The 144,179-nt window shown below is 39.0% G+C and overlaps 2 protein-coding genes across 7 annotated transcripts; both read right to left on the bottom strand.

Annotated features, from left to right (window-relative positions):
* Window positions 1-17,915: 17,915 nt before the first annotated feature.
* LOC137502804 (uncharacterized) lies at window positions 17,916-21,998 on the bottom strand. The gene is made up of 2 exons (XM_068229808.1): window positions 21,701-21,998; window positions 17,916-19,001 (listed from the first exon to the last, which is right to left on the bottom strand). The coding sequence occupies exons 1-2, from the start codon at window positions 21,814-21,816 to the stop codon at window positions 18,086-18,088; spliced, it is 1,032 nt and encodes a 343-aa protein (XP_068085909.1). The 5' UTR covers window positions 21,817-21,998; the 3' UTR covers window positions 17,916-18,085.
* Window positions 21,999-40,173: 18,175 nt separating this feature from the next.
* On the bottom strand, window positions 40,174-139,636 carry LOC136858765 (zinc finger protein 543). 6 transcript variants are annotated; one of them, XM_067138546.2, is made up of 3 exons: window positions 139,210-139,636; window positions 137,228-137,737; window positions 40,174-42,949 (listed from the first exon to the last, which is right to left on the bottom strand). In XM_067138546.2, exons 1-3 carry the CDS (start codon window positions 139,240-139,242, stop codon window positions 40,922-40,924), a joined length of 2,571 nt encoding a protein of 856 aa, XP_066994647.2. In that variant the 5' UTR covers window positions 139,243-139,636; the 3' UTR covers window positions 40,174-40,921. The 6 variants fall into 6 exon arrangements, with proteins under 6 accessions (XP_066994647.2, XP_066994650.2, XP_066994649.2 ...); XM_067138549.2 differs by having other exon boundaries at window positions 139,387-139,636; XM_067138548.2 differs by lacking the exon at window positions 139,210-139,636 and adding an exon at window positions 138,897-138,980.
* Window positions 139,637-144,179: the final 4,543 nt, after the last annotated feature.

Below are 144,179 nucleotides of genomic sequence, written 5' to 3'. Positions count from 1 at the left end.
GTGGTACAACACACAGGCAACGCTGACCCGCGGTGTCGCTCATACAGTGGTACAACACACAGGCAACGCTGTCCCGCGGTGTCGCTCATATAGTGGAACAACACACAGGCAACGCTGACCCGCGGTGTTGCTCATATAGTGGTACAACACACAGGCAACGCTGACCCGCGGTGTTGCTCACATGGGCACGACGCACGGGTACTGGAAAATCCCCGACCAGGCCATTGGTGCTACTAATCACAAACCTATTTTGTACTAACATAGTGGTACTATAGGCAACCCATGGTGTTCCCCGCGTGATGGTACGAATCAAAAGTAGTTACATGGTTCTAATTCAACCATCCCTTGGTCGCCCCTTCTAGTCGCCTCTCACGACAGGCAGGGTATACCGTGGGTATATTATTTGTCTGGGTCCCCCACCCACAGGGGGTAGAGAGAGAGAAAAAAGGAGAAAAAAGAAGGGATCCGTTACTTCGAAAAATGAAGTAACGGACGAAGAACGGCACGGGCCACGAAGGGCGAGAAAATGAAAAGATCCCTAGGCCTCGAATGCTCTGATACCGTCGGGGTCGGAAAAGAACAAGAGTTGACCAAGGGAGGTCGGACAGGATAGACGAAAGTGAGCAGCCCGGCACAAGTAAGTGGAAGCAATGCTAGGACTCAGCTAAGGGCCCCGTGGTCGCCAATCCACACTCCCAAGTTGAGAGCCCCTTGGGCCCCCGTTAGTCGCCTCTTACGACAGGCATTCTACATGTGCGTCCCCCACCCGCAGGGGGTAGTGTGTTTGGTCCGCGAGAAGTCCGTCGGCAAGCGGGTTAGGACCCCCCTATCCGCCACCACGTGGCGTGTCGAAACAAATCCAGTTGAAGCTCATAAGCAGGTCCTGCAGAGGTCAATAACAAGCCAAAGGATGAAAACTGAAGGACAAATCGCTATGAAATTGAACTTGTGATATGCAGTTGTTGCTAGGCAGGTCTTGTAGGCATTAGTTTCTCCGGCCGAAGAGTAAAAGGTGACGTAATTGAAGTCTAGTGTAGGACTTAACATCAACAATTCAAAGTGGATATATAAGTGTTTAAAATAATCTGAATTGTTAAGAAAATAAAACCAAATAAAAATATTTTTAAAATAGGAAGATTTTAAAAGAATTGCATTGTAAGGCTCAACGTCCTCACACGCAACATTCCACACTACCGCAATTCCAATTACATGCAGGTTCATACAATATGGTGTCATGACACCCCAAACAAATAGCAATTGTTGCATCGCCCGCTTGTTGTCCATAATGGATGAGGCTGGCTTCCCAGATCAACCAGCGACCTACACGAACACAGGCTGCCCCATACATCCGCTGGTGTTTGTCCTTCGGCAGCCAAGAAGAGATGCCATGTCGCCATAGTTGATGTTGATTTCCATAGGGAACTTGAAATATTTGTCCCGAATAATAAGGGACCAACTATATTGGTACAGTTGACGTGGCCGCACCTCGGTACCGCTCCCCCGCCGTGACCATCGGCTCAATCTACATGGCCTCCGACATGGGAAGTGGGAAGTGATACAAGGAGTATCAGCCTGTTTCCATGTCAGACACGCTACCAGGCAAGGTTGTATTGGTTGGATAGTGTTAAGGTAGGGTATTGAAGGGTCACGGAAAAACCGCATAGGCAGAAAGAAGAAAGAGCCTACATGTAAAACCTGACATCTTTTGGATAGCACATGCAAGGATGTGGGCTGGAAAAAAGACCAGAGGTTGTGTTAGTTAGGAACAGGTAACATGCACAAGTCATAAACCTATTCCTTGCCGTTCCATCTGGGCACTGCTGTGACTAGCGCGGGCTTTGCCGGCTGCGGAGCCATGCGTCAAGTGCCACTTGGGCCCGCCGCACTGCACCACCTCGTTGGGGTCCCTCGTACCCAGTCTCCGATCTCGGAGAATGAGGCCAAGCCCGCCGAGGCAGGGGCCTCCTGGAAGGGGGTGGGTCATGGCGCCGGACCTCTTCCTCTCTGCCCGCGCCATGGCCCGGTAGACGGGGCAACTGCGATGGGAGGCCGGGTGGCTCCCGAGCAGTTGGCGCACTCCGGCGCCTCTTTAAGTGTTGCGCAGGCCGTGTAGCGGTGATAACCACCACAGCGGTTGCACTTCACTTGGAGGCCACAGCTGACCTGACGGTGGCCCCACCTCAGACAGCGGAAACACTGCAAAAGCTGCTGAGGGGGACGTTTCAATCTCACCTGACTGCCGCTACCTGGTTGGCTCCTCAGTAGACTGCTGTCCTGGGAGCAGTCCTGGGTTGCGGCTGGGCAGCCCTCTCCTGATGGGCCAGCGTCGCCTTCTGCTTCCTGGTCCGGCATCATCTTCTTCTTCTTCTTCTTCCCGGGGGTTGCTTCTCGGCTGGGGAAGAGGCCTCCTCCCGGCCTGCTCACCCCGGGGTAGCTGGTGGCTCCGTTGCGTCGCCATCTTCTTCTTTCTCCTGGCTGGCGGCGGCGGCGTCGGTCGGTGCTAGCACCCGGTCCTCGGGGGCGCACATCAAGGTCTGCAGCTCAAAAGACCTGCTGGCAGGCAAGGGGCGTCCTTCCCCACTGCCGTGCTGCCATCCACCATCACGGGCGATTTCCTGGTTTGCGCCCGGGTAACAGGCCCTTCCTGGTAGGCCTGCGTCTGCGACCATTTCGCCTTGGTAGGTGGTCGACGATCCTGGTTGGCGGCCTTGTTTGTCTGCGTGTACTTCGTAAAGTACAACTTTCCAACTGGGGTCGCGCTTGGGAGCGCCGCCAACGTCCTCGGCCTTGGTCCCCGGCTGCCTCCTGGTAGCCTGAGACGTCCAGGTGTTCCCTGAGTCCTGGTAGCCGGGCAACCTGGAACTGCTGGGACGCCTGCTCCTCATAGATCCGGAAGCAGGCTGCGTCCTTGGGGCGGAGGATGACGGCCCAGCCAGGTATTACATCGCTGATGGTCTCGTAGTACTTCTCTCCGATGGACAAAGCGATGCGCTCGATGGTAAGGGCCACGTAAGCCGTCTCCTGGTAGGCGGGCTCCCCTCTCCCCCACTGGTTGAACACCACCAGCGCCGGAAGTCTGACGTCGGGGGCAGTCACTGTTCTGAGTGCCGCTTGTGCTGTCTCTACAGTTACCTTGTAGTCGTAATTGTCCAGTATCTCTACGCCGACTAGTTTCTCCATCCTGGTCCTCCTGAAATAAATCCTGAAACAGATGAAAAGAAAGAGCGAGGACTGAGAACTGCTACAGCTCAGACAATGCTCCTTTGAAGATGTACTAATAAGTACAAGTGCCTGGCTGATACTTGACAAGTACAGAGCGCCTGACAAGGAGCGAGAGTAACGTACGTTCTTCCGCTACCACAGTCAGCTCGTCCTTTAATCCCTTTGCCTACGTGTCCCCGCTTATATACCCGCATCGGAGTCGCACTACGTTGCATGTCCGCTGCAGCAACGGCCTCAAGTGGAAACTTTTTGAAACCTCAACTATTTATTTACAGAGTGGTAGAACACTTGCTACTCGCTTACTTATCACATGACAGCTAGGTCACTGGCCCCTACGAGATGCAACAAAATGAATCCAATGATGATGAAACATGGCGATACATCAAAATAATCAGTGGACCCAATTTACAAACCTTATTTTCTTAGATGATGCTTGCTGTCCAAAATATGGGTCACCAATGTCTCATAATGGTACTAATCAGAACAATGTCGTTCCTCATATGGTGGTACTACTCACAGGTGACGCAGCCCCATCCTGAATACAGGGGAACCAACAAAATTTAGCACAGTGCACAGCACCTTGTCACGCATTGCCACTAGCCTGTGTAGTCGAATGCGCCCTCCCCCCTGCCTGCGTGGGATGCACACAATACTACTAATCACATGCAACGCCCAGACCCATGGTGTTCCTCACATGATCAAGTAACTTCGACCCATGATGTTCCTCACATGATCAAATAATATCGACCCATGGTGTATCTCACATGATCAAGTAACTTCGACCCATGGTGTTCCTCACATGATCAAGTAAATTCGACCCATGGTGCTCCTCGCATGATCAAGTAACGTCGACCCATGGTGTATCTCACATGATCAAGTAACTTCGACCCATGGTGTTCCTCACATGATCAAGTAACTTCGACCCATGATGTTCCTCACATGATCAAGTAACACAAACCCATGGTGCTCCTCACATGATCAAGTAACTTCGACCCATGATGTGCCTCACATGATCAAGTAACACCAACCCATGGTGCTCCTCACATGATCAAGTAACTTCGACCCATGGTGTTCCTCACATGATCAAGTAACTTCGACCCATGGTGTTCCTCACATGATCAAGTAAATTCGACCCATGGTGCTCCTCGCATGATCAAGTAACGTCGACCCATGGTGCTCCTCACATGATCAAGTAACTTCGACCCATGGTGCTCCTCACATGATCAAGTAATGTCGACCCATGGTGCTCCTCACATAATGGTAGTAACCTCAAGTAACTTCGACCCATGGTGCTCCTCACATGATCAAGTAATGTCGACCCATGATGTTCCTCACAAGATCAAGGAACTTAGACCCATGGTGCTCCTCACATAATGGTAGTAACCTCAAGTAACTTCGACCCATGGTGCTCCTCACATGATCAAGTAACGTCGACCCATGGTGTATCTCACATGATCAAGTAACTTCGACCCATGGTGTTCCTCACATGATCAAGTAACTTCGACCCATGGTGTTCCTCACATGATCAAGTAACTTCGACCCATGGTGCTCCTCACATGATCAAGTAATGTCGACCCATGGTGTTCCTCACATGATCAAGTAACTTCGACCCATGGTGTATCTCACATGATCAAGTAACTTCGACCCATGATGCTCCTCACATGATCAAGTAATGTCGACCCATGGTGCTCCTCACATGATCAAGTAACTTCGACCCATGGTGTTCCTCACATGATCAAGTAACTTCGACCCATGGTGTTCCTCACATGATCAAGTAACTTCGACCCATGGTGCTCCTCACATGATCAAGTAATGTCGACCCATGGTGTTCCTCACATGATCAAGTAACTTCGACCCATGGTGTATCTCACATGATCAAGTAACTTCGACCCATGATGCTCCTCACATGATCAAGTAATGTCGACCCATGGTGCTCCTCACATGATCAAGTAACTTCGACCCATGGTGTATCTCACATGATCAAGTAACTTCGACCCATGATGCTCCTCACATGATCAAGTAACTTCGACCCATGGTGTTCCTCACATGATCAAGTAACTTCGACCCATGGTGCTCCTCACATGATCAAGTAATGTCGACCCATGGTGTTCCTCACATGATCAAGTAACTTCGACCCATGGTGTATCTCACATGATCAAGTAACTTCGACCCATGATGCTCCTCACATAATGGTAGTAACCTCAAGTAACTTCGACCCATGGTGCTCCTCACATGATCAAGTAACTTCGACCCATGGTGTTCCTCACATGATCAAGGAACTTCGACCCATGGTGCTCCTCACATGATCAAGTAACCTCGACCCATGGTGCTCCTCACATGATCAAGTAACGTCGACCCATGGTGTATCTCACATGATCAAGTAACTTTGACCCATGGTGCTCCTCACATGATCAAGTAACTTCGACCCATGGTGCTCCTCACATTATGAAGTAATGTCGACCCATGATGTTCCTCACAAGATCAAGGAACTTCCACCCATGGTGCTCCTCACATAATGGTAGTAAACTCAAGTAACTTCGACCCATGGTGCTCCTCACATTATCAAGTAATGTCGACCCATGATGTTCCTCACAAGATCAAGGAACTTCCTCCCATGGTGCTCCTCACATAATGGTAGTAAACTCAAGTAACTTCGACCCATGGTGCTCCTCACATGATCAAGTAATGTCGACCCATGATGTTCCTCACAAGATCAAGGAACTTCCACCCATGGTGCTCCTAACATGATCAAGTAACTTCGACCCATGGTGTTCCTCACATGATCAAGTAACTTCGACCCATGGTGCTCCTCACATAATGGTAGTAACCTCAAGTAACTTCGACCCATGGTGCTCCTCACATGATCAAGTAATGTCGACCCATGGTGTATCTCACATGATCAAGTAACTTCGACCCATGGTGTTCCTCACATGATCAAGTAACTTCGACCCATGGTGCTCCTCACATGATCAAGTAATGTCGACCCATGATGTTCCTCACAAGATCAAGGAACTTCGACCCATGGTGCTCCTCACATGATCAAGTAATGTCGACCCATGATGTTCCTCACAAGATCAAGGAACTTCGACCCATGGTGCTCCTCACATGATCAAGTAACTTCGACCCATGGTGCTCCTCACAAGATCAAGGAACTTCGACCCATGGTGCTCCTCACATGATCAAGTAACTTCGACCCATGGTGTTCCTCACATGATCAAGTAACTTCAACCCATGGTGCTCCTCACATAATGGTAGTAACCTCAAGTAACTTCGACCCATGATGTTCCTCACATGTCCCATTATTTTAACATGTAACTTCCATTTTCATTTTTAACAAAACACAAAGTGGATTGAAAAGGTGGACTTCTATGAGACATTTCTTTCACGAGCTTATACGTTGTTTAATATGGAACCCAAATGAAATTTATAACTTGCAATTTTAGAATTCTGTTGATAAAACATTAGTGTTAATAAAGCACTAAGCATCTTGATAGAGAAATGCTTTCACACCGAATATAACGCTGAAGTTAAAAAGGAGCAAGAAATCCAACAGGATTTGATTTCATTCCTGCATTCCATAAAATTAAGTTGTTGCCTAATGTGAAAAGTTTGAGACTGCAGTTTGGTATCTGTACTAGTGTGTGTATTTGGGTTAGGACTGGGAACAAAGCTACCAGCAGAATATTCACTTGGAAAATACCACAAGAGAGGGGTCTGAATCACTTCCATGTAAAATTAGGCCTATGTTATCTGATACTGTGAGCAGTATTAAACCAGGTTTACTATCATCAATCTGAAGACATTGAGTTGGAATCAATCCATCCATCCGTCCGTCCATCCATCCATTTCTTAAATGATTTCAAAGAAAATGGAATTTCTTGAACATCTTGCTTGGTAATTCCAACCCTCACTCGCCTCCTTATAAATTAATATTTGCCCCAATTTGTCCTTCTGAATTCCAACTTTATCTTTTTATTGTGATCTTTCATACTTTTAAAGACACCACTCAAACTTATATTTAAAAAATCAAAAAAATCATAAATCTCTTTATTTGCAAATGAGATATCTAGCTCGGTGGCAAATGGTACACTAAAATACATTTTTGTCAAGCACTAAATATTAAATTAACAAGAGAAGAAAATTTTCCTATAATACAATATTATACAATTATGCTAAAAAAATTTTTTCTATTAAACACACAGCTCATCCTTAATAAATTATATTGTTTACAAAAGTCTACATATAATATCTCCTATACTTACAGTACTTTTGCATCCATCTCTTGGGACAGGCTAGAGTAAAGTGTAGCTTCCACCGAAGTCCCAGTTTCATCCATGGCTGTGACAATATGGAAGCTGCTGTGGTATGGGTGGTGCTGAGTAATGACATTCAGAGCACGACTAGTGCATCTGAGTGTTATGAAAGGTGTTGCTCATAGGGTCAGTCATGCTGCAATCGCACTCTGACCCAGTGAGGAAAGCAATGGCAAACTACCCCACTCCTCGTCTTGCCTAGTACACCTCATTTTGGTGCTGCCATTGGTTTTTGCGGTTTCCTTATAACCGCATAACCTTTGGTGGTGCTATTTGAGGATACAACCAGCCTCTGGGCTGATGACCTAACAGACACATACTTACAAACATAGTCAACTCATATACAGTTTGTGGAATTACTTCACATGATACAATACAACTGGATTAAAATTAAAATTTACATTGCATTTATTTACTTTCTTTTTTTTAACCTAAGTAGCATAATGACCTGCTGCCTCTTAACCAGAACCCCTTTTGCCACCACTTTTCAGAGTTCCTGAAGGGCCTTCACAGCTACCGTAGCAGTCCCAGGGCCCTCGAAGTCCCCACTGTACTTCACCCCTACAGGCAGTCCCCTACTTTGGCTGTCCAAACTCCTTAGACCAGGAGATGGAATTAATTTAATCACACACATTGTTTTATTTACAATAACCTGCACTGGTCGAATGCCCTCTAACACTTCATTTCTTTTCTCTGTTGCTGTTTGTTCTCTTCTTGAATATCTGTACAAATTTTGGAAAAGGATCAAACACTACCCCTGGTAAACTGTTCCACTCCTTCACTCCCTTCCCAATGAATGAAAATTTACTCCAATCGCTTCTGCTAAAAATCCTTCTAATTTTATATTTGTGGTCAGTCCTGCCGATATAATTGTTTTCCAACTGAAGCCTCTCACGGATTTCTCTCCATGCTTCTTCTCTTGTATAGGCTCTATACAATCCTATAAGTCTAGTTTTCTCCCTTCTCTTACTTAAAGCTTCCGACCCAAGTTCCTTTAACATTTCTGATACACTACTGTTTCTCCTGAAATCCCCTGTTACAAATCTTGCTGCTTTCCTCTGCACACTATCTGTTTGTTTTATTAGGTATTCTTGTTGAGGATCCCAAACACTTCCAGTGCATTACCTTCAAATTTCACACCTAAGTATTTGCACTTGCCATCTTTTGGGATAACTACCTCATCCAAAGTATATTCAAATTCAGTTTTAAAGCTCCTGTTTGTAAAAGTTGTAACAGTTGATTTGCCTCCATTAACCTTCATATTATTTTCTTCAACCCATTGTTGGATACTTTCAAGGTCTCTTTGTAATTCTGAACAATCCTCAATGTTATTTATTTCCCTATGAACAATTATGTCATCTGCATACAATCTTATTTTTGATGTTATATTGTTCCCTAAATCATTTGCGTATATTAAGAAAAGTAACAGACCGATTATACTACCCTGTGCAATTCCTTTCCAAACTTTCTCTTCCTGCAATATATTACTTCCCACTTTGACTTTCTGAACCCTTGAATTTAGAAATGTTTTTATCCAACGTGTAACCCTTACGTCCAATCCTATTCCCTCCAATTTCTTTAATAATATTCCATGTTCCACTCTATCAAAGGCTTTGGAAAGATCTATGGCTATGCAATCTAACTGACCTCCTGAATCCAATTGATCTGATATGTCCTGCTGAAATCCCACCAGTTGTGCCTCACAAGAAAATTTCTTTCTAAATCCATACTGGCTCCTCATGAACCAATTTTTATCATCACATATCCCTCTGATGTACTTTGATATTAAACTCTCCAGTATTTTACAAACTATACTGCTCAGGCTGATTGGTCTGTAGTTCTCTGGTTTCCTTTTATCACCCTTTCCTTTATAAATTGGTATTATTATAGATTCCTTCCATTCCTTTGGTATTACACTATTATTTATGACCTAGTCAAAGAGAAATTTTAAATAAGGCACTATGTACCACCCCATTGTCTTTAACACCTCCCCAGTAATTTGATCACTTCCTGCTGCTTTTCCTTGCTGAAGCAGTTGGATTTCTCTGAAAATATCTTCATTTGTGAATGAGAAAATTCTTGTTTCCCTCTGTGTCTCCCCCTCTCTATCTTCTGTTTCGGTTTCCAACTCCTGACAATCATCTACTGAATCTCTGAATTCCCTACTAAATAGGTTTGCTTTCTCAGTATCTGTTAAGTGGAGTTCACCCTCTTCTCCCACCATTGTAGGAATTTGGATTCCTTTTCCTTTTTGATTCCTGATATATGATTACAGCTTTTTCCATTTCCCTTTGTGGTCATTGCCCTCTTGAAGTATGCCATTCATATAATTCTCTTTTGCTTCCTTTTTCACTCTATTCAGTTCCCTCATTAGCTGTTTTCTAGTTTCTCTACTCTCCCTACCCTCTTTGATTTTCCTGTTTACTATTCTACATTTTCTTTTTAATTTTCTTATTTCCCTTGTATAATAAACAGGGTCTGAGGTCATTTTACCCTTCTTAACAGGTACAAATCTCTTCTCTCCTTCCAAAATGATTCCTTTAAATTTAGCCCAAAGTCCACATTAGGGTTGGGCACTATGTCCCTGTTTCGGCACAATGTGCCGGTGCACAGTTATGTTCCGCTGTTCCAGAACACCGAATGTCAATTGTTCCGAAACATTCCCAAGCGAGCCGGAGACATTGACTCGCTGTCCCATCAGAAGCGCCACTATGCACTGCCCTTCGCCTACTAGCTGAACTGTGCAGAGGGCGCACGGGACGCGGGACTGTAACTGCGCAGTGTAGAGAGAACTTCGAGAGGCAACATTACATGCTCCGCGCCAGTGGGAACTGGGAATGTGCCTGTACGGAACGTGCTGTGTGGTGTGTGGTGTGTGCCTGGGTGTAGTTATGGCCATGGTCCAGCATAAAGCTGCAGGGAACGTGAACGAACAGTCGGAACACTGAAATTCGCGCCTAATAATCGCGTTTAAAGGCTGCTTTTAGGTTAAGATATTTCAGGTCAATATAAAATAAACATAACACGGTTACAATGGCAGTGCAGGTGTTTAAAAAGTAACCAATTCAAGAATAGTTTCACCAGTTGAATGTATTGGCCTGTATTGTGAGTAATTAATATCTCGAAAATTTCCCTCAACACTTTCTCGGGGATTGACGGTAAACATTAATTTGGACTTTAAGGAAACTTTTAAGCCCAAGAAAAATAAGGGTCGTCGCTTTGGAATTAAAAATATAACTGGATGAATACATTGTTGTACTTTCGTGCTGTTAGGCCGGGCGCACATTGAGAAGCAGTTGGCCGCAGAGCAGAACAGCGCGAAGCTTACAAAACTGCGAAGTGGACGTGAGCGCACATTGCCTCGCTGGGTCTCGTCGGTTTTCAGAAATAACATATGTTTTCTTTAGACTCTGTGACACTGGGGCATCCAGTATAAAGAGGCTCTTTTTTTTTCTTTCTTCAAGCATTCGCGATTTTTCCATTTTGTTAGACTTCTTCACGATTTCCCTTGTGCTGATGGCAACGCGGTTATTCAGCTTAAGACAATCGCAATAAAAACAACCACCTTCGCCAGTTTACAAGACTGAACAATATTTCTATGTTACCGATGTTCGGTGTTCATATGAACTAAGCAAAGAATTTAATTCATGATTTTTTTATATTTTTTACATCGCACCGACACAGATAGGTCTTATGGCAACGATGGAATAGGAAAGGGCTCGGAATGGGAAGGAAGCGACCGTGGCCTTAATTAAGGTACAGCCCCCCAGCATTAGCCTGGTGTGAAAATGGGAAACCACGGAAAACTATCCTCACGGTTGCCGACAGTGGGGTTCAAATTCCCTATCTCCCGAATGCAAGCTCATAGCAAGGCGATCCTAACCGCACGACCAACTTGCATGGTAAATTCATTAATAGTATCACAGAGGGGGAGAGGGAAAACATTTACAAATGTACTGCTAGATTTTCATCTAGTTGTCACAAGACACAAGATACTAAAATCAATCAACACTGACAATCTGTTGTGAACGCGTTTGCATTTATATTTGACAAGACATGATAAATGATTTTCCGTATTTATCTCTTCACATAAATGTGATGATGGATGACGGCGACGGAGTCGGCGATGATGCTCTCCATAATCAGCATTAGATCTTTGTCTTAAATTCTATATGTTGCGAGAACTTGGGTCACGGATTGTTTCATAGATATATGAGGATTGCATTCTTTTGTTTGCTGTTTGTTTAATGTCGCACTAACATATCGAAGGTTTTCGGCGACGGAAGAAGGGTGGAAGATAGTGTGAAAATGAGAAACCACGGAAAACCATCTTCAGGGCTGCCGACAGTGGGGTTCGAACCCACTATCTCCCGAATGCAAGCTCACAGATGCGCGACCCTAACCGTACGGCCACTTGCTCGGTGGATTACATCTTACGCCTTTCTCTAAACTATCTTGTTACGCAGCGTGAATAAAGTTATTTATATCCTAGACTTATTCCCCGAATTTACATACCGATTTTCATTAAATTCTGTTCAGCCATTTTCTCACGAACATACATACGTACATATATACGTACTGTAACCGCTAGACGGATCAACATTCTTTACCCGATACCTCCATTTTTTACTCGTCGTTGGGCAGCCTAGTTTGACGTAATGGAGTCGCTCAGCGGATACCTCAGGGTTTTCTTGTGGCAAGTAAGACATGTAATCTTACTGTAGAATTCGCTTTACGTGAGTTCAAGAGAATCCCAACTCACGGGTGACACCTATCGATACTCACGACATAATAATAACCATCGCCGACAACCTTATCAGAATATTAACTTCGAGAGAACTTACCATGGTTAAATGAACACTTAATCACACGGTACCTTTCTTAGCCATTAATTAACTTACAAACTAGACAGTAATTAAAGAATTCATGACACCAGAAATTATAGAAAAATAACAAGATATTTATTAATAAAATATTAAGTTATTAAATTGACTGAAAATAAGTGTGAGAATGAGTCAGCGCTGGCTCGTATGATAAAACGAAAAATGATATTCAGTATTTTAAATTATTAAAATGATCAGTTCCTTTGTGAAGTAGAAGTTCAAGATTTACACATTTACAATAGATCACTGGACACATTTGAGGTCCACCTCGCAATTAGAATGTAAGTATAACATCGACACAATTAACTAGTTCTGTTAATTCACTTTCTTTGGTCTGATTAAACCAGTCTCACTTGGTCAGAATATCCAGCCGAAAAGCATCTCAAATACACTAACAAGTTAAGTCTGAATAAATTGGAACACATTTAAGTAGATCTGAATAAATTAAAAGAAATCGAAAATAGATCTAAGTAAATTAAGCTATTTTTGAGTAAAATCCGAAGTCATGATTTTGTTGCATCGATCTCGTTGTGCATGGAAACTACTTACGAACTAAGGCATTCTTTCCTAGTGCCTGGTAAATGCGGCTCCTACTCTAGCCTGTCCCTAGCTGAAGTTCGTGAAAGAAATGTACGTTCAGACGGAGAATATTAATCGATCTAGCTATCTATCTAATTCCAACATAATCTTTGGCTGTCTTACACATGTCCTTTTAGGTTCAATGTCCCTTTCTATAGTTATATTCCAATAACATTAAACTACAATGCAAGCTACTTTACTCTCTTGCAGTTACTATGAAGCGCTATGCCGCGAGGTTTAGAAAAACATAATCTCATATATATCGGTGTCGTAATGCATCTGGTTAACGACAGCTATTCAAAGTATCGTAGTATTCTAATGTTCAATATAATCATCTACACAGACATACGATAACGTCACGAGCCTACATCTATAATAGAAAATCCAGTTCGTACCTTGGCTTGTGTAGCTCCAGCGGTGTGGGCACTCATACGCAAATAAATCATAAAATAAACTTGTAGTGTGGCATGACTTAACTTGCAGTTACACGATGGTCCTGCATCGCGTAAAACCATCTCATATCACTATATATATATAACTCGAAACTTTCATCCAATTACCATATTCATATTCTCATTACAACAACAATCTAATATTAACACCGTAGCCTCCTTAATAATATATCGCGTTCCCAACTTCACGACTACGTTAAATACCACACAGTTTCTTAATAATATTTACAAGTCACAGCTTCTCATAACCTACGGACGAGTTCAATGCCCTTTATATGAACCAAACAATGCGTAATTCCATTTGTTTCTTTCTACACCGCGCACAACCATTCGTGACGTCAATTTTAAGCATTACTTCAATGAAATCTCTATAATCTCCCAGTATGTCATTTCAATCAGCTGTTTCACATTTCTCTTCAAACCTCACGCTTCCTGCAAGTATTTTGGTCGATATAGCATAAACTATTGCTATATTACTAAATCGTAACTACGAACTTAATTATCTCACACATCGTTGGTAATCCTCACTTGCATTGCCATATTTATCGGTCTACAATTAGCCCATCGGCACATACCTAAGGTACATGTGTAGGCAAACCAAAAATTATGCAACAAAATATTATGAATGACTTAGCTCGCTCATGGTTGTCCCTGGTCCAGCTGTTCCGTTCCCATTGGATGTAGTTGGGTCTTCGGTTCGGTCACGGGTCAGATATCTGGCACGTCATCCACTCCTTCGTTCTGGAAGTACTATCAGGATTCCCGTTGCCTTCCTTTGTCATGGCTCGGTTGGATGGTTACCCGTCGCCTTCCTCGTCATTGCCTGGTCGTATGGTAAGATGAATTGTTCCCAGGTCGGTCCATCATGTGAATTTAGCACATCATCTTGATCATCTTCTTGTCAGTCTCAAAGTTGAAGATTATATTGCAGTATACAGCCATTTATGCTATTCTTCTCTGACGTCTTTAATCCTTAATTTTATTTATTTTTATTTTTCTTCGTAGCTTTTCGACGTATCCGCAGTTTCGTATGTAACGAATTCAGTACGTCTATTTTCGTCTGAACTGCCTTTGAATCTAGACGAAAACTTATTCTTTATTCATATTCAGTCGTTGAAAATATTTATTTTCTTATGCGCGATCCTTTGCTTCTCCTAAAGAATTATTCCGCTGACGGTGATTGCGTCCGCTCTCTTTGTCGTGAAAATTCAAGAAGAAGATTTTTTAATAATAATGTTTTTTCTATTTTTTTGAAAACAATACTGTAGACCGTCCACTGTCCGTTTTACTCGAATACTTGACCATTCCATGACGTATATGGCCCTCTGAGTCATCATAACAGGTGACTATTCCTTGCTTGCTATAGATTACATGGCCCATACCTTCGGTCGGCGCCATTTTGTAATCTGTCGTGGACGTGTGAACGGGCACAGTACATACTGCATTGCAGTCCACATGATTCACATAGTACCTACAAAACATGGTGAGACTGAATGGCTGTGGTAATTTTCTCCTCCATCTCTTAACTAACTGCGTGACACGTGCGCAGGAAACTGTGTTTCGAAGACTGCGCGTGGTAGGCGGAAGTAGGTGCAGAACCGGCCTGCTCTGCTCTGGCCTGCCCTGTCTGTCAACTTGCGATAGTGCAATGATTTGTGTGGATTACAAAAATCTGCTCTGCGCTGCACTGCTTTAGCTGCTTCGCCTGCGTCCCAATGTGCGCCCCGCCTTATGCTCTCTCACTTCGAATTCCTTCCCTCTCAACTTCCATTTACTTTCTTCAATATCTCGAAAATTTCCCTCAACACTTTCTCGGGGATTGACGTTAAAAATTAATTTGGACTTTAAGGACACTTTTAAGCCCAAGAAAAATATGGGTCGTCACTTTGGAATTAAAAATCTAACTGGATGAATACATTGTTGTACTTTCGTGCTGTTATGCTCTCTGCACTTCGAATTCTTTCCCTCTCAACTTCCATTTACTTTCTTCAATATCTCGAAAATTTCCCTCAACACTTTCTCGGGGATTGATGTTAAAAATTAATTTGGACTTTAAGGAAACTTGTAAGCCCAAGAAAAATATAGGTCATCGCTTTGGAATTAAAGATATAACTGGATGAAAAAATGTTGACACTCCAACACAGGGCGGCACACAGCCTGTATCGATAGGCAGACACAGCCAAGGCCAACTAATCTATCTAGTGCGGCCTTGGCACAGCACGTTCAGTTCAGGCACATTCCAGCTGAAACGGAGCATGTCCTGTTGCCTCTCGAAGTTCTCTCTAGGACGCAGTTACAGTCCTGTGTCCTGTGTCCCATGTCTCGGCACTCTGTACCGAAACACTCCGCCTCAAGTTCCTAATGTTGCAGAACAAGTGAATGTTCCGGTCTGCCCAACCCTAGTCCACATTACTCCCTTCACTTATCCAACAACTGAATTGTGATTTAAGGTAAGTCCCAAATTCATCAACTTTAGTTTTTCTGTTCAATTTCTTGTCTTGTGTGACCCTCTTATTAAGCCTTTTTGATACCAGTCCTACATCCATTATTACAGCCTTATGGTCACCTATTCCTTCAATTACCTCAGTTTTATCAACAATTTCCCATGGTTTAACCAAGAATACATCTAGCAAGTTATTGAGATGTGTATAATGTTATTCCATGTCATCTATCCACTGACAGTTCAGAACATACCACTTAGTTGAGCAGCTCGTCTTCTTTCTCCCAAGTCTTCCCAGCCCAAACTTTGCAACATTTTTGTAACGCTACTCTTTTATCGGAAATCACCCAGAATAAATCGAGCTGCTTTTCTTTGGATTTTTTCCACTTCTTGAATCAAGAAATCCTGGTGAGGGTCACTTACACTGGAACCATACTCTAGTTGGGGTCTTACCAGACACTTATATGCCCTCTCCTTTACATTCTTACTACAACCCCTAAACACCCTCATAACTATGTGCACAGATCTGTACCCTTTATTTACAATCCAATTTGTGTGATTACGCCAATGAAGATCTTTCCTTATATTAACACCTAGATACTTACAATGATCCCCAAAAGGAACTTTCACCCCATCAACGCAGTAATTAAAACTGAGAGGACTTTTCCTATTTGTGAAACTCACAACCTGACTTTTAACCACGTTTATCATCATACTATTGCCTACTGTCCATTTTACAACATTATTCAGTGTTATGAAGATACTTTTAACTTTTGTAAATGTATTTCATTAATTGAAGTTGACACTTTTTAAGCCTATTTCCAATTGGTCGAATGATTTTGTATGTTGAAAATGGTTACGCATGAAAGAGTCATGTCCGTCATCAAGTTGTGATATCGCATCATTAAGACATATCAAATCATTTATAGGAAGGGGAGTTAGGAATTGGAATAACTTACCAAGGAAGATGTTCAATAAATTTCCAATTTCTTTGAAATCATTTCGGAAAAGGCTAGGAAAGCAACAGATAGGGAATCTGCCACCTGGGCGATTGCCCTAAATGCAGATCAGTATTGATTGATTGTATAGAAGGCACCAAGTTCCTTTACTTCAAAATCAATAAAAAACAAACATTGGCGCCCAACAGCACGACTCTCAATAACCTGAGATGTTCAATACAATCAAGATCATAAAATGTGAAATGCAGAAGTGAAAACAATGCGTCGCAATTGAGGTTAAGCACCGGAGTAAAAATACAACACATCTCGAATTCGTGGAATCATTCGCGGATATTGCATTATCGCTCATAACGAAAATCAGACCGCTGAGGCCAACAACTTCAACGGAGTGCAGCATAAATCAGTAATCAGGCAAGTACGATTCGATGTTATGAATATACTAAGAAGTAAAGACAAGATTTCAAGATTTACATTCTTCTCGCCGCTCAATGCAAGAATCTCTGTGAGACCGTCTCTTTGACATATACACCATCCTTGCTATATATACGGTACTCTTAAGGCCCGCTCCCACCTAGTGGAATGGAATGGAATCGAACCGAACAGAATTTTTTTTAAACATGTGTTTAAATGGGAGATAGAGATGGCGATCGCCACGAGTCGAATCGAATCGAACCGAACGGAACAGGATTCTCTGCCAAGAATATTTTTCGACTAGCGGAGCGGAATCGAACAGAATTATCAACATTCGTGTAACTTCGTAAACGATCGGCATCTTTCGGTCAGGGATTTGGCGGCAAATGTGTATCAGGTGGAAGTCAGCTGTTTCCTACAGACTGATGAGACGTTTTAATTTGCGATAGTTAATTTGCTTTATTTATAATAATGGACACAGAAAAGCTGATCAGTTTAGTTCAGAAATACAGTTTTCTTTATGACAAGTCCCACAAGCACTACTGTAACAACAACGTAAGAGACAATGCCTGGGAGGAAATAAGCAAGGAAATAAAAAATCAAACAGGTTAGAAAGATTATATACAAGTTATTTCATAATTGTTGTTGGCCTTACTATAAAATTGTATCATGTTGAAGTACACATATAGTATACTAGTACGATAATTGACATCACTTAGGCCTATATTTATTATATTTACAGTATTTACAATAAAAAATATATATTTACATTGAACAATTTCATAAGTGCTACACTTTGCTGCGGACAACAAACACTTCACAGATTTTAATTTGTGTTCAGTCTACCTCTATTAATGATGTCGTTTTGCCATGGTACGCAACCTACTGCATTAAAATAAGTTTTAAATTCATCACGTACTCCCATTGCAACAGAAGTAGCATTTCCTCCTGTAAAATGCAACCGCTGCAGAGCTGCTGAAGTTGAATTTAACGATTCCTCTTCAACGAACGAAATTACATCGTCTCTCAAGAAATTGTGCAGTACACAAGTTGTGAAAACTATGTTCTTTACATGTTGAGGAGTTTGCTGCAAACGTCTTTGATACAGTCTAAACTTTTGAGCCATTATTCCGAATGTGTTCTCTACTACATTTCGCGCTCTACTAAGTCTGTAATTAAATATTTTCTTTTCTTTGTTGCCATTTAATTGAGCTTTGGAGTAAGGTCGCATCAAATAAGTCTTTAAGGGGAATGCTTCATCCCCTACAATAACATGGGGTAAATGGATATCCGTACCAGGTAGATTTTTCTTTTCCGGAATATTCAAGTTTTTTGTTTCCAGCGCTTTTCCTAAATTTGAATTTTGAAAAATTCCTCCATCACTATTAGAACCAAATGCTCCAATATCCACGGCTATGAATTTATAGTTCGAGTCCACCAATGCCAAAAGAACAATAGAAAATGTGCCCTTGTAATTATAAAACAAAGAACCACTTTTATTTGGTGCTTGTATGATGACATGTTTCCCATCAATGGAACCTATACAGTTTGGGAAGTGCCATCGTTCTTGAAATCCCTTCTCAACACTTTTCCATTTTTCTTCAGTCGGTTTTGGCATGTATATAGGATGAAGAATGTTCGATAAAATTTCACATGTTTCATTAACAATTTTGACGACTGTGGAATGTCCTAACCTGTAGCTGAACGAAATTGTTCGCAAGCTATCCCCTGTAGCAAGGAACCTGAAACAAAATAGAGAACAGTTCACTATATTTTGCCTTATATAGTATTTATGTTACAAATTTAAATTATGGTACTTATGGGCCTGTTTTCTTTTCCAGCAACTGAATGTAAAGAATCCTGGAAGCGTTTGAGAGAATGCTACAGGAAATCTCTGATCAAGAAAGAAAAAAGTGGAAGTCAGGGAGGGGTAAAAAAAGACTGGAGATTTCAGAATGAGCTGTCATTCTTGAAGCCATACCTTGCACCAATTTCCCCACAGTTATCCAATATTTCCACAGAAAACACATCCCAGAATTTAATAATAGAACCAACTCAATATTTTCTTTTGAATGACAATGACACCATTATATCAACCGAACCTGTAACACCTGAGTCTGTAGTGTATATTGAGCCAGAAACCACTGAAGGAACTTGTGCTGCAGATCCTAACCAGTTCACACAAGAAAAACCATCTACTTCACAGGCAACAATCTCACCATCAACAAAAACAGTGCATTCTGGTTTTAAAAGGAAACGATCCCAGACACCTCCATCCACATCTGTAGCTACAGTTTTGTCTAATTATCTGGAAAAGGTGAACCCTCTTGAAACAAACAAAACTGATGCGATAACACACTTCTTTTTAAGTATGGCAGAGACTGTAAAATCTTTGCCTCTGGACCTTCAAATTGCTACAAAGAGAAGGGTACTAGAAGCTGTGACAGATGCTGAGATGGAAGCAGTCAACCGACAGGGTTATCAATGAAGAGTACAAAAAGTACATTATTTTGTTGTTGTTCTGTTCACTGCTATAAGTTGTAATAAAATAGATTATTTTAAGATTCAATTACTGTTTTTATTAAATTTAAAATTATTGCAGCTTACCTCAAGTAATTATTCTCAGAAACTTCAAAACTGGGTAAACTTTTTCTTAAAATATACATTAGTCCCTCATATTATGGTGTATTCCAAGAAACCTTCCTGTATATCACATGTGTTATCAATGAATGCTACTTTTAATCTCTCTATAGTGGTATCTACCTTCGACCTGTTACGAGTTATTCAAAATTAATATCAACTGCTTCCTATAACTCATATGATCTGGTCCCAATGAATCAAGAAATTAGAAAATATCTTACTGACAGGTTGTAAAACGTTTGCTAAGAGACCTGCCTGTATATTTATTACAAGGTCTCCCATTAATAATGTTTTAACATAGGTACTGGAGACAAATCTACTTTCATCAACCATGTTAATACTACTGGTACAAATATCATTCAAATTAGGTTAACAATTAGTAGGCCAACTTATTGGGAACAACCTCAAACAAGAACTAAAAACAAAATAAAATTTGTTTTAGTTCCAATAAGAACTTGGGGCACCTTCATTATCAGGTACAACCAGAGTGCAATTAAAAATTAGTAGCCCTAGTTATTCAGTGAAAATTTAAATTTAAGTAATTCAAGCTTTGAGTTTTAGGCCTAAATTCTAATTAGGCCTACAGCCTATATTATAATAAAATCTTGATCATGACCTTTTAAAGCATTATAAAACCTTTCATTTGTTATTCTGGCTACTGACACCCTACAGCTATAATGTTTGACTTTTGATTTTCCACAGGACAGCAAATTTAAATTTAATAATGTTTAATAAAGCTGCTGTCAAGCCTAATGCTATAAACTTAGAGGATTTAAATTATTATTCTAATGAGGGTTCTATGCAGGACTATTCCTATCTGTCTACCAATAGGCCTAGTATGAAATTAACAATTTTCTCTCATTCAACTTTTTCTGATATTCTGGGGGTAATTCAGTTGTTGGTGTTGAAAGTATTTTACGTTCCTTATTCTTTTTTTAAGTTTGAACATATTTCCTTTGATATTTTTATGTGAGTTCAAGTTCCACTCTTACAATCTATAGTCCTAATTTTACAGAACATAATAGCCCACTAATACTTGGAAAGCACCACACTAATTTAAATTTGCTGTCTTGTAGGAATTCAAAAAAGTAGAACAGAATAGCTATAGGTTGTCAGTAGCCAGAATAACAAATGCAAAGTTTTATAATGCTCTAAAAGGTCATGATCAAGATTTTATTTCGATATAGGCTGTTATTAGAATTTAGGCCTAAAACTCAAAGTTTGAATGCAGCAGAAAAACCTATTTATAGTCATTAATAACGAATATATGAATAAGGATAAGTCATTTATCTTATAAGTTCACACCGAGTAGCTTTCGAACTTCACAAAACTCTTATTCGACAGGGAATAGAACAAATAAGTAAAATTAGAAGATCACGGCGGGATTACGCCAACTTGCTCTTTCCAGTAAATTTCTACAAGGTAGGTACCGGTAGAGATGCATGCGATGATTATTTCACGGTGAAGTGATGGAGCTAGTTTGCATTTCTACTGCAGTAATTATATAACAATTATTGCTTTTATTTACTTCTATTGCTATCAAATTTCCCAGTCAGCTGACGACTGGTTAGGCTTCACGTTCGAGTTGACGTTAAAATAATATCGGTACTGCTATGGAGAAATTAACATTCTCCGTAACAGCTCGCTAGAATTTCGTCAATAATTTGTAATAAAACTTGCCCACAACAAGCTCACTTGCCGGAAACACTCAACAGGATTGATAACGAAGTGTCTAAACATAGGCCTACCCACATAATTGTCATTATGATATATATATATTCGGTTTTGGCTTACAACTTACCTCAAGCAGACGATCATTCTCAGAAGAGGAGGTACTGGTGCACGAAATCTTGTAAACTGTTTCGTTAAATGTGGTTCTGCCATCTGAAATAGTTGTTGAAATTTCAACACACTCATTCTGAAGTACTGCCGAAACTTAGCTTCATCGCGCAATAAATATTCAAATAAAGTTGCATACTCTCCTTTCGGCTCTCTTGTTAAATTAATTTCATGTACCCAGAATCTTCTCCGATCTCTTTTCCTCTCATTATCTTCATTTTCCGCCTCTTCACACAAAAGTGCTAGCGCTATTAAACTGTCCATTGCGTGCCTTATATTTCCCGCGTAGAATCCCGTTCGATTCTATTCCGCTGCTGGCTGCTAGATGTGAGCGGCCGAGCGGAAATTTCGACTGTTCGGTTCGATTCGATTCCACTAGGTGGGAGCGGACCTTTAGATTCTAGCCTCTTTCCCTTAACCATCGCGTGGTCGAATAAAGGGTACGTTAACAAGAATTATAAAGTCGATTACAGCCGACATGTCAAAGTCAGAGGCGAAGGTTAGAATTTAAAAAATTTGAAGAGCTATGGAATTCTTTTGAAGAAGTACAAATGAAAATAGAGGAAACAGAGATCACTGATGAAATAGCTGCATTACAGTTTGAAGAGGAATGTGAGGGAGAGCGAGAGCTATTTGAATCTATTTATTTCCGCGCAGTTACGCAACTGCAAACGATAATAGATGAAGCAGTGGATGTTCAAAATAATTTGCCAGCTCAAATGAACACGGCAGTAAACAACGCCATTCATCAACAGGAAGTTCCACAGCATCATAACAGAAGAATAGAGAAATTACCAGGAATTAAATTACCAGAATTCAACGGCGAAGTCACAAAATGGTCGCTTTTTAAGAACAGTTTTGAGTTAACCATTCATAATGATAGTCAACGAATAAATATTAAAAAATATCAGTATTTCATCCGTCTTCTGCAGGGCGAGGCACTCAGTCATTCAAGGTTTCACCATTTCAGAAGAAAACTACACAAGTGCTTGGAACTTGCTTGTAGATACATATGATAATCAAATGATGATAATCGAGACACATCTAGATGAACTTTTCAAGTTTGCTACAGTTTTTAAAGAGAACAAATCTGAATCACTCAGGCAATTACAATTTCATATTCAAACTCACATGGCTTCATTAAAAGCAATGAAGAAACCAGTACAATATTGGGACACATTGGTTATTCATCTAGCAAAGAAGCAGCTGGATTTCAATGAGCAAAGAGACTGGCAGGAAAGGATGAAAGGCAACACTCCAGAAAAAATGCCAACGTTGGATGATTTCTTGAAATTTTTAACTGAACTTTCCCAATCATATATCCTGTTAAATCATAACAAAACCAAGGCATTGAACATAAAGGCAAATCCGAAGGACAAACAACATAGCAAGAAAATTGTTTATGACGATGACTAAGGCAAGTTGTAATCTGTGTGGTGGAAATCACCCCATTTTTACATGTGAAGAATTAATTAAACCATCAGTTGAAGACAGAAGAAAACTGCTCCGAGAAAAAGGACATGTCATAACTGTTTGAAACCAGGACATATTGCAAAGAACTGCAGAGGATCAAAATGCAAGAAATGTGGACTTCTTCACAACACACTTTTATATGCTAAGGAAGATGACAAACGGAAACAGAATGTTAAAGAAAATCAAGTGCCCATAAACATGTATGTCGAATCTCGGCATTCACCTGCTTCACTCAATGTGAGCTTGGTGAAAGGAATAACATCACTGTGACGGTAGGTACGGGCTAGGAAAAGCGGCGGCCCGAAGGGGCTGGATAAAGGTCGTATTAAGCGAAAGATACCAACATCAATTAACAACGATATCTCGCCAAGCTTCTTTAATTACAAGTTCGGAAACTTTAACTGCTTTAAAAACATCAAATAACAACAATTTACAATTAAGAAGATAATACCCGTATATACATTCAGAATTATTACAAAATACTAATGAGGGAGCCAGCCCTCTCTACCAGGTACAAGTTCACATGCATACGTGAAGGGTTTCGCTTTGCAACTTCCCGAACATAATATGAAAGACCTTCAAATATTACAATAAGGTTGAGAATAAATTAAGCATGGCCTTTCGAATTCTTAACCAACGCAACGCCCGAAGGCACATAGAAAATCCGTAGTGGATTACAATAACGTAGAAAAGCAACACCTACTTAACCCCACTATGGAATGTTTCGGCCATGAAAGAACTTTCTCTAAATTGAATCAAACACATCAACTTAAAAATGGGGATTAAATCCAAAGCACAAAGTTCCTACCATTACACAGTAACAAATCTCTTATTTACCTCAGGCACCTTCCCAAATTTCGACATCTTAAGGGGACAGTACAATAGCAAGATCCCTCTCTCTTTCTTACCTCCGCGCTAGCGTGCCGGGTTCGACGGGCTAGAAGGCAAGCCCGGGAGATAACAGACTGCACTCAGTGCGAACAGCAGAATGACCCGGCCGGCCGAGGACAACAACCGCGAGCCGAGCAGCGGTCACGAGGACCGAAACTCCCCTCTAGAAGAGAGGGGCGCGAAGCAAGAGAGGGAGGATTCTTCAGGGCGAGAAAACTTCTACATTTCCCTGAAGAGATGCGGAACGGGCAGAAATACATTTATTCCATAAGAGGAGCAAGGATAGGAAATAAAATACATGTAAATACATCAAATTACACAATACATAGTACAGCTTGCAAGCACATACAATGTAAAAACACTGAAGAAAGATAGTCTGGGGGGGGGGGGGTCACAGTTTACACGGTTCAATCACAAATACTTTTGTCAATAGCTGTAATTGATGTGAAAGATGTTCACGGAAGAAGAATGACATGCCGAGCCTAATTGGATCTGGGATCTCAGTTGAATCTAATAAAGGAAGGTCTGTATAAGAAGCTTGGTTTACCAAATGTCAAGACAAACACACAGATCATTGGAGTAGATTGTTCCAAAGTGGAAACAAAAAGGATTACGAGAGTACACCTCGCTTCAAGGAATGACGGATTTGAGGTGGAAGCAGAATTTCTAGTTTTGCCAACTATAACAGGACGAGTGCCACAGTTGGAGATCAAGAAGGACAAAATTATTATTCCAAAGGACATTTGCTTGGCAGACCCCACATTCAACAAACCTGGAGACATAGACATATTAATTGGTGCAGGACTTTATTGGAAAATAGTCATAGGTCCACCCAAGAATGAAGATGAAGGTCAACCAGCTCTGCAAAACACCTGATTAGGCTGGATTATGGGCGGTGAAGTTTTTGAGAACAAAAAAGGATCAACAACATGCATGAAAATTAGCAATCAACAATTATCAAATAAGATGGAAAAATTCTGGAAACAAGAAGCAATTCCGGAGATTCAACATTACACATCAGAAGAAAGAATATGTGAAAGACAGTTCACGGACACCGTTTCAAGAGATACAACAGGTAGATTCATCGCAAGGCTCCCTATTAAGCCAGATGTCATCCTCGGAGAATCAAGAATACACGCACTAAACAGACTAGAAGAGATTAAGCAGACACCCCGAACTCAAGACGGCTTATGCAGATTTCATGGATGAATATGAAAAATTAGGGCATATGAGCTTGATTAAAACAAACCAAAATTAAGATATACCAAATTCATACTTCATACCCCATCAACCAGTGACACCACAAAGGTCTGAGTGGTATTTGATGCCTCGGCAAAAACAACACTCGGGACATCACTCAATGACAAGCTCATGACAGGACTTAATTTACAGCAAGATCTTTTTCACATTGTACTTAGATTTCGCAGCCATAAACACGTCATGACGCCAGATGTGGAAAAGATGTTTCAGCAAATCCTCATCCATCCTGAAGATCGAGCATTACAGCAGATTTTGTGGTAAGAGGAATCTTCAGCCCCTGTGAGGATTTATCAGTTGAATACAGTAACATACGGAACAGCATCGACACCTTACCATGCCATGAGATGCCTAAATGAATTGGCTACTCTTCATGAAAATGAATTTCCAGCAGCAGCAAAGGCTATTCGTGATGATTTTTATATGGATGACTGCTTAAGTGGAGGAGACATTCTAGAAGACGTGATCGGGTTACAGCGGCAAATACAAAATATACTCAAGAGTGGTGGAATGCATTTGAGGAAATGGAGGTCCAACAGCAAAGTGATCTTGCAGGATTTGGAGAGCAAAAGCGACGAAAGGACTTTACTGGTTTTAGACAAAGTTGAAGGTAGTAAGACTCTTGGACTCCTCTGGGACTCAGCACAAGATTGCCTTAAGTTTCGAGTTGAGCTGGCAAAGCAGTCACCATGATCCAAACAAGAAGTCGCCTCCAAAATCGCACAGATTTTTGATCCACTAGGACTTGTGGGTCCAGTACTGATCAAACGGAAGTTGTTGATGCAACACTTATGGGTAGATGGATTTGAATGGGATCAGCCATTGTCTCAAGAGCACCTTCAGATTTGGAATGAGTACTATACGTCATTAGAAAGACTGAACATCATCAGAATTATGAGAAACATAAATCCTGGAAATTGCTCTGGCTCTTTTGATTTGTTTGGATTTAGTGATGCTTCAGAGAAGGCTTTTGGAGCCTGCATTTATGCAGTTTGTCAAACGCAAAGTGGTCTCTATATTTCCAATTTACTTTGTGCGAAGACGAAAGTAGCTCCTTTAAAAACCATTTTTTTGCCAAGACTCGAATTGGAGGCAGCCCTTCTTCTTGCACAACTTGTCAAAACAACAGTGAGTGCTTTGAAAGAAAAAAATTGGTCAGATCAAATTATGGAGTGACAGTACAATTGTTTTGGGATGGATCAACACTGAGCCAAGGCTGCTGAAGACATTTGTGGCAAACAGGGTTGCAAAGATTCAAGAAGCCACTGATGCAACCACCTGGAAGCATGTTCCTTCAACTGAAAATCCAGCTGATCTTACTTCAGCAGAACTTGAAGATAAAAAGCTTTGGTGGAGTGGACCTTCTTGGCTTTACACACGTCAACAACCAGAGCATTCAGAAGAATTTGAAGCAGAACTACCAGAGGTGAAGGTCACAGCAATTACGTTGACAGCAACATCAACCAGCATTCTACTGAATAAATTCTCGTCATTTCCAAAATTATGCCATATAGTAGCATATTGTCAAAAATTCATTTATAATTGCAAACTCAAACCGCCAGAAAGGAAAAAGGGTTTACTAGAAATACAAGAAACCTGTAAAGCAGAGAAACATGTAATCAAATGGACACAATTAGAAGCATTCCATCAAGTACTACATTGCTTAATTAATAATCAAAACCTCCCAAAGAAGAATTCTCTAAAGTCACTCAGTCCGTTTCTGGATAGTGACAGATTGATTAAGGTTGGAGGAAGGCTTCGTTTTTTGGAACTAACATCAGAACAGAGACATCCTGTGCTTCTACCAGCAAATCATCACATCACCAGAATGATCGTGGAAAATGAACATCGTCGTCTGAAGCATTGTCCCCCGGAGCAACTGCTACGTGCAACTCGACAACGATATTGGCCTAACAGCGGCAGAAGAGAAGCGAAAAAGATTGTCAAAAGGTGTCTGAGGTGCTTTTGTTACCATTCTACAGTTCCAGAGGTACAGATTCACCTAAAGAAAGGGTTAGGTTAGTTGTTCGACCCTTTTTTACCACAGGAGTGGACTATGCAGGCCCAATATCTGTAAGAGAGAGCCACAGAAGAGGGTGCATTCATACTTACAAGAGTTACGTAGCTGTATTTACAAGCTTCAGTACCAAGGCAGTGCATTTGGAGTTGGTGTCGGAGCTAACGATCGAAGCTTTCTTAGCTGCACTGCAACGCTTTACGGCGAGAAGAGGTTTGTGCAAGCAGCTTTTCTCCGATAATGGGAAGAATTTCATTGGAGCAGCCAATGCACTACAAGATATCCAGTCCTTTTTGGAAAAGGGGTCAATGAGCATTGCCTCCTCACTCGCTCAGCAGCAGATACAGTGGAGTTTTATTCCTCCCCGCTCACCCCACTTTGGGGGATTGTCGGAAGCAGCTGTAAAGATGATGAAAAGACATTTGCTGACTGAAACACAGGGACGCGTGCTAACTTTCGAAGAAACCTACACTATTCTTTGCGATATAGAGGCTGTATTAAATTCACGTCCACTTACTCCATTGCCAAATGATCCAAATGATTCAGAAGTCCTAACACCAGCACATTTTCTTCTAAGTGACTCGATCGTGCAACCTGTGCAAAGGGATTTGTTGAGAGAACCCGATAACCGCTTGTCATGTTGGCAGCATTTGCAAAAAATTCGGCAGCAGTTGTGGCAGAGATGGCAGCGAGAATACGTGCAGGAATTACAAAAACGCGTCAAGTGGCATGATACCAATTGACGTATTGAGGTTGATTCTTTGGTGCTGTTAATTGAGGACAACATCCCTCCTCTAGAGTGGTCCAGGGGTAGGATAGTTCAAGTTCACCCTGGACAAGATGGTGAGGTGAGGATTGTCACCGTTTGGACGGGTAGTGGAATTTTCACCCGAAGCATCAAGAAGATATGCCCTCTTCCCATTGAAAGGGATGACAAGGAGAACTGAATTAAAGATTTCCTGTGATATCTCTAACTTTGTATTATTTTCATCAAACATATAATTTCAATATTATTTTCTTTTAATCATAAAAAAATGTATGTATAGAGTTTTGTATTAATGCATATGTTAAGAATAAGTATTTTTTACAATAGGTATCAGATTACAATAGTTAGTTGAAAGAACTCCTTTCAAGGGAGGCAAAATGTTATGAAGATACTTTTAATTTTTGTAAATGTATTTCATTAATTGAAATTGGCACTTTTCAAGCCTATTTCCAATAGGTCAAATGATTTTGTATTGTTGAAAATGGTTACACATGCAACAGTCATGTCCGTCATCAAGTTGTGATATCGCATCATTAAGACATATCAAATGCAATAAAGTATAGAAGGCACTAAGTTCCTTTACTTCAAAATCAATCAAAAACAAACATCCAGGTCATTTTGCAGTTGCTCACAATCTTGTAACTTATTTGTTACTCTGTACAGAATAACATCATCCGCAAAAAAGCCTTATCTTTAAGTCCACTTGTTTACTCATATCATTTATATATAAGAAAACATAAAGGTCCAATAATACTGCCTTGAGGAATTCCTCTCTTAATTATTACACGGTCAGATAAAGCTTCGCCTACTCTAATTATCTGAGATCTATTTTCTAGAAACATTGCAACCCATTCAGTCACTCTTTTGTCTAGTCCAATTGCACTCATTTTTGCCAGAAGTCTTCCATGATCTACCCCATCATATGCCTTAGACAGGTCAATCGGGATGCAGTCCACTTCACCTCCTGAATCCAAGATATCCGCTATATCTTGCTGGAATCCTACAAGTTGAGCTGCAGTGGAATAATCTTTCCTAAAACCGAACTGCCTTCTATCAAACCAGTTATCAATTTTGCAAACATGTCTAATATAATCAATAAAATATACAAGGATGAAAAACATGTATAAAAACAGTGATAGATAAAAAACTTAAATGAGATGAAATACAAAGGGGTGTCAGAAAATAACTGGAATGATTTATTTGTGTTTCAATAATCCCGCAATAGAGTTTGCAGGTGGTAGTACTGGACTGATACGGCTGAGGAAGGAGGCCGTGTTTGCTGTACCCAACATGGAACTCAAGATGCAGCAGTGCGCTTCAATTAGATTGTGTTCTCCTGGATAAAACTCCGATGGAAATGTTGCAGCAAGCTTACAGAGAGGAAACAAGTTTTTGAGTAGCACAAATGCTTGAAGGATGGTAAACCTGATCTTGAGGATGCTCCACGCCCCAGAAGAGACATCATGTCGTGTTGCAGGAAGACCACAATTTAACCATTGAACAGATTGCTGGAATGATAAGCATCTCCTATGGATCAGCCGAAGATATTACACACAATGTTCTAGGGCTTGTGGGTGCCACGTGTGATGAATGATGAACACCGTGTGATCGCATGTCAAGAATGGAAAGGGAGACTTCGGCGGGAACAAGATCTTTTGGACGGGTGGCGAGTCCCAGTTCCATCATTATGACCCAGAGACAAAACAACAAAGTGCCCAATGGAAACATCCTTCCACTCCAAGACCCAAAAAGGCCAAAGTTCAGGCGAGTGCAAGGAATTTTTTTTCGATAAGCAGGGCATTGTGTGCGATGATGTAGTGAAAAAGCAACGTACTGTTACAGCTGATTACTATTATGAAGTGGATGGTCACATGCCAAATCAAACTAACCTCCAAAATTGGATTTTTCTGTAAACTGGTATAACATGAATATAGATAGGTGCCAAAATGGTCTAAAGTTACCATGAACCAGGAGGAAAGTTGTTGTAGCATCAGGTTTGTTATACTGATTTAATTCTGCCAGAGTGAACCAATGGAAATGGTCCACGAGCGAGGCATTTAATAACAACAGGTATCCAGAGTGACTTCAGTTCTGGCTCCTCAGACCTGTTTGACCCTGAGGAATGGGAAGAATGTACAAGTGGATGCAAGTTTTGCAATATTTTTACAGTAAATATGTTTAGTTTATTTTAAGGTTAGTAAGAACAGCTATTCGTTTGCCAAAACGGGCCATGCTTTTCACGCGTTTATACTCTAGAGTCATAGCTACTCTTTTGTTCTGAGAGCCAGTGTTACCATACTCGATTCATTGTATCGAAAGAAAGTTTAGTTTCATTAGTTGCACGAGTTCACAAATAGAGGTCGTAGTGGTACTGTCTTTGGTTCACTTTGGCATATGCTTCCAATAGTCACTGTGATGATGTATTTGGCAAATATTTCCAATGTAAAATTGTATTGCTCACAGATATTTTTCTATAACTTTTTCAGAGCCAAATATGGATGGAGAAAAATGTAGCACAAAGAAGAAAAGGAAATTAACCAGCAAAAAAAGGCAAAATCTAAGAGAAACTGGACAAAAGGAAGAAGAGAATGGAGCACCAACATTCAGTCCCATTAGAAAGACTTCAGTGAAAAAGTGAAAAAAAGTGAAAAAAAAAAAAAAAAAACCTGTTAGAAAGGTCAACAGAACTAGAGAAACGGCATACACTACTGTGAAAGGAAGACTAGTTCCTGAAAAACACTTCATAGATTATGAGTGTAAATGTTTAAAGAAGTGTCATACTAAAGTGTCGAAAGACGATAGGAGAGAATTTTTTGATCAGTTTTACAACTGTGATTCTTGGGCTACACAAACAGCACTGAATATTGGCTCTATAAAGTGCCACGGTGTCAGCCACAGGCAAGTGAAAAATGTAGGCATTTCTTCAAGAAATCTCAGCCAAAAATACTTCATATGTTCATCTACAGATGGGGATACTGAGGTATGCAAAGACATGTTTCTGCTGAAGGCTAAGACAGGTACAATACAAGACCACCATAATCTCCAGTCCTGTAGACCTTATTAGAGAACACATTGAAAGCTTCGCTGCAGTTTGTAGCCACTACGCCAGGAAAGATTAAATAAAAAGTACTTGAATACCAATCTAAATTTGAGTTTAATGTACAGGCTATTTGTTGAGAAAGTTGAACAAGAAGGCTGTGTTCAGAAGATGGCTTGTCAGTCACTGTATGAGAGTCTTCAGGTGTGACTTCAATGTAAGCTTCCGTCCCCCTGAAAAGGACACATGACACACATGTGATTGTGTGAAAATTCAAATTCAGTCAGCTGAAGCCAGTAATCTTCCTAATGATGTGACACAGTTGAAGGCCAAGCTAGAACTTGCAAGAGATGCTATGAAGAACGATGAATTGAAGAGCAAATCTGAAGATGGACCCAGTGTGATATCATTTGACATGCAGAAGGTAACGTCTTTACCTTGCTTAACCACGAATGAAGTCTACTACAAAACACAGGTAACGTCTTTACCTTGCTTAACCACGAATGAAGTCTACTACAAAACACAGGTTTCTTGTTTCAATATAGGAATCCATGATTTCTGCTCTAATAAAGACGAGTGTGGCATCCAGAGATGCACACGAGATAGGATCTTGCATCTTAAAATATCTGAAGAGTCATGGAACTAAAGAAACGCTAATAGCATGGTCAGAACAGAAATTTCAAGATGGCTAGTTTCTGGATATTTGTGGTCCAGTCTTCAGAGATAAGCATTAAAGAAGTTATCCACAAGTTCGCTGAACCAGGACATTCTTACCTACCTAATGACACTGCATTTGGAGATATAGAGAGAAAGCTTAAGTATCACCCAGAGGTCTATGCTCCGTCATAGTGGCGTGGCATAATTTCATGTGCAAGAGTAAGGAAAAATGCTCTTGAAATAAGTGTAATGGAAAAAGAAGATTTAAAATGCACTGAAATTCTGCAGCAACATCTTGTTAACTGTAAAAAGAATGATTCAGCTGACAAAGCTGAATGGCTTAAGATCAAAGAAATGAGATTTACGAAAGGAAAGCGTGGCATAATGGATTATGAATACACTCACAACGAGGACTGTGAATACTTTTCACCGAACTTCACTAAAAGACAGACCAACAAACCTTGGTGAACTTGATCTTCCAATAGACCTGAGAGTGAAGACAAGTCTACTGAAATATGTCCCTCCAGTAAATCATGAAAGGATCACAAATGCTAGTGTACAAAACATCACTACTTTTGAACATGACTGCTCTGACAATACCTCTGTGGAAATCGGTACTGAATCTGCATGAAGTATGATTTTCAAGGGTATTCATATGCAAGTTAATTTGAAAGGGTACTGGTACATGGATTTTATTTTACCAGGGGTATCAGTTGTTGTATTTTGTTAACTTTTATTTGTTCATTCATCTTTGTTTGTGATGTCTAAATGTGAATTAAGAATAAATCAAAATACTTTGTATGCCAAAATGGACCCTATCCCAATCATCTGGAAAAAGTAACGTAATTCAGAATGGAAATGTGCTGCATGGTTCCCGAAAGTAAAAAAAAAGGAAAGCATAACTGTGTAAATTGTTGGTACAAAATATTAGAAACAGCAGATTTTTCAATTTAACTGTAACTTTGAGCCTTAATTTTTCAGAATGTTTCTTTTGGCACTTAGTTCGATTTGACATATGACCATCCAAGTGTTAAAGGGGCCACTGAAAAGAAAAATTCCAGAAAAAATACCAAAATTTGGTCAAACAGGATGGATCCTGCACCAGGACAACTCACCTGCGCATCGGGCAATCAAGACACAATAACCGAATTGGGCATCGAGGTGATGCCACCAACCGACTTCTACCTATTTTCAGCAGTGAAAAAGGAACTTCGCGGTCGTCATTTTCAAAGTGATCAAAAAGTAAACAATTCATGCTCAACATACAGGGAGTGTTTTGAACAGTGGACCGAACCGTTGTATTGTGCCTGAACGTGAGTTTGAATAAAGGTTTTGCGGCAATAATATAATTCCGGTTGATTTTTTACTTCCCCTCGTACAAATAAGATAGAGTTTGAGGGATGTTCCACCATACAACACATTGTAAAATACATTAAATTATAAGAAGACTGGTTTCGACTCCCTTGGAGTCATCATCAGTTCATGTTGAAAATTAATTCAGGGGGAATCTGATAACAATCATCATAATAAGAAAATTCAAAGGTGATAGCCTGGAAAAACATCAGTGGGTTGCAAGACATTACTTTGAAATGCAACGCATACATGGCAAGGAGCACTGGAACTTAATATGTTCCTAGTTCTGGCCTAAACTGTCCTGTGTTCATGGAACACGTATCAACACAGAAATGAAGATCATAATCTATGATCTATAAAAATCCATATTTAGAATGTACAGATCTCACTCCAATCCAGTCCTTGTATTCCTCCAGTCAATCAATAGTTGTGGTAAACTCACTTGGATTGAAGCAATGATCATTTTTATTGCAATTGCTGACTGTCTCACTGCTTTTATACATGTTTTTCATCCTTCTATATTTTACCTGAAGATGACCTCTAGGTTTGGTGGAAACATGTCCTACTATGTAGCATTTTAAACCGACCATTTATTAAATGGCAATAATTTGTGGACTTAATACTTAATTCTTTTTAGAATTTTATCTTAAATATTTAAATTCAATACAAAACCGAAATGAAGTTCATTACTTGTAAGAATTGACCACCAGGCGAGTTGGCCGTGCGCGTAGAGGCGTGCAGCTGTGAGCTTGCATCCGGGAGATAGTAGGTTCGAATTCCACTATTGGCAGCCCCGAAGATGGTTTTCCGGGGTTTCCCATTTTCACACCAGGCAAATGTACCTTAATTACGGCCACGGCCGCTTCCTTCCGACTCCTAGGCCTTTCCTATCCCATCGTCGCCATAAGACCTATGTGTGTCGGTGCGGCGTAAAGCCCCTAGCAAAAAAAAAAAAAAGAATTGAGCATCCTTCACTTCTTTTAATAAGCAATGAAGTGAGATTTGAAAGTAATTTGCACTGGAAGGGTCATGTTGATGACATTGTTGATTGTTGGGAAAGCATACAGATCGTTACATGTCATAATGAGGCTACTTAAAGGATACAACAAAGAATTAAAAGAAAGAAGTTACTTGAGTATGGTTCGTCCATTATTGGAATATGCAAACAGTGTTTGGGATCCTCACCAAGAATACCTAATAAAACAAACAGACAGTGTGCAGAGGAAAGCAGCAAGATTTGTAACAGGGGATTTCAGGAGAAAAAGTAGTGTATCAGGAATGTTAGAGGAACTTGGGTGGGAAACTTTAAGTAAGAGAAGGGAGAAAACTAGACTTATAGGATTATATAGAGCCTATACAGGAGAAGCAGCATGGGGAGATATCCGTGAGAGGCTTCAGTTGGAAAATAATTATATCGGCAGAACTGACCACAAGTATAAAATTAGAAGGAATTTTAGCAGAAGCGATTGGGGTAAATTTTCATTCATTGGGAAGGGTGTGAAGGAGTGGAACAGTTTACCAGGGGTAGTGTTTGATCCTTTACCAAAATTTGTACAGATATTCAAGAAGAGACCCGGTCACTCCATGTGAGATTTGTGCTGGACAAAGCGGAGGCGGGGCAGGTTTTTCTCCGGGTACTCCAGTTTTCCCTGTCATCTTTCATTCCAGCAACACTCTCCATTACCATTTCATAGCATTTATCACTCATTAATAAATCACCTTGGGAGTGGCGACCCCATTGTATTAACAGCCTATATATGTTTCATTCATTACATCCCTGACCCGGCCAATGACTGGAAAACAGGTTGTAGGTTTTCATTTTTCATTCAAGAAGAGAATAAACAGCAACAGAGAAAATAAATGAAATGTTAGAGGGCATTCGACCAGTGCAGGTTATTGTAAATAAAACATGTATGTGAATAAATTAATTCCATCCCCTGGTCTATGGAGTTTGGACAGCCGAAGTAGGGGACTGCCTGTAGGGGTGAAGTACAGTGGGGACTTCAAGGGCTCTGGGACTGCTACGGTAGCTGTGAAGGCCCTTCAGGAACTCTGAAAAGTGGTGGCAAAAGGGGCTCTGATTAAGACGCAGCAGGTCGTTATGCTACTTACGTTCCAGAATGGGTAAAAAAAAAAAAAGTAAATAAATGCAATGTAAAGTTTAATCTTATACCAGTTGTATAGTATCATTTGAAGTAATTCCACATACTGTATATCAGTTGATTATGTTTTAAGTACAGGATATATTATAAGTAGAGTTTTTTAAACAATATAAATTTATTAAGGATGAGTTGTGTGTTTAATAGAAAAAATTGTATAATATTATATTCTAGGAAAATTTTCTTCTTCTCTTGTTAATTTCAAATTTAGTGCTTGATGATGATGTATTTTAGTGTACCATTTGCCACCGAGGTAGACACCTCATTTGTAAATAAAGAAATTTTGATTTGATTTGATTGGTATTGGGAAACTGAAAATCTGCATAAAATTCACAAAGTGCCATTGTAGGTACACTGATTTTGTTTACAATACAGTGTACCACACCAGAATACCTGGTTTTGTTTTACAGAACAGCGTTGAGGCCAGCCTGGTTCACCTAAATTGTGAAGTACATTCTGTTTTTAAAAAAGTAATGATACAGCACAGGATTAGTGCGAGACAGAGAATTAGTAGTTTCTTTCTATTTTACAACAGAGTGAATTTGGAGTGCTATGCTGAAATGCTCATGGAAGAAGAAAAGCAATACACATACTTCCAGCGCAACAACATTGGTTCATTCAATGGAAGTTGTTAGTGATATATTTTATGAACGTTCTCTGCCTCCCACCAATCCTAGCATTGTCCCGCTGGTGCAGGGTCCACTTTCTTGGTCATTGAACGCAATGTTTTCTGATCTTGTGTGTCGGCAGATTGTAGGCCGACAATTTTAAGTCACCATTTATTGTGTCTTGCCAACGTTCTCTGAGGCATAGACCTTCAACATCAAAATAAAGGACAGAGTTCGCAACAGTACCGGGCCATACCATCGGAGCCGTTTTTCTCATTTTATCCACAATTGGAACGACACCCAATTGCTCTCTGACATGGTCGATAGTCCAACGGAGCATTCTCATTTCCATGGCATGTAGTTGGCATTCTGAAATTTGGTCAGATGGACTACAATAGGCTCCATACAGTGCAACTGGCTGTACTACTGTACAATATATCTCGGATTTGACACTGACGTTTTTATATTGCGAAGTACACCGGTGACCTCCTTCCACAACCTGGCTCTTATTTCAGCACTGAAATTTCCCCTGACCGCACGGCCAACTCGCCCGGTAATAATAAATATAATAATAATAATAATAATAATAATAATAATAATAATAATAAATTATCAGCTAAACATATTACTCCAGCACATCACGTTACAGCTCCCTTCAGTGATACTGTGCGTGCTGTCAGTCACTTAGGACCTGCTTCTGCTTGTGAATTCCCCAATGCTTTAGGTTTGCCTCTCCCTGCACTATGCTTACCCCTAGAGAACAATAGAACTTGGCTAATTCAAATGTCTTTAAGTGAAACTTTTCTCACACTCATTTGACATTCGTATGAAACACATTGTTAAAAATTTGTGTTTAATTCAAATATTATATTGTTTAATTTGAAGTACGAATACTATATTAGACAACTCATTTATTTAAAAAAATCATGTTTAAAGACAATGGTGGAAGAGAAAAGTAGTATAGAATCATAGTGGGGCCAGAAACAAAACTGTAGTTGTTGTAAAGCTAAGGATATATTTTTTAAGTAGTCTTCTAGGCAGCAAACTTTAGAGTTTTGGTAAGTGGGAAGATGTGCTCATTTGGCCTAAACCCAGAACACCACATTGACCCGACTGGCGTTGGCAGATGAAGTGCGATATTCCACTGGTTACTGAAGGTTTGGAAGGTGAAATATCCCTCACTAATTGCAGATGAATTAAGCGACAATGGCTGGGCTTTACTACTGACCCAAAACTAATACAGGAATATAATAATAATAATAATGTTGACATGATACGGGCTTTTGGGCTTATGCTGTGTCATGAAAAGGTAGAAACTCTATGTTTTGCAGAGAAGGTATAAGATACTAGTTCATTGGGACTTGAATTAAAGAAGAAATACAGTCGAACCTCCCTTCTGCGGACACGTCAGTTCCGAGGTGGTGGTGGTGGTGGTGATTATTGTTTTAAGAGGAAGTACAACTAGGCAACCAACCTCTATATAACACTAATCAGAGAGAAAAAATGCAAGGGGTCCAACACTTCGAAAAATGAAGGTATCGGCCAAAGGAAGACAAGGGCCACGAAGGGCGTGAAAATGAAAGACTCCCTAGCCCTCGCAAACCTAATAGCGTCAGGATCGGAAAAGAACAAGAGTTGACCAAGAGAGGTCGGATAGGATAGATGAAAGCGAGGAGCCTGGCACAAGTAAGTGGAAGCAATACCAGGACTCAGCTAAGGGCCCCGTGGTCGCCAACCCACGCTCCAAAGTTCAGAGCCCTGGGGCCCCTTTTAGTCGCCTCTTACGATAGGCAGGGGATACCGTGGGTGTTATTCTACACCCCCACCCACAGGGGGCTTCCGAGGAAAAATGTCCATTACGAGAGGTGTCCGCTAAAATAAGTTTGTAAAAATAATCGAACATTTTAATGGCAAAGAACATCCACCTTAAATATAAGCATACATATCTTTATTTTTATTATTCTAAGTCATTTCTGTGTTAGTATTTCATAGAGAGTGATTTTACATCATTTACAAACATTACAGCTTCGTGAAGTAATCGTGAAGCTTCGTCTGTGTAAATTTAGCACGTTTTCTTAATTGCGATATTCTCGAAAACGGAATAAAGTCTGTTAAATGGTTCCATAGTGTTCTCGCCGTACTCGCGGTACAGCGTGATACACAAATTCTTTATCTGTTTAAGCATATTTTGTCCCTGCTTCATTGTCAGAACTTCTTCTTCTTCTTCCGCCTCACCATCATCGTCACTTTTCGTTCCTGATTCGGGCTCCGTAAAACGATAAAAAGTTTTATTCAAAATGGTCCTTTTGTACGACTAATGAAGACAACTGAACTGCTATGGTATTTCTGTCTCACTAATTAACGCCTGTACTGTCTTTTCCTTCTCAAGTTGACTACCTGAGCTCGACCTTATCAGTGACAATCTGAGTTATGAATAGAATGTTGCAAGAAGGGACGAAAATCCCCAGGTAACTTGTGAGTCAACAATCTCTGGCAGCATTTCTGGGCAATTAGAATTCTCGGAATAGGCCTATACACCACTAGGTAGAACTGCATTCCGATGTACACTCTCTCCCCTCGCACTCGAAATAGTACAAACATTCAAAAGGGATTTCCTTATGACTGAAGAATGGTTTTAAAAGAAAGAATGACATGTGGTCTGGCGTAATAAATTGTCCTGCAATGTGTAAAGTGTCCGCTTAAGTCAAGTGGACGCGACAAATGGCACTGTCCGGAGTTCAAGGTGTCCGCTTAAATGAGGCCAATTTAACACTTGTCTTATGTAAAATAAAATCGGTTCCGAGGAAAATTGTCCGTAAAGGGAGGTGTCCGCTGAATAAGGGTGTCCGTTATGGCAGGTTCGACTGTATCCATCTCAACCAGGCAACCAAGTTAGCAATAGCTGAGGACACCCTATCGTCGGGTCATGATGTCGTGTTCCAAGATGTTCGAGCTCTAAACACTGCAAGCTATGAAGGCACTTCAGGAACTCTGAAAAGTGGTGGCAAAAGGGGCTCTGGTTAAGACACAGCAGGTCGTTATGCTACTTAGGTTCCAAAATGGGTAAAAAAATAAAAAAATAAAAAAAATAAATGCAATGTAAATTTTAATCTTATACCAGTTGTATAGTATTATTTGAAGTAATTCCACATACTGTATACGAGTTGACTATGTTTGTAAGTACAGGAGATATTATAAGTAGAATTTTGTAAACAATATAAATTTATTAACGATGAGCTGTGTGTTTAATAGAAAACATTGCTAGTGTAAATTGTATAATATTGTATTCTAGGAAAATTTTCTTCTTCTCTTGGTAATTTAAAATTTAGTGCTTGACAATAATGTATTTTAGTGTACCATTTGCCACCGAGGTAGACACCTGATTTGCAAATAAAGCGATTTTGATTTTTTGAAATCTACGATTATACGAGAAGCTGTGGAGATACGTAAAACTCCTAACAATTTCAACAGGGACACTGGTTGTCAGTTAGGGAATATGGGGTTGCCAGCCATTCAGGATTTACAAATGTAGTTCTCTTTCCTGTCCTCTCGTTTCGGTCTTTTCCAAATCGTACGTTCTTCACCACCAAATGGTTCATTCCAAGCTACGTGTTAAGTGACATGTGTGTCCCACACATTATTCATCCTCTGGTTTTCTCCACATACTTTCTTTCCATTCTTCAGTTCTGTTCCATTCTATCCTGGCGTCTTTCGTTGCAATTTAATTTTATTAGTTTCTGTACCACATTTGTCTATGTCACTGTGTTGTAGTCAGCTCCCGCTTGGAGCAGGTGTACCATTACAAACGCTGTAGAAGACGTGGAGCAAACCTCGTTTCCTTGACACGGCATAAGCCCATATCAAGTACGACTAACTACTTCTACGGTTTTTGGAGATGCCAAGGTGCTAACATACATGAGCACCTTTAAATACCACCGGACTGAGGCTGCCAAGTTGGGCTCAACCATATGAGCTTCTTAGCCAGGAATGCTTGCACTACAGTGTACCACTTCAGCCTTGAGGCCAGCTTCGTTCCACTTAAATTGTCAAGTGCATTGTGCAATGAAAAAGTAGGGACAATTTTAAATTCAACATAGGGTAAGTACAGTCAATGAAACAAGTTCCATTGTAAAATTAAAATAGATTTCATGTATGTTAGAAGAATGCTCTGTGAAAATATAAATAAAAGCAAAATGAGAACCATTAGGATTTGAAATAATTGTTTAATCACACATTCTCACCATCTGTACAACTCCTTACATTACAGTCATTCAAAAGGGCTTATTTCAAAAAAGGCCTTGCATTAAACAATTAATTCTTACAAGCTGAATTAAAGAACAGCACAGGTCAGCCTTGATATTTTATTAAAAATCTTATTTATAGGTGAATTATCACATAATGTTCAAGGTTACAGGTATTTGGCATTTACATAGATACAAAATGTTCTCATACAAAACATATGAGTTGCTTATACATTTGTGAATTTAAAAGAAAAAAACTATTCATAACAACTTGATTTTTAACATTCTTCTTCTAAAAGCAGAAATAACAATCATTGGTGATTCCAAGACGTACTTCCAATATTAACAAAAATATCTCATGAATATGCAGGAATGGGAGCTTAGAGAATAACCATGACAAATAATTGTCAACTTCATTTGCACAGCACACAGAACACAATAAGAAGAAAAATAGGACATACAGGACATAAATTAAAAATAGACACGAAAACTTATGTCACTCTTGCATCACAAAATACATATCTTCAAATATATACACATATGGTTATCAATGATCATACAGAAAAATCAGATCCCTCAACAATAATCTACAACTGGAAATCTTAAACTTAATTAATACATCAAATACTTCAATAAGATACAGAATAAAAAATATTACACTGTCCTTAATCTTCTCAATTCTGAAAATTGTTTCTAACGAACTCCAGCATGGAAAATCAAAACATCACTGAGCATTTTCCACAAGATTAACCCACGCACGACTACTATTGCCTGGTTCAGAAGGTATTCTTATTTGGATTAACTGTACAGGACCAGCGTGAGTAGTACCTCCTTGGAGTCCATGGGTAGTAGTTAAAGTTGTTATGGCAGAGGAATCTTCTACTACTGCTTGATGAGGATCGTCAAAATTCTGACCTGATGCAGTCATGATGCGTGGAGTAGCAGGCACTACAAGTGTGTGACGTCCTTCTCCTACTCGGTGGGGAACAAAACTCGAAGTGTTAGAGGTAGTTATTTCAGCTACGGATCCAATGTCGCCATGAATACTGGCAAGTTCGTTTGGATCTGTGAAGTGTACTGATCCATCTATGATGAGATGTTCAACAGTTTCTTGTACCATGTGTTGATCAACTTCGTCTTTAGTATCAGCATCACCTAACACAACAGTCTTCTCTGCATAACATCTATTATCTCCGTCTTGTTGAATAATAACATGTTCTTTCAATTCAGCTATATATAATTTTGCTTCCTGGTCTTGATGTTGGCCTAAACCATCAACGATGGTCATTTCTACCTCTCCTCCATCTTGGCCTAGTTCCTCAGCTTCATGTAAGAGATCTTCCTCAGATGTGAGCCTTGGCTGATTCACTACAATGGTATCATTGAGATGACCTTGAGTCTGCATGTGATTGTACAGTAAAGGTTTCCTCATAAAGCCAGTACCACACACCAAGCATTCGTAAGGTTTCTTGTCGCTGTGGACAAATCGGTGAGCATTACGGTTATCTCGTGAGTTAAATGCTTTCCCACAAACTTCGCAGTGGAATGGTTTTTCTCCTGTATGAATCCGCCGATGTTTCTTGAAATGCTCTGGATACACAAATGTGGCATCGCACGTCGGACATTTATATGGCCGTTCCCCTGTGTGGGCTGCCTTCACGTGATAATCAAGGAGCCGCCTTCTCTTGAAGCCCTTCCCACACTCGGTACACTTGTAGCGTTTGTCCTGGTAATGTGTCGCACGCTTGTGAGACTGCAAATTGCTGCGCTGACTAAAGGTGGCACCGCAGAACTCGCACTGGTATGGTTTCTCTCCTGTGTGAGTGCGCTCATGATCTCTGATCTCTGCTTTACGAGCGAAGGCCTTCCCGCACGTGCGGCAGATGAACGGTTTGTAACCAGAGTGCACAACACTGTGCACTTCCAGATTACGGGCTGTACCGAAAGCTTTACCACACTGGTCACAAACATAATTGCGCATTCCTGTGTGAGTACGCTCGTGCTGCGCCAAGTTTTGGGCGCTGAGGAAGGTCTTCCCACACTCCTGACAGGAGAAAGGACGTGGTCGAACTTCGTGAGTCTTTGTATGTGCTTTGTAAGTGTATTTCGAGGCAAAATCTTTGCCGCAAACTTCACAAATATAAGGACGAACTCCTGTGTGTGTGTTGATGTGCTCGTCTAATAGATTTCGAGAACTGTAACGTTTGCCACATGTTTCACAAGTCCACAGTTTGGACTGTGGATAGTGCATTCTCTTATGGACACGGAACAAGCGCAAATTACTAAATATACGATTACATACTTCACATTGGAAGTCTCCTTCTTCTGCAGCTACATGCTCATCTAAATGCACTGATAACTCATTACGTTTCCTAAAATCCTGTCCACAAATATCACAAATGTAAACTTTAACATTATGTACATTTTTCATGTGATTAATTATTCCTTTCATATCACCCATTATCTTCTCATCACCAGTGCACAACAAACAAGAGAAATCCGTTCCTTCTCTACAAATTACTTTCTCGGGTATTTCCGATTCGGGTAACTCAATGATAGTTTTAGGTTTCTTTTTAATCATTTTCCTTTTCATCATATCCTTATTCAAATCTCCAGGTTCATCTTCTGGCTCTATTTTTATTTTGACAACTTCCTTATCATTTCCATCTCCATCAACATCATTAGTATGGATTATATCTGGATGATATTCACTGTCGTGATCTGACATCTCCACTTCACACAACGTGTTCTCCTGAAACAGAAAATATAAATATATTAAAAGTTGGAAATATTATTTTCATTCACAAATCAAGAAATGAACTCTACCCTGAATACACATGGCCTTCGTTTTACTGCTGTCGAAGGTAGACACGATACTAGTCCTATGCTTACCTCACCAAATATGGTGCCAGGCCAGCAGCTGAAAAAGGTGATGTAATGTACCGTTATTTACGTGCGTAATTTTCCCTCCCTGATTTTTAGAATGAAAATTTGGTAAAAGAATATAATCTCATATCCCCCCCCGCTCCCTGTTTAATCTACAGTTCCCACTTATCTCGTCTTAGTGAACTAGTTTGGAAATTCCAGTTCATGTTTCCCATGCTAGGAGAGGAGTGTTCCAGCACCTGGGGCCAGAACACACCTGTGACTGCTAGCCATAACTCAGCCTTGTTATCAGCTGCGATTGCACGCGTGCAGTAATCGCTTTCAAAAGTGTTCTTTCATGTGAATTGTTGTGCCAAGTGTTTGTTAGTGGCGTGATGGAAAAGAAAAACAGTAGTTACGTTTTCACAAGAAATTATTGTGAAGAGTTTCAAGAAAACTGGCATTTCCAATGAACTAGACGGAACTGAAGATGACTGGATCTGGAGGATGGAAGAGAATGGGAGTGATTCATCGCAGACAACTTCTGAGGAAAGCGATGATGAATGACACAGTAAGTCTATTTCTTTGAAGTGAAATACATTTTACAGATTTTACCCTAATACAGTATTATTTCACGTATCATCTTCAGCAAATTCTTGCGTGACAGTTTCCGTATAATTACTGCTAGCGAACATATTACTGTCTATTTTCTATTATTTTGTACTATTTTAGGCCTAAATAAATTTTGTAACTTAAGTAAGGTAATTATGTTTGATTTTTTATTTCCATTTTTAATTTAGATTCACATAATTTTCCCTTATCCATCCAGTTTTTCTTTCTCTTGAAAAACTTGAAAACAACCAAATATCCTTCCGATGGGTTGCTAGACTGAAGGAAGTAAGACCATCCTCTCAGCCCATGGACTGGCTGTCGTACAGAATTTCCTCTGTACTCGATGTAACGGTTATCCTGCCGTGACTCGGTCGCCAGAGCCTTGTCTGTGGAAATGGGTTAGTTCACCAGTCAAGGAAAGGCTGGCATTTGGGTAGGAGAGGTTATAGATTCCACATCACTACCCCCTTGAACATTAAATAATGATGTAAAAGAAGACATACACATTAACGCAATCCCTCTAACGGAGTGGCTCATTTATTTACAGAACTTTTGGAGAGGTTCGAATATTGAGCCATTTTTCCGCCAACATAACTTAACAAGTCTTCGGAAACCATTACACTGGAAGAACTGGAACTAGTACTCAGAAAACTTCGAAATGGGAAAGCATCTGGAGAAGACTCAATAAATGCAGAACTATTCAAGTAATCCAGTGACATGTTCAAGCACAGATTTCTCAGTTTCATCAATTTAATTTGGAATGGCAACAGACTACCAGAGAATTGGCAAAAAGCTATAGTTATGCCTCTTCATAAGAAGAGCAGTGTGAAATACTGTGGAAATTACTGAGGGATACGTATACTCAACTTAGGTTACAAAATTTACTCTAATATTGTCAGAGAAAAATTATTCAGGCATTCTGGAAATATGATTGGAAATGAACAACACGAATTTCAAACGGGATGCTCATGTGCTGATGTTTACATTACCTTGAAAGTCTTAGTAGAAAAATATAGGTAATTTAAGTTAGAAACTCAAATAGCATTTGTTGATTTTCAGAAAGCCTTTTGCCTAGTTAACAAGAACAGATTTCTTAGTATATTAGCAGAAGAACAGTTAATAGGTAACAAATACAACATTGCACGTTATAAATCTCACTCCATATTGGCGGTTGTCACTTTACAAATAAAAGAATTTATAAAATCCTCCTTATCAACACAAATCAACTCATCTGTTAGATGAAACAAAGTCTGTATATGTTTCAGCCTATTCTCAAGGCCATCTTCAGTAGCAGAACAATTATTACATAACACAAACAAATTAAAAATCTTGATGAAGTGAAATGATAGTGATCATGATTAATGAATTAAAAACATATTGAGGTACAAAGTCCTCTCGTCCGATGGGCCATTCTTGATACATACATACATACATACATTATCATTATAGACTTATGCCTTTCAGCGTTCAGTCTGCAAGCCTCTGAGAATTTACTAAACGTCGCCACAATCCTCGATTTGCAACTAGTGTTGTGGCCTCATTTAGTTCTATACCTCTTATCTTTAAATCGTGAGAAACCGAGTCTAACCATCGTCGTCTTGGTCTACCTCTACTTCTCTTACCCTCCATAGCAGAGTCCATTATTCTCATAGGTAACCTATCCTCCTCCATTCGCCTCACAGGACCCACCACCTCAGCCGGTTTATGCTTACAGCTTCATCCATCAAGTTCATTCCTAAATTAGCCTTTATCTTCTCATTCTGAGTACCCTCCTGCTAATGTTCCCACCTGTTTGTACCAGCAAAAATTCTTGCTACTTTCATGTCTGTTACTTCTAACTTATGAATAAGATATCCTGAGTCCACCCAGCTTTTGCTCCCGTAAAGCAAAGTTGGTCTCAAAACAGACCGATGTAAAGATAATTTCGTCAGGAAGCTGACTTCCTTCTTACAGAATACTGCTGATCGCAACTGCGAGCTCACTGCATTAGCTTTACTACACCTTGATTCAATCTCACCTACTTTATTACCATCCTGGGAGAACACACAACCTAAATACTTGAAATTATCGACCTGTTCTAGCTTTGTATCACCAATCTGACAATCAATTCTGTTGAATTTCTTACCTACCGACATCAATTTAGTCTTCGAGAGGCTAATTTTCATACCATACTCATTGCACCTATTTTCAAGTTCCAAGATATTAGACTGCAGCCCTTCGGCATAGTCTGCCATTAAGACTAAGTTGTCAGCATAGGCCAAACTGCTTACTACATTTCCACCTAACTGAATCCCTCCCTGCCATTTTATACCTTTCAGCAGATGATCCATATGAACTACGAACAGCAAAGGTGAAAGATTACAGGCTTGTCTAACCCCTGTAAGTACCATGAACCAAGAACTCATTCTACCATCAATTCTCACTGCAGCCCAATTGTCAGCATAAATGCCTTTGATTGATTTTAATAATCTACCTTTAATTCCATAACAGTCCCCCAGTATAGGAAACATCTTTTCCCCCGGTACCCTGTCATATGCTTTCTCTAGATCTATGAAACATAAACACAACTGCCTGTTCTTCTCGTAGCATTGTTCAATTACCTGGCGCATACTGAAAATCTGATCCTGACAGCCTCTCTGTGGTCTGAAACCAAACTGGTTTTCATCCAACTTCCTCTCAACGACTGATCGCACCCTCCCTTCCAAGATGCCAGTGAATACTTTGCCTGGTATACTAATCAATGAGATACCTCGATAGTTGTTGCAATCCTTCCTGTTCCCTTGCTTATAGATAGGTGCAATTGCTGCTTTTGTCCAATATGAAGGTAACTTACCAACACTCCACGCTAATTCTACTGCTCTATGAAGCCATTTCATCCCTGCCTTCCCACTACTTCACCAGTTCAGGTCTAATTTCATCTATTCCTGCTGCCTTATGACAATGGAGTTTATTTACCATACTTTCCACTTCCTCAAGCATAATTTCACCAACATCATTTTCCACCTCCCCATGAGCTTGGCTGTTTGCAACACCACCAGGATGATTTCCTTTTACATTGAGAAGATGTTCAAAATATATCCTCCACCTCTCCAGTGATTCCCTGGGATCCATTATGAGTTCACCTGAATTACTCAAAACACTGTTCATTTCCTTTTTCCCTCCCTTCCTAAGATTCTTTGTTACTGTCCAGAAAGGTTTCCCTGCTGCTTGACCGAGCCTTTCCAGGTTATTACCAAAATCTTCCCATGACTTCTTTTTGGATTCAACAACTATTTGTTTCACTCTGTTTCTTTTATCTACGTACAAATCCCTGTCTGCCTCGGCCCTTGTTTGGAGCCACTTCTGATAAGCCTTCCTTTTACGTTTACAGGCTGCTCTCACTTAATCATTCCACCAAGATGTTCGCCTTTTCCCATCTTTACACACAGTTGTTCCTAGGCATTCCCTTGCTGTTTCTACTACAGCATCCCTGTATGCCACCCATTCACTTTCTATATCTTGAACCTCCTCTGCGAACCATGTGACCTTGCTGCGGTGGGGAGGCTTGCATGTCCCAATGATGCAGATAGCCGAGCTGCAGGTGCAACCATATCGGATGGGTATCTGTTGAGACACCAGACTAACGAATGGTTCATCGAAAGCGGGGTAGCAGCCTTTAGGTAGTTGCAAGGGCGGCAGTCTAGATGATTGACTGATACGGCCTTGTAATAATACTCAACATGGATTAGCTGTGTTGATACTGCTACACGGCTAAAAGCAACGGGAAACTACAGCCGTAACTACCTCCCGAGGACATGTAGCTCTCTCTCTGTATGAATGATGTACTGATGATGGCTTCCTCCTGGGTAAAATATTCCGGAGGTAAACTAGTCCCCCATTCGGATCTCCGGGTGGGGACTACACGAGAGGGGGCGATCATCAGGAAGATGGATACTGACATTCTGTGAGTCGGAGCGTGGAATGTTAGAAGCTTGAATCATTGTGGTAGGTTAGAGAATCTGAAAAGGGAGATGGATAGGCTAAAGTTAGATGTAGTTGGTATAAGTGAAGTACGTTGGCAGGAAGAACAAGATTTTTGGTCAGGCGACCACCGAATTATCAACACAAAATCAAACAGGAGAAATGCAGGAGTTGGTTTAATAATGAATAAGAAAATAGGGCAGCGGGTAAGCTACTACGACCAGCATAGTGAAAGAATTATTGTCGTCAAGATAGACACCCCCACTACAATAGTGCAGGTCTATATGCCTACTAGTTCAGCGGATGATGAAGAAATCGAAAGAATATATGAGGAGATAGAAGATCTAATACAATATGTAAAAGGTGACGAGAATCTAATTGTGATGGGAGACTGGAATGCAGTGGTAGGCCAAGGAAGAGAAGGTAGTACAGTAAGAGAATTTGGGACAAAGGAACGAAAGAGGAAGTCGGCTGGTTGAATTCTGCACTGATCATAATTTAGTCCTTGCCGATACTTGGTTGAAACACCACAAACGACGGCTGTATACGTGGACGAGACCTGGAGACACTGGAAGGTATCAAATAGACTTCATTATGATTAGGCAGAGATTCAGAAACCAGGTGTTGGATTGCAAAACTTTCCCAGGAGCAGACGTGGACTCTGATCACAACTTGTTAGTCATGAAATGCCATCTGAAGTTGAAGAAATTGAAGAAAGGAAAGAATGCAAAAAGATGGGATCTAGACAAGTAGAAAGAAAAGAGTTTGAGGGATTGTTTCAAGGAACATGTTGGACAAGGACTAAATGAAAAGGCTTAAGGAAACACTATTGAGAAAGAGTGGAGAGTCATGAAAAATGAAATCAGTAGGGCTGCTGAAGAAATGTTAGGAAGGAAGAAAAGATCAACTAAGAATCAGTGGATAACTCAGGAGATACTAGACCTGATTGATGAACGACGAAAATACAAGAATGCTAGAAGTGAAGAGGGAAGAAAAGAATACAGGCGATTAAAGAGTCACGTGGATAGAAAGTGCAAGATAGCTAAGGAAGAATGGCTGAAGGAGAAGTGCAAGGATGTCGAAGGCTGTATGGTCCTGGGAAAGGTAGATGCTGCATACAGGAAAATCAAGGAAACCTTTGGAGAAAGGAAATCTAGGTGTATGAATATTAAGAGCTCAGATGGAAAACCACTTCTAGGGAAAAAAGACAAAGCAGAAAGATGGCAGGAGCATATCCAACAGTTGTATCAATGTAAAGATGTAGATAATTTGGTTCTGGAACATGAAGAGGCTGTTGATGCTGATGAAATGGGAGACCCAATTTTGAGGTCAGAGTTTGACAGAGCTGTGAGTGACCTAAATAGGAACAACGCACCTGGAATTGACGACATTCCCTCTGAATCACTGACTGCCTTAGGAGAAACCAGCATGGCAAGGTTATTTCATTTAGTGTGCAAGATGTATGAGACAGGAGAAGTCCCATCCGATTTTCGGCAGAATGTTGTTATACCTATTCCCAAGAAAGCTGGTGCTGACAGGTGTGAAAACTACCGCACCATTAGTTTAGTATCTCATGCCTGCAAAATTTTAACATGTACTATTCACAGAAGAATGGAAAAACAAGTTGAAGCTGAGTTGGGAGAATATCAATTTGCCTTCAGAAGAAATGTAGGAACATGTGAAGCAATCCTGACTTTACGTCTGATCTTAGAGGATCGAATCAAGAAGGACAAGCCCACGTACATGGCATTCGTAGATCTAGAAAAGGCATTCGGTAATGTTGATTGGACCAAGCTATTTATGATTCTGAAGATGATAGGGATCAGATACCGAGAATGAAGAATTATCTACAATCTGTATAAAAATCAGTCTGCAGTGATAAGAATCAGGAGCTTTGAAAAAGAAGCAGCAATCCAGAAAGGAGTGAGGCAAGGCTGCAGTTTGTCCCCTCTCCTTTTCAATGTTTACATAGAACAGGCAGTAAAGGAAATCAAAGAGAAATTTGGAAAGGGAATCACAGTCCAAGGAGAGGAAATCAAAACCTTGAGATTTGCCGATGATATTGTTATTTTATCTGAGACTGCAGAAGATTTCAAGAAGTTGCTGAATGGTATTGGCGAAGTCTTGGGTAAGGAGTACAAGATGAAAATAAATAAGTCCAAAACAAAAGTAATGGACTGCAGTCAAACGAAGGCAGATGATGTAGGAAATATTAGATTAGGAAATGAAGTCTTAAAGGAAGTAGATGAATATTGTTACTTGGGTAGTAAAATAACTAACGATGGCAGAAGTAAGGAGGACATAAGATGCAGACTAGCACAAGCAAGGAAGAGCTTTCTTAAGAAAAGAAATTTGCTCACTTCAAACATTGATATCGGAATTAGAAAGATGTTTTTGAAGACTTTCGTGTGGAGTGTGGCATTGTATGGAAGTGAAACATGGACGATAACTAGCTCAGAAAGGAAGAGAATAGAAGCCTTTGAAATGTGGTGTTACAGAAGAATGCTGAAGGTGAGATGGATAGATCGAATCACGAATGAAGAGATACTGAATTGAATCGGTGAGAGGAGATCGATTTGGCTAAATTTGACGAGAAGAAGAGATAGAATGATAGGACACATCTTAAGACACCCAGGACTTGTTCAGTTGGTTTTTGAAGGAAGTGTAGGTGGTAAGAATGGTAGGGGCAGACCAAGGTATGAATATGACAAGCAGATTAGAGCAGATGTAGGATGCAATAGTTACGTAGAAATGAAAAGGTTAGCACAGGATAGGGTGGCATGGAGAGCTGCGTCAAACCAGTCTATGGACTGATGACTCAATGATGATGATCCTGAACCTGCTTACTGTCTACTGTTCGAAACTTCTCACTATTCATATCCATGTACTTCTGTCTAATTTCCTCGTCCTGGAGATTTTCTACCCTTATTCGTTTGCAGACAGATTTCAGTTTCTCTACCCTAGGCCTAGAGATACTTAGTTCGCTACAGATCAGATAGTGGTCTGTATCATCGAAAAATCCGCAAAAAAACTCGTACATTCCTAGAAGATTTCCTGAATTCAAAGTCTGTTAAGATATAGTCTATTATGGATCTGGTACCCCTAGCCTCCCATGTGTAGCGGTGTATAGCCTTATGCTTGAAGAATGTATTCGTAACAGCTAAACCCATACTAGCACAGAAGTCCAGCAAACGCTTCCCATTCCCATTAGCTTCCATATCTTCCCCACATTTACCAATCACCCTTTCGTATCCTCCAGTTCTATTCCCAACTCTCGCATTGAAATCGCCCATTAGCACTATTCTATCCTTGCTGTTGACCCTGACCACGTTGTCACTCAATGCTTCATAAAACTTCAATTTCATCCTCATCTGCACCCTCACATGGTGAATACACTGTGACAATTCTCGTCCTAATTCCTCCAACTGTCAAATCTACTCACATCATTCACTCATTTACGTGCCTAACAGAAACTATGTAGCGTGCAATAGTATTCCTGATGAACAGCCCTACCCCAGACTCTGCCCTTCCCTTTCTTACACATGTCAAGTACAGTTTACAATCTCCTCTCTCTTCCTCATTATCTCCCCTTACCCGAATATCACTTACTCCTAGCACATCCAGATGCATCCTCTTTGCTGACTCAGCCAGTTCTACCTTCTTTCTTCCATAAGCCCCATTAATATTGATAGCTCCCCATCGAATTCCATTTCGTTCGCCAAGTTGTTTCCAAGGAGTTCCTCGCCTGTCAAATGGGAGTGGGACTCCATTACTCCCATAGGTCCGAGGCTTGCTTAAAGTGTTCTGAGCTCAATAAATTCATGAAGCAGGATGCTACCCTACTTGCACATAGTCCAAGTGAGGATCTCTCCTCTAACGGGTTATGGACCACCGGTGAATTGTATAGTCCTAGCTGCCTGAGCACAAGGAGGGCCACGACTCAGAATATGACCGAGATGCCCACTCCCATTCCATAGCAACTGGTATCCCGACTCTCAGGACCACTTACTAGGCCACTCAGCCGTTGCCCTTGGTTCACGAACTGGGACGTGACTACAGTAACCCACAAACATGAAGCAAGTTTTATTTGACAATCATTCTTGATTGTCAAATAAAACTTGCTGACTGTTAAAATGAGAACATTGTGCTAAGCAGTGTACTGAGACTGTCAATACCATGGATTAAAACGTGTGTAACAACTGTAATGAGAAAAGGAATTATGAGTGGATGAAAAACAAGTTAAAAAATAATGTAAGAAAAGAAAACTCATTTCACTTACTTGTAAATAAGTCACATTGACAACTAAGCTTGGGTGTGGCTTACCGTGTATCTGTGCCGATGCGGATGAGTGGGAGAAGGGGAAGGGACGAGTTGAGTCATGTGAGGAGGGTGTTGAAGGAAGGGCGGGTCTTGTTCTAGAATGTCGGTAGTGAAACTCATTTTTATTAATAAATTGTTCACAGATAAGCGGGACAAAGTTTTCCAATAATATATTTTTCTTTTCATTGATTTCATTCAAGTTGTGCACGAGATTATATTCGTAAGTAATCAGCTTCATTTTCCGTATCAATTCTAATCACAGAGAGTTACAATAATTGAAAAAGTTGGAAGAGTTTCAATTATTGTAACTCTCTGTGATTGTTATATTCATCAATATCTATATAAATATTCTCTAGTATATTAAGTAAGGGATCTTTCTGTTCATAGTGTAAGATCTTTAAATCTTGGTCAATTGTTGTGTATTTGTAATTTTTCTCTCTACAATGTTTGCTCATGGCTGAGTAGCGGTTGTACTTTAGGGCATTGAGGTGTACGGGGTATCTTATACTGAAGCTACGGCCTGTTTGTCCAACATACATTGAAAGACATGATTGGCATTTTAATTTGTATATCCCAGAGTTTGAAAATTTTTTGTTGCTATTGACAGTATGAGAATTAAAAAATGTTTTTGCATTGGTGGGAACGGTCTTGAAAGCTACTTTTAACTTGTGTTTTTTAAAGATGTTTGAAATAGGATATAATTTTAAAGGTAAATGTGGTGAATTTCTCTTTAAGGGAAGATTCTTTTTCTAAGGTGGTCTTGGGTTTACTTTTGAATTTATTAAAAATTTTGTTCACGAATGCTTTACTGAAATAATTACCTTTGGCTATTGTATAAATAGTGTTGATTTCCTTTCTAAAATTCTTACGGGATAAAGTAACATTAAGAGATCTGAAAATCATACTATTATAAGCTGTCTTCTTCTGTGTCCCTGGGTGTAGAGAAGTCTGGTGGATTGTGTTTATTGTGTGGGTGGGCTTCCTGTAAATATTAAAAGCAACGAATTCTGCAATAGAATAAAAGATCATACTTTACCAAAACATTACACCCTTCACTCCTTTGACATAGTCAATATGTACACGAATATACCCGTCAATAAAACCATCGAAATAGTTAAAAATAATCTTTCCAAATTCAGTAAATTGACAATAGGTGAGATAGATGAGTTTGTTCAGATCCTCAATTTTACATTAAATTAATAGTTTCTTCACTTTTAATAACATCATATACCAACAGAAGGGTCTTCCTATGGGGTCACTGGCCTCGGGAATCCCCGCTGATATTTACGTAGATTTCCTTGAATACACTAGTATTATAGGCAAAATTAATGGTATCAAACTCGCTACGTTGATGCTACTTTTATTGTCCTGGATTCTCATACTACTGATAGCAACACAGTTCTTTAATTGCTTAATAACCTGGATACCCACATAAAGTTTATGATAGAATCCGAGAACAACAATTCCCTTAATTATCTCGATTTAACTATTACTTGCATTCAGAATAAAACCCTTTCTTTTAATATTTACAGGAAGCCCACCCACACAATAAACACAATCCACCAGACTTCTCTACACCCAGGGACGCAGAAGAAGACAGCTTATAATAGTATGATTTTCAGATCTCTTAATGTTCCCTTATCCCGTAAGAATTTTAGAAAGGAAATCAACACATTTATACAATAGCCGAAGGTAATTGTTTCAGTAAAGCTTTCGTGAACAAAATTCTTAATAAATTTAAAAGTAAATCCAAGACCACCTTAGAAAAAGAATCTTCCCCTAAAGAGAAATTCACCACATTTACCTTTAAAATTATATCCTATTTCAAACATCTTTAAAAAACACAAGTTAGAAGTAGCTTTCAAGACCGTTCACACCAATGCAACACCTCAATGCTCTGAAGTACAACCGCTACTCAGCCATGAGCAAACATTGTAGAGAGAAAAATTACAAATACACAACAATTGACCAAGAAAGAAAGATCCCTTACTTACTATACTAAGAGAATATTTATATAGATATCGACCAATATAACAATTCTGCGCACAACTTGAATGAAATCAATGAAAAGAAAAATATAATATATTAATAAAAATATATTAATGGAAACCTTTGTCCCGCTTACCTGTGAACAAATTTATTAATAAAAACGAGTTTACCGGGCGAGTTGGCCGTGCGCGTAGAGGCGCGCGGCTGTGAGCTTGCATCCGGGAGATAGTAGGTTCGAATCTCACTATCGGCAGCCCTGAAGATGGTTTTCCGTGGTTTCCCATTTTCACACCAGGCAAATGCTGGGGCTGTTCCATAATTAAGGCCACGGCCGCTTCCTTCCAACTCCTAGGTCTTTCCTATCCCATCGTTGCCATAAGACCTATCTGTGTCGGTGCGACGTAAAGCCCCTAGCAAAAAAAAAAAAAGAGTTTCACCACCAACATTCTAGAACAAGACCCGCCCTTCCTTCAACACCCTCCTCACGTGACTCAGCTCGTCCCTCCCCCTTCTCCCACCCATCAGCATCGGCACAGATACACGGTAAGCCACACCCAAGCTTAGTTGTCAATGTGACTTGAGAATGACAAGGTCATTTCCATTAGAGATGACAACTTTTATTTACAAGTAAGTTAAATGAGTTTTCTTTTCTTACATTATTTTTTAACTTGTTTTTCATCCACTCATAATTCCTTTTCACATTACAGATGTTACACACGTTTTAATCCATGGTATTGACGGTCTCACAACACTGCTTAGCACAATGTTCTCATTTTAACAGTCAGCAAGTTTTATTTGACAATCAAGAACGACCCATCAGAAGAGAGGACTTTGTACCTCAATATGTTTTTAATTCATTAATCATGATCACTATCATTTCACTTCACCAAGATTTTTAATTTGTTTGTGTTATGTAATAATTGTTCTGCTACTGATGATGGCCTTGAGAATAGGCTGAAACATGTATAGACTTTGTTTCATCTAACAGGTAAGTTGATTTGTATTGATAAGGAGGATTTTATAAATATTTTTATTTGTAAAGTGACATATACAACATGTACGGTGACAACCTTATTGCAGTAAAGGGAACCAATCTGCAGAGGTGTGAGACATAATCTCTCACACATCTAGATGCCATACTCTTTGTTGATGATGTTGCATTTGTAGCATCAGCTGGTCAGTATTTAATCTCCAGAAAGTCTCTTCAAAATTCAACATGATCATTCCACCAGAAATGGCCTTTAAGGGGAAGGACCCTATCCCCAGTAAAATCTGTTTAGATAATACAATTTTGGAGTCAATGAATTTATTTATCTGGGATACAATTTATCTTACCAAGGGGAAATTAATATCTCTGCAAAAATAACCAAGTTTACCAGAACAACAGGAATTATAAATCACATTATGAAGGCCATCTCTTCTCCAAAAACACAATCACTCACGTCTTTATAACACTTTAGCCAGACTAACCCTTTGCTATGGCAGTGAGGCATGGACAATAAGAACTCAAGACATTTCCAGAATTACAGCACGTGAAATGAAATGACGTTCATGCACAGAACAGCAGGCTATCAAAAATGGGATCATAAAAGAAATGAAGATATGCTTAAGGGACTGAATGTGGAACCAGTAGTCAATTATATCTATGATTACCAAGAAAACTGGAAACGTCACGTTCAAACGATGAAATCTGGAAGACTATCAAAGGAGATCCTACGCTACCAACCAAGAAGACACAGATCTAAAGAACGTCCAATTAAGCGATGGAAAGAAAATGCAAGAACGTAATGGGCCAAATGGCCCAATACTTAGAAGGATAAGGATGATGATGATGATGATGATGATGATGATGCTGATGATGATTTTCCCTCCCCATTTTTGAGGTCGAAAAAAAAAAGCAGGTGGTGGGGGGGAATTACGCGAGTAAATACAGAGATTTAAATTTAATAATTTCATTTTTAAGTCCAAATTGAACCGAGAATAATAGATAAGTAAAATTAAAAAATCCACTTTTTCAATACTAATATTAAACTAAACAAGTTATAACATTTACTAGGAACTAGTTTCGACGCTGGTGAGCATCATCTTCAGCCAAACAGGCAATAACATAATTATTTAACTCAAGATGGAATCTTGAAAGTCCTGAGTTCTATTTAGAGTAGGAAGATTCACAATTTAAATAAAAGGTCTTCTCACAATTGATCAGAAGTACAAAGGATGAAACATGTATAAAGTTCCTTTATAAACATTAAAATTATTCTTGAAAAACAAATTCTGAACAGTCTGTTGTGAATCTTCCTACTCTAAGTTGAACTCAGGACTTCCAAGATTCCATCTTGCGTTAAATAATTATGTTAAAGTGTCGTTCTAATTGGGACTATCATATTTACAGAGAAACTCTACATGTGGTTCGAGGTTTCTATAACATTTCATTTATGACAAGCCTTTTTAATTATTTGAAAATCTTACGGTTCTAAGTCGAACTCATTAATTTGAGTGAAAAGAATTATGTTAAGTATTGTTCTAATCGTGACTTCAAGGTTTTGAAATTGTGATTTTTTGAAGTTTTCTCCAGATACTTTTAGGGACATCATAGGTCCCATATTAAGAGTTTTATATGTGCATTGATATAATGAAGATATGTTTATTTATGATTGCCTGTTCTTCAGTGGTGTATACTGAGGGCTACCAAGGCTATCGGTGAAGCCCAAACCTCAACTTGATAATGATGGAAGTCTAAAACACATTATAGCGTAAGCATCTGACACATTGTCCCAATTACAAACTTGAAAGCAGTGAGAAAAAAGTTGAACATATTTCTGAGAGCAAGGCATCGGGGACTGATATTGCAGCCCAGACTCTCGTCCCTCTCCGCTCTACTCGCCCCACGCGGCTTGGTGTTGCATATCGATTAGGAGCTGGGACCGGAGGGAGATAGGTGTGTTAGGCTTTGTTCTGTCAAATCACCACTGCTAACTATCAACCATGCGTTACTCATCGTATATACTTCCTCACCTCATACTTCTGACTTTAATTCATATAGATAACAGAGTGCTGGTATTTCACTTCCGTTTATTTCTACATCCTTGTAGGAAGACACTAGAGGGCTGCTGTTATAGGAGTAATATAGTTTTCTTTTATAGATAGATCTGCTAAAATGGAATGCAATCTCTCAGGTTCTCTTTAGTTTGTTGGAATCAAAACCGTGATCATGGGTCGGACACCACCACTGATCTCCCGAGGAAGCTAATTAAACAGTGACCGATGGGTATGACCACTGTAAAATTTAACATTTGAATAATAATAATAATAATAATAATAATAATAATAATAATAATAATAATAATAATAATAATAATAATGGTGCAGTAGCAGAGGGCAGGGCAGTAGCTTGTGAAGCAGCCTTCACAACAAACAGGCTTCTCGATTGGCTATTGGCTGCAACCCAAAACACTGAAGGCTTGACGTTCACTAAACCAACCATCGAAAAGGGGTGACCTAAGTCCAGTGGTAGCCCACGTCTTGATTCCAGCATACGCCACTCCTGTTCTCAAATTTGGCTGAAGATGACGCTCACCAGTGTCAAAAACTAGTTCCAAATAAATGTTTTAACTTGTTTAGTTTAATATTAGTACTGAAAAGGGGGATTTTTAATTTTATGTATTAAATGTGGTGAGCCTGAAAATTCTTTAAAACAGGGGTAGGGAACCAATATAAATGCACTAATTGTCCGGAGAATTCTTCTACCCACTTTCCCATTCTATCAGTTCCCACATGGGCATTCAGATCTCCCATTATCATGATCCCATCTCCAACAGTATGGGTTTCTAGTTCATTGAGGAAATCTTTTTCTTCCTCGCTACATCCTGTCTGTGGAGCATACACCTGTATTATCTTCAGTAGTTTCTTGTTTACATGTATATGCATTGTTTATAATTCTTTCATTTTCATACTCATTGCCTTTGCTGGGATACGAGAATGTTCTGGGCCCACATGGGTATGGTCCATTATTGGACATTATAAATCTTCCAGCTAACTCATTCCTGGTTGCCAGCATTTCGCCCCAGTGTGCTAAGTTGGGCTCATCAGTTGGCAAATAGCACACCCACCAAGACGTATGGCTAGCGCATACCATGGAGGCCACTCTGTAGGCTACTTGGAGCCACCAGCAGTGCCAATGCACTATGAGAGACTTTGTCTCTTTACCAAAAATTGATGCCTGCTTCACTATCAGATGATATAGATGTTGATTCCCATAGGGCAGGGATGGCGAACCTTTTCGAACTAGTGTGCCATTTTAGGTCTGGATTATTATTCTCAACTGTCTACTGTGCCACTTGTTATTTTCGTTTTTAATGGCTACAACCCCCACCCCCACTCACCACCGCCACCACCAAATTCCATCCCTAATTCCAAAGTATGTTTCATTATATGTTATTACGTAAATATATATTGTAAAATACTACGTCTTCTTCTTCTTCTTTCTAAATTTTACTCCGATCCACTTATTTGAATTTTTAACAGAGTAGCGAAGAGGGAGTTTCTTTCTGGCGTGGAGAAACATTTTCTTCACGACAGATAGTTCTTCCCCCGCCAGTGCACGTGATGGAGATTTTCCTACGCATCGGCGCTGTCGCGGAAACAGATGCGTATAGGGGCATAATTTTCGTCCCAAGACTCATGTACTCGCTCTCAATAATAAAATCATACGTGCGATTGCATGTTTCGTGGCCGTATTTTGCCAATACCGCAAAAATACTTAGTAGCTATGCCATTTATGTTAGGTTCATAACTTGTCTTCACAACGTTCATTGTACAAAATAGTTGCTTGTATGTGTATGATGACCCAAACAAAGTAAGTCGCGCTGTAGCAAATTTTTTCATGGCCGAAAACTTTTGTGGGAGGTTGTTCCACTGTTCAAGCATTAAGTTCTCCGGCTTCTGGAGAGAGTATTCACCATCAACAGCACACTCAATTTTCACTTATGCTTCATCAAGTTGTACGAACTTTTTCACCCATACATGCTTTCTTAAAATTCAGTCAACTCCATTTCTAAACTGTGAATATCTAACAACAACAACAACAACAACAAAAAAGAGAGATTAATTTGTGGAATATGAGGTTTTGAAATAAAGCGCGGTCTTTTCTCCAAATCTCGAAATTGGGATAATTTATTGGCAACTATTTGTCTTATAAAATTCAAAACAATAAGCAATTACTTACTGAGAATAATTACGAGATCCTGGCAACCACACACAAGCCAAACTTCACTAATTCACTAATGCGGGTGAACGAATGGCTCGTCGGTCGCATCTGACATTTATACCACTTGACTTCCGGACCTATCAGTGTTGCAGTGTTGCCATAATGCACGTCCAAATGGAACTAGAATTTAGATTTTCGGTATTTATTTTTTAAACCTGAAACACTATGACTGAACGATGCACGAGATATGTATAATCTATAGTACAAAATGTACATAAATATTTTAATATTTGCATGAGGTGTGCCACCGAAATCGTGTTCGCGTGTCACCTAATGACACGCGTGGCATAGGTTCGCCATCCCTGCCATAGGGAGCCTGAAATATTTGTCCTGAACAAGTAAATTTATACTACCAATATAAATGGTCCGTTATTGGACATTATACATTTTCCAGCTAACTCATTCCTGGTTGCCAGCGTTTATGAAGAGGAATAGCCATAAGATAAGCCAATATAGTTGGGATGGACTGTATAGAACACTCATCGATTTTATGATAACACACCGAGAATGGGGAAGATACATCATGAATACGAAGATAATCCCCAGTGAAAGTATGGAAGGTGATCAAAGATTATTAATTGTGGAATTAAAACAAGTAAAAATCCCTAAAATTGTACTGAAGAAGAAACTAAAGATCATGATTTGGGAATTGGAGGAGGAGGATAAAATGGCATTCCAAGATTGTATAAAAAGGAAGTTCCCTAACACAGAAATACGAAGTGGAGAAGAAGCGTGGGACAATTTAAGACAGACATTTGTATAAGCAGCAATTGAGGTATGCGGAGAAACAAAAGCAAAGGTTAAGGGAAAGGAAACATGGTGGTGGACAGACAAAATTAAAAAAGAAATAAAAGAAAGGAACAAGGTGAAGAAAGAAATGGATAAGGAAAAACAAAAAACATATCAGAGGGATGAGAATAAAATAGAAAGGTTACATGAGGCTATTGGTATCAAAAAGAGCAATCTCCACCTTCCCGCACTTTACAGGGGGAGTGATTTTTTTATCTAATGCATTTCTATTCACTCTATCTGGGTGATATTTGTCTTATATACACAACAGACAGGCTGTGAGCGAGTAATCAAAGAAACCCTACCATATAATTAATGGTTAATTGGGTATTTTAAATTGTATTTCGGAGATTGTCTCTTTTGATACTAACTTTCAGATTTTCGTGGATATTGCTCTTTTTGATACCAACATGTAAGGAGATTGCTCTTTTTGCTAATAACTTACAGAATAGTGATACCTACACTATTTTTCTTTACACTAGATTGAAACGTCAAGAATGTCACTATAATGTACTGTACCGGTACATACATTTAAGAGTTACAAAAGTGATGAATAATATTACCTAGACTGAAAAACGGAAGACCACCAGCAAGAAACACATCAGTTTAGTTGCAAACAATCTTATTATCAATACATTCAATATACAGTAGGGTACAATAAAATTTAAAAATTAACATTATCCTTCAGATAGTCAGTAAAAAGAAGGAAGAGAAGTCTGTAAACTAAGGATAGCTGTTATATTTTTTGTTAGTTGCTTTACGCCGCACTGACACAGATAGCTCTTATGGCGACGATGGGACAGAGAAGGGCTAGGAGTGGGAAGGAAGCGGCCGTGGCCTTAATTACGGTACAGCCCCAGCATTTGCCTGGTGTGAAAATGGGAAACCACGGAAAACCATCTTCAGGGCTGCCGACAGTGGGGTTCGAATCTACTGTCTCCCGAATACTGGATACTGGCCACACTTAAGCGACTGCAGCGGATAGCTGTTATAATAAAGTGCCCTGAGGTTATGATCAGTACATATGAATATTGACTATACAAGAGTATATAAGTCCATTTCCCAATTGAATTTCTACTTGATAAGAAAATATTTACTGACTGAATGTTATTACCACTTTTTTGCAACAACTGATTTCCATTTCCTATGATCGTGAGTCTATTCCCTCACTTTTGCGGGTGATACAGGTGTCACGTTTTGCGGTAGCATGTCCATCACAGAACACACTGAAGAAAGCTACAGTTTATTTTGGTAATATAATATGTTCGTGCACGTTCATATACCTTCAAAACTCCGAAAATACCTCCAGTATTACTCTAAAACCGAAAAATAGGCATGCATAAGCAAGACAGTCTCAATTTATAACTCAGTTCAACCAATATGGCAGCACTCACATTGTGTGAGCAGAAAGAGCTGATTGGTAGTTCTGGAGATTGTCCCTTTTGATATCAACCGATGGCGGAGATTGTTCTGTTTGAAAGTCACACTGTACTTTCGTGCTCTGAAACGATGGTATTTTGTTCTTTTTGTGAAAGACAAACAACATAGTTTTATAGATAGCTATTAATACAATGCAACGGTATCAGTAACTCATTTCCAACGAAAAGTGGAGATTGCTCCTTTTGATACCAATAGCCTCACATGTGGAATACAAAAGATTGAAACTACAAGTAAAGAAAGAAAAATAGAAATGTTGTGGAGAGTTTACGAACAGAATTGAGCAAGATAGTCGAGGAAATAAATCAAGAAAAAAATCAAAGCAACAGAGAGAGAAGATGGATCCATAGTACATGTTGAAAAGGGTCTTCAGAAGGTGATGGCAAAGAATTTTGAAAAACTTTATAATGAGGATGACTGCTCGAAGGAAGAAGGAGATAAGAAAATGGAAATAATAGAGAAAAAGAAGAGAACCCGATAACATGGTTGGAACTTGAAACGGTAGTGAAAGCAATGACCAAAGGTAAAGCAAGTGGAAAAGACGAATTCAATGCGGATATGATTAAGGCAGCAGGAAGCATTGGACTACAGTGGCTATACCGAGCCCTCAATGCCATATGGAAGGATGAAAGGATACCTGAAGATAGGCAACAAGGAAGCATTGTACCACTGTTCAAAAAAGGAAATAGGAAGAAATGTGAAAATTTTATATTATCACATGGGCTAAAAATAATGGAGAAAGTCATAGACAAAAGACTGAGGGATATAATATAAACACAGAGGAAGAACAATATGGCTTTAGACCAACTTGATATTTACAGTGCGAACAATAATGGAAAAAAAATCTTCGTATTTTTGGATTTGTAAAAAGCTTATGATACAGTTAAGAGAAAACATGTATGGGAATGCCTACTGAAAAGGAATGTACCAAAATCATTAATTAACAAGATAAAAATGTTGTATCATGGGAGTAAAAGCAGTGTACAAGTGGGGAGTGGTGACTATGAAACATTTTATACAAAAGAAGGTCTCAAGCAAGGAAGTGCACTGTCACCATTATTGTTGTACAAAGGAGATTGGACATTTGGAATGAAAATCTGAAAGAGTTTGGAATGGTAGCTAGTAAAAAGAAAACTGCAGTCATGCACTGTGGAAAAGAGAAAAAGAGAAACCAAGTGAACATAGATTGACAAAGGTTAGAGAATGTAGAACAGTTTACATATCTGGGTAGCATTATTAATGGATGTAATGAAATCAATCCTGAAATTACTAACAGACTAAGTAAAGGTACAACATTTTGTCATCAAGTTAGAAAGCTTTTATGGGATGACAAAGTACCGGTACCCAAGAGAACGAAATTAACATTATATAAATAGTATTTCATACCAATTGTAACATACGGACTAGAAACGCTGGTAACTGGTAAGAGACAAGATAGCAAGATCCAAGCAGTAGAAATTAAATTTTTAAGAACATCGGTTAAAAAGACAAGAAGAGATAGAATCAAAAAACATTAAAATCAGAGAAGAGCTAAATATAGAGCCATCAGTACAGAAGATACAGAAAGCAAGACTGAGATGGTTCGGACATGTAAAAAGAATGGGAAAGGAACGAGTAGTAAGAAGAGAATTGGAAAGAGAAGTTATGGGAAAGAGACCAGTTAGAAGACCGAGAAGATGGTGGATGGATCAGATTTAGGACATTAGAGAAAGTGGATTGGAAGAGGCTTGTTAACCACACCCGGGTGACTGGAGTTACTTGATTCAAGAGCTGGAAAAAATCCAAAGAAAGCAGCTTGATTTGTTGTTGGTAATTTCCAATAAAAAAGTAGCGTTACAAAAATATTGAAAGGTTTGGGCTGGGAAGACTTGGGAGAAAGGAGACGAGCTGATCGACTAAGTGGTATGTTCCCCCCCCCCCAAAATAACATTTCTTGAAAGTCCACCTTTTCAATACAATATGGTTTTTATTTACATAAAAGCTTTACATTATTAATGTAAATTAATTGACAAAGTCAAGATGCTATACCAGAAGTGCTACAGCTGTGTCCAGATAGGCAACAGACGATCAAAATGGTTTGAAACAAAGAGAGGTGTCCAACAAGGAAGTGCTCTGTCACCACTCCTGTTCCTAATAGTAATGGACAAGGTCATCAAATCTATCAAGAAAATGGACAGTGAACCAAACGCCCTGGTATTTGCTGATGATGTGCTTTTATCGGGAGAGAGAGAAGCTTAAGTTCACAAGAAACGTAATGAATGGAACAACACATTCAAAAATTTTGGACTGAAGATGAGCAAAACAAAGACAGTGGAAATGACCATCAACAGGGAAGGAACAAGCTCAAATATATTTCTAGAAGGAGCAAAAAATCGAATCAGCTTCCCACTTCAAGTACCTCGGAAGCACAATATCGAAAGACAACACTGTTAGGCAGGAAATACTCAGCAGGACGCAGAAAGCATCGAACTTCTACAGTCAAGTCAGGAATCTCCTCTGGGACTGCAAAATACCACAGAAAGCGAAAACAATCATGTACCACACTTACTTCGTACCAATCCTCACGTACGGTTTAGAGACATGTACCCTACTAAACAAAGACTTCAGTAGAATCCAAGCAACTGAAATGAGATTCATTAGAACCATGAAGGACAAGATCAATATGAAGTGAATAGGAAAGTAGCTGGTATTGAGGTTCCTATTAAAAAGACCTGCCAGAAAAAATATTTCGACCTTAATCTCATAGGAAGAAGACCACAGGGAAGACCAAGAAAACGTTGGATAGAGACTGTAAGATGAGTATGGAGGAGAGAGGATACAAATGGAATGATGTACTGGATCAGAAGATGTATGAAGACAGAAGATGGCGAGCGCTTGTACACCACATCCAGGAAACTGGAGTTGGGAAATGATGATGATGATTATTATTAATGTTTTAACGGGACATGTTTCACCCACAGTTTGGGCATCATCAGCCATTGTTCCTATACCTAATGATCAAAATATCCAGGATCCTGGGTATTTGTATCCCGATAAAATATTTAAAATTATTATGCTAACTTGGATGTTATTTAATAAAATATGTTTCTGTAAACATATATGATTAGTGGAAACAACTGGCTACTTTTGATTATTCTGACTGGTGGAATATGCTATACGTGAAAACAATGACATTATGTACAATTATTCTGTTAAAAAACGAATCTATACTTATTAAACATTCGATAAAAAACCAATTACTATGTTTCATATCTTCTTCTTTTCCTACCACTTTTCTCACACCTGTGGGGTCGCGGGTGCGAACTGCGTTGCATATGTGGATCTGGCCCTGTTTTGCGGCCGGATGCCCTTCCTGACGTTAACCTTATATGGACAGATGTAACCAGTATTGCGTGTTTTCTGTGGTGGTTGGTAGTGTGGTATATTGTCTGAATATGAAGAGGGAAGTGTTGGGACAGACACAAATACCCAGTCCCTGAGCCAGAAGAATTAATCAGAAGCGGTTAAAATTCCCGGCCCGACCGGGAATCGAACCCGGGACCCTCTGAACCGAAGGCCAGTACGCTGACCATTCAGCAAATGAGTCGGACCTATGTTTCATATCTTACTGGATGATATTGGTTGGTTCAATTGTACAGTCTTTTAAAGTCCAAATAACTTATTTTTTCTGGTTGATTGGATGCGTGAGCTTGAATGTCCAATTTTCTTGCTCTCTTAGAACTTGGGTGTCACTTCTGTGAGCGTATTTCTGAAACATGACTGTATATGGTCTATTAGAATGTCACTTGTGTTGCTAACAAATGTGGAGTAACATGCTGCCTGTCACATGGGCTTCTCAAAGTCGTTAACAACAAAATTTTGTAATCTTGTAGCTTCAATCTGCAGGTAGATGTTAGATGATTGAGAGTCTGTAACGAGAAGAAATATATGTCTTAGTTGTGGAGTATGAAGTATGAATGGGGAATCAAGCTGGCTCTTACTCACCTCCACGCCTCTCTTGTGGCTGGCTTGCTCTGGTGACACTATCGGTTCGAATGGCTGTAGTTGACCCTGTGTGCCTCGTATTGTATCTGTGTGTGGTATGAGGAGGGGGATGCATAGGGGAAGGGTGGGCAGATGATGTATTAGTTGTTCTCGAAGGAGTTTTTTCTGTGGGTGGAGCGTCAGTCCAGCGATCAGATGCACGTCCTCGCTCCCAGGATGGGCTGCCTTGGGGTAAGCACTGTTGGTTTCAGTTCCACCTTATTTATATTTAATGTTCGCTTGTATTTTCGCATAGGAGTTTACCCTACTCGCCCAGACTCACCACTCAATTACTCAGAAACAAGTTGAACTGGCCTCTGCGCCAAGTTTAAATATTTCTGATTTCCCCCTATTTCCATTATGTGGCGCGATTGTCAGAAAGATAATATATAAGTAATAATAATAATAACAACGTAAACGTTTCCACCTTTTCAATACTAAAATATATTCACAAAATTATAAATTACACGGTACTAGTTTCGATCCATCTAGGGGTCATCATCAGCCGTATTGGGGCAAAGATCACTTTTGGCGAAATCCTAAGAAAATGTTATTTTAAAGAATAACAAGTGAATGTGGTAGATGAAATGAGATGTTATTATGGTAATAGTTAATAATACAAGGAATATTCATACTAAGTAGTTTTTAACAAAGAATAAAGTACAAATGGGGTGTTGTAAAAATTATAATCATGGAAATCAGTAAGTTCTTGTATTGAAATGACATATATAAAATTATATATGGCTTAGGAAGAGGGCTTAAGGTGGGGCTGAAGGGTGCGGGAGAAAGTGTAATTGTCTTGGAAAAGTACCTTTGATTAAATTTAGGATTGAGTTTAGGTTGGCTGCATTATTGCCAAAAGTGATCTTTGCTCCAATACGGCTGATGATGACCCCTAGATGGGTCGAAACTAGTACCGTGTAATTTATAATTTTGTGAATATATTTTAGTATTGAAAAGGTGGGAACGTTTACGTTGTTATTATTATTACTTATATATTATTCTCAGTTCAATAGGACCAAAAACATGAAATTCATAACCATTAATAATTGTCAGAAAGCGCGTCAACTTTTGTTCAATATTGTATTTGTATCCTGTGGTTCCTCTTAACCTCAAAATTGTATTGTAGAAACTGCATTATGTTAAGATATCTTTAGTTAACCTCTTGCCCTAAGAGGAAAGCTCTCGGCAACTACTTCTAATTTGTATTTTGGAAATAGTGTAACGGGATTGTTGGGACAGATGGATTTTGTTCCGAATTTTCTTTGTAATGTTTATTTTGGAAAATAATATATTGAATCAAGGGATCACCATTGATTTTTCTGGAAACCCGCAGCCTTCGTATCCCAATGGCCCTGGTAGGTTTCCCAGACCCGCTCCACATTCCTTCATCGTAGGCGTCACGTTGGCCAACCTGATGTTCATTTGTTTGTATTGGCACAGTACATCTGATGTTTTATTTGGTGCTAAAGGTTTAAGGTGCCGTGTAATTTATTTTTTCCCCTTTTCTTAACTGTGTATCGTGTAACGTCCGGAAAGCGGTTACAAATTTAATATTTGAATCTATCATCTTTACGTGTGATGGTAATGTCTAAAATATTTATGGACTTATTGATTTCGTCTTCTGTAGTGAATTTTATATTCTGATCTAGTGTGTTATTGTTATTGTTGTTGCGCTTTTAATGGTAAACGTGTCGTCAACATGAGATGTAAATTAGTGGTATGTTGCGAGCTGTCAGTGGCGAGATGGCGTGGAATGACATTAGTAGACGAATAAGTCTTTAAAAGTAAGAAAGATCACAATGTGAAGATAAAGTTGGAATTCAAGAGGACAAATTGGGGCAAATATTTATTTATAGGAAGGGGAGTTAGGGATTGGAATAACTTACCAAGGGAGGTGTTCAATGATTTTCCAAATTCTTTGCAATTATTTAAGAAAAGAGTATGTAAAAAACAGATGAGGAATCTGCCACTTGGGTGACTAACCTAATAGCAGATCAGTGGGGATTGATTGATACAAATATTTATGAGACATCAGTTTCCAACCACAAAGTTTGTTAAAATTCAATTGAACAATTTTTGTAAATTTGTCCTGTATCAACACTTCTTTTCTTATTTTGATTTGTTTTGAATTTCATTAGTGAGTTTCTGCAACAACAAAAAAATGGAAATGAGTTTTATGGGTGCATATGATTATTACAGGTTAGAGAAGTGTCATGTTTCAACAATAATATACTAAGTCCATGTGAAAATAAAAGGTTTCCTATTAAAAATAAAAATCTGCATATATATTTTCCCGCCAGAGCTTTGGTACGTGTTCTGCAGATCAATGTTAGGCACGGTAAGGTACGTGGGACCCTTGGAGGAACCTTAATTCACCGGCTTCGTTCTTGAGACTAGATGGGAGAAAGGAAAGTGAATGCGTACCCTCCCAAATGATGTTATGCTCGACCATACTACACAGATTCCATGAACAGACTGTAGCGCTGTAAGGCACATGAACACGAACCAGCACACTAGTTATCCTGGTGATACTTGAAGGCTGCCAAAGCTAGGGCAAGTTATTGATAGAATTTTAAGAGCACCACATGTTGATTCTTAAGATACCTTTCCCCATCAGTTCTGCTGATTAGTGCACAGACTGAGGTGTTGATGAATCAATTAAACTACGAAATAGTAGAGATATCCTAGGTCTTGAATTAGCCCAGCGTTTTTCAGAGTGTGAAGATACAGTTTTGACAGGAAAACTACTCACGATACTAACTTCGGATCTTCAGCAATTCTATTGTAAAGAATGCTTTAATGTGGACAACGATGGGAGGTTTTAAGGCTAATATTGTGTTCTTTGATTTCTATGAGTTTGATTATCATGACTGTTGTTTCAAGGGGCCTAACTTGACCTCTACCATCTGAGCTATTCACCTCAGCAGTAAGTTACACAGCAATGAATCTTACACACTCTGAGCTTGTTCAGTATATTGGTAGTATTGGTAACCAGTAGTCTCCCATGCAAGGGAATTGTCAGACTAGGAAGGAAACAGACTACTCGATGTCAAAGCAAGAAGCAGCCTTTGGAATTATGTGACTAATAGTAAATTTTCTATTCAAACAGCAGATGATCTTTTGAAATAATCAGCCTTGAACTTATAATTAGAGCAAAATGAGTGGTAACATGTTAGGTATCAAAATGGTAAAAGAATAAATATGTAAATTTAAATCTTATAAGAGTTGTATAGTATTACTTGAAGTGATTCCACATACTGTATATGAGTTCATTATGTGTGTAAGTACAGAAGAGTAGAATTTTGTAAATAATATAAATTTATGAAGGATGAGCTGTGTGTTTAATAAAAAAAATTAGTGTAAATTGTATAATTTGGCCTCAAATATCATTTGAAAAAACAGAAATTATATCCCAAAAACCAACACAACTAAAATAAATTACCATGAATGGTAATACAATCAAAATAGTAACTCAATTTAAATATCTTGGAGAAGTAATAACACATAACCTAAATGAAAAAATCTCAATCCAAACAAAAAAAAATAAAAAAAAAATAGATTAGCCAAAGCACAAAAATTAACATGGGATATCTACAAAAAGAAGTGTCTATCAATAAATGCAAAAATAAAACACGACAAGACAGTTATAAAACCAGAAGCTACATATGCAGCAGAAACACTTTTTCACCTGAATAAACAATCAAAGACTGACAGACTTCAGAAAATCAACAAAAAAATACCAGAAAGATGGACAGTGGTGGATAACACCTAACAAAGCTAGAACCCATTACAGATACTATGTGTAAGAGGAGACTGGGATTTTCTGGACATATAATAAGGATGCAGGATTCGAGACTTCTGAAACAACTAGTACAACACAATCTCCTCTCAAAAAATACCACAACAGGATGTAAATGGATCAGAGAAGTAAGAGAGGATCTGAAGGAAATAGGCCTTACAACAGAAGACACCACAAATAAGATAAAATTGAATACAAAACTCAAGAATACAAATCTCCGCTTTACCGCTTACACAAAACAAACCAGCAACACGCATATTTTCAACTGAGGAAAGGGCACGAAGATCGGAGCATCTGAAGAAGTACTGGGAGGATCGCAAAGCCCAAACAATCCCTTCAAAGAGACCTGAACGATGGACTGGCTAAAGTGACCCTATGCGGTCATAAAACAAGAAGAAGAAGAAATTGTATAATACTGTATTTTAGGAAAATGTCTTCTCTTCTTTTGAATTTAAAATTTAGTGCTTGGTAATAATGTATTTTTGTGTATCAACTGTCACCAAGGTAAACACCTTGTTTGCAAATAAAGTAATTTTGATTTGATTTGATGCAATTTGACATTAAACGAATTTCTAGAGAAATGGATAAGCAAAGGTACCTATGATACGGATATAAACTACAAGATGTAGATGTTTAAAGTAAATGGCACTAAGAACAAGGCAGTCCAGAACACCAGAAACTGATACGAAGGAGGACATACTCTGATGAATATTGAGCAGTCCCAAGGAAATTACTCTGTATGAGGATTCACAGAAATTAACAAAGTCATAAATGAACATTTAATTAAGCAAAATAATCATCAAACTGAGTAAGAACTACAAAATGGAACACTTCTCATGGTATGCAACACACAGTGCTAGTTCTTTTATTTATACAGTATGCAGTGATCACTTATTACAGATTTTAGAGACCATATTGTCAGAAATTTGTCCTGTATGATTCCCTTAATGCACTGGAAACTAACGATACGGACTTGTCCCTTTTAACAACCCCCAAATGTCACCGACGTCATCTGGTATCGAACTACCAATCTTGGGAATAGAACTAACCAACTGTCATTACATGTAATCAATTTCATTATCGGTTCCATATTGACTTGACTAAAAAAGATAATTCTTAAAATGAATTACAAATAAAAGTTTCCACCTGTTCTATACAAAGATTCTTACCATACATGCACGGGGCTGGAAGAAAGACTGAATTCTTGGTTAACGCTGTCTCTCTTCATAAACAAATCATGGAGTCTAAAACTTGCACTCTGTTCCAGAATTGAAAAAAGGAAACATTTGACGATTTAATGAACAAAGCCCTACATCTTCCAGTTCATCTATTTTTTGTCGTAACATGTACCCACTATGTTCAAACAAGTTTTCTTCTCGTGACAACAAGACTGAAGAACGATAAACATTTTAAAATATCAAAATTTTTACATCCATGAAATTTTTAATGTTATTTCGGATTGGGACAAAGGAACGAAAGAGGAAGTCGGCTGGTTGAATTCTGCACTGATCATAATTTAGTCCTTGCCAATACTTGGTTCAAACACCACAAACGATGGCTGTATACGTGGACGAGACCTGGAGACACCGGAAGGTATCAAATAGACTTCATTATGATTAGGCAGAGATTCAGATACCAGGTGTTGCAAAACTTTTCCAGGAGCAGACGTGGACTCTGATCACAACTTGTTGGTCATGAAATGCCATCTGAAATGGAAGAAATTGAAGAAAGGAAATAATGCAAAAAGATGGGATCTAGACAAGTTGAAAGAAAAGTGTGTGAGGGATTGTTTCAAGGAACATGTTGCACAAGGACTAAATGAAAAGGCTGAAGGAAACACTATTGAGGAAGAGTCATGAAAAATGAAGTCAGTAGGGCTGCTGTAGAAATGTTAGGAAGGAAGAAAAGATCAACTAAGAATCAGTGGATAACTCAGGAGATACTAGACCTGATTGATGAACGACAAAAATACAAGAACGCTAGAAATGAAGAGGGCAGAAAAGAATACAGGCGATTAAAGAATCAAGTGGATAGAAAGTGCAAGGTAGCTAAGGAAGAATGGCTGAAGGAGAAGTGCAAGGATGTCGAAGGCTGTATGGTTCTGTGAAAGGTAGATGCTGCATACAGGAAAATCAAGGAAACCTTTGGAGAAAAGAACTCTAGGTATATGAATATTAAGAGGTCAGATGGAAAGCCACTTGTAGGTAAAGAAGACAAAACAGAAAGATGGCAGGAACATATCCAACAGTTGTATCAAAGTAAAGATGTAGATAATTTGGTTCTGGAACAAGAAGAGGCTGTTGATGCTGATGAAATGGGAGACCCAATTTTGAGGTCAGAGTTTGACAGAGCTGTGAGTGACCTAAATAGGAACAAGGCACCTGGGATTGATGATATTCCCTCTGAATTACTGACTGCCTTAGGAGAAACCAGCATGGCAAGGTTATTCCATTTAGTGTGCAAGATGTATGAGACAGGAGAAGTCTCACCTGATTTTTGGCAGAATGTTGTTATACCTATTCCCAAGTAAGCCGGGGCTGACAGGTGTGAAAACTACCGCACCATTAGTTTAGTATCTCATGCCTGCAAAATTTTAACATGTATTATTTACAGAAGAATGGAAAAACAAGTTGAAGCTGAGTTGGGAGAAGATCAGTTTGGCTTCAGAAGAAATGTAGGAACACGTGAAGCAATCCTGACTTTACGTCTGATCTTAGAGGATCGAATCACGAAGGACAAGCCCACGTACATGGCATTCGTAGATCTAGAAAAGGCATTCGGTAATGTTGATTGGACCAAGCTATTTATGATTCTGAAGATGATAGGGATCAGATACCGAGAACGAAGAATTATCTACAATCTGTATAAAAATCAGTCTGCAGTGATAAGAATCAGGAGCTTTGAAAAAGAAGCAGCAATCCAGAAAGGAGTGAGGCAAAGCTGTATTTTGTCTCCTCTCCTTTTCAATGTTTACATAGAACAGGCAGTAAAGGAAATCAAAGAGAAATTTGGAAAGGGAATCACAGTCCAAGGAGAGGAAATCAAAACCTTCAGATTTGCTGATGATATTGTTATTTTATCTGAGACTGCAGAGGAGCTCGAGAAGTTGCTGAATGGTATGGATAAAGTCTTGGGTAAGCAGTACAAGATGAAAATAAATAAGTCCAAAACAAAAGTAATGGAGTGCAGTCGAACGAAGGCAGGTGATGCAGGAAATATTAGATTAGGAAATGAAGTCTTAAAGGAAGTAGATGAATATTGTTACTTGGGTAGTAAAATAACTAACGATGGCAGAAGTAAGGAGGACATAAGATGCAGACTAGCACAAGCAAGGAAGAGCTTTCTTAAGAAAAGAAATTTGCTCACTTCAAACATTGATATCGTAATTAGAAAGATGTTTTTGAAGACTTTCTTGTGGAGCGTGGCATTGTATGGAAGTGAAACATGGACGATAACTAGCTCAGAAAGAGAATAGAAGCTTTTGAAATGTGGTGTTACAGAAGAATGGATGGATTGAATCACGAAAGAAGAGATACTGAATCGAATAGGTGAGAGGAGATCGATTTGGCTAAATTTGGCGAGAAAAAGAGATAGAATGATAGGACACATCTTAAGACACCCAGGACTTGTTCAGTTGGTTTTTGAAGGAAGTGTAGGTGGGAAGAACGATAGGGATAGACCAAGATGTGAATATGACAAGCAGATTAGAGCAGATGTAGGATGCAATAATTACGTAGAAATGAAAAGGTTAGCACAGGATAGGGTGATATGGAGCGCTGCATCAAACCAGTCTATGGACTGATGACTGCTGACTGCTGTTTTATATGCATATCTTGTTTCTTAGTAATCTTTAAGCTGAAGATGACCTCTAGTAAGGTTGAAACTTGTCCTTTAATTATTATCATCATGATCATCAATCTCATACGCAGTTTCCAACTGTTGGCCAGGTCTGCTTGAGCCTCTCCATCTCCTCTTGTCTTCCCACTGCTTCTCCCCCGTCACTCTTGCCCAGTCCTCTCCTCTTCTCTGCACACACTCTCCCACTCTTTTTATCCACCTGTCACTCGGTCTTTTTCCTGTTATCTCCATTTCCTGCATCCTTCTGGGTATCCTTTCCACTGTCATGTGTCCACACCATCTCAGTCCAGATGCCTCTATCCAGTTTTGTAGCGGCTCTTCCTTAACTATATTTCTAACCTTCTCATTTCTCATCTTATCCATTCTTCAAAATTATAAAGAATGGGTACCGTCCACCTAATCAATACTTTATTATGTCTTATTACTAAGCAGTACCAGTTTCGACCTTCACAGGGTCATCTTCAGCTGGTCATGAGATCCAAAGTTAACTTAACATATAATTTAAAAACATTACTAAATCTAATGAAGAAAGTCACATGATTTGAGTGATAATATTAAAATATACAATGATATTGTGTGTCTTCTGGTTTAAGAAACAAGCGTCGATATTTTATGACATGCATATGTTACTTAAAATTCTGGTGTACTGTTCGTGAGTAACAGATAATTTGTTAAAATACAATTTTTACACTTAATAAGTTTATAGCGTTCTTGAGGTACACTTTGGAGTTTAATTCATGTTGGTAAATTGTTGCATACGTTCATGTATATGTTTGTACCAAGCATTCTAGAATATTCCACACCGGGCGAGTTGGCTGTGCGCGTAGAGGCGCGCGGCTGTGAGCTTGCATCCGGGAGATAGTAGGTTCGAATCCCACTATCGGCAGCCCTGAAGATGGTTTTCCGTGGTTTCCCATTTTCACACCAGGCGAATGCTGGGGCTGTACCTTAAATAAGGCCATGGCCGCTTCCTTCCAACTCCTAGCCCTTTCCTGTCCCATCGTTGCCATAAGACCTATCTGTGTCGGTGCGACGTAAAGCCCCTAGCAAAAAAAAAAAAAAAAAAAAAAAAGAATATTCCAAGATATGGATGTGATAAAAACTAGTAACACATCCTACATTAAAATACGATATTTAATACCATAAAATGTTCACAGTATTCTTGCGGTACACTTCAGTTATATTGATGTTGGTAAAGCATTCTACAGTAGAATGTTGGATGATTTGTATCAAAATATCGTGGTGTGTCATTAGATTCCTTGGTACCAATCTCATTATAAGATATTGAATAGGTGCAGATGCTCCCTCCTTGTAGTTGTGTTGTTTGACTTGCTAGTAATCTGCGAGAACAGACAAGAAAATGAAGTATAAGAGTTTTGTCAATAGAATATCTATTGAACATGTGGAATAAGTGTTTACTTACATAGTACTGTTGACTGGTCGATGAGTACAGTTAGGGAGCACGTCGTGCACTGCTCCGTGTGCGTCTGGGGCTGGTACTAGTGGTTACGGATAGGGGGAGTGTAGGGGCAATGATTGGGGAAGGTGAGGTTCCTTAACTATTTTTATGTAGGTGTTTCTTAAAATCAGGATAACTGTATTAAAGAGGATATTAACTCTATCCGTTATGTCATTTAAGTTAAAATTTGGGTTTGCATATTGATCTATACTAATGTAAAATTCTTCCGTTAGATTGAGTAGAGGGCCCTTGGGGATCATATTTAGAATCTGCAAGTCGTTTTCAATATTTGTAAAATTATGCTTATAATCCTTGTTATGTTGAGCTATAGACGAAAAGTGATTATGTTTGAAGGCGTTAATGTGTTCATTGTGACGCATAAAGAAATTTCTTCCAGTACGTCGGATATAGCTAGCCTCACAATTGTCGCATTTCATTCAATACACTCCTGAACAACTGTATCTATTATTATCATTAATGGATTTGGCATTGTGCAAAATGTTGGCACTGTTATGCAGGGTTTTATATGCTATTTTTAGATTGCGTTAAAAAAAATATTAGTTATGGAATGAACATAGGTATTATTGTATGTGAGAAGTACTGTAACGGTTCAAATCCTGTTACAAGGTGATATCTGTATTTTTATTATTATTATTATTTCATATGTGATATTATTATTATTATTATTATTATTATTATTATTATTATTATTATTATTATTATGTCCATACTATTATTATTTTATCTGTGAGATTACTATTATTGTGTTATAATTATTATTCAATTCAATTCTGCAATGCTTGTCGCTTGCGTGATTGTAGTTAAATGTATGCATATATACGTGTGTGTAGATTAACACTAAGGACATGTACAGTAAAGAGTTGCTGTGGATGTGACATTGCTACATTGTACAATACTGCTGGAGTAAATGCAGAGTCATTGCTACGTCATCGCGAGCATTTAGCGATGCGCTCACGGTCTTGGAGTATCCCTGGCCGCTTCGGGCTATTTCACCATTGTATGTAATATCTGCCGCGAGGTGGGAGTAGATTATTGTTATTTCTGGAGATTACGTAGGTGCGTCAACCTAACGTCCATAAAAGGTGGCTGCATATTGTAGCATCAGTCATTATTCAATTAGAAGCAGAGGCCTAATTTGGTCAGTCAACGAGAGTCAACGAGTGTGAACGAGATGGAGAAGACTCAGTGAGCCATTAGTCTTTGGTCATTGAGAGAGTGAGGCTACAGTTGGTCGGTCTCTTAGTTGAAGATACGGACGCAAAGGCTTACCACGAAGTCATAGAAGGAAAGACTTGCAATAAAGTCATACAGTGCAGACTTACCCAGAAGTCATATAATATGGAGAAGAAGCAGTCACATGGATACATCACCAAATTAGGCGTGACACATCTACAGTAAACACCAGATCTAAGGAATACGTTGTAATTACACTCAAAGTGTTGAAGGTACAGTCAAGTGAACCAGTGAGGGATATATTTCATGTAAATTGTTAAATGTTCGGTCAAGAAGAATTCAAATTCATGCCTAGTTTCTTTCAGTTGCAATGTCATTATTTCATATTCTCATCTATTTTATCGCAACAAGACTTACTACTTTTTATATACAATTTCAAGAGTATATTTTGTTCTATCAAATTAATCTTTTGTTTCAATTATAGTAAAATTTCTTAACCTCAAATTAAATGGGGAAACCGAACGCCAATCTCCTTTTCCCAGAACTTATATGGTATGTTGTCAAAAGTAAGCTTATTACCCCACACCCTAGAGATAGTCAAGATTCTCATTCAATTATTGCTGCACTGAGTGGTAGCTGGCGCCCTTCAAATAATGTATGTGTAAGTAAGCAGGTAAGAAGTAAGTGCGAGTACAAGGTCCGACGATTGTGCATTTTATTTAATGAATATTAATTTTCATAATTTTCAATTTAAATGCAGTTTTATATGTTTCAAAAAATAGTCAGCGAGTTAGGAACATCTACAGTACGTAATCCTTCTTGGAGTCGTTAGCTTTGGTTAGTCTTGATTTGGGTTGATATTTTATCTTTTGAATGACCCTTTCTCTATTAAGTCCATTTTGATGGGCTATTTCGTAAATCATGTTTAATTCTTTTTTCAGCTCTTCCTGGGAAAGAGGTATATTGAATGCTGTGTGTACCATACTGTAATTAGCTGTTTTGCTGTGCGTGATAGGATGGATAGAATCTATTGTAATTGTATTGGAAGTTTGTGTGGGTTTCCTATATACTTGATATGTCAGGTGATCATGGTGTCTACTGACAGATATATCTAAATAATTCAAAGTGCAGTCATTTCCTTTTTCTATTGTGAATTTTATATGTGGGTCTATTTTATTTAGTTGTTCTAATATATTTGTCTCATTGGTGAATCTATTGTCTATAATAGCAAAAATGTCATATACAAATCTGCACCAGAAAAAGATGTTCTCAGTTTTGCTTATCTCTTGGTGCTCTAAATGATCAATGTAGATTTCTGCTAGTAAACCTGAGGCAGGAGATCCCATAGGAAGACCTTGTCGTTGATAAATAGTGTTATGGAATTTGAAATAATTATTGTTAATGGCAAATTCGAGTAAAATCAAGTCTTATATTTCTAGGATGCTTGAGTTACTGTGGTTTTTAAAATTATTTTCAATTAATTTTATTGCTTTGTGAGTAGGTATGTTAGGATACATATTTGTTATATCGTATGATGATAGACAAAGCAATAAAATTAATTGAAAATAATTTTAAAAACCACAGTAACTCAAGCATTCTAGAAATATAAGACTTCATGATTTTACTCGAATTCGCCATTAACAATAATTATTTCAAATTCCATAACACTATTTATCAACAACAAGGTCTTCCTATGGGATCTCCTGCTTCAGGTTTACTAGCAGAAATCTACATTGATCATTTAGAGCACCAAGAGATAAGCAAAATTGAGAACATCTTTTTCTGGTGCAGATTTGTAGATGACATTTTTGCTATTATAGACAATAGATTCACCAATGAGACAAATATATTAGAACAACTAAATAAAATAGACCCACATATACAATTCACAATAGAAAAAGGAAATGACTGCACTTTGAATTATTTAGATATATCTGTCAGTAGACACCATGATCACCTGACATATCAAGTATATAGGAAACCCACACAAACCTCCAATACAATTACAATAGATTCTATCCATCCTATCACGCACAGCAAAGCAGCTAATTACAGTATGGTACACACAGCATTCAATATACCTCTTTCCCAGGAAGAGCTGAAAAAAGAATTAAACATGATTTACGAAATAGCCCATCAAAATGGACTTAATAGAGAAAGGGTCAATAAAATCACTCAAAAGATAAAATATCAACCCAAATCAAGACTAACCGAAGCTAATGACTCCAAGAAGGATTACGTACTTTTCACATACACTAATACCTACGTTCATTCCGTAAGTAATATTTTAAAAAAATTCAATCTAAAAATAGCATATAAAACCCTGCATAACAGTGCCAACATTTTGCACAATGCCAAATCCATTAATGATAATAATAGATACAGTTGTTCAGGAGTGTATTGAATGAAATGCGAAAATTGTGAGGCTAGCTATATCCGACGTACTGGAAGAAATTTCTTTATGCGTCACAATGAACACATTAACGCCTTCAAACATAATCACTTTTCGTCTATAGCTCAACATAACAAGGATTATAAGCATAATTTTACAAATATTGAAAACGACTTGCAGATTCTAAGTATGATCCCCAAGGGCCCTCTACTCAATCTAACGGAAGAATTTTACATTAGTATAGATCAATATGCAAACCCAAATTTTAACTTAAATGACATAACGGATGGAGTTAATATCCTCTTTAATACAGTTATCCTGATTTTAAGAAACACCTACATAAAAATAGTTAAGGAACCTCACCTTCCCCAATCATTGCCCCTACACTCCCCCTATCCGTAACCACTAGTACCAGCCCCAGACGCACACGGAGCAGTGCACGACGTGCTCCCTAACTGTACTCATCGACCAGTCAACAGTACTATGTAAGTAAGCACTTATTCCACACGTTCAATAGACATTCTATTGACAAAACTGTTATACTTCATTTTCTTGTCTGTTCTCGCAGATTACTAGCAAGTCAAACAACACAACTACAAGGAGGGAGCATCTGCACCTATTCAATATCTTATAATGAGATTGGTACCAAGGAATCTCAGTGTTCTCCTTAGGACCTTTTTATTGGGTGCACCGCCCTGCCGTTTTTGCAGACCGCCCGGCTAAGATAACCGAGATATGTGGTAGTAACATAATATTTTGAGTCAATGGGTGTTCCAAATTAAAATGTAAATACTGTACAACCTTTTGCTTAAATGATAAATCTTCATTATTTGCAGCATAATTGCATCAATTACATCGGCATTTAAAGGTTTAGCTTGACTGTCACGTACTATTGTGTGCGAGCGGTGTCTGGATTACCGTCAAATCTCATGTGAACACTCGATTCCACTCGACGTCCCAAGCCCGTACGCTATTCCACGACAAGAGAGTGGTGAGCCCCGGTGTTACATAATTGTGAAAGAGCAGTAGAACACTAGAAGTTCATAATACTCTGTTATGTCTTTGTTTGTGTCCGGCTCCATGGCTAAATGGTTAGCGTGCTGGCCTTTGGTCACAGGGGTCCCGGGTTCGATTCCCGGCAGGGTCGGGAATTTTAACCATCATTGGTTAATTTCGCTGGTACGGGGGCTGGGTGTATGTGTCGTCTTCATCATCATTTCATCCTCATCATGATGCGTAGGTTGCCTATGGGTGTCAAATCAAAAGACCTGCACTTGGCGAACCGAACTTGTCCTCGGACACTCCCGGCACTAAAAGACATACGCCATTTCAGTTCATTTCATGTCTTGTTTGTGATAACACTAAAATAGTTCACTTTTGCAGATGTTTACCTGTCTGATATTATTCTTAATGCCCTGAGGGGAATAGTCTACATCGAAATGTTATCATTTTTTCACGTAGTATTCCCCGCCCGGCTGCTCATTCCAGCACCCGGCTGACGAAAATTCCTGGGGAGGACACTGAATCTAATGACACACCATGATATTATGATACAAATCATCCAACATTCTCAACTGTATGAATGCACAAGATAAACAATTCACATCATTGAACATTCTACTGTAGAATGCTTAACCAACATCAATATAACTGAAGTGTACCGCAAGAATACTGTGAACATTTTATGGTATTATACATCGTATTTTAATGTAGGATGTGTTACTAGTTTTTATCACATCCATATCTTGGAATATTCTAGAATGCTTGGTACAAACATATACATGAACGTATGCAACAATTTACCAAAATGAATTAAACTCCAAAGTGTACCTCAAGAACGCTATAAACATTTTAAGTGTAAAAATTGTATTTTAACAAATTATCTGTTACTCACGAACAGTACACCAGAATTTTAAGTAACATATGCATGTCATAAAATATCGACGCTTGTTTCTTAAACCAGAAGACACACAATATCATTGTATATTTTAATATTATCACTCAAATCATGTGACTTTCTTCATTAGATTTAGTAATGTTTTAAAATTATATGTTAACTTTGGATCTCATGACCAGCTGAAGATGACCCTGTGAAGGTCGAAACCGGTACTGCATAGTAATAAGACATAATAAAGTACTGATTATGTGGACGGTACCCATTCTTTGTAATTGTGAATACAAGTATCAATATGGACATGAAACTGATAGATTATATAATAGTATCGATAGTGTCTCCTACACTATCATTTCACTTGCATGTGTCCTATTCACAGCTCTCTGCCTTAAAAGTCGAAAGGAACATGTGCATGGTTGTTCCTTTCGACATTTAGGAAGCTACAACCACGTCTACTTGCTAATATAAATATAGCCATGTTTCTGACAGGTACTTGTCCTCCCTCCTATGTGCTTTAAGAAGTCTGCCATCTTTTCACATAAGATTAACAACATCAACAGACAAACAACTTTGGATTTTAATTTAACCACCACTAAGAGTGACTTTTATCCTAAATATTAAGCTATTACAAGCTCCTTACGCCATCTCCAGAACAGGGTACCATATTTACCAGATTTCATTTCACCACAGCAATTTAAGTATTTATTTTGAACTTTTAACTCACTACTTGTTACCACATTTAAAGTCCAACTCGTTGGCTGAATGATCAGTGTACTGGCCTTCGGTTCAGAGGGTCCCGGGTTCAATTCCCAGCCGGGTCGGGGATTTTTTTAACTTTCATTGGTTAATTTCAATGGCTCGGGGACTGGGTGTTTGTGCTGTCTCCAACATCCCTGCCAACTCGCACACCACACATAACACTATCCTCCACCACAATGACACGCAGTTACCTACACATGGCAGATGCCGCCCACCCTCATCGAAGGGTCTGCCTTACAAGGGCTGCACTTGGCTAGAAATAGCCACGTGAAATTATTATTACCACATATAAAAACAAGACATTCCTAACAATCTATAATACGGACTGATTATAAGACTTTGTCATAAGAGTACTTATAACTACTGTCCTCCACTTGCTAGTCTTTTTTAGACATTTGCACCTACACCAGTGTCCTCTTATTTATATTTTTAGACCTTCGTTAAAATCTACGAATAAGAACAATCAGGATCCTGATTTTTTCATTCTTTCAGGTATGAGATTTTTAGGCTGATGATGCTCCCATTATGGGCAAAACATGTCCCTGTATTCTAATATGTTAAGATCTATTTCTTAAATTTTAAATTTAAAAAACTTTTATGTATTGAATAGGTGGAATTTATATTCTAGTATTTATTCTTTGACATTAAAGTTCATTCCATATTGTTCCACCTAATGTACCTGTTCCTGGACATCCTCTTCCTAACAGGCCATCTACACACATCATCACTTTCATATTCCCTTCCTCAAGTTTCCTCGACACTTCTGTCATATCTCATCCTTTACTACAAGGAAGACCAGGGTGACGGAGTCTTAATCTACTTTTTTGCTCAAACCAGTCTGTTTTCTCTCCTCCTTCCTTCACACAACTGACATCTCTCTCACTCTTTCTATTGTCTGCTTTTCGACACCTTTTATCTTGTTTCTGCACACATGATCATATGCTTTCTCCAAGAAGGCCATCAGTAGATCTGTACTCCACTCTTGTAACTGCCTTTACTGCAAATATAAGGTTGTTTTATAATGTAACCAACTGTATCGTAACAATGGTAACAACATTGTATTGAATACGTGGAAGATTTTATTTGTAATTCATTTTAAGAATTTTAACCGAGGATGGCTCCACTTGAAAAGTGTTCCATTCTTAATAGCAATCAACAGAAGAAAGCAGCAATGTCCACTACATTTATATAAACATCAAATGATGGGAATGCATACTTACAAATTTCAAAGGAGTTGTATTGCAAAATGTAGCAGGAATGATATCACTTGAAGGTTTCAGTGAGGATATGGAATTCTGGACTTGGCTCTGGATCTAAGGAAATAGGAATACATGAGAACAGGAGGGATAATCTCATTCAACATATAGAATATGAGGGCGGATCAAATGAAAACAGGAATTATTTTTAAAATTTTTTGCATCAACCAAAAAGTTCACATATAGAGATCACTTTTCTACATAGTGTCCTGCCTTCGATACACATTTTCTCCATCTTGTGATACGTAGCTTTTGCGACAGTAACAGGCTGCATTACTCGTCCTTTGTTCATGAAGAAAATCCACGAGCAAAACGCCTGTGGAGTCGCAGAAAACAGTTGCAAGCATCTTTCCAGCAGATGAACGTGTTTTGGCCGTGACCAGACCTGCTGCGTCTCTTCGCCACCACTCCATGCTTGCTTGCTTTGACTATGGGGTGATGCACCGAAGTTTCATCACAAGTTACAATACGACGTAAGAAATCCTCTCCTTCCTCCTCGTAGCGACGCAGGAGTCTTTGGCAAACTCCCTGGCATAAAGATTTTTGTTTCTGGTTGAGGAGACCAGGAACCCACCTGGCAGACAATTTTCTGAAATGGAGTTCATCTCGGATGATGGTTTGAACACTTCTGTAACTTAATCCTGCGGCTAAAACAATATGCAAAATTTTTATTCGCCGATCTTCACCAATAATGTCACAAATGGCAACAGTGTTGTCTTCAATGAAACTTGTCCGCGGTCTCCTCTCATGAGGTTCATTTTCCACAGCGTCTCTTCCTGCTACAAATATTTTAGCCCACTCATACACTGGAGGCTGTGAAAGTGTTTCTTCCCCAAACTGTACGCGAAGCCGACTCAAAATTTCAGAAGGTTTGGTGCCCTCTTTTATGAGAAATTTGATAATGATGCGCTGTGCACCAGACGTGTGCACCTCTTGCGCTCTCATGGCGCACTGAAGCAGCCCGGCTCTCCAGCGTCGTTCGCGTGCAAAAACTCCTTCTCTAGATACCCCCACCATCCTGGCAAAGCCCTGCCTCAGAATTATTACTAACAACAGCGGTACATTCAAATTCCCGTTTATTTTTGATCCGCCTTCATAATTACATGTTTTATAGGTATACCAGCTTGTAAAGAAAGTCGGTACAGCGCTCTCTCGGTCACTCTTTGTGCAGCTGTGGCCAGTGAAACCCATGTGTGTGATGAGTTCGACATCAAACTCCTCGAGGGAAGAAGCACCAATATTTCAAGACAGTAAAAGAGAGAGACAATGTGTTACAAATAACGAGTGAAGCTACTAGTAAGTCAGCACAATCGTGAAAAAAAAAAAAAAGAAAAACAATGAACAAACACATTTTCTACTCCAACAGGCGAAAAAGCACCAAGAAAAAAAGAATTGAAATAGACAGTCTAACAGACTGTGTAATTAGGCAGAAAATTCCCTTATCATATTTTGTGAAAAAGAAATTCCCACAATTGGTAAACTCCTTACTTTCCTTGAAGATGAAGGTCTGATTGATTGCAGAAGGGAATTTTTAAGGCAAAGGATAAAAACCTTGGGTTTCAGTTGGAAGAAATGACAGTCTAAGAGGAAGCTCCTTATAGGGCATCATGATTTAATCAAGCGGAGGACAAAGTACTGTAACCGTTCACGACATCGTCAGGAGTAAGTCGTGATACTCTGTGAAGAGAATATGCCCTGTTCCGCACGATTCTAGGACAAATAGTGTCCAAACCAGCATATTTTACCTGTTCTGGGACACGAGTGGCTCGAGACACGGAGGTCTCAGTGCACGTAATTAGGAAAAGGAGGGCTTGCGCTCACTTGTACTCGAAAAACGCTCTCTTTCTGTGGGAGAGAGAACAGGCTATGCACGCTGCACATGACCACCAAAGATTTAGGTCACCAGGAGGGACTTAAGAAGTCGTCTCAACACATGAAACAGTATATTTCCGTAAGTTCCCCTGCAGATCCACTGGTACCAACAGTGTGTTCAGTTGTTTTTAATAATAATAATAATAATAATAATAATAATAATAATAATAATAATAATAATAATAATAATAATAATAATAATAATAATAATAATAATAATAATAATAATAATAACAACAACAACCAAAGTTCTGAAGTACGTGATGGATATTTATGAGTCAGGATTCATAGGAATCAGGGAGTCTTATGTTGAATTATAATGCCAATTAGTATCTTCTTACATAATAAGAAGAACCGTAATTATGCAGTGTACGAGGGTGGAGCCAAATTGTAAATAGATGTTGAGTTCTGACAGTGCGAGTGAAGTCTAGAATCCCCATGGCTTAGCATCACCCACTGGAAAATATCTGATGACGCTTTGAAGTTTGCAGACAGACCTACGATACGATCATAATGAAAATCGATCAGTAAAAGAAGAATATTCAAGCTTTAATATGATACCTCAACGAATGCCGAGAACCCCTTATTAGCGGACCGATGTCTGGCAAATGGGTGTGGCCTGCCCCCTCTTCATGCGCTAGGCCGGTCTATAAAAGAACAGAGCTTTGAGGCCGATTATGGTACTCTTTTGCAGTCGATCGCATTCTACGGTATTCTTTCTTAGTTGAGATTTAGTCTGTATGCAGTGTGCAGTTGTGATTCAGAAATTAGTAGTGATTTGTTTTGAAATCAACCATACTCTCAGTGAATTGTATGCTCGTAATTGGCTGCTAGTTAATTTATAAATGTGGCAGAAGTATTGATCTGTGCAGATTACATGTAGAAACGGCACAAAACTGTAAATTCAGTTATTCTTAGGAAGTGTAATGCTAGGTGCAAAACCACGTAAATGATCGATGAGAGTGCGGTTTCAGTGTATGTAACTGAGTGCACAAGTCAGATAAGAGAGGGAAGTGATAAGGGAGAATTATAACTTTGTGACAGTATTATTCAGGGAGTAAACCTGAAGAAAGAATGAGCAGCGTACTTATAGTATCATTAGAACAGGCAGTGCCTGATAGGTACCCTTAAATGCAGTGCATAGCCTGTCTTACCATTAACCAGTGCCGTCAATTAAGCAGACTTAAAACCACTAACTCGTCAAGTGTTGAGATAATTAACATTGTGTATCCAGTGACTGTGACCAGATGAACGTGTGTAGCTTCAGGGCTTAAATAGCTGTGAATAACTGAGATACACAAATGAGAGGTGTCAGTAAAGGGCTACAGGACAACACCGTTACTGGACTAGTGTACTCGACTCCATGAGTAGCTCTAGTCGCAATGAGTTATAACGTGCGACATAAACTAACGCATTTATAACAAATCAGTTTTCCTCATTTGCATATTTGAACCAGCGGGATCGTCGGACCGGAAGGAGCCTTTGAGCAGTTTGCATTGTGATCACCTCTACGCAACAGAGAACTTCCAGATCTTCTGACGCCGAACGAGGATCCAGTCAACATGTACGTGACCCACCAGCAGGCGAACCTAGGACTCCACACCATTGAAGCCATCACGATGTCGGCCTAAATTTATGGTTGTACCTGCCTGGTGACAGCTGGTCGCAATGCTGAAGTGATGAGTACATTTCAAATCTTATTGCATGAAAGTAGTGATCACAGATTTAACTGTAAATAAGTAACTTTGCATGGAACTTCAGAATACAGGTAACTGTTACGCTGTTTCAAAGGGGTGGTAGTACAGTATTTTTGCTTATTATAATTTTATAGGGGATTTTTCCTCATGGTTTGGATAACTATTTATTTCATTCACATATGGGAAAGGTAGTGAATGATGTATTCATAAGATCCTAGAATTACTTACATGTGAAGTGATGTAACGTCAAGGGGTTAATACTCATTACAATGTTTCCAGCCATCATCAATTCATAGATCAATATGAGTTATCAAAAAGTTCTCATGTTATTTCTTCTGTACTTTACACATAATATAAGAACGTCCTCCAACCTGTAATTTTAATTTTAAGACTGCTGGACCAGGTGATGGGAGATATTACAGCGGGGTGTAATCATGTGCTATTTAGATTGTGAGTGTTATAGTGAATTTTGTCCCGAAGCATTCAAGTGTTCGGGATACCGAGAAGGAAAGCAGGTTATTGTCCTGAATGTTGCGATGGTAGATGAAATTTAAGTTTCCCCAAATTATTGTGTGTTAAGTGCAATGTGAAATGCCGCACCAGGGAAAATGATACTTGAGGCTAGATAAGGGCCAGAATATGATGTTGATGCTGATAGCATCCGGTGAATTAACGAAGGAAAATAATTTTCTGCGATGATGATGATGATGATGATGATGATAATAATAATAATAATAATAATAATAATAATAATAATAATAATAATAATAATAATAATAATAGGAGCAGGGACTGCTCCTTTATGCTTGAGGAACGAGAGTGAAAGGCGACCATTAGCCGGCCCGCATGATGGATTTATGGCTTGCTGACAAGGCAAATGAGCTGAGCGAGGTTTTGCTTACCACTTCTTGGGATGATATAATGATTACATGCAACAATTCAGAGATTATCACAATTGTGTAGACTCGAGATTTCATTAGATGACAGAATTCCTCCCATTTTCTGTTTGTATTTATTTAATTCGCTGTAGGGAATTGCACATATCAAACAGATTGGAGGGTGTGAAGTTGTACATCAGTATGTATACCTAGGCTCCTTACTATCCAATTCTGGTGGTTCCAAAGATGAAATAAAGCGCAGAATTGAAATAGCAAAGGTAGCAATGATCCGTCTGTGGAAGATCTGGAAAGATAAAGACATCACCATTAAGACAAAAAAGAAGCTCGTTGAATCTCTAGTCTTCTCAGTCTTCTTGTATGGCGCAGAGACGTGGACCATCCTCAAACGTGATCGTGAACGGATAGAAAGCTTTGAAATGTGGTGCTGGAGGAAAATGTTAAGGATTCCTTGGACAGCTCATCGCACGAACACATCAATCCTGAACCAACTTCAGATAAAAGTTCGTCTATCGTGTAAGGTCTCTCAACGAATTGTACGCTACTTTGGACATATAATGCGCCGAGATGGTAGTCTACAAAAGCTGATTGTTGAGGGCAAAGTCCAGGGAACCAGACAACGAGGACGAATACAACGCAATGGATTGACATGGTGAACGGCCCCCTACAGTGTTCTCTCAGAGTAACCACATTGAAAGCTTTAGATAGGGAAGAATGGCGGAGTATGGTTCATCGGCTAGAGGGCTGAATATTATGATAGTCACGACGCCTCAGTCATGAGGCAAAATGAAGAAGAAGAAGAAGGGAATTGCAGGTAATATGCCCCACATGTCAGAGTGCCATCTATTATTCGTCTTGTAAATATGAAAAGAATGGTATTTCTGTATCGATCATGTCCACAGTGACAAAAAAATGCAGTTTTTACTTTTTCCGTAATTTCTGTCTGTCTGTATGTATGTACACGCATCACGAGAAAACGGCTGAAGAGAATTTAATAAAAATTGGTATGTAGAGTCGGGGGGTGAGCCGCTACAATCTAGGCTATACATTATTTTATTCACGCTGAGTGAAATGGTAGTTTAGGGGAAGGCCTAAAATTCAATTCTCAAATATTTATATTATTAGTGGTCATATCGATAAATACTACACAACTGAAGTTATTAAGTTATAGAATTAAATTTCCGATCATTTACGTCTTATGCATTTTTACCGTACCGGCTATGATAACAGAGATATTCATGAATTTGGATTTTTGTTGCTAAGTCCATATCAACGCCGAGCCCCGACAAAATGGGTGAACAGAATTTAATGAAAATCGGTATATAGAACCGGGGAATAAGAAACTACAGTTTAAGCTATAAACAATGTTATTCACCTTGGGTGAAGTGGTAGTTTAGGGGAAGGCACCTAAAATTTAATTTGTAAATACCTATGTTCTTGGTCCTATGGAAAAGTACTATATAACAAAAGTTATAGAGAATATAATTTCCGATCATTTATGTTTTATTCAGTTTTACCATATCGACTATGATAAGAGTGGTATTTCAGAACCAGAAGACAATTAATAATGTGACGGCCTACAATATCGAAAGCGCGTAACATAGATCAACAATAACATTACACTGACCGTTGTTTGTTGTAATGTTCTTTGTCTCTTATGCTGACATTCAACTCAGATAGATGGGATTACTGCTGCGTGCCGAGTATAACAGCCTAACTGAATATTGGCGGGAAATAGCTGAGGAGTTAGATAACTGTCTTCTTTAGCATGCAAATCCTCTGGTTCATACATTTTCTGATACTGCTGGTACGTAACACACTGGTTCATCATAGTATGCCAGCTATTCGATACCTACTCTGACGCGCTGTTTTGAATGAGCAGTGTGCGCACTTAAGTCAGAGGCTCAGTTAGTAGTAGTAGGAGTAGTAGTATGAACTGGCCTGGAATTACAGTTTAGCCCTATTCCAAATTATAGTACCAGAATTCACTACATAACTCAAAATTCAATCTTGAAAAGAGCCGTTTCTCAGGAAAAGCTTCTTCCTCTTCACTTTCATTAAATCCACATTAATTTTATTCCAAATTAGCAGCGAAGATGTGGTTTCTTCTCTGGCTTGGAGGAAAAATTGCCTCCACGTCAGATAGTTCTTTCCCCCGCCAGTGTAGTGAATTGAGATTTTCCGACTCATCGGGTACTCCCAGGAAGCTGAGAAGTAAACGGGCATAGTTTTTGCCCTGGGACTATCCACTATTTGAACCCCCCCCGCAGAAAAAAGGACGAAGATTGTTCATGGATCACGGATGTCTAGCGTCTTGGTCATTCCAGCTCTGTAGTTTTGGACTGTTAGTTCGGCAGCATAGTACTGTTCGTTAAAAGTGAAAAAATGTGTGGTTTTTCATTTGATCGAGTATTTCATATGAAAGTATAGTGTTTTCCCACCAATCAATACACAATACGGAAAATGAAATTTATAAATAATAATATTTCATATGAAGGCGTTGCTTTTAATCGCGCCATTCCTACCGACGTCATTGTAATGACCCATGTTCATTTCAGTTGGGAAAACCACCAAGAGAGTCTTTCTGAGAATCTATAAAGGCAGGCGAAGAGTGAGTGTCTGCCATTATAATGAAAACTCCCCAACCTGATTGTGACTGACGGTAGGCTAGGTGGCCTACCATTACAATGAATATTCCCTAACCCAGTCTTGATATGAGAAAAGACGTTGGTAACTTGCCCGTCGTGCTTCTAGGGCAACGTTAAGAACTATGCAACTTAATACAATCTTGCTCACAAGGTTTAGACTACCTAACCTAGAATTTTGTATAAAATTTTGAATTCCGTAGCGAAGCACGGGTACATCAGCTAGTAAATCAATATGCACTGGAGTCCTGGACACGTGCAGTACCAACAATAAATCGAACAGTTCAGGCGTGAAGGTTATGACATTGTTTATGTTGACGAGACGTACATTCAGCAGTCGCAAACTGTACCTTTGTGTTGGCAATTGGAACAAGAAATAGGGGCTAGGACTAATACTGAGGCTAGGCAAAGACTAAATAGCTGTTTATGGAGGTGGGTTTTATTGATCTGTTGGAATCAATTTCGATATAGGTGTTCACTTGTACACTGTAACCTGAAGCACTAATCAACTGTTGTGTTGTTTCCATGCTGTCAGGAAGGGTCTCCTATTCTATTTTGGGATGTACACCACTAGCGGGAAACCCAGCTTTCAGAAAACAGTTACGAATTGTTGAGGCTGTAACTTTTTTCCATGCATTGGCTATCCACAAAATTGCTTGGAGAACATTCAAACATTTGTCAGTGTTTGAAGGGTTACTTCATTCCCGTTAAGTTCTGACATTATACACTTCATAACTAACTGTCTGTACATAACATTGAATTTCTGGATCACTCCTTCATCAAGCGGCTGAGAAACTGATATTACATTTGGTGGGAAAAAGATGATCTATTTTGCAACTTAATTGTATCCGGATGCGATGCTGCATTATCGAGGAATAACAACACTTTTCGCTCCTGGTGTATCATTTTTCTGTCTAATTGTCCTAGTCACTCTGTCATTATTTCTCTGGTCATCCATACTTTCCTACTGGCTATCCATTCAATGCCAAACTTCGTATCGTCCATATTCTTAAAACACCTTGGTTTTGTAGCTTTTTCTATCACAAGGGGCTCCTCCCGTTCTCCACTCATACTTGCACATAAAAAGACTGCAAGACATTCTTTTGCAACTTTTCCACCAGTACAACGATTTCCTTTGAAACACAAACTTTTGTCGGGTAAAGCACGGAAAAATAATTCAGTTTCATCGGCATTCAAAATATTTTCCGGAGCATATCCGTCTATGATTGAAGGTATTTTTTCTTACCAGTTTTCAACAATCTCCATATTAACACTGGATGATTCTCCGCAAATCACTCTGAAGTTGATACCGTGTCGCTTTCTGAATCTTTCTAGCCAGCCATTCGAGGCTTTGATATCTCCAATACCTAATTCTGCCGCCAATTCCAACGCTTTTGCTTGTATCATTGGTCCTGACACAGGGACGTTCTGACTTCTTATTTTAACGAACGACTCTGGCGTTGCCTTGTCAATGGGAGCTCCACTACCACTTTGAAACAGTTTAATGCACTGTTCGTTGCCATTTAAATGCCATTCTTTCACTAGTTCCTCTTGCTTTTACAATTTCAGTTGCCTGTGTCTTTCCAATCTTGAACACTTCGGACAGTTTACGCACACCACACTTTGCTTTTAGATTTAAAAACTTCCTCGGAGCCATGTTTACACCAACTTACTAACGTAAAACTGAACATATCAAAAGCCCACGAGTCGATGAAAAGTAACCCGACAGTGAAGGTACGAATTCCAGCGCTGTCGAGCATGTCAGATCACACAACTTCTGGAAGTGATAGTGTAGCTTAGTGTTGCCTTCCAAGAATGTGTACAGCCTGGACCAAAAGTTACGATGTCTGAGATTCTTGGAAGTACCACCTGCGCAAAAAGTAAGCGAATACATACTGTACAGGACACAGATACAGTATTTTTTTAAAAGAAAGTGTCCGCTAGGAGAGGTTTAATTGGAGTTTATCGTGGCTATAGTGTGTCCGCGTCCGTAATAAAGAGTGTTCATATAAGAGGGGTAAATTACTCATACACAACATGGTATTTAATTACGGACTTAGAAAATCGTCCGCCGATGAGGGGTGTCCGTTAAGGCAGGTTTTACTGTATTAAGAGTGGAAATGTGTAGATAAAGTGAAATAAAACACAGAAAATTAAATTTATACACTAATGAGTTTAAGTTTTGTACTTCTGGAAACAGGACCCCTAATAGTTTTTCTTCTTTTATGAAACAAATGTATGACATATACAGTACTAAGCATTATTTCCAATTAGCCCAACTGTAGAAATTTAAGATATAGGAACATTGCAATTTAAGTCAATTTTATTATGTTTCAGATCAAATGTGAAAAACAAATACCATATAGATAAACATAGAACCTAATGCAATGCATCTGATAGGAGTACAGAAAGCTACCAGTCCACTGTGAACACTGACCAACAACAATTTTCTTCAGACCTATGCAATGCAATGGTGGGAGCTAATATATCCCTTGCATAAACTGGTGCATCCAACATTCAAACAATTTTTAAGAAAATACGCAAGCAAAGTAATATCATGACCCTCAATGCTACGGAAGAATTAACTGCAGTCATTGTACTTATCGATAAGTTTAACAAGTCATTTTATAGCAGTAAACACCAAATTAGATTCAACCTATGTTTCGATCTTCTCAGGATTTTATTTCTCTGCCCAGACAGTTGCCCAGTGCCTGCACGTCATTTAGGCCAGAGGATGACAGAGCTAAGTCCTGCCTACCGGTTCCATCAGAAGGCAGGCTGCCGGGAGGAGAAGAGTGGCATGCCCCTGGAGGAGTCATTTAGGACTGTGGATACAGTCAAGGGAAGTTTTGACCGAGCCTCTGGGAAGGTAGCCGCTGTCAGCGATAGGGTCCTGCAGGATGGAAAGCGATGCTAAAAGTAGCCAGGGTCCTACGAGGTGAGGTAGATGAAACAACAGAACTAAGACGAGATGAAGTGGCTTCATTGAAGTTTTGTCCGATCATTTCATGTGATGCTGACTACAAACATTTCTGCATGACAGGAGAACAAGATTGTTGCTGGAAAACATTGGAAAGTTGCTTGTTGTGAATTCCTTTTATAGTAATTGAGTGTGTTATTAAATTATAAGTAATTTTTTCATGTCCATTTTGTTGCCTATTTTACAGGTTAGTGCCTAATTACATGCCTATTTTGGCTATTTTAAGAGCCTATATGCCTGTCTATTTTAACTGTTTTTAGTGCATATAATTCTCATCTCTCCTCATGGATAACAAAATATACCACTGCAATGACAGAAACAACATGCCTACTCAAGCTTCTCTAGAAAACAATATAGTTCAGTGGTTTCATTCGATGCCACGAAGAGTACGGGTGAACTCATTAAAGCACTCCTCACGAATAAGTATTTAGCTACTTTGCGCCTACCACCTTACCACCCAGATCTCAATCCAAATGAACTGGTTTGGGGCGAGTCACACAGCTGTCAAATGGTGGTTCTTTAAAAGAAAAAGAAGATCTAAGTCAAAACTTTTCAAGGAATAATAAATGGAGATGATGATGTGAGCATGTGCAACTAAGGATGCTGAGATTGACAGAATAATCATTTGAGTGAAAGGGACATAGCCGGAGATTACGAGGACAGCAGCAGTGATGACAGTGGTAGCTAGACTGCTTACTGCATTTGGATGGGAAAGAAGATTTGCAGTCTAGTAGATCTATAAAAAATATTGTATAAAATTTCTTCAAAACAACATCAGGAATTTCTGTTTCTTAAGTACCAGATGATTTTCAGCAATAAAATAAAAGTACATATCATCATTGGTTTAGAAGGACATAAACGACGAGTTAAATCGATTGCTTCTTACAAACTGTACAAAATTGATTTGATTATCCTCCTAGTCAACATTACATGGCATGCTATTAAGATGAAATTTGAAATAGACATGTTTTGACCCAGCGTAGGGTCATATACAACACACACTAAAAACATCAGACACACAATATAAAGTGATTGTTAAAAAGTTTTTCCTTAAAAAACATGATGAAATGATACTGTATAGGCTTTTGGGCTTATGCCGTGTCAAGTAAATAAGGTGAAATTCTTTACGTTTCGCAGAAAACTGTGCTCTGCGTCATCAGAAGAAATCTCGACTGCCCAAGAGAAAGGCTTCTTCACCATCATCCTTCACCTTAGTTGCACATGCTCACATCATCTCCATTTATTATTCCTTGAAAAGTTTCCAACATAGATCTTTTTCTTTTAAAGAACCACCATTTGACAGCTGCGTGACTTGGCCTTTAAGTCACCCCAAACCAGCTCATCTGGCTTCTTAAAGGAGCCTTTCTCGTGGACAGCTGAGATTTCTTCTGATGACGCAGAGCACAGTTCTCTGAGAAACGTACAGAATTTCACCTTATTTGCTTGACACGGCATAAGCCCAAAAGCCTATACAGTATCATGTCTATAAGTACGGGCCGTGAAAGCATCAATGGCAATATGATGAAAGTTAAAACCGTTTTTGAGCTGGAAGCCCGCTGTCTCCTGATGCAGTTCAACTGATATCTGTACACAATTGAGTTAATTAATGTGTTCAGTCATAGGATGACAATATAAGTTGTTGTTATTGAAGTTGAACCGTCTGTTTTTAGTCTGTAAAGTGGTGACTTACAGGAAATCTTTAAGGTAAGTATCTGATGTGACCTGCTTCTATTACTTGTGTTCTCTGACTGTGGAGTCCAGTGCGACATGTGGTGGAGCAGGACTTGCGGGTGAAACTGAGTGTAATGACTGTCAAATCTTCTGGTCTTGTTTTTTACTACAAATAATCGGAATGGAAGTTTCCCATATTATATTCTTTTTTCATTTATCTCATTTAAGTTGAGGGCTGGATTCTTGTATTGATCCATATTAATTTAGAAACATGTCTATTTAAAATTTCATCTTAACAACATTCAAAACAGAAGAGAAGACAAGGATATTTCTCCTCAAACACTACACATATTTTCCTGAATTATGACCGTTTGATGTTTAGGCTAGATATAAGGGCATAAGAATGTGAGCCTATGTGAGCCTAGGGTTTTGTCACACATCTACTATTCATATGGAGAAAATAAGAAAATATGTTAACAAAATCTTAACACACTGAGATGTTTAGTACATTAGAAAGAAAAAAAAAAACTAGGCCATAAACCTGGCAACAGTGAACAGTGAGAAACTGAATACCTAGAAATATATTTTAGAGGAATTATATTACCATCTTTTGATTAACTTCACTTTCAAAATAATAATGTAAAAAATGTAAGTGAAAACACCACACTTGAAGTATGTTTCACCTACCACCCTGAATTGGTGCATCGTCTGCTATTTTAATTTTGGGACACCAATTTACACGAATATGTCTATCTTCAGGGTAACGACGGGGAGGTGGCGAGCAACACAGACTAGTAAAGCGTAAACCACTTCTCTACCACATCCTCTCTGAAATGGACATGCACTGGGTACATGGTTGAACTCTCAGTGACCAGCGAGCCATTACATGGAGATGGTGGTTGGCCATCATTCAGTTCCATGTAATGCGACTGGGTGGATCATTGTTCAATAGGTTTTTGTAGTTTTCTTCTTGCATAAGGCTGATTGAAATGGTTAGGAGATGTAATAGTCCACCTCTTCAATTCATACGATCAGTGAAATTAGATCACAAACACACATAAAAGTACATGTTTCATCCCATGATTAGGAACATCTATAGGCAGCTGCATGTATTCCGTACGGTTGCCGTCCCCTGCTTGAAGGTAGTAGTTTGTTTAGTGTCCACTAGAAGTAGGAGTTATCGGGAAGTTCAAACTGAAACGATCAAAAGGGTAGTTTCTCCTTGCCATGACCTCTACCAAAGCACTCATGTGCCGGGAGCTGAGCACGCAAAATCTGTCGCGCTGTGTTACTGTACAAAATGTCCTCAAGATAGTGATATTTTATCAGGAGAAGCGGGTTCAGTGATGAAGACTCTGCTTACAAACCAGATTACATATCAAGTGATGTTATGTGTTAAGTCACTTTCGAATGCAAGTTTTTACTGGCATTATTTCACTTCAGAAATTTGGGCTTATTTTTTCATTTAGACAAAGAGACACAGGCTGATGGTTCATCCGTACTGCAGAAAGAAAATAGATGGTGGTGCAAGAAGTGCATAGTGCATGTTTTCAGGGCTACTATACCAAGACAAACTATTTTATATTTCAAATGTAAATGTGTTTATTTGTGGCTTAAATAGCCACAGTAAGATTCATTTTTATGGTTTGAAGAGGTTTATTGGTATAAGATGAATGTAAACGAGTTTTCCCGTACATTGGGAAAGACACAAGAACTGGTTGACTTCATGAAAGAAAAAGATATAGCCATACTTGGGTACAGGAGAGATTCCTCTGAAAGAAGGATACAGGATGTATTACAGCGGAAGACCTGAAGCTAAAAATGGAGTAGCCATCATACTTAGAAAGGATATTAAAGAATATGTGGAATCTACAAACTGTATCAGCGATAGGATAATGGTGATGAGACTCGACTTTGAAAATGGCATGAAAGATCTATTTCAGGTGTAAGTCCCACAAACGGGTTGCACAGATGAATATCTAGAGGACTTTTTAGAGGAAGTGGAGAGACAGATAGAAGATAAGAAAGTGCTATTGATGGAAGATCTAAATGCACAAGTTTGAATGGAAAGACAAGGAAAGGAAGATGATGTAGGGCCCTTTGGATATGGAAATATAAATCCAGAAGGCGAGTTGTTGGTGGATTTTTTCATGAGGAACCAAATGATTGTTGGAAACACCTGGTTTAGGAAGAAGAACAGTCAGAAGATTACAAGATATAGTTGGGGAGATAGACGAACAAAGACCATGTTCGATTATATAATCATAGATAAAGAACACCAGAAGAACCTTTTAGATGTTAAAGCCATGCCTGAAGAAGACTTTGGTGGAGATCATAGAGTTGTGATAGGAAAACTGAAAGTGGGAAAGACTGAAAAACCCCCATTAAGAAGAGAGAAAAGAGTTAAAGTATGGAAGTTGAAGGAGAAAAGCATACAAGAAGAATTTCAAAGGGAAATAATACCCTTGGTACCCAGGATGGAGATGGGGAATGTTGAAGATGAATGGAAAAGATTTAAGAAAGTACTGGTTGGATGTGCAGAAAAGGTATGTGGTAGAACATCAGGAAATGTGAAAGACACAGAGACACACTGGTGGAATGATAGGGTAAAGATTAAAGTGAAGGAAAAGAAAATGGCATGGAAAGCATAGAAAACATCTAAGACTGAAGAAAGTAGAAGAAAATATGTGGAGGCAAAGAATTTGGCCAAGATGTAGTGAAGGAAGAAAAGAGGAAAAGCTGGGCCTTATTCACACAGAAATTGAGAGATGATACGTAGGGCAACAAGAAATTACTGTATGGTACTTAACCCTTTAACCGCCAACGGTGATCGGACGTTCCGGAAAAATACTTTCCAAGTTATTTATTCGTTTTAATAATGTATAATACATGTTTTGGACTAGTATTGGATTAAATAAGACTATATACAACAAGTTTAGTTGAGGAACTTGCTGCCGAGTGGCTTGGTGGCCAAGCGGCAATTCAGCCCCCGCGGGTGGGTAATGAACCTTTACTATTTTACCAAAAAAAGAAAGGAACACAACTTTTCCGTATTCAGAAAGATTAGTACTAGTCAAGGTGGTAAACGGAAAAGAGACCAGATATATTTGTAAACAGTGTAAGAAGGGTGTACACCCTTTGTGTCCTCCCTAAGCACATTTGCTAGAACACGTCATAAACATGTGTAAATATTAGCAAGTTAGTTTCTTGTATTATATTTTTAAGGCAAAAAGTGAATTTCTGAGTGTAAAGTCTGTGTGCAATAGACATTTTTTACTTAAAGCGAACCAGGAACTGCAGCATTTGCACATAATGTAAGATGAGAAAATTTCACGTTAATGTAATAATAATAATAATAATAAAAATATTGTAACTGTAATATTGTGCATAAAGCTCTATTTTTTTATATGTAACATAGGAAACACCACCTCTCTAAAATAATGCAGATTTTGATAATAAAAATATTTTTTCTTAACTTTTTTTGTTTATGAAATACTTTTCTTTCATACATACATTATCATTATAAACTGTTATGCCTTTCAGCGTTCAGTCTGCAAGCCTCTGAGAATTTACTAAACGTCGCCACAATCCTCAATTTGCAACTAGTGTTGTGGCCTCATTTAGTTCTATACCTCTTATCTTTAAATCGTTAGAAACCGAGTCTAACCATCGTCGTCTTGGTCTCCCTCTGCTTCTCTTGCCCTCCATAGCAGAGTCCATTATTCTCCTAGGTAACCTATCCTCCTTCATTCGCCTCACATGACCCCACCACCGAAGCCAGTTTCTTTCAAACAAAGGAAATATTTATTTGAATTATCACTTCCTAAAATAAAAATGTATAAAATAAAGATGCATTAATTTACATCAATAAAATGCTTGAAGCATTACCTTCAAAACAAAAAAATGCCCATCCAATTTACATAAATTGAACAGAAGTTATTACGAATAATTTACTGCATGGTAAAAAGTACTCATTAAGCCTTGGCGGTATAGGAGCGTATGAGGCTGGCGGTCAAAGGGTTAAGAAACAAAAAGAGAGATCGAGTAAACACCAGATTTGTGACAGATCAAGGCAGCATAATATTAACAAAGCCAGAAGAAATAAGAAATAGATGAAGAGAGTATTTTGAGAAGTTGCTGAACTGGAGAACTAATGACAGTCATTCAACGGGCCACCAGGAAAGGCAACTAGTTGGTGAAGAAATGGATAAAGAAATTACAATTAATGAAATTGAAATGGCAGTAAGAAAGATGAAGAATGGAAAAACTGCTGGAATAGATGAATTTTCAATGGAGATGATAAAGGCAGCTGAGCTGTAGGCCTGCAGTGGACATACCGAGTTTTCTCACGATTGTCTGGGAGAATAAGGAGGTCCCTGAGGATTGGCGAAAAGGAATAATCATCCCAATTTTCAAGAAAGACAATAAGAAAGTATTGAAGAACTACAGGGGAATTACTCTAATATTCCATGTTGCTAAGATAATGGAGAGGATACTGGAAAGTAGAATAAGGTTGAGGGTTGAGAATCAGATACAGGACAATCAGTTTGGTTTCAGAAGTGGAAGGTCAACAATAGAGCCCATTTTCATTATGAGACAACTAATGGAAAAGCAATGGGAGTATGGGAATGATATGATGATGACATTCATTGACACTGAAAAGGCATATGACAGTGTCCCCAGGACGAAAGTTTGGGACAGTCTGGTGCAAGAAGGAATTGGACAGGGATTAATAAAAATGATCATGGCAATGTACAAGGAATGTTGTAGTTGCGTGCAAACACAAGTTTGCAGGACAAGTTGGCTCAAAATCAATAGCGGGCTGCGACAGGAAAGTGTTCTATCGCCAATCCTGTTTACAATAGTAATGGATGACATCGTGAGAACTGCAAAAGCAGCATATGGAGGAAGAGAAATAAACATGTTATTTGCAGATGATATTGTGATTTGGGGAGAAGAGGACATGAACGTTCAAGAACAGTTGGATGTGGTGAATGGGAAGAACAAAGAATGTGGATTGAAAATAAGTGCAGAAAAGAATAAAACTCTTGTATATGACTAGAGGGGAGAAGGGAAAGGTCAGATTAGACTTGCAGACAAGGCCCTGGAAGAAGTGGAGACGTTCAAATACCTGGGGAGTGAATTAATGGAGAATGCTCGAATGGATGTTGAAATTAGTAAGAGGATTCAAGCTGGAAGCGGTGTCTATCATAGTGTAAGAAACATGTTATGGGACAAAGATGTGCCAATGGAAGCAAAGGATACTATGTACAAGACATACTACGTACCCATAACAACTTACGGATTAGAAACTTGGACAATGACAAAGAAGGATGAGAATCAAATACAGGCAGCCAAAATGAAGTTCTTGAGAAGTATAATATAGAAGAGTAGAAGTGACAAAATAAGGAATGAGAAAATCCGGGAAGAAATTGGAGTGGAAAAAACTGACCGAATAGAGAAGAGCCAACTAAGATGGTTTGGGCACATAAAGCCAAAAAAAAAAAAAAGGTGATGGAAATGCAAATGCAAGGAAGGAGAGGCCGCAGATGACCATGATTGAGATGGAAGAACACAATCCAATGCAGTATTAGATAAAGAAACCTGGACTGAGACACAGTGTTGGAGGAGGAGTGGTGGAAAGATCAAAGAAAGTGGAGAGGAGCCATATTTGTCCTTACCCGGCTACAGCTGGATAATGGGAAATGATGATGAGATATGTACTTCCTGATTAACATCTTCATTTTGGATGGCTGACACCTTCAAATCAGGTATGTACCATGTTTCGCTGTTGTGTAAGACGCAGTTCACTGTTAAAATATGGCAGTGTTGAAAGTGTTAAACTGCAAGCTGAAAAGGTAAATTTAAACCCTCTTTGTTTTGACATATAGAAAACCACAGTGAATTGATGTTACTAAGTAGTATTATCACACAGCCTTCCATATTAGCATCAGTACATTACACAGCCCACAGGCTTTTTCATTGTTATTCATCATAAATATGTACTTAATATTTACCGGGTATTTTAATTCTTTAGGGAAGGCTACTTCCTTGACTTAGTAACATCATTTCAGTGTGGTTTCCTGTACATCAAAACATAGAGGTTTTTGATGTGTAAGAATAACTTTTAATTACACATAAATTATTCAATATTATATGTCCCGAACCATTATCTGCTCTTATATGTGTTAGTGATCTAATTTCACTAATCGTATGTATTGAAAAGGTGAATTATTACATCTCCTGATCATTTGAATAGTTGACGCCAATATGTAATCAAATTATAAAATGCAAATTCCATTGCAGCCATTGCCCGCATATCACCATTCCTGCTGCCACTTGGTTGTTTTGACAGAGGCACTCTGTTTCTGCAATGTTTAGACAGTGACCAAGCCGGCCAACTTGTCATTTTAACTCTTCACTGGCGGTAGTTGCTAGCAAAAGACCATGTGATAAGTGTCTTCGAGCAACAACGAGAGTGCTGAACCATTTCCTGCAGGAGATCGCACTGTGTTGCACAAGCAGCTCAGAAATCTCATGGTCATGCAATGCATAGAACACCTGATTCTTCTTCCAGACCGAGGAAAGCTATGTGTAGTGCCTTTTTCTTTTCTCAATGTTTCTGCAGGAGCAAAAATAGCACAAATTGTGCCGCAGTCATTCACAAAGTTGACAGGCGCACTCACCACTTATTTCGGTCCAGAGCTCTCTTTCTCCGGCCCCGGATCCCCAACACCTTCAGACCCCTCGAGACGCTATCCAGCCCTTGGTCTCCCCGTTTTTGTTGACCGGCTGCCAGAATGTTGGTGGAGGATCTTCTCTGTTGCTCAGTCCTGGTCCATCCTAATGATGTGCCCGAGGTACCAAAATCTCCTCATTTTGGCATCTGCGACAACCTCGAGGTCACTGTATAGAGCATATACTTCTTCCCTCTCTTTGATCGTGAACCACGCTGCAGATCTTTCCCTCCCACGTCCGTTTATTTATTTATTTAATCGTGTCAGAAACATACATTATAACTTACAGTAATATCACGACAATAACAAATCTAGTACTATAACCATTAATCATTTTTGAAGATGGTAGGTAATGATGTGATTAAGCTTTACATAAATACAAATTTAATTAAATGTGGTGTGACCAATATGCAGCTAATTCACATGCTTCCTAGGTAGCGTCGATCACATTCTGGAGAGAGCAAGTAGTTGGACACATGTTACAAACAAGAAGATGGCTCATTGTCTGTTCTTCACCACATTCACATAGAGTGGAGTCACAGACAAAACCCCACTTTCTCATGTTGGTCTTTGTTCTTCCAACTCCTGAACACAACCTGTTGAGCATCTTCCATGTTGACCAGCTCTGCTCATGGCCTGAAGGAAGTCTTTTGGAAGGCGTCATCCATCCTGCAAGGTGGCTGGATTTGGAACGCCATGAATTCACTCTGAAGTTTGATAGTGGTTCAGTGAGGCTTTCAGTTGTATGGAGAAAGCTTTTCCTTGACTTGAGCCGTTGGGTTGCTGGTTGGTACCCATATAAAGTATGGGTCGTCAGGTTCAGTGCTTTCGATTTCTCCGGTCTGGATGCACATTCACGGCGAATATCTGGAGGTGGGATACCTGCTAGACAATAACCTTTATCAAGTGGTGTAGATCTCAAACATCCTGTAATAAGTCTGCAGATCTCATTTAAGGTGACATCCACTTGATTAGCACGACTAGATCTACACCAGACAGGGCAGGCGTATTCTGCTGCTGAATAACAGAGGGCTATTGCTGAAGTTCTTAAAAGCAGAGGATGCGCCCCCCCAATTTGAACCCGATAATTTCCGAATAATATCATTCCTTGCAAATACCTTTCTTTTGGTGTTCAGACAGTGTGTTCTATAGGTTAGTGCTCGGTCAAGAGTTACTCCTAGATATTTGGAAGTGAAGCAATGTTCCAATATTTTACCTTCTCAAATCACTTCCAATTTTCTCGCTGTCTGTCGATTTTTAGGTGGAAGGCACAGACTTGGTTTTTTTTTAATGGGTTTGGCTTTAGTTGGTTCTCTTGGTAATAACCACTTAGAATTTGTAGAGCATGGGAGAGCTTCTCTTCAGCAAGTTCAAACATTTCCTCTTGAGCTGTCAGAGCGACATCATCTGCATAAATAAAGCTCTTTGTCCCTTGTGGGCGAGGCTGATCGTTGGTGTAGATGTTGAAAAGTATAGGAGCTAGCACACTCCCTTGTGGAAGGCCATTCTTTAAGTTCCTCCATCTACTCCTCTGGCCTTGGAATTCAACAAAAAAACCTTCTGTAGAAAGCACTCAATCATTTGGGTGAGTTTATAGTCCTTAGTTATACTATGCACTTTACGAAGCAGTATATGGTGATTAACTGTATCGTAGGCTGATGTCAAGTAAAAAAAAACTACTCCAATGACTTTCATAGCCGTCTTCTATACAGATTTCACCCAGAGAACCAGTCGTGATGTAAATATAAACACGTGCTTGGGTTGACGTTTATTGGTTAGTGCTGCCGCGGGACACCTACACGGAGACATGAAACTAGTATGTTAGCCACATCATGGCTAATGCGATCCTAGATGCAAAATGTCCGAAATATAATTCCTCAAATAATTTAAGTCAGAGAAATATACAAAAAACTATTTGTATTCAATGTTATTTAATATAAACAAGCATTTCAAATTGAAGAGCACAAGGGACGCATTCGCTCATGCTTGACCCGCCATTTTGTTAAGCTGTGAACTTAGGAAGCAAGCAGTACAGTGCATGAGTGAGTGAGTGAGTGAGTGAGACATTACTTGTTCTTGTGCAATCTGGATCACCGAATTGAGTTCGTTAAGCATCGCAAAGGGAAACCTTTGAAAAGTGGCGAGAAGGCAATTGCATTAAATGTGTTTCATAAATTTTGTAAGAAATACCGTACTCGACTTTAGCTTTAAAGAATTTGCGAAGCTGACATCCCAGTACACTTGTGTTTCGGAGTGGAGCATTAATACCGCCGCGTAGCGAACGACTGCACCAAGGATTGGTAAGAACACCTGGGAAATCGAAGAAGCGCTTAATAGGAAGGCGTTCGTCCTTTATCGTATTCTGATTAGGTAAAGTACCGGTACTGTACATTTTATTGTTTTAATATTGCCTCTTCTAAGTTTCTCGCTAGAATTTTACTTGATTAGAATATTAAATGTGTGTTTTACTTATATGCGCTGTTATGATTGATTTATTACGTATTTATGTTTCGGCCATAAATTCAAATCTACCTTTCTTTTCTGATATGTTAAATATCGAGATGCCATTTATCATTCATTGTTGTTTATTTTTCATGGACAGCGAATATAATTTGTGCCGTAATCCGTATCACAATTGCCTGTCAACTACTGTACATATTGACGTCAGTGGTATCCGGCAACAGTCTATGTAAAACTAATCCTGATGTAATCGCCGCAATCACGCAAAGTAACGACAGTTTCAAGACTGCCCACGTGGTTCCTGCCATGTGTCCGGGAGTAGCCCAGTGTTTCAATCAATCAATACTGATCTGCATTTAGGGCAGTTGCCCAAGTGGCAGATTCCCTATCTGTTGATTTCCTAGCCTTTTCCTAAATGATTTCAAATAAATTGGAAATTTATTGAACATCTCCCTTGGTAAGTTATTCCAATCCCTAACTCCCTTTCCTATAAATGAATATTTGCCCCAGTTTGTCCTCTTGAATTCCAACTTTATCTTCATATTGTGATCTTTCCTACTTTTATAAACGCCATTCAAACTTATTCGTCTACTAATGTCATTCCACGCCATCTCTCCGCTGACAGCTCGGAACATACCACTTACAAGTAACTATTCTCATTTTGGTTCCGTATTGAAGTTGACGTATGTCTCAAGTATTATTACAATATTATAAGTCCACCTGTTCAATACAATACAATATGATCCACTATTTCATATGGTCAAAAATTTTTATACATAATACATAAAAGTCAATGGTACATGTTTCACCCTCCTTACGGGCATCATCTTGGATTCAAACTTGGGAACTGAAGAAACATCCCCCTTTGATGATTGTGTTTACACTCAAGGCCATCACAGTCTTAATGATATTATAAAAAAAGGATCCATTTTAGTTTTAAACTCTCAAAATTTCATGTTTAATCACGTTTTAATCTTCAAAACTGTTAATTTACTCTCTTTTAACATACTTTGGTGCATTATCGTTGTTTTAGATGTTATTGTATAATGTTTTACGAAATCATTTTCAACATTTTAACCTATAATTTATAAGATTAGAATGACTCTACATGTATTATTTTTAAGATTGATATAGGCTGATGATGCCCGTAAGGAGGGTGAAACATGTACCATTGACTTTTATGTATTATGTATAAAATTTTTTGACCATATGAAATAGTGGATCATATTGTATTGTATTGAACAGGTGGACTTATAATATTGTAATAATACTTGAGACATACATACCACTTAGTCGAGCAACTCTTCTTCTTTCTCTCAATTCTTCCCAACCCAAACATTGCAACATTTTTGTAACACTACTCTTTTGTCGGAAATCACCCAGAACAAATCGAGCTGCTTTTCTTTGGATTTTTTTCAGTTCTTGAATCAGGTAATCCTGGTGAGGGTCCCATACACTGGAACCATACTCTAGTTGGGGTCTTACCAGAGACTTATATGCACTCTCCTTTACATCCTTACTACAACCCCTAAACACCCTCATAACCATGTGCAGAGATCTGTACCCTTTATTTACAATCCCATTTATGTGATTACCCCAATGAAGATCTTTCCTTATATTAACACCTAGATACTTACAATGATCCTCAAAAGGAACTTTCACCCCATCAACGCAGTAATTAAAACTGAGAGGACTTTTCCTATTTGTGAAACTCACAACCTGACTTTTAACCCCGTTTATCAACATACCATTGCCTGCTGTCCATCTCACAACATTTTCGAGGTCACGCTGCAGTTGCTCACAATCTTGTAACTTATTTATCACTCTATAGAGAATAACATCATCCGCAAAAAGCCTTACCTCCGATTCCGCTCCTTTACTCATATCATTTATACATATAAGAAAACATAAAGGTCCGATAATACTGCCTTGAGGAATTCCCCTCTTAATTATTACAGGGTCAGATAAAGCTTCACCTACTCTAATTCTCTGAGATCTATTTTCTAGAAATATAGCAACCCATTCGGTCACTCTTGTGTCTAGTCCAATTGCACTCATTTTTGCCAGTAGTCTCCCATGAACCACCCTATCAAATGCTTTAGACAGGTCAATCACGATACAGTCCATTTGACCTCCAGAATCCAAGATATCTGCTATATCTTGCTGGAATCCTACAAGTTGAGCTTCAGTGGAATAACCTTTCCTAAAACCGAATTGCCTTCTATCGAACCAGTTATTAATTTCACAAACATGTCTAATATAATCAGAAAGAATGCCTTCCCAAAGCTTACATACAATGCATGTCAAACTTACTGGCCTGTAATTTTCAGCTTTATGTCTATCACCCTTTCCTTTATACACAGGGGCTACAATAGCAACTCTCCATTTCTCCAATCAGCGTTTAGACTGCAGATGGATACATACGGATACACTTTTTTCTTTGTTTACATCAGGTTCGGTTCTCTCAGTGACGGGAGAATATATATTGTGTGAGGTGCAGTACTTGGGAAGTACAACTTCTCCCTGGTCGAAAGCCGGCTTGTTCTGGTATGAGTAATGGTTCTATCACTTCAGATAGTCTGTCCAGAATCATTCTTTCCAAGATTTTGTAGAAATGGCACAACAAAGAGATTGGTCGGTAGTTCTTCGGATTACTTGCATTCTTGCCAGGTTTAAGTATTGCTATAACTCTTGCTTTTCTCCACAGTTTAGGAATTTTGCAATATTTGATGCAGTTGTTGAATAAGTCCAAGAGCCACTGACAGGACCAAATCTTTTGAGTTGCTCAATACAAATGTCATCAAGACCTGCTGCCTTACCATTTTTGCATTTATTCAGCGATCTATGTAGATCTTCCATAGCAAACTGGTTAGAGGAAATGCTGTTTTCCTGATTAGTCAGCTTTTCTTCTTTTTGTTTTGATCCTCTCCCAGCTTTATTTGATTTGCCGCTCTCCATGAGCTGACTAGCTATTTGATTTGCAGAAACGTTGGTATGTACTAAGGTCTTAGTTGTATCATTACTGAGGTGTCTAAGTAACCTCCACGCGTTGTAACTGTTTCTTCCCATATCCAGCTCTTCCATTAATTTAATCCACTGGTTACGTTTGGATTCTAAAATGGAGGAAATAACACGCTGTCCGCTGTGGATAGTTTCATCACTGAAAGGATCTTTTTTGAAAAGATCTTGATATTCTTTCAGCAAAATGGATGTTGAATGTAACTGGTCCTACATCCTCTAGGAATAGCTTTTCTGGAGAAATACTGGATGACTTCCAAGAACTCTTCATATGCCTCTAGAACGGGATCAACTGTTGTAATCCTCTCTCATCCAGCATTGTGGTGAACTTTTGCCAGACTGCCTTCTTGAAATTGTACCTTCGCCTGGGGTGCACAGTGTGTGGGTGGATTGCCGGTACCAACTGACACATAATTGGGCAGTGTTATGTGTGAAAAATCTGTGTACAAATTGACTTTATGCTTCGATTAGCTAATTTCTCGCTCACAAAAATAAGATCAGGGTTGTATCCACGTTGCCATTTACCACTATTAAAAGATGAAGTTTATTATCACGGATCAAGGATAGTCGATGCAGTTCTGCCCACTCTAGTACGACATCTCCATTTGAATCATTTTGAGAATAGCCCCAAACAGTGCTATGACTATTGAAATTACCAACAATAACCACTGAAATTAGCAGGAGGATTAAATGAGAATTCCTCATTGGGAGGCTTGTAGACAGAGGAAATTAGAAGGTTACTAACTTCTACAGTAATTATTTCAACATTATTTTGTTCTGTGATGGAAGTCATAAGAATCTTCAGATATGGTTTGGCAAAGATGACACTACCATACTGGCCGTGAGGTCTTTCATCCACTAATTTCATTCCTCGGATCTTAGGGCGTCGTTGATGAATGTACCTATGTGTTTCCTGAACACATAATAAATCACATTTGTACCCACACCCGTTGAAAGTTCCTGTTGTACTTATGCATGCATAGACCAGCACCAGACAGATTATAACTGGGTACACGGTGAATTTCAACCTTCTTGAGAGAACTGCATTCCTCAGTAACTTTTGGAAGGCAAAATAACACCTGGTTCCAACTGCCACTCTCGTCTTTATCTCCTCGCTGACCTCAGTCATGCATATTCCAAGCCTCTCATTCCGTGAAATCTTGCATTGTCTCGAGTGTTCACACTGTATTTGGTTTTGTCCTTACTGATCTGCAAGCCCAGATGTTGTGATCCCTCATTCATGGGCTGCAGAGCTACCGTTTGCACTTCTTCCAAGCAGGACGTCGTCGTCTGCGAAGGCCAGGTACTGGAGGGTTCTGGTTCAGTGGTATTTGACGCATAACGTGCTCCAGACAGAGGTTACACAGCACAGGGGGGGGTTTGAAAACGCGTTGCTTTGCCTCAACCCTCTCTGCACTTCAAACTCCCTGGAGAGCCGTTCCTGGATCTGGTACCCCTCACAGTTATCTTTGTCGACTCCTGCACCTGCTGCAACTTTGACCTCTCTGTGCTGTCATGTCCTCTTGTAGTCAACAAAGGCACTAATCAATTCAAAGATTTTCATTGTACTGAATAGAAGCCGTACTTGGGGGATAATCTGAATACGGTGCTGGGTCTTCGTTGTTCCTGAACATAAGTACTGTTGTGCCCATTTGCTGGTTTTCACGAGAGTTTAATCCTGACGTAAACATGGTACCTGTACACCTCCACAAATGAAACAAATTGTGATTTAACGAGTGCGTAGCATGAAGCTCCACCCCGTCAATGTCTCGTGTTCAGATGTAGGCATCATATACAACAGTGCGAAGATTTGAACTTCTGACTTAATATAATTGTGTACAATACCTAAGGTGAACAAGGAAGAGTTTTTGAGCTGTTTGAAACTAATCACAGAAATTTACAAAGATCTTTTCTGCTGAAGTACGAGAAAATGATTACATTATTTATTTCAAATTAATAAAAGAACTCACTTAGACATCAGGACGACAGACTCAAATGCCCCCAGTATTCTCTAACCTACTATAATAACAATAAGTCAAACATCTAGCTTTCATGCTGAAATTTGTATCACTTATTACCTTGGAGATTTCCTACCCTGATATATCATGACTGAACATGTCAGCTGGAACTGTAGAAAATCATATAACAACATCTATCGAAAACACAAGAAATACAAGCAATTGTGGTCATAAAGTAAGAATTCCATGAACATGTGTTTACCTTGCTCAGTCGTCCATATCTCATTACTGTCTGGCTGCTATCAGTGATGATAAGCTTTTCCATAACATCATCTGCTAGACCCTCCAGCTGCTTCATCTGGTCTTCTTCGGTGGTGTGTCGAATGCAATGCTTCCAGTTATCTGCAGTTGTTAATTTGCCCGTCTTCTAAACTGTGACCGCTCGTTACGGACGTAACTGACACAATTCTGGTTTTTCTACCTCTTTTATTTTTTTTTTGCTAGGGGCTTTACGTCGCACTGACACAGATAGGTCTTATGGCGACGATGGGATAGGAAAGGCCTAGGAGTTGGAAGGAAGCGGCCGTGGCCTTAATTAAGGTGCAGCCCCAGCATTTGCCTGGTGTGAAAAATGGGAAACCACGGAAAACCATCTTCAGGGCTGCCGATTGTGGGATTCGAACCTACTATCTCCCGGATGCAAGCTCACAGCCGCGCGCCTCTACGCGCACGGCCCTACCTCTTTTACTGCTAAATCTGGATTATATTCACTTAATTTATTGAGCACAGTCACAATGCACTGCCTATGATCAGTTCTGAGCAGTGTTCCTCTTATGTATTTCACACCACGTGATGGTTCTTGCTCCAATTCTTTCGCACTGACTGCCAATGCAGAACAGCTTGGGACTTCCCCGCACTGTGGATACTTCCCGTATTCCACCACACTTTGTGCCCTCATTTCTCCTTAGTTGATCAATCTTATAAACAAATGCAAATGTACATATATGATAAACATATTTTAATTTCATTACATACTCTTCCAAGTTCTCTAAAAGTAATAAAATAAAAATGAATGCAACAGACTATTTTTCTTCGAGCTTGGATGTAGTCAAGAGAGTGCAACAGTTGCTCATCCGATGAACTGTATAATGTGTACGTGCAAAGACAAAATGCTCAGCCTATTAAACTCCTGTAAAAAACAGCACAGTCCATTCTGCAGGTGCCTGACCGCAGTCTACAATGTCACTGCTAGCCAGGCAGTAGCAGAGTTGCTCAGCTCCTTTAGCTTCCAGAAGTCCACTAACAAGTCATCAAATGTATCATGCTGCTCTTCGCTCTACCAACATCTTCAACTGAGATTTGTGAAAGTGGACCCAGCATGCAGAGTCACCTGGCATTACATATCTCGTAGAAATGCTACTACCACCACTGCAAGATTTCACGCTTGTCCTGCATCTTTGCTCATGTTTATCTTTGAGGCATATATAGTGTTCAATCTCCCGGGCTGATTTGGATGCTTTTGCCAGCTGAAATATGCTCCTTTCACCCTGCTTCAAATCAAGATGCTCGTGTAAGTTTCCATAGCGCTGCCTTCCTAGCTTCTCTCCTGGTGACAATGTACTTCTGTCATTTCTCATTAGACTTATCCCTGAACCAGTTTTTATGCACAATCTCCTTTATCTGGACTTCCTCTATCCAAAGTCATACCTGTTTGTGCATTGTTGGCCAGGCTTCATGCTCAGGATGGTTTTTGCTGTAGTAAGGAACAGCTTCACATAAAGTGGTCCATGTATCCTCAATCAATTCTAGATTTATCACAGAAAAGCTGAAGTTTTTAATAATAGTGATCTTGTGTTCTTGCAGTGTCTACCATTTGATTGTCACTGGGCCCTTCACAACACCACTACTTTGTACGCATACTTTCATATCGGTGACCAGCAGTTTACCCTGTGTAGCCAGGCATTCAGACGGAATCACTTTTGTATTGATCAAAACAACTGGGAGGTAGCATACGTGCACTACAATGAAGTCGATCTGACTCCAATTTTCACTGCTGGTATAGGTGATCAAAAGGCTGGTGAACTTCTTGAAAAAGGTGTTACTGATGAAAATATTGCACGCTTCACCAAAATTAAGAATTTGGTCTGTCACTGTTATATTTATACCCTTGGTTCTCGTGGCAGTTCTATCCATCTTGAACAATCCCAACGTGTCCATTCAGGTCACTTCATAACACCAGCAGGTCTTCAGCAGGACCCAAGGCAATGTGGTTATGCAGTTCTTCCCAAAATGAACCTTTCTCATCCACACCGCAGCCTGTTTGAGATGCATAGGGAACAGGTCCCAACTAGTCATAAGGCGAGCGGAATGACTACACTCTTCAGTGACTTGGTTATGCAGTTCAGCACTGACAACAATGGCCATGTCAAGCTGGGATGTGGTGCCATGGCAATTGAGCTTGTACCTGCCGCTGATGCTACTTGGTTTTGGCCTTCCCATTTCACCTCCTGCACACTCGACATTGCAGCAAGTTCATGGATTATTAGCGTCCCAATCCATAACATCCTTACCTCCTTTGGTTGTGCTAACTTCACCTTCAAGCCATTAGTCCTTGCATATTTCTCACATTAGTCAGGCAAGGCCAACACTTGTTGCCTGTGGAGAATGTCCTAGTATTGCTGGATAATATAACTGACATTCCAAAACCACAAAGTGTGACCAAGTTTACTGACCAGCCTGTCACCCCTACTTTAAGTTGGGCAGTTTAAAGCTACTGCCAGCAGGAATTGGGGTCACTCCACTGAAATGCAGATGCTACTTGATGACCTTTAATTTGGGATTGAAAGAAAGGGTGTCTCTTCCATCAGCTTCGCTGTTTTGAAAGACTTTTCTCCACCGCCACTGTTGCTGAGATCAATCAGAGTTGAACCAAGACTCTTTTTTTTTTTTTGAGGTATTATACCACTATCCCTCCTCCCCCTTTCACAATCAGGCTTGGGAAGAGATATAGCCAGGTATATTTCATCTATTGAAACTCAAAAGCCCTTGACGTAGAGGAAGGGAAAGGCTTTCACTATCTGTAACCTCGGTGTTAACAGTGGTTAGCTCTATGCCTGGCAGAAATCAACTTGGTACTTATTCTCGGTGTAAGCTGAGTAAACTTTAGGGCCATGTGCCTCTCAAGAAGTGGAAATCTAATTTCTAACTTTTTCAACTTCGTGATGGGGAATCAAACCCATGTGCTTCTGGACAAATCGAGCACAACTTTACCACCTTACTCGAAATTTTAAGTATTTTATAATGTGGTTTTTTGAAATTAAAATCACAGCACAGAAAATGAACAATTATACTTTAATTTCTATTATGTTCGAGCCCCACTGTCGGCAGCCCTGAAGATGGTTTTCCGTGGTTTCCCATTTTCACACCAGGCAAATGCCGGGGCTGTACCTTAAATAAGGCCACGGCCGCTTCCTTCCAATTCCTAGGCCTTTCCTGTCCCATCGTCGCCATAAGACATATCTGTGTCGGTGTGACGTAAAGCAAAATAGCAAAAAAAAACATTTCTATTATTGTAATTCGGTGAATATTTATTTTTTGGAGAGTTCTCTCTCGAGTCCTCTACCTGTTTTTACTGTCCTGATTTTCTTTTTGCATGCCTGGAGGTTTGTTACTATATGGGTAGCCTCGTGAAAGAATTTCCCCACTGAATGGTTGTCTGCTCGCGGTCTCTTTCCTCCACCACAAGCTTATTCTGGCAATGTGTCTAAAGTACCACAGGTCAGCCTGGGTGATCCACTCGAGAAGCCTAGTCTGAATTCCTACTTCTTCCAGCACAGACATATTAGTTTGGTGTTCCGTTCAAGAAATTCAGAGCTCTCCATTTTCCTCCTTTCTGACTGCATAGATGGCAGTGAGCAATATGAAAGAGTAAGCTAGTTGTATTTTTGTGTTCTTTGTAACTGTACGGCCGTTCAAATTCTATTTAGCTTTGTGATGGCTGCCCTCGCCGTTCTGATTTCATTGAAACACCCTCATGTATTAGAAATCATGGAGCCCAGCTAGACAAATTTCTGGACAATCTAGAAAACCAACAACCTCTCTCGCACTCGGTTGGTTGGCTTTCTGTCTGTCGACAATCATCACCTTTGTCTTAATTCTATTAATTTTCAGGCCATATTCCCTGCTGATCAACATCATTCTGAATATTTTAAGAATAATTATTCATAAGATTTCAAGTACCACAAGATTTAAATTTCATGTTTTTGTATTGACAGCTAAACTAATAATCTTTAAATCACTATAACAATGATTTACTATCAAACAGCATCCTTCTTATTCAACCATATTATGGTATAATGAGAATTTTAAAAAAATTACACATTTGTCACATCTATATGTGTTTTGATCCTAATTGGATCATCCTCAGCAGATTGCTAAAAATTGACATATAAATATCATAACTTAGTTAAGAATGTTTAAAATTGAAGCAAGAATGACGTTCATCATCATCATCATCCTAAACCATCTCCAGTTTCCCGGGTGTGGTATATGAGCCTCCTCCATCTCATCCTGTCCTTGTACCATTCTTCCTCCACCAACTTGTCCCAATCATGACCTCTCAGCATTACATCGCTCTTAACTAAATCTATCCATTTCCTTCGTGGCCTTCCCATGGGTCGTCTTCCTTCTACCTTTCTGTCAAATTCCTTCCTTGCAGTTCTGTTTACTGGCATCCTCTTCATGTGACCAAACCACTTCAGTCTTGATATCTGAATCTTATTTAGGAGAGAATTGTCTATTCCTACTTCTTCTCTAATTTTCTCATTCCTAATCTTGTCTCTCCTGGTTTTCTGGATCATAGTGCGTAGGAATTTCATTTCAGCTGCCTGAAGTTTGGAATTATCTCTATTGGTCAGTGTTGTGGTTTCGAGACTGTATGTAAGAATTAGTGTATAATAGGACTTGTACAATGTCATTTTTGTTTTCATGGGTATTTGCTCATCCCACAGCAGGTGTCTTACCTGGTGGTAAAATTGTGCTGCCTTATTGATTCGATTGTTCACCTCATGTTTTGCTAGGTTGTCATTTGATATAACGCTACCCAAGTATTTGAAAACTGGAACGCTGTCCAGTTGAGCTTCATTTAACATGACTATTGGTTCTGCTCCTTCCCCATACACTTTCATCACCACCGTCTTGGTCTTGCTGATGTTTAAACCATATTTCTTAAACTCCTCATTCCAGCTTTGTATTCTCTCTCCCAATTCATCGTCTGAGTCACTCCAGATCGCAACATCATCTGCAAATGTGAAGGCTTTGATATCTCCGTGTTCTTTCCTTTTAATAGATTTCATTACTACATCCATTACAATAATAAATAGAAGTGGTGACAATGAGCTGCCCTGCTGCACCCCTCTCTTTGTTTCAAACCAGTCCGACAAACCACATCCTACTTGAATACAGCTTCTGTTCCCACTATACAACATTTTCACTTTGTCTATGAGGCTGTCTCGCACTTGAAGTTCTTTCATGCATTGCCAAATTCTTTCCCTTGGTACACTATCGTATGCTTTCTCAATGTCCAAAAATATTAGGAATAAAGGCTTGTTCTTCTCCCAGTATTTTTCCATTAACATCCTAATTGCAAATATAAGGTCTGTAGTTGACCTTCCTGGTCTGAAACTATACTGCTCTTCTTCCAAAATTGGTTCAACAATATCTCTGATTCTGGTCTCTATTATTTTTTCCAATATTTTCAGGACATGAGACAGTAGTGTGATACCACGGTAATTAGTACATTTTCGTCGGCTTCCTTTCTTGAACAGAGGTACAATGATGCCCATCTTCCAGTCCTCAGGAATAGTATTTTCCTCCCATATCTTGTTGAGCAGTCTATAGAGCCATTGGATTCCTGGAACTCCCGCTGCTTTCAGCATATCTGCACTTAGTTCATCTACGCCCACTGCCTTTCCTTTCTTCATGCTCTTGAGCGCATTTTCAACCTCAAGCCATGTAATTGGTGGTTCAGTTGTGGTTCCTCGACTTGGCTCTCCTCTATCCGTTGTTATGTTTTCTGTATCTCCATTCAGCAGCTTTTCGAAGTAGATCTTGAGTTCTTGTTTAATTTCTCCCTCTTCTTGTGCCAGAGTTCCATCATCACGTTCTATTGCTTTTATGGTCTCTTGATCCCTTCGCTTGTTTTTCACTACTCTGTATAGCAATTTCATATTTCCTCTACTGTCCTCTTCCAGTTTGTCTGCAAACTCATTCCATTTCTTCTCTTTTTCTTCCCTTACAATGTTCTTTACAGCAAGTTTCTTGTTTCTGTATACTCCTTGAAGTCTTTGTATTTCTTGTTCATTTCGTTCTTGTCCCTGTTTTTGTTTCTCCTTGTCCAGTGCCTTCTTTATTTGGTTTCTTTCTTTCACCGCTGTTTTCACTCTATCATTCCACCATGGTGTCTCCTTTTTTTCTTTTGATAGAACTTGTAACTCCACATAGGTTTTTGGCTTCTCCCACAAAGGTGTCTTTGAAGGCCTTCCATTCTTCATTAACGTTGGTTACTTCACACTTCAGCAAACTCTGTTGAATCCTTAGTTTGTATTCTTCCTTTATTTGGACTTCTTGCAACTTCCAAGTTTTAATCCTTGGTTTTTTCGTAATAAGTTTCTGCGTTTCATTTGTCTTATGTTTGAAGTCTACTACCAACAATCTGTGGTCACTGTCCATGCTTTCACTAGGGATGACCTTTACATCTGTGATGTACCTGCCACCATCTTTATTTGTGATTACGTAGTCAATCAATGTTCTATACTGGCCATCCCAACTGTACCTTGTTATTCTGTGACTGTCTCTTTTTTTGAAGAATGTATTTTTGATTATAAGATCACTTCTTCTGCACAGATCTAATAGTTGTTCTCCTTCCGGGTTCCTTTGTCCAAATCCATGTGGACCAATGATGTTCTCGTACCCAAGTCTGTCTACCCCAACTTGCGCATTTAGAATGAATGTTAAAATGTTCTTGTTAAGCTTATGATATGTCAATTTTAGCAATCTACTGAAGATGATGCAATTAGGATCGAAACATGTACAGATGTGACAAATGTGTAATTTAAGTTTTTTAAATTCACATTATACCATAATGTGCTGAATGGAGGATACTGTTTAATAATAAATCACTGTTATAGTAATTTAAACATTATTAGTTAAGATAAGTATTTAAATTAAATCACTTTCCAAGAAACCATTATTCCAAGAATACTGTGATGGGAATACCTACTCGGGTATCATAACTCTAATGCTCCATTACTACAGAACTGTAAAACTGCTGTGGAAGCCATCTTAACTAACAGGATACAGAGGAAACAGGGGTTAAGTAAACAGAAATTTTCCAAAAACAGTCTTCAAATATACAGTAGGCTAATATGATAATAATGGTAAGATTCTACTATGCCCCACAAATGTTAACCAACAATTTTGGAGGCTTCTTCTGAGCCTCCTGTCTGCATTGCTCTCTTTCTGCCTACGCTAACCCATTTTAGTCAATTTATTCATTGTCTTCACCAAGAGTTGAATGTAAATTGCGATACTTTCCTATAAAATACTGAAGTCTTCATAACTCAAGTGTTTCCAAACATCTGGGATTAAAACTTATACAATGAAATATCTAAGTAAAACTCTTGGAGCAAACAAAACCCCTCCACAACAGAACAAACACTATTACGTGACTTCTACTCTACATGCACCGGCTGGGCTGAAGTAAGGTCCTTTCACCTTGCAATATGGACTCAGATGCAGCCAACAGATGCAAGAGAGACCTGGGAAGTTTAACTCCGGGGATGCATTGGGAAGAAACGTATTTCTCTCAATAAATAGATGAAAATTTGACATGTTTAATATGTGGTATGGTTATCATGTGGTCTATGTCTAAATTTAGATCCTTTTATTTATTTACTTATTTTTGCCTTTTAACAATTATTTTGATGAAAAATATGACTGCAATGATCTTGATCACTGTAGATTAAGAGGTATTTTTATAAGAAAAATGGCCCTTATATCTTTGTAATGCATTCTTTTTTTGCTAGTGGGTTTACGCCGCACCGACACACACAGGTCTTATGGCGACGATAGGATACAAAAGGCCTAGGAATGGGAAGGAAGCGGCCGTGGCATGAATTAAGGTACAGCCCCAGCATTTGCCTGGTGTGAAAATGGGAAACCATGGAAAACCATCTTCAGGACTGCCAAGAGTGGTATTCGAACCCTTTATCTCCCGGATGCAAGCTCACAGCTGCACGTCCCTAACCGCACAGCCAACTCGCCCGGTTTTTGTAATGCAAAAAGATATAATTACATTAAATGACATATACTAAGCAGAGAAATTGTTCCACCTAATCGATGCTTCTTGTTTTGCTTTTGGCAAATTTAATCCACAAGTGGTACATGTTTCATTTAGTTTGACTGAACATCATCAGCTACACTTTTTGGTTTAGACAGAAATTCATAAATACAGAGACATATGTGCAGCTTAAAACCAATCTCTAACATGTTAAAAAATTAAATGCTGAACCTTTGAAAACTTGTAAGGGTACGAGGGAACGGTTAAGAACTTAGCTACAGTAAGTCTATTTTGGTTAAAACTTATGACTAATAAATGTTTCTAAAAACATGTTATATCTGATGACTAGAAAATATATGTTCTTTTTGTGTTCCCATAACACGGAACATAGAAATATAAACTGGCATCTTGTAGCATTGTGTTTGAACTGGAAATTCCTAGTTGCATCTTGTATGTTAAGGCTAATGATATCTGTGGTGGAATTTGAAAGTTTGTACAACACCTGTTTGTGCATTGAATGGTTAGTTGGTTTGCAACACAACCCCGAATATAGGAGCATTGTCCCATATTCTTACTATCTTGGGAGTGGCCCCAACAAACACACGCCGCCGGTATTACACCAGGCTACAGGTGCAGGGCCACTTCCAAGGTAGTAAGAAAATGTGTCGTAATCTACATTAACATAATCCAGTGGCATTTCAAAATACACTGGCATCTGATTTATACATTTCCCAATTTAGAAGAAGAAATATAAATTTCTCTGGTGCAAACCGAGGTAAAATGTTACTAACGCAGATACAAAAGAAAGTTTAGGAATCCAACATCGCATGGCTCGGATGTCACAGCACCCTGTCCCAGGATGCCAACTTAGGAACTTTGGTCCAGCTATTGACAGGTATTGGTTAGGTCCAATTGTGACAAAACCATTGGTCTGTTGAGCCGTGAAGTCTCGCATTCTCATTCGCCATCGCACAAAACTTAAATTAATGAAGAGTTCCCAGGGAGATCAGCACATTCTATTATGATGTTTATGTAGGGGATGCAGCACTAGCTCGGCTTCATTATTTTCACAAGGCAGTAATCTTTCACCTTTGTTGGTTCACAGTTTAACATGGATCACCTACTGAAAGGTATATTCAGTTAGGTGGAAACCCAATGGCACAGCAGCCTACCAAGAGACCCCTGCTCAACTTGAAGGCCTGCAGATTATGAGGTGTCGTGTGGTCAGCATGACGAGTCCTCTCAGATGTTATTCTTGGCTTTCTAGACCAGGGCCGCTATCTCACCATCAGATAACTCCTCAACTGTAATCATGTAGACTGAGTGGACCTTGAACCAGCCCTCAGAATAGGTCAAAATCTGTCATCTGGCCAAAAATCAAACCCAGGACCTTGGGGTAAGAGGCAGACATGCTACCTCTGTGCTGGCAAATGTACTGTAGTGAGCAACTGACCTATGTTGATGGCCTAGTCTTAATGGCAGACTGTGCTGAAAGCCTGCAGTCTAATATCTTAGAACTTGCAATGAGAATGATATGAAAATTAGTCTTTTCAAGACTAAAGTATGGTAGTATAGTAAGTGAGATTGAATCAAGGTGCGGTGAGCTCGCAGTTGCGATCAACAGTAAGAAGGAAGTCGTCTGCCAGATGAAACTATCTTTACATCGGTCTGTAGTCTGCTGTATCGGAGTGAAAGCTGGACGGACTTAGGATATCCTATTCATAAGTTACAAGTAACAGACAGGAAAGCAGCGAAAATGATCGCTACTACAAAAAGGTGGCAACAATAACGGGAAAGTACTCAGAATGAGGAGATAAAGGACATTAGATCAATACTTCCTCCTACATTACCAAACTTTCACCGCGTACATGCAGAACAACTGTCCTTCGTTTACATCTCACGACGGATGTAGTCAAGTGGTGTGCAAGGCTCTACTTAGGAACTAAGGCCATAGGATGGAACTGGGAAGCCAGTCATATGGGGAAAGCAAAGGGGGTCCATTAGGCCTCTACCTTACTGTGGAAACTCTGTTAGTCTGTACTGGTTAGGGTAGGTCCTGGACAAGACCACTGTGCTTTTATTGTGATTGGGTTGGTAATAGAATCTAATTATTATGACAGACAGGAATGGCGCCACATGCGACTTTACACTGGCCAATAGAAATGGAAGTTGATACTTCAGGAAAGGAAAATGGTGTATTGCTCTTCTTTACATTATAAAAGTAAATGTATATCTGGGGAAGGGATGACAGGATCCTTGACATTGGAAAGAACACATTTCTCCTCTGACACTCTTTCCAAGTAAGATTTATTCATTTCTACTTCTTTCGAATGTTACAAACATACCGGTAGAACGGGATAAACTTTTACTGGCAGTTAGGAATGAACTCAACTGATGAAGATGAATGCATCAACTGGCTTCGGTGGTGGGGCTATGCGAGGCAAATGGAGGAGGATAGGTTATGTAGGAGAATAACTGACTCTGCCATTGAGGATAAGAGAAGTAGAGGGAGGCCAAGACCACAGAGCGGTTAGCCTTCATTTGTAAAGATCTGAGGATAAGATGTATGGAACTAAACGAGGCCACAGAACTAGTTATAGCATACACGAACCTTTTCTTGAACCCTTAGCTCCATAGTGCGTAATGGGAACTTGGGCTCAAGAAAAGGTTCACGTACTATATATATATACAGTAGAGGATTGTGGAGGAATGTAATAAATTCACAGAGGCTTGCAGACTGAACGCTGAAAGGCATAAGAAAATATAATGAAGATGTAAGTATGTATGTTACAAATTTACCATTCATTTTGAAGCAGATACTGTAAAGGGCAGTCCCTTCAATGAATGGAGTTTTTGTTTTCATTTTGACTGAGTTAGGCTTTTCAGTCTGCTGAAACGAACTTTGGCTAAATAAATTTATACACTGCCTGAAAGAGAAAACAATATTATTACACCTATAAAGAAACAAACAAATAAACAAATCAATAAATATTGTCTTCCTAAAACAACAATCGCATTGCACAATCATCTAATTCTTTAGTGCGCAGCTTCTGACTTTGCTAATAATTTTTTCTACAGGCTTGTATGTTCTTTGTACGGCATTAAGAGTAACAAGGAACAAGGCTGAATAAATGCAAGGAGAGTCTGTTGCTTTTATTAACAGTCAACCACAGATGTGAGAACTCCCCAGCCAGCTCAAAATTTCAAATGAGTAAATCAACATTTCCCCACTACTTATGAACATAGCCGCTCATTCACTTTCTGGACAGAAACAAGTTGCACAGTGTACATGATGTTCAGCTCTTTCACGTAGTACTGAAGATATTAGACATAGTATAATGCCACCAGTCACACTGACATGTTCTCAATCAATCAACATTGATCTGCATTTAGGGCACTTGCCCAGGTGGCAGATTCCCTACCTGGCCTTTTCTTGAATGATTTCAAAGAAATTAGAAATTTATTGAACATCTCCCTCGGTAAGTTATTCAAATCCCTAACTCCCCTTCCTATAAACGAATATTTGCCCCACTTTGCCCTCTTGAATTCTAACTTGATCTTCCCTACTTTTAAAGATACCACTCAAATTTATTCGTCTACTGATGTCATAACATGCCATCTCTCCACCGACAGCTCGGAACATACCAGTTATAATACTAATATAATGGTCCGTTATTGGACATTGCTGATGATGTTATGATCTGGGCAGGAACTGAGGAACAAGTACAGTCAAGACTCAATGAATGGAAGGTTAAGTTCCAGGAGTTCAATCTCAAGATAAGCGAACTCACAACAGTAGTGATGGCAATAAACAGAGAGGGACGACCAGCAAAAATCATGCAAGGAAACCATCCACTAGAAACTGTGGAAAGCTTTACACACCTTGGCAGTGTAATATCTCGAGATATACTAGCCACAAAGGTAGTGGCAAATAGAGTGCGAAAGAGCTCTCACTTTTACCAGCAAGTACGAAGACTCCTCTGGGATCCCAAACTATCAACAAAATCAAAGCTGGTGATGTTCAATCAGTACTTCGTACCAATCTTAACCTATGCTATTGAAACCTGCACCCTCACTAAGAAAGACTCATCAAGGTTGCAGGCATCCAAGATGAAGTTCCTTAGGTCCACAGTTCAAAAAAACCAAACTGGACAAGTTGAAGAATGATGTGGTGAGGAAGGAAGCTGGGATTGTTAGATCGGATCAGCATGACCAGACTGAGGTGGTTTGGGCATGTAATGAGGATGGAGCCAAGGACAGCATATGTTAACTTGGAGAGACATGTGGCAGGGAAACGTGTGGTGGGAAGACCAAGAACCCACTGGATGGACATTGTAAAGATGGACATTGCAGATCGGGAAAGGACACTGGAGGTCGTCATTAACAACAGAACGTATCTCAATAAGACAGAATGGAAGAGGCTCGCCGACAGTACCCGGGAAACTGGAACTGTAAAATGATGATGATTGGGATTTATAAATTTTCTGCATTTAGGGCAGTCACCAATGTCCAATAACGGACCATTATATTGGTATTATAAATTTACTCAATCATGACAAATATTTTAGGTTCCCTATGGGAATCAACATCTATATCAACATACAAGTTAGTCCGAGCAGCTTGTCTTCTTTCTCCCAAGTCTTCCCTGCCCAAACTTTGCAACATTTTTGTAACGCTGCTCTTTTGTCGGAAATCACCCAGAACAAATCAAGCTGCTTTTCTTTGGACTTTTTTCCAGTTCTTGAATCAAGTAATCCTGGTGAGGGTCTCATACAATGGAACCATACTCTAGTTGGGGTCTTACCAGACACTTATATGCCCTCTCCTTTACATCCTTGCTACAACCCTTGAACATCCTCATAACCATCTGCAGAGATCTGTACCCTTTATTAACAATCCCATTTATGTGATTACCCCAATGAAGGTCTTTTCTTATATTAACACCTAAGTACTTACAATGATCCCCAAAAGGAACTTTCACCCCATCAATGCAGTAATTAAAACTGAGAGGACTTTTCCTATTTGTGAAACTCACAACCTGACTTTTAACCCCGTTTATCATCATACCATTGCCTACTGCCCACCTCACAACATTATCAAAGTCATTTTGAAGTTGCTCACAATCTTGTAACTTATTTATTACTGTGCGTACTGCATGCTAGACAACAACCTCCATGGAAAGTTTAATTTTTTAATTTCTTTATTTCATCACTGAATGTGTGTTATTCCACTAATTCATACTACATTGCTTCTTAGGGTACGTTTATTCTGCAGCTTCGCTGTTAGCACATGGATGTTCACCCTAGCATCTCGCTGCCGACTATAGCCAGGCTGCTCGCCATGTAGGTTTTATCCTGCAGCAGCCCCGCGTGCACCCTGCTAGCAGCTCTCAGCTGTAGTCGAAAATTCAAAACAGAGGAACTGATAGTTAAGGCTGTTCGTATTTTTCATAATTTGCGGAACTGATAGTTAAGGCTGTTTGTATTTTGCATAATTTGATTATAGATATAGAGGAGATGAACATTTACACTATGAAGACGTACTTTCAAAAACTACTCCGTCGAGGAGAAACAACTCAGCTCCAGCTGAAGCTTTTGAAGTGCGGAATAAATTCAGAGATTTTTTTTAACGAATGAGTCGCAGTTCTGTTGGCGAGTGTATCTCACAATAATTTGGTGTACTGAATGTGAAATAAAAAGTGTAAAATGCCTTGCCTGGATTTTTCAGTGCATTTCTAGCGGGAGTTGAACAATGAAGCTACAAATGCTTAATTTCGTAATTTAATAGTGTACTTTTGAAGAACGTAAAATAAGGGGATATGGAATATCCCATTTTGACTTTAGTTATGTCTCCTAAACAAAATGTGTTTACATTTTGAAAAAGTAACTGTCGAACTTTACATGAAAAACAAGGTACTTCATATAAATCACCTGCTTGTAATGATAGAGGTCCCCTATATAACAAGAATAAAAGAACAAAGTTGACGTAATCGTTCCGCATTATTTTGCCACGTCATTCCATAGTTTGATGATGCTTGTTGTTTAAAGTGGGCTAACATCTAGGTCATCGGCCCCTGATGGTATGAGATGAGTCGAAGTGGATTAAAAGTTATAATTAACCCACTGACTAGGATCAGAAAAATTATAACGACGAGGAAAATTATTATGAATTTAAAATAAGTAGTGGATCTAATTCGCAATGCCTTATTTTCCTCTAAAATTAAAAAGAATGAAACATAATAAAATTGAATAAGGCACTGACATAGAAATAAAATAATATATTTAATTCAAATTTAAAATACACAAAGACAAATAAACACATAGTCAAAAGTATAAAGCAGTTTCTTTTTTGCTATTTGTATTACGTCACACCGACACAGATAGATCTTATGGCAATGATGGGATAGGAGAGGCCTAGGATTGGAAGGAAGCGGCTGTGGTCTTAAGGTACAGCCCCAGCATTTGCCTGGTGTGAAAATGGGAAACCACGGAAAACCATCTTCAGGGCCGCCGGCAGCAGGGTTTGAACCCACTGTCTCCAGGATGCAAGCTCACAGCTGAACGCCCCTAACTGCACGGCCAACTCGCCCGGTAAAGTAAAATAGTAGTTAACAATAAAACAATAATTAAAACACGAATAGAAACTTCACTTTTAAACACGATAAAACAAGCCACTCTCCCTCATAAAACGTAGAAAAGGTCTACTGGCCGCTTGTCATCTCTTCACTCCTTTTATCCCATATGAACCTCTTGGCCTTGCCACTGGTTCCAAATCGCATTGCTTTCGAAGACAGGTTCAGATAGCAAGTGATCACTGAACATGTGTATAGAGTGCGAAGAGAGGAAGAGTGGGAGAGCGGGTGACCTTGAAATAACCAATCACAGGATAGCCGGCGATGTGCCAGGCTCGAAAATCAAATATGTTTGAAAGCATGGATGTGGCGAGGACAGCTATGAGCCGGGCTCCGACTGAGATCCATTGGTTTGCTTCATCATCGAGCAGCGAGGCCTACTCGTGTGTCTACAAGCAGTAGTTAGCGAGAGAATGAGAATTTATGACATTACAGTAATTCAGGTTGCAAGGACATTCCAGAAATCATTAATGAACAAGGGGAGTGTATGCAGAAGTATTCAGTCAGCAGTACGTAAAGATTGTTGGTTACGAGTATAATGTCCAGTTAGAAGTGGTGACTAATACTAAAGAAGTATTAAAATTAACTTATGATAACCATGACACTATCAAAGGGTAGGAAGGGTCCACCTATTCAATACTATTAGTTTGTATATTGTCTTATTAAACTGGGACTAGTTTCGAACCCATATATATTGGGTCAATTTCAGCCACACTCCAATTGGAAGACATAAGCAGCATATATAATCAATAATGATATAATCACTGATATGACACAATTTATAGTCTTAATTTAAACTATTGATGAAGTCTGAAATAACTAGTCCCAGTTTTATAAGACAATATACAAACTAATAGTATTGAATAGGTGGACCCTTCCTACCCTTTGATAGTGATCAGTTGTCAATACGGACCATAATGAAATTCATAACTTACGACCATGACACTTACATTATCATACAGAAGTTAAAAACTAGAAAAGCGACTGAAATAGAAAAGATTTCAGGGGATGTATTAAAGACAATGGTTGGGATATAGTGCCATAAATGAAGTACTATACCAAATTAATGGAGAGTTGCTATAATAGCCCCTGTGTACAAAGGAAAGTTTGATAGACATAAAGCTGAAAATTACAGGCCAGTAAGTTTGACATGTGTTGCATGTAAGCTTTGGGAAGGCATTCTTTCTGATTATATTAGACATGTTTGTGAAATTAATAACTGGTTCGATAGAAGGCAGTTTGTGTTTAGGAAAGGTTATTCCACTGAAACTCTACTTGTAGGATTTCTTTAATATATAGCAGATATCTTGGATTCAGGAGGTCAAATGGACTGTATCGCGATTGACCTGTCTAAAGCATTTGATAGGGTGGATCATGGGAGACTACTAGCAAAAATGAGTTTAATTCGACTAGACAAAAGAGTGACTGAATGAGTGGCTGTATTTCTAGAAAATAGAACTCAGAGAATTAGAGTAGGCGAAGCTTTATCTGTCCCTGTAATAATTAAGAGGGGAATTCCCGAAGGCTGGTTGGATCCTCAACAGGTTCACCCTTAGTTGTCATAGATAGCCTAGGTGTCACTAGAGAGGCGTACTAGGGAAATGAGGAGTGAGGTAGTTTCTTCTATGTCGTGTAGAAACATGTTTGGAGTTAGACAGCCAGAGTTGATGGGTTGTCAGACAAATAGGTTAATGGCCGAGAATTGATGACGGTTTCGCAGTCACAGAGGATTGTCTGCATCTCTTCATAGTTGACAGATGATCGACCAAGCACTCGACGGAGAAGAGTTTTGAGCATTCCTACTAGTCGTTCCCACCAACCTCTCCATCATGGCGAAGCTGGAGGATTAAAACGCCAATCTATCTTCCGCGCTGAACTGTATTGTGAGATTGCATTCCAGTCCAGTTTGTGACAGGAGTTCTTAAACCCAACAAAATTTGTTCCCTGGTCACTGTAGTCAATGACAGGTCTTCCTTGTTTGCTGCAGAAACGTCTGAAAGCTCGTAGAAAGCTGTCTGTGGATAACGAAGACACCAGTTCCAATCGAACTGCACGGTAAACTCCACAAGTGAATAAGCAAACCCATGCCTTCTTCGAGGTTCCATCATCAGCTTTGATGTAGAGGACCAGCTAAATCAACTCCAGTAACTTCAAAAATTCTCGCGTCACGCACTCTACTCTCAGGTAATGGTGAAGGATGAGCTACCAAATTCTTTGAACTGTGACGTTTACAAATCATGCAGGAGTTAATAACAGTTCTAATTGTTTGTCTACCTCCTAGAATCCAATACTGTTGCCTCAGAATTGACAAAAGCATCTGCGTACCAGCATGACAGTTGCTAAGATGGGCGTCCATAATCAGTTGCTGAACGACTAGGTGATCAGCTTTTGGGAGCAAAATGGGATGACAAAAGTCCCCGACATCATCCAGGTTAGATATCTTGGTCATCAAACGAATCAATCCCTGTTCGTCAACAAATGGAAGTAAGCTCTTTAGTTTGGAATTGAAAACATCTATGAACACTTCCTCCTGCTCCCACCGTAAAATCTTCCTTTCTGTCGTGACAAATTCATCACTTGTCAGGTCACAATGTACGTTAATACTTTCAATACGGAACAATGAAATTTTTATCTTTAAAGGTCACAATGTATGCATTGAGCTTTGCTGATGCGACAGTTGGTCAGAAAGCGCAACATCCAGCCTACCATCCTTACAATTTTCTTGTACTGAGAAAAGTGTCGGTAATACCAGTCTTTACTATGTCTTCTGAATTACTTGATATCAGTGAAACGACATTCTTCCTTCTCTCCGAATTTATCTCTTCCTCATTATAAGAAAAGTCAGTTTGTGGCCAGCAGTCTGGATTTTCTCTCAAACAACCAGGGCCCTCCCACCAACGGCATTGTATCAACTTCTTCACAGAACATCCACGTGATGGAAGATCTGATGGGTTTTCTTTTCCAGGAACATGTTGCCATTCACAACCTACTGACAGTTCCCGAATCCCCTTAATGCGGTGCATGATAAAAGCATCCCATACTTCACTTCGCTGAATCCAAGCGAGAACAGTTGAAGCATCTGTCCAAAAAATTGCCTTAATATCGGGAATACAATAATCCTTTACAATTCGATGCATATAATCTCGTTGCTATTGAAGCTGCTAAAAGTTCTAACCTGCGAATGGTCAATCCCTTACCTGATTTTCCAGTTGGTGCAGCCACCGAGTGAACACTCACTTCACCCCCTAGCTCAACACGCAGGAATACAGCCGCCGCATATGATGTCTGACAAGTATCTGAAAAAATGTGAAGTGTCCAGGAGTCGTTTGGGCTGTTGCAATTAGACAACCAACGAGGAATCTTAACTTGGGCTAAAAGAGGAACTTCTTCAAGCCAACTCAAGAATTTCATTTTGATTTCTTCATTGACTTCTTCATCCCATGTCAAACCTTCCCTCCAAATCTGTTGAAGCATCAATGTTGGTATCAATGCTACACTACATGTGACACCCACCGGATCAAAAATTCTATGGGCAGCACTCAAAATAACTTTCTTTGTTATTCTCTCGAAGCTAATCAAAAGAAGGTTATCTATGTTGAGTGCTAGGGAATCGTCAGACTTGTTCCATAAGAGTCCTAACACATTGGTAGGTCCGGAAACATCATTACTTCCGGTCAACTCCCACCCTCGAGGACAAAATTGCCGTTCCCTCATGACACCTGAAGCTACATCAATAAACTGTTTAGCTTGTTCTTCATCATCCAAACTGGCAAGGCAATTATCAACATAGAAGCTATGGGTAAGAAGCTCCACAAATGACTTGGGTCAGGGTGTCTTCCCTTCCTCACACAGCACTAATGTATTTTCAAGGTGAAGTTTGATGCATGATTCTAATAGAAAAAGACTTGGAGAGACTCCAAATACAACACGACGTCTGTATGTCTTGAGACTTCCATTTCTGTCTAACCACAAGAATCTCAAAATATTTCTGTTTCTCTCGCGAATGCTGATCTGGAGAAAAGCTTTTCTTATGTCCCCAACAACTCCTACCTTCTTCAGTCGGAAACGAGCCAACACGGAAGGTATTTTCTCAATTAAATTAGGGCCTTTCTCAAGACATTGATTGAGGCTGGGCTGTTTATTTTCTTTAGACAAGGTATCGAACACGGGGCGCACTGGTGTTGTTGATCCAGGTTTCACAACGTGACGACGAGGCAAATAGTGGCAACGAACGTCCATTTCCTGAGGAGGCACCTCTTCTATCACCCCTTCCCTCAGCCAATCATCTAGTACTTCCTGATAAGCATCATAGTAACCTTCAGTCTTCAATCTCTTAACAGTAGACACCGGTCTCTTCAGTGATAATTGGTAATTATCAGACAGTGGAGGATGGTTCTCAACCCATGGGAGGTGAACTTCAAAACGCTCTTCTTTATTGAATGATACTGTATCAAGGAAGTGTTGCTGTGTAGTAGACTCAATCTCAGATCTGGAGTTTCTCAGATGGATCACTAATCCCTAAAGTATCTAGAGTCCACAAATCTGTGATGGTGGCTTCTTTGGTTAACTTGCTTAGATACCACCATGGCTAGATTCTCATTACTGGGTGTGATGTCAGGAATTTTTCCTGTCAATGTCCAGCCAAGAATTGTCTCCATTGCTACTAGTCCTGAACTAAATTGTACCCGTCTACCAGTCCAAAGTTTACCAGCAAAATCAGCTTCAACTAAAATCTCAATATCTGCCGAAGAGCCAACATCACTTAACTCTATATTTTGCAAAGCAAGTTCCTGTATCCAAGGGCCATCTAAAACAGGAGCAATTCGTCCGCAGATCATTCGTTGTCCAAGCACGTCAAAATGGCAATGGTATGATTAGTCCAATTTAAAAAGGTAAAGTGTGAAAACATTGTGTTGCACGACTTCCGTGGTAGCTCCTCCCAACAGTGAATGCTGAATTAAGTCCTGAGAGCGTGGAACATAACCCATTTCAGCAGCAGTGCTGGCCAATATATATGAGCGATGAGATGCTGAGTCGATCAAAAGTCTCGCCTTATGCATTCGATTATTACCGGTACTTCTGACATAAACTACAAGTGTTTGCATTAGAACATTGCAATGATTTGCTACAGGGGCGAGGGCCTCGTCTTTAATATTATTATTATTATTTTGGATCACTGGCCGAGCAACTTCATCCCCTTTGCCACATCACTCTTTCTGAATCTGTCCACACATTAATGCAAAATGCCCCTTTCCACAAATGACACATTTGGGACGATTTTTACATCTCTTAACTAGGTGCCCAACTCGCAGACAGCAGAAACATGCCCTATTTTTATCCACTACTTGTCGTCTTTCTAATAAAGACAAGTCCTGATCTTTAATACAATCTTGAGAACTGTGACCAGAAGAACAAAATAGGCAAATCCTCTCCTCTTTAGGGGCGGTGAGCAGCCCTGCAGCAGTGGGAATATCATTTGAAACAAATATGGATTGCCTCACTGCACCTTTTGCTGTAGGCTTTGTGACTTTCGCTCTAGATTTATCCACATCCCTGAGACCGAAACCAGCCATTGCCATATAAATTCTCTGTTCACTTTCGACCTCAGATCTTAGAAAGTCCACGAGTTGTTTCAGCCGAGCCTTTCCGGGGTCCTCGCCCTGTGTATTAGCCTCTCGCTGATGTGAAGCTAGAGATCGTTGCCATGCTCGTAGAAGTTCTTCAGGCAAACAAGACACCATGAGAGGAAAAAGCATTGCTTCACACCTATCCGTGGTAACCTTTAAAGTTTCCAGAGCCCTTAAGTAACTTTCAAGCCGGTCATATAACGAGCATAAGGTCATGCCAGAGGATAGGTTACTAGCTTGCAATACTAGCCTAAGCAATTTTCTTAACTTATATACATCCTCTCTCCCAAAACGGGACTTTAATGCTTCCACAGCCTTAGGGTAGTTCTCAGAAGTAGCAGGATAACTACTGACCACTTCTCTGGCACGAGAGCCTTCAGTAATGGCTTGAATAAGATACTGGAACTTATCCGAGGGATCTAAACTGGTATCTTCATCAATTTTTCCAAACTGGGCCCAAAACTGTAACCAGTCCTTCGGTTCACCACTGAATTTTTTAAGTTCTAGAAGTGGAAACCTATACGTTCTTTGAGTAAATGAGTCAACACTTGGGGCACTTTCACTGATAGTATTCTGCTGTTCTCTCTCTTTTAACATAGCAGCTACCTTAATCTGCACGTTATTAAATTTACAAATTATATCATCAGTGGCACTAACCTCTTTCTCTAGGTCATCCTCATCCATATCTTGTTCCAACATCAAATCGAATATCTGCTGGTCCAGTGTCCGTAGTTCTTGATGTTTCTCCTGCAGTAAATTAAAGTCCGCTTCAATGACAACAGGATCTGTTTCTTCACTCTCTAAGTTGTTGACGATCTTATTGTAAATCCGCGTATATGCACGTCGATGAATCGCACGAACTTTCATTACCTTATCCATTGCAATTTTAAGCCTTGTCCTGTCGCGGTCGCCAAAATGAGGGAAAAAAACTACCTTTATTCTCGCTACTAAACACTCTTTAATGCTACAATAACAACATTTTGATTTAGCACTGTACAACGATTCGTAGTTCATCTTTGTAAAACAACAAAAGATCCCAATCTACTCTCTTGAAATGCGTTTCTTTGCTTATTTCAAAGCCCTCAAAAACAAATCTAAGGAGAAACAAGAATCAAAGAGGTTACACTAACTGATCTCACACAACAAATGGTATGTTGATAAACAGAGTTAAAAGTCAGGTTGTGACTTCACATTTGTATTATGTATGTATTGAAAAGGTGGTTAAATAATAAATTAATTAGCATCCTACAAATATAAGTGGTATGTTCCGAGCTGTCAGTGGAGAGATGGCGTGGAATGACATTAGTAGATGAATAACTTTGAGTCCTGTTTTTAAAAGTAGGATAGATCACAATATGAAGATAAAGTTGGAATTCAAGAGGACAAACTGGGGCAAATATACGTTTATAGGAAGGGGAGTTAGGGATTGGAATAATTTATCAAGGGAGATGTTCAATAAATTTCCAATTTCTTTGCAATCATTTAAATAAAGGCCAGGAAAACAACATAGGGAATCTGCCACCCAGGCAACTGCCCTAAATGCAGATCAGTAGTGACTGATTGAAGAGACGGCAATAAACTACATCCTTGTTTTTAATTAATTGGGTGAAGGAACGCAATGTGTTTCATATCCATTGTTTTCTTAATGTGGGAAACTGGGAGTGAAATTTCTAGATCCTAATGGGTGGGTAGGAGATAGGGATCTGCGCTCAGATGGCCTTCATTTAAACCGCAGTGGTACATATAAGTTAGGAAATTTGTTTGGAAGGGTAATAGGGAGGTACATTCAGGGAAACGGGATGGCCTAGGGAGCGGTGATAAGGGAACAGGGAACTGGAAATCAAGTAGGGATGACATAAAATTGTTATTTCTGAACTGTAGAAGTATTGTAAAGAAAGGAATAGAATTAAGTAATTTAATAGATATATATTTACCAGATATTGTAATAGGAGTTGAATCATGGCTGAGAAATGATATAATGGATGCAGAAATTTTCTCACGGCACTGGAGTGTGTATCGTAGAGATAGGATAGGAATGGTGGGAGGGGGAGTGTTCATTCTGGTGAAAGAAGAATTTGTAAGCTACGAAAAAGTTAAAGATGAGACACACGAAATTCTAGGTGTAAGGCTCATTTCTAAAGATAATAGGCAACTTGATATATTTGGAGTGTACAGATCGGGAAAGGGTAGCACTGAAGCGGATTCGGAATTATTTGATAGGATAGTCAGCTATGTGGGAAACGACATGGAAAGAAGTGTGATTGTAGCGGGAGATCTGAATTTGCCAGATGTAAATTGGGAAGGAAATGCGAACGACAGGAAGCATGACCAACAAATGGCAAATAAGTTAATATGGGAAGGACAGCTGATTCAGAAAGTGATGGAACCAACCAGAGGGAAAAATATCCTGGATGTGGTGCTGATAAAACCAGATGAGCTCTATAGGGAAACTGAAGTAATAGATGGTATTAGTGATCATGAAGCTGTTTTTGTGGTAGTTAAAAATAAATGCGATAGAAAGGAAGGTCTTAAAAATAGGACTGTTAGGCAGTAATATATGGCTGATAAAGCAGGCATGAGGCAGTTTCTAAAAAGTAACTATGATCGGTGGAAAACTGTAAATAAAAATGTAAACAGACTCTGGGATGGGTTTAAAGAAATTGTTGAGGAATGCGAAAACAGGTTTGTACCTTTAAGGGTGGTAAGGAATGGTAAAGACCCACCTTATTATAATAGAGAAATAAAGAGACTAAGAAGGAGGTGCAGACTGGAAAGAAATAAGAGTTAGAAATGGCTGTGGAAGTAAGGAGAAATTGAAGGAACTTGCTAGAAAATTGAATCTAGCAAAGAAGGCAGCTAAGGATAACATGATGGCAAGCATAATTGGCAGTCATACAAATTTTAGTGAAAAATGGAAGGGTATGTATAGGTATTTTAAGGCAGAAACAGGTTCCAGGAAGGACATTACAGGAATAATTAATGAACAAGGGGAGTGTGTATGTGAGGATCTTCAAAAGGCAGAAGTATTCAGTCAGCAGTATGTAAAGATTGTTGGTTTCAAGGATAATGTCGAGATAATAGAGGAGGAGACTAAGGCCAAAGAAGTAATAAAATTTACATATGATAACAATGACATTTACAATAAGATACAAAAGTTGAAAACTAGAAAAGCGGCTGGAATTGATCAGATTTCTGGGGATATACTAAAGACAATGGGTTGGGATATAGTACCATATCTGAAGTACTTATTTGATTATTGTTTGGTTGGAGGAGCTATACCAGATGAATGGAGAGTTGCTATAGTAGCCCCTGTGTATAAAGGAAAGGGTGATAGACATAAAGCTGAAAATTACAGGCCAGTAAGTTTGACATGCATTGTATGTAAGCTTTGGGAAGGCATTCTTTCTGATTATATTAGACATGTTTGTGAAATTAATAACTGGTTCGATAGAAGGCAATTCGGTTTTAGGAAAGATTATTCCACTGAAGCTCAACTTGTAGGATTCCAGCAAGATATAGCAGATATCTTGGATTCTGGAGGTCAAATGGACTGTATCGCGATTGACCTGTCTAAAGCATTTGATAGGGTGGATCATGGGAGACTACTGGCAAAAATGAGTGCAATTGGACTAGACAAAAGAGTGACTGAATGGGTTGCTGTATTTCTAGAAAATAGATCTCAGAGAGTTAGAGTAGGTGAAGTTTTGTCTGACCCTGTAATAGTTGAGAGGGGAGTTCCTCAGGGCAGTGTTATCGGACCTTTATGTTTTCTTATATATATAAATGATATGAGTAAAGGAGTGGAATCGGAGGTAAGGCTTTTTGGGATGATGTTATTCTCTATAGAGTGATAAATAAGTTACAAGATTGTGAGCAACTGCAGCGTGACCTCGAAAATGTTGTGAGATGGACAGCAGGCAATGGTATGTTGATAAACTGGGTAAAAAGTCAGGTTGTGAGTTTCACAAATAGGAAAAGTCCTCTCAGTTTTAATTACTGCATTGATGGGGTGAAAGTTCCTTTTGGGGATCATTGTAAGTATCTAGGTGTTAATATAAGGAAAGATCTTCATTGGGGTAATCACATAAATGGGATTGTAAAAAAAGGGTACCGATCTCTGCACATGGTTATGAGGGTGTTTAGGGGTTGTAGTAAGGATGTAAAGGAGAGGGCATATAAGTCTCTGGTAAGACCCCAACTAGAGTATGGTTCCAGTGTATCGGACCCTCACCAGGATTACCTGATTCAAGAACTGGAAAAAATCCAAAGAAAAGCAGCTCGATTTGTTCTGAGTGATTTCCGACAAAAGAGTAGAGTTACAAAAATGTTGCAATGTTTGGGTTGGGAAGAATTGAGAGAAAGAAGAAGAGCTGCTCGACTAAGTGGTATGTTACAAGTGATGAAAATCATTTTTCGTCCGTATTGAAAGTTTCATAAACTGTATATAGGATAATATCTTTTGTTTATTTCCACCTATTCAATACATTACAAGAAGTTGGCATTTACTTTAAAACATTATTCAGATGAGACATGTTTCGCCTCTCACTGTGAGGCATCTTCAGTCATTATCAAAAACCTTATTATTTTACCAGGCATCTGGTTAAAGATATTCAAAAATGTGTTTGATGATTATAAGAGAGGTAAAATTTACGTTAGTTATAAACATGTTCATGAAGTAACTAAAAATCTAATATATTGATAAAAACATATGTAGTTCTTTGTTGAATAGGACTTGTTTGATTGTACTATAGTAAAAGAAGGTGGCTTGAAGCCGTAGTCATTAATAGATGTCTAATACATAGTGGAAGGCATAAAATATCAGTTCTATGAGAATATACCTTACATTCAAATGATACTAGAAACTAGTGGATTCAAAGGTAGTAAATATAAAATGTTCAATGAAATAACTATAGATCTAATAAAATGATAAACACATATGTAGTTCTTTGTTAATTAGGACGTCGTAAGATTGTACGGCTTAAAGCCGTAGTCATTAATAGATGTCTAATACATAGTGGAAGGCATATGAAAACAGTTCAATGAGAATATATAATACAAACAATTGATACATAAAAACTGGTAGATTCATAAGAGGTACATTTAAAAATGAAGGCGTCATGTGACTATAAAAGACAGTTGATGGCTTAAAGCCGTAGTCAAAGTTTGAAATGTAGGTCAAATAACTGCTAAATATATGGTAAAAAGATATAAGTCAAAATATACAGCTTAGTATAAAAAATATGAAGGAAAAACATTCCAATTGCTTGACAAAAGTTACTTGACGTTGGTATGCGTTTGTCCGTGATATTTATTGGTCAACATTTCGTACGTTATTTTAGATTTATTCGGCAAGATTGCGTTGACAAGAAGTTCACCAGATGTTTATAGTTGGCCTAATTTGTAAAAAGAAAGTTGCAGAGATGATGATGAGTGGAAATTCTCAACGTTGGTATGGTTTTCTGACGTGAAGGTTGGAGAGCTGTTGTGTTCTTCTTCGATGACAATATATTTTATAAAACGTTGATTGTAAATAATTTATACTTTTGAAGAGTATTATGACTACGGCTTTAAGCCGTACAATCTTACGACGTCCTAATTAACAAAGAACTACATATGTGTTTATCATTTTATTAGATCTATAGTTATTTCATTGAACATTTTATATTTACTTTTTTTTTTTTGCTAGGGGCTTTACGTCGCACCGACACAGATAGGTCTTATGGCGACGATGGGATGGAAGGAAGCGGCCGTGGCCTTAATTAAGGTACAGCCCCAGCATTTGCCTGGTGTGAAAATGGGAAACCACGGAAAACCATTTTCAGGGCTGCCGATAGTGGGATTCGAATTTATATTTACTACCTTTGAATCCACTAGTTTCTAGTATCATTTGAATGTAAGGTATATTCTCATAGAACTGATATTTTATGCCTTCCGCTATGTATTAGACATCTATTAATGGCTACGGCTTCAAGCCACCTTCTTTTACTATAGTACAATCAAACAAGTCCTATTCAACAAAGAACTACATATGTTTTTATCAATATATTAGATTTTTAGTTACTTCATGAACATGTTTATAACTAACGTAAATTTTACCTCTCTTATAATCATCAAACGCATTTTTGAATATCTTTAACCAGATGCCTGGTAAAATAATAAGGTTTTTGATAATGACTGAAGATGCCTCACAGTGAGAGGCGAAACATGTCTCATCTGAATAATGTTTTAAAGTAAATGCCAACTTCTTGTAATGTATTGAATAGGTGGAAATAAACAAAAGATATTATCCTATATACAGTTTAAGTGGTATGTTCCGAGCTGTCAGCGGAGAGGTGGCGTGGAATGACATCAGTAGACGAATAAGTTTGAATGGCGTTTATAAAAGTAGGAAAGATCACAATATGAAGATAAAGTTGGAATTCAAGAGGACAAACTGGGGCAAATATTCGTTTATAGGAAGAGGAGTTAGGGATTGGAATAACTTACCAAGGGAGATGTTCAATAAATTTCCAATTTCTTTGAAATCATTTTGGAAAAGGCTAGGAAAGCAACAGATAGGGAATCTGCCACCTGGGCAACTGCCCTAAATGCAGATCAGTATTGATTGATTTTTAACAGTACTAAATGCAGCACTGGTATCAGAGACCACACGTATGTAATGGCAGCTCTTGTTATGTATGTCTGTGATAGAGGATTAATGTGCTCTCCTTAGTCCCCACCCATTAGGCCTACCTCAACTATACGGCTTGTCATAGCATGCTGGAGGAAGCTAAGTGGAGATAATGCACAACAGTTTCACTCTTCAATTATCTTTTACCAATTATATACAAAACTAGCTGTTAGCCGCAGCTTCACTCACGAGGATTCTGTAATTTGATACAATTAAATGTTCCTTGATACTGCACGAAGACATTATCTGAAAATCCCTAAAATATAAAAACTCACCAAAAAATTGAGTTTCATTTACCCCAGAACCTCTTTGAAACCACGTTTGTGGTATTGCCTTTTGGGGCTAAGGTGACCAGGCTACTGGCAAAGCTAACTCTGCAGCATGCGACATGTGAAAAACAGTCCTCTCTGAATTCGAAAACAAAATTTTATTGTGTGTATTTCTGTAATTTTAAAGGAGATTCCAAGTACCAACTTTTAAGTGTGTAACATTTTAAGATTTTGAGATATATTCATTTTAAAAATCAATTGGAACGGCAATGAAATTATTCAAAATTAAAATCACTCCTATCATAACATATGGACTAGAATTAATTTGGATACACTGCACACAGAGAAATCTGGAACAGATTGAGAAAGTGAAGGCTACTTTTCAAAAAATTTATTATGCCTTTCCAAATTCACACCCTCTCGGCTCGCATACGAGCTCACCAGGGAGCCTTTCTACATTGAGGAACTACGACTACAGCTACTTTTGCCAGCAACTCCTGCATATAAAGGCCTCATGGAAGTGCTTTGGAAAAAGAAAAATGAAATATGGTCCGAGTTCTACACTACAGACGCTATGATCTACAGCGATTGGCAACAAGGGAACTATGAGCTGAGACATTTAGTGACACGCTACGCCGTTCATGGCTTCCACTTCAAAGTGTGAATGACCAGCAAATATCACAATCCAGATGTCACCTGTGTTTGTGTAACAGAAGCTGTGATCGATATCATGCAATGATATGCAGTGAAAGGAAGTGCTCATTCAAAATGCTTTGCAGTGAGGGACAGTGACTATCCTAATAACTATTGTTAACTATTTGTTTTTTGTTTTTCCTGCACATTGTGTGCTTTTCCTCTTTATTATTATTATTATTATTTTAAGAAGAGATCTAAATACCAATTTTTTATGTCTGTAACATGTTAAGTTTATGAGATACACTCATTTTAAAAATTCACCTTTTTCACTTCTTTTCACCCCCTTAAGTAGATTTTCTGAAAACAAAAAAAAAACCACGTGTTTCTTTATTTTTAAAGGAGATTCTATGTACCAATTTTCACCCCGAATTCTACGGAAATTACGCCATGATCGATCGAAACTGGACCAATCAACTTCAAGAGCAAAGACATGTCATAACAAGATATGCAATACATGGCTTCCACCACAAAATATGCGCAAAGACAAAATTCCACAACCCAGCAGATGACTGTGTTTGTACACTGTGTAAGGGAAAGTGCGACCGCTACCATCTGCTAAAGTGCAAGAACAGAATAAAGACTCTAACAGAATACAGCACAATGTAAATTGGGACAACAAACTTAATACTCATTCGAGTGCTCCTTTTACAATTATAATTTTCACGTCTGTAAACTCTTCAGTTTTTGAGATATAGATATACTCATTTGAAAAATTTACCACCCACACCTACTGCCACTTTTCACCCCCTTATTGATGGAATATCCAAAAATCTTCCCTTAGTGAGCACCTACACTGTAATATAAATGTATCCCCAAAATTTCATTTCTTTATGTCCAGTAGTTTTGGCTCAGCGATGATGAATCAGTCAGTCAGTCAGAACATGTTATTTTATATACAGGTGATAACATTCCTGAAAATTTATACTATGAATAGGGAAGAGAATCTATTACTTGACAAAACACACACACACAAAAATATATATCACTCACCTTCTGTTCATACTCTTCTTCACTATTACCAGTTGACTGAGACGATTTAATTTTTTTAGGTGTTGGCTTCTTACGAGATCTTGCCAACATCTTCTGCTTGACAATATTTGGATCATCAGAGCTCAGAGGTAATTTACGATCATCGTCCTCTTCTTCTTTCTCACCCTCAGTCTGTATTTTAATAGTTCTTTTGTAACTAGTAGTCAGTTCCACTTTAATCTCAGCTAACCTAGATTCTATTTCATCAACTTCATCAAGCAGTTTGAAGCACTTCTTACAAATAACATTACTATGTACTGTATCTTCACTAATTTCATGTTCTAACACGGCTCCAATAATGAATGATATAGGTCTCTCTGTTGTAGAAGTACAGACATTTTTATGAAAAATTTCACAACTGTTACGAGAAGAGACACCCAAACGGCTGTTGCATATTAAACAACGTATGTTTTTGGGAGCAGAGTTCTGCTCCCGATCTGTATCAGCAGTCATCTCGCTTAGTTTCTTGACCTGAAACAATAAGAAGAGAATAGAATTCTCTCAATACCCACACAAGCACCTTTTATACTAAATTTTTAATGCAATAAAAATTCAAAGCAATTAGTCTTGGAGCATACAACTTAAATGGAGAAAAATATGAACAACTTAATAAGATACGGTCAAGTGAAGTAAATATGCACTTCCATTTGCTTTAAATTTACTTTCCGGTAATGACTACTGCATTTCAGTCTAAGCAATAAAATATACACTAAGCAGAACCAATTCAATTACATCTCTAATTCGATATAACATTTAAAAGGGATATATTAGGGTAAATTTTTTTTAAAGGCTGTCATGAAACTGCAAGGATTATAAAAAGGAAATAGAATCAAACCCATAGAGCAGAAATTATTAGGGCCTTTAAAAAGTCCCCATTTTATTAAAAGCAGTAGGTGTGATGCACAGCAAACAAAGCAATATACATAGGTATTCTTAACCCCAAAACCCAACCAATAAACCAATGCAATCAAGTTGACAGGTATAGCAAGAGAAAAAAGCAGTGAATTAAACTGTTCTTAAAAATTGTTGCCAACCTACTATACAGTAATATATATGTTTAAATTCAAAGTACTACAAAAAAAATTGTACAAATACAGTGAACATCGATACCATTCATTTCTAGACTGTTAGTATAATGACCACTTGTGGCTTCACTCATTGGTCATTTCTGACAGGTCAATGAAAATTGGTATCATCATAAATAATCATGCTATGGTATAGTTACTGAGGCACCACTAATTGCAATACTATTTATTATGAATTGGATATTATCCAATATGAAGTTTCTGTGTTTCTGCTCCAAAAATATCTTAAATGAAAATGAATATGTCCTCAAGTATGAGTAAAAAAGGGGTATTTGTTTCAACATATTTACTCAATAAATGTCCATTAAGAAATTGTAACTATATAAACAATAAATGTATAACAGGGTAGACTCATTTTGTATTTGCATGCATGATACAATATAGGAACATTACACATGCTGAAGTTAGCAGCCCTACAAGTTATCCATGAAATCAGCAAGCTTATAATATTATCCGTAACATGCAACTGCTAAAACGAGCAGATAAACAATAAAACGAGGTTAATTTCTATACATATATAAATCTATATCAATAAGGAAACGCACTACCACAATATCCCGAAAGACCGTGATCAATAAATTGTTTAAAATTAACTTGTTGGGAAACAAAAGAAAACTTCAACATGTTAGTAGTTGGTAAAATGTATTAATAGCAGAACATACATTTACAACAAGCCACTGGGCAAAGTCAGTTCCAAATAAATGTCCCTACGAATTGCCTTTCAATAATTGAAAAATACACGTATTTTTCTTCTTTCGCTATTCTATACAAATATTTACACATCGAACTAATCATTATCTTGCACTTAAAACTACAAATTGTACAATTAGGAGAGTAAAAAGGTATGTACAAATTTACCTCTATGTAAACTGTGTGTTCAGAGGTTGTCATCGCAAAGCTTGCTTTACCAGGTTAAACATGTCACCATATCAATTAAAGAGTTCGACGATAAATCCGTCTCGAATTAGCGGGCCAAGAGTGCAGAAAAATGAATGCACGGAGGGAAACGAACCCATCCTGCAGTTGATATCTTACCTCCCAACTTCAAAAACTCATGATGATACAGTCTTTAAAAATATTAAATATAGTTTGGCCTCCCAGTGACCCTGGTAGCAGTAAACGTGTTCAATACAAAGAAGAGGCTTCATACAAACATATCAAAAAAGGAAATATACACATTTTGTGTCAAATGTATACTTTTAAGGTAGAGTAGATTAATCAACGGAAACAATCTACACGCTATCATCTAGTTTATTTACGCAACACAAAAATGCTCAGTTGCCAGCCCTGCCCAAACAAAATGGTGAACGTGAAAATACACCCATTTGAGTAACTATAAAGCGTAAAACAAATTAGTACAACAAGAGAATGTTTTAAAGACAATAAATGTTAAATATTAAATCTTAATTCAAATTTAACAAACAGAGTGATTGAATTCACTATCACATAAAGATAAAGATGCTCATATGACTTTGTCATTTGAACGATTTTAATTCCTTTGACAATGTTCCAATAGGCAAGGATTTCCCGAAATCATCAGCAGACGAATGAGTGTAAAATCTTATTAAAAGGAAAATGATTGAAAGACAACTTCATTAGCCATAACCGATAACACTAAAACAGAAATTTCAAATTCTTGAGAACAATTAATTATCTGTTAACGAATTTGATTTATCAGTCCAGCTATATACCTACGAAAGCCACAGCATTTATTGCTCTGCCGATTATTATTTTTCTATAAAATGTTGCTGTGAATTCTGGAATATAGAAGCAACGGAAGTATATTTTTACCTCAGTAAAGGGTAGAATCATTTTTCTGATCAACTTTGATAAGCATTTCTTGCTTTCTCATTCTATAGCATTACACAAAGGAGATTATTTTACAATGGTTTATAATTATGATAACAAGAAAGCTGATATTGTACCGAGCGAGTCGGCAACGCAATATTACATATGAATTAAAATTTAACAGGGAAATTGAATTCACTATTACATAAAGAAAGAGATGCCCATATAACTTCGTCATTTGATCTATTTTACTTCCTTTGACAACCTTTCAATAGGCAATGGCTTCCAGACATCATCAGGAGACGAATAAGTAAAGAGAGTGCTCAAAAAAGAAAATGTCATTATCGTTATAACACTCTATATCACTGTAATAGGAATTTATATGTCTCCTGATAAATCAACAGAAGATGTGACAGAAGTGATTCTAAGTGTAATAGAAGAGACATCAGAAGAAGAAAATGTGATAATCGCTGGCGATCTCAACTGTAGGATCGATCAACCAAATACCAAATGTGAAATGGTCGTCGACCCCCTAAGGGAAGAAGGTTTTCGACTGATCAACCGGAAAGAACTAAAAACGCACCCAATGGAACCAAGCACAATAGACTTGGTTTTCTGTAAAGGAGAAAAGATAAAATTAAAGAAGCAGGTAAGCCTATGGACGACAGGAGCAGCCCCAATCAGAAAACACATCCCAATACTAACGGAAATAGCACTAACGGGAACATAAAAAACCTATATCAATACAACAGATGATACGAAACTTTCAAGACTGCTCGACATAGACATAATAAAGAACTCGGAAGAAATTGAGAAAGCAAGGAATCTAATACATCAGGGTCAAATAAACGAGGCAATTGATGCAGAGACATCCCTAATAGAGAGAGCCACCTTTTCGATAAAGAAACGAAGACCCCAAATATGGTTCGACAGGGAATGCTATGTCAAAAGAAAGATCACGCTACAAGCTCTTCACACAGCTAGAACAGCAGAGAAAACTGAAGATTTCAAGACCTACGCGGCGAGGAGAAAATAATACAGAACACTGCTGAGAAATAAGAGAGCAGCGCATATTGAAGCTCTGGCCAATAAACTTATATCGGAAGCTAAAACAGACACTTTTGCCGTCCTGAAAATAAAACAATCCGTGAAAATCACAGAAATACCCATGGAAAGTTGGGAAAAACATTTCACAACAGTGCTTAACAGAGAAAATAAAGAAAGAACGATAACACGATTACCAATAATATCTACACTCAGCTTGGAAATAACAAAAGAAGAAATAAAACAGACAATCAATGCCGGGAAAAGCAAAAAAGTAGCAGGACTGGACAAAATGTATATAGAACACTTAAAAGAAACACAATGTGACCTCCTTCCAATATGGACAGTATTGTTTAATTACTGCCTACGGACAGCAACAATCCCAGATGCAGGGAGAACTGCAACCCTGAAAATGCTATATAAAGGAAAAGAAAGCACCGACAACACAAGTGCCCATAGAGGAATAGCATTGGGAAGTAATGTGTACAAATAGTTCACAAAGACAATAAAAATCATCTCACTGAAATAGTTGATCCACTCATTCCGGAACACCAATTTGGATTTCAGAAAGGGAGGAGTACAACTCAAGCAGTGGAATTTCTCAAAGATAAAATAGAAGAAGTCCTAGTAGACAAAAATGGGAAATACTACGTCGTTTTGGAGGACTACGAAAAAGCTTTCGACTTCATCAACAGGGACTTACTGAAATTAAAACTGAGGAAGTTGATCGGAAATCACGAACTTCGAAACATCATAGACACGATCTTAGACTACAATCTTTTGGAAATAAATGATGGTATAACCAAATCTTAGAAATTGCTGCATATGAATGGAGTGCCACAGGGAGAACCCCTACGTCCACTTCTATTCAATGTTATGACTGCAGACATAACAAACGTTATAGAAGACATACCATCGACCTTGCTGATAATGTATGCCGATTATACGGCCATAGGATCCATATCCAAAGAGGACCTCCAAAAAATACTGAGAGGTCTAAAGGATTGGGCAATGGGAAAAAACTAATGATAAACTAAAAGAAAACTGTACAAATTGTTTTCAGAAGAGGAGGAAAAGTGGCTAAAGACGCAGTTTTAAAATTAGGGAAGAACCGCTGGAAATTGTGAACAAGTTTAAATATCTGGGATTCACACTCCAATCAATGACTTCCTTCTTTCCTTCACCAATCATATTAAAGATAGAACATCAGCAGCAATCAAAGCATGTACAATATAAAATGAATAAAAAGCATATCAATCGAAAGAGCAGTGGTAATCTTCCGGACTGTGATCACTCCTATCGCCACCTATGGAATTGGCATCGTATGGGAGAAATTAACAGCAAATGAGCTACTAAGAAATTAAAAAGTTAGGCGAGATATCCAAAAAGAGCAACCGGAGTAGGGATTACAGCTCTATCAAGACTGGTATACCAGCTCACAAAGGAGACTTTCTTCATTGAGAATATACGTCTCAGCCTACTACTACCAGCTACCCACCAATATCAGGAAGCGCATCGGATAATGTCAGAGAAAAAAAGGACTCTGGTCCCTTCGTAATTATTTGCTTGGGTTCGGGAAGCTCCGAGCTAAGGGAACGCATCCGACTACTTATTCCGTTCGAGAGTATTTGTATGTGATAAAACTTGGGAGAAAAGGTTTAATTGTGCTTGTGTTTCATCTACCTTCAACGACGCCTTATCACTAACTACTGCAAGAGGATTATCGAAAAAAGCAGAGATTTGGAGTGACTTTTACACTACTGACGCTATGATCAGCAGAGAATGGTCAATTTCCAACTACGAGTTACGTCATCTTGTTAGAAGATTTGCGGTACATGGTTTTCAACATAAAGTTTGCCACACAACCAAGTTTCATACACCTACCGTGAACTGTGTATGCTCTCTCTGCGATAATACTTGTGATCGTTACCATCACCATAAGTGCCCGAAGAAGAAGTCTTTGAAAGAATTATGCGGCTAGTTATTTACTCCTTATCTAATGAAACATATGGCCATTGGCTGCAATAATTTCTATTATTAATATCGTACAGTGAGTTGTGAGCCATACTTGAATGGCAGCCTTATAAAAGTTACATTTCTGTCATTGCTAATGGCCTTTTCTCTGGCTTCTCATTGATTGACTTAACTATTTCCAAGATTGCAGTAGAGAGGGCAGCTCTCTCGGTTGTGAACACGGGACATCATTCTTTCCGACGAGATCAGTTTTATAGAAATCTAGCTCCTGATTATAAACTATATATCAAGAGATCTCAGGTTGAATGCGTCGAAGATATTATTAACTTAGGGCGCGAGTTCGAGTCGACGGTCAGTCAAAATAAATTGTATCGTCCGCCTCCTACTCCATCTGATTGTTCATTTCCCAACGTTGCCTATCGTGCGTCCATCAAATCGGTATTTTTTGTTGCGACCCCTTCTCCATCTCGCCCCTTCGGTAGTCCCGATCGCAGGTCCAGCGTTGTGTCTCCGCCTCGAGGCTGCGTTAATGACATTCAATCTTCCAACTCACCTATTGTAAGCGACACCGCAGCAAGGAAGTGCTGGAACTGCGGGAAACTAGGGCGTGTTTCTAAGAACTGTTGGTCTAAGTCTCCTCGGAAATGCTCGAAGTGTGGTCTTGCTGGTGCCACTCAGCACGTGTGTGCTCGGTGAAACTCTCGACAGGCAAACTACATTTGCGCCGGCGTGATGGCCCGTCATTGGCGCCTGATTATGGTGTTAATAAAAGGATCTGGGGCCTTCCCTAGTCTACACCCTGGTTCAAGATTTATATTGGATCGCGCATACTGTATGCCTTATTAAATACCGGTTCCTGCGTTTCCTTAGTGAACCAATCCCTTGTGTCTTCCATGAGTTTAAAATATCTACAAGCCTGTGACAGCTCGAGAAAGTTCGTGTCTGCTGATGGTCGTCAGGTAAGCCCCGTGGGTCGAATCAAATGCCATATAAAAATTCATAATCTTTCATGGGATTGGACA

Source organism: Anabrus simplex, chromosome 1 (assembly GCF_040414725.1).
Source record: "Anabrus simplex isolate iqAnaSimp1 chromosome 1, ASM4041472v1, whole genome shotgun sequence".
Classification (NCBI taxonomy): Eukaryota; Metazoa; Arthropoda; class Insecta; order Orthoptera; family Tettigoniidae; genus Anabrus; species Anabrus simplex.
Note: the sequence above shows the minus strand (reverse complement) of the source record. Positions and strands in the feature narration are given on the sequence as shown.

What these genes read in the sequence shown, in the direction of transcription:
- LOC137502804 (XM_068229808.1), bottom strand. Translation starts at nt 21,816, where the DNA reads ATGAGTGTGTTGAAATTTCAACAACTATTTCAGATGGCAGAACCACAT. An exon ending in AGAATGATCGTCTGCTTGAG is followed by an intron (nt 19,002 to 21,700) that starts GTAAGTTGTAAG and finishes ATTTTGTTTCAG; the next exon opens with GTTCCTTGCTACAGGGGATA.
- LOC136858765 (XM_067138546.2), bottom strand. Translation starts at nt 139,242, where the DNA reads ATGACAACCTCTGAACACACAGTTTACATAGAG. An exon ending in AACACACAGTTTACATAGAG is followed by an intron (nt 137,738 to 139,209) that starts GTAAATTTGTAC and finishes TTATTGTTTCAG; the next exon opens with GTCAAGAAACTAAGCGAGAT. An exon ending in AAGAAGAGTATGAACAGAAG is followed by an intron (nt 42,950 to 137,227) that starts GTGAGTGATATA and finishes TTTCTGTTTCAG; the next exon opens with GAGAACACGTTGTGTGAAGT.